Consider the following 144179-nt stretch of genomic DNA (forward strand, 5'->3'; position numbering starts at 1 on the left):
CACTTGAATACTACATTTAGGGGTGTTAAAGAGAGTACCAGGTAGCAGCCAATGGGCTACCTACCCTTAGGGTGTCTTCACCCTCCTATGACCACTTCCATTTGGAGGTGGCATATGGGCATAACCCGGACCCTGGTTGGCTAATTCTCTTCAACACAAGATGGGGGAAAGTGGGGTCCACATCGCTGCCCCACCTTAGGGGTGGTGCTGGCTGAATATGGGAACACCTCCTAATCTAACTAATTTGCCCGCCTGTCCTCCTGCCAAAAGTAAAGCAGGACAGGGGGGTTGGCATCCTCCACTAACTGGGATGCCTGGCATTGCCTTTATAGTTTCCAGCCTTGGAATGCCATTCTGGCCTGGAGGAGGTGTGAAGCACCTCGGCCCAGAGCAGGCATTGTTCCTGGCCTTTGAGAGTGAAGGCTCTCACCTGATGAGGTCAGAAACATGTCTTGTGGTGTCAGGCTCGCTAAGACTAGTTAGAGACCACACCAGTTTTTGGTAGGATTTCTGGGTGCACCTCTAAGATGCCCTCCGTGTGTAGCTACTAATACATCCAACACTGGCCTGAGTGAGGATTCATTAAGACAAGATGTCTGGTACCAAACATCCCTGGTTTCAGTGAAGCTATCATAGTGCTGGGGAACCTGTAATGATGGGTGTCCAGCCCATGTACTCTATATGGTTTCGGTTCACCTCTACAATATCCAAGAATGGACTTAGCTATTGTAGGGTCATATCTGGTCAGGCAGATATTCGCTGTGTTGGAGGAGGTCACTTGAACTCTGGTGGGGACTGCAAGTCCCAGGAAGCCCTGCTGTTGCCTCTAACGCGCCGCACCTGTGCTGGGGAAAGCTTATATCACCCCTTGCGGCACCCACTTCGCGGGAGCCGCTTCGCTGTGTTGGAGGAGGTCGCTTGAACTCTGGTGGGGACCTCAAGTCCCAGGAAGCCCTGCTGTTGCCTCTAACGCGCCACACCTGTGCTGGGGAAAGCCTACATCACCCCTTGCGACATCCGCTTCGCATCACTTGCATCACAAGATGAACAAGCGTGAGGGGAAGGGGAGAAGCGCGCTACCGAGTGGAAGTGTGGCGGGGACACTGGATCAATTCTTAATTAGAGCAAGCTCTCTACTCGAGCACAAGATAGCAATCACGGAACATCGTCTATCTCTTGAACCCCCCCATGTCCAAAAGATCATCTTTGGGTGGCTTGGCCTCTGCTCGTACACTCAATCACTGCCCAGCTACAGCCATTGACATTTCTAATAAGGCGAGCAACACTATTCAGTCTCTAAGTGGGCCAATGGAAGTACCCACCACTATGGAAACACCTCTTATATACTCACCTGCTGTGCCTGTGCAAGAGTGTGCAGCAAGTAACCCACTTCAACAAATATCTACAAGGTCTGCGCCCCAAAATAAAATCCTTGAGGTTGTCCCAGAAGCCACAACAAAAAGGAAAAGGGGAGGGGGTCAACAGAGACCAAAAATCGCAAAAATCCCAAGAACAACCAAAAATGGAGGAGCTGCTTCACTACCACCTTCTACAGTAGTAGATAGTGTCCCTGTTACCACTGGAGTTCTGAATTTAGATGGAATAGGCGATTTTTCCCCTGTAGCTAATGAAGTTATGTGGAAGAAACTGGAGAATCTACTGCTAACATCTTTTCATTCCATAATTGACAGACTGAGCATGATCGAGGAAAGATTAAATAAGCTTGAATCTCAGGCTAAGTCTAATTTTTGTGCTCTTGAGGGTCTACTTGTTCATAGTAAACCGCCATCTGTGCCTATACCTAACAAATCGAGTAATACTGCCCTAGCTAAATCTAAACCCTCTAAATTTCCAGCATCTAGACCTTTACCCCACAGGAAATCCGTCACCGTATCTACCAACTCGGATGTTGCGACGGCCCCTTTGATTGAAAACATTGATGAGCCAGGGAACATGTCGAGCGAATTCGCTCAATCGATCATGAGCCCCCCGGGGGAGGAACGATCATGTGCAGCGGCTGAAGTCGATACCGCGCAACTGGCCATCACAAACATTAACTGTGCTATAGTAAATCAGGCCAATTCTGTACCAAGGTCATATGGCCCAGGACTCTTGACGAAGGGAGGGAAACTGGAACACAGTATAGCTCTTGATGGCTCCCTGTCCCTACATCTTCAACCGGCAGCTGCTTCGTTGGTGGTGGTCCTGAAGAACGTCCCAGCATTGCGAGAAGGACAGATTGAATCCACTGAACAATTACTGTCTAAAGCTATGCATTGGTTTAATACACAATTGAAGGGCGTTGGGATCTGGGATGGAGATATCCACAACCAGATGATCATGGCTAGACGATGTGCATGGATAGGACCATCCAAAAAGGAAGGGAGGGGTGACGGTGTAGTTGTGAACTTTAACAATGAGTATGTTGTTAGATTTCTCTTGGATCACTTGGGTAGTAGTAATCTAGGGAACCACTCTGATAAAATCTCTGTCTTGCCTTTAGGATTCTTTTACAGATCTTGCCTCAACCCTCCAATAGGGAGGGACATGTTTAGTGTAGCAAGACAACCCTGGGCACCTTCAAGAACCATACATAGATCCCTAGATATAAACCTCGCCAATAGATTTGCTCCCTTGGTTGATCTAGATACATGCGATTGACCACAACCAGCTGTTTCATCTCAGGCAGAGAACACCGATAATCAGCTCATTCTCTCCCCCGTGATTGATATGAGCCCACAGATATTAAATTCCAACTATCCTGAGAATACATAGATCCCGTCACCCCTAGTCTTGGGAGGTAGTACGGCTTCTTCCACACTAACACCAATATCGTGGAATATTGCCGGCCTACAATCCAGGATTATGTCTTCTGATTGGTTATGTTTCATTGAGAACTACGACATTATTGCTTTTCAGGAGACTTGGTCACTGAGCATAGTTTTTCGTCCCGGTTACCTGGCCTTTGGTAAATTGTCTACCGCAGGACACAATGGGAGACCCTGTAGGGGATTGACTATCAGGGTTAGACAGCAGATAGGCTATCAGGTGGAAGAGCTAATGATTGACAGTCCCGACATTCTAGCTATTAGAATCTGTTATGAACACGAGCCAGACCTCATATTGATAAATGTGTATGTGAGAGGGATACCGGGTGGGAAAACATCTCCAACTGTTTCCAAACTGGACACATTCATTGAATCTATGAAAGGGGTAAATCACCTGGTAATTGCAGGTGATTTTAACTGCACATTTGAGCCCCTTGGCAGTCTCAGTAGTGATGAGGACCTGACTTGGGGGATACCACCTTTAACATTGCCCCCAATTACTAAATGGACAGAGGCGGCGCTCCAGTTAAAAAGTTTATCTCTGGCGAGGGGCCTCTGGGCCGCCAATGGGAGGTCGATATCAGATAGTGAAGGCACCCACACTTTTAACAATGGGATAAGAAGTAGTAGGATCAACTACTTCTTTATTAATCTAGAAATATGGCCGAAAGTTCAGGACATGAAGATTCTAAGTAGAACGGAGAGCGATCACGATCTGCTATTGCTAACTCTAGAGATAAAGGGTCAATATATGGCGAGGGCAAAAACTGAAATAATGACAGCTGATGTAATCATGTCCCAAGACTGTCGTCGGCTAAAATGGACAGTGGTCTCACAAGATGAAAGCATTCTAGATCTGATTAAGCTAACCCATGAGGACACGCCAATAGCTCTCGCCATTCTAGATATGCACGAGGACTCTCTCCCTGCCTTTATGAAGGTCCATGTCGACCTCTTTGTTAAGCTGAAAGCTTTTTTTACTAAAAACAACAGATCTACCAGGCAGATCATCCAAAAATCAGCAAAATGGTATGATGGGGCATGCAGGTCTGCATTTAGGCACCTCTCCCAAGCTATTAGGTTGGGAGTACCACAGGAGGTCTGGAAAGCAAGGTCTGAATTAAGAAAACACAATATAGGGCAAAGAAAAACTTTGATGAAAGCAGATGGAAGGATCTGTTATATGCAAGTAATGAGAACAACTGGCGGTGATTCTGGCAAACAGTTAAATAGGGTAGTGGAGATATAGGGCCTGTACCAGTGAATAATGTGTCACCAGAAGAGTGGGTCCTGCACTATCAGGCCCAATTTGCTTCCACCACAGGTAGTCCTATACACCACCCCCAACTAACAACTGATACCGTCCTAAGCTTTAATATAGGGGAGATTGAAAGAGTTTTAGACGGTGTCCCAGCAGGCAGGGCCCCAGTTTGGATTGCATACCGGCCGATATATTTAAATATGACAGGAAGAACTGGACCAAATATATCCATACTATATCTAACGCCCTAGCTAGAGGTGCTTCTATTCCAGAATCCTGGCGCGGGCTGAAATAATTCCAATTTACAAAAAAGGGGACCGCGCTAGCCCATGCAACTATAGGCTTATAAGCCTAATAGACACATTACAAAAGATTGTGGCCAGACTTGTGTTAAGTAGGGTAAATACTTGGATTGATGATCAGGAAATCCTATCCACCTTTCAAGCGGGTTTCCGTCCTCATGTCAGTACCATTGACCAAGTTTTTAGATTCATGATGATTTATTGGAATAATGTGATCCTAGCCGGGGGGACTCTATTTGCTGCTGAGTCTAATTATGCCCAGGTACAGTGGGGACAACAGGGCGAATTAACAGATCGTTTCCCAGTAAACAAGGGTGTACGGCAGGGGTGTGTTCTCTCCCCCACCCTCTTCTCTCTGTTTATAAACAAGGTTGTTTTATTTTATACTACGTATCCAACCAATGCCCCCACTCTTGCTGGTATGAAGGTTCCACTGCTAATGTTTGCAGACGATACCTTATGTCATGATCCCGCGCGCTACGGCGCGACTCCGCGAAGAACGGGACTCCAATTCCCAGGTGGCGCAGCGCTTACCCGCAACACGTGACATCCCGCGACCCCCGGAAGCAGATAAAGAGCGTGACGACCTGGGAGGCGGGGCCAATGATTCCCGTCGCTCTGTTCCTGATCAACGGCTCCGCAGATACCATCGGATCGCCTCGTTCTCCTCAGCTCCTGAGTTTCTGACCCGCCTTGACTCCCCGGAGAAAATCCCGAGTATCCGTTTGGGCGCGCCTTGGCTCTACCATCGGCATCAAGATATAGGTGAGTGCTCAGACGAGGGCCGTCTCCACAATGCCCTCGGTCCTCCAGGCCGTGCCGCCTCCCTCTCACCTTTCTTCCCAGATTTTCCCCTGAGGTCAGCGCGGCTGTGCGGACCGCTCCGCTCAGTGACTCCACCCCAGTCAGGGGAACTTACCTGCCGACCCGGCGCTCCTCCGCCCCAGGATTCCGGGCGTGAAGTAGCAGCGCCGGCCTCACTGACCCCCGGCTACCCCGGAGACTACCCGCTCACTCCGTACTTTCCCGTGAAGTATCGGGACGGTGCGAGAGGGGAGCCCTTCAGCCTACCCGGCGCTCCTCCGCCCCAGGATTCCGGGCGTGAAGTAGCAGCACCGGCCGCACTGGCCACCGGCTGCTCCAGAGACTACCCGCTCACTCCGTACTTTCCCGTGAGGTAACGGGACGGGGCGAGAGGGAACCCCTTCAGCCTATTCGGCGCTCCTCCGCCCCAGGATTTCCGGGCATACAGTTGCAGCGCCTATTAAACTCGACACCGGCTCCTCTGGTGTCTTTCAGCTCTCTCCTCGCTTCCCCGAGACGTAACGGGAAGGTTCATGAGGAGAACGCCCTAACCCTAACGACTCACTACCTCCCTGACTCTCCGCCTAGTGAATCCAACTTGGCCTAGGCACCATCTCACACAGAGATCCAGACTGAGGGAGGAAGGAGCATCAGGTACGGGAAAAGTCAGGCTAGGGGTGGTGTCTTGGGAAGGGGAGCAAGCAAGCATTTGGCTAACCCATCTACTTGTCTCTTTCAGGTCTCTCTCCCCGCAGTTCCTATCCTTCCTTCCCTCACCCACCTGTCTTCTGAGTCCGCGGGTATTACACTTATACCGGACTGGGGACGGATGGGCGGTGGACCCCTACATAGCATCGGCGTCATCCCGAGGAGAGGATCCAAGGGGACCGTGACACCTTAATCTTGTCTAAAACTCAATCTGGTCTGCAACGCGCACTCGACAGATTCACTGTTTTTTGTAACGACCATGAGCTAGTAGCTAACGTTGATAAGACCAAGTTCATGGTGCTGCACAAACATAAAATAGTGAAAGGCAGGGTAGAAATTAATAATGCGTCCCTGGAGCGAACCGATACCTTTACATACCTGGGCGTTACAATGGGCAAGAGGATGAACTGGAAACCCCAGATAGATTTACTGGTCCTCAGGCATAATCAATTAGCAGGCGCCCTACTAAAAGAACACTGGTTATCCTACACAAAACCAGTAGGGCCAGCGCTGACAATCTATAAAGGGAAAATCAGGGCATCGATAATTTACGGTGTAGAGCCCTGGGGTTTTGAAAATCTAGGTCCCCTAGTTCTTGCGCAGAATAAGTTCTTGAGATCATTGACTGGTCTCCCTCAATCGACTCCTCTTAAACCCCTATTATTAGATCTGGAATGCACCCCATTTGAGGAGGCAGCGGGTTTTAGACCCCTGGCTTATTGGAGACGGATATGGACAACACCAGAGTTAGCACCAAATGCTAATGCAGTTAAGCATATCAGAGAAGCAGACCTGTCTTCCAAAATTGAATGGCTACAAAAGATCAAGGGCACCTTATCTGATATGGGGTTTAGCCATCTATGGGAGGACCTAGTAGGGAATCTTTTCCCAACAAAAAACTATTTTAAAGCACTCTATAGGGATATGGTCTGTAATAAGTCCATGTCATTGATGAGCAGCACATCCCTGACAGGCATCTTCCAAGAACACAAGTATGAATATAAGCCTGAGGCATACTGGGATTTTATTGCACGACCTGACGACAGGAAATTATACCACCAATTTAGAGTGGGTACCCTTCCCATAAAATCTTTTACGGCCAAGTGGCATGATGTCTTAGACACAAATGCCCCATGTGTTTAATTACGGATGAGTCTATAGCACATGTATGGTTTGTGTGCCCAGCATATAAGGGTCCTCGTCATAAATGGCTCAAGCCGATCTGTTTAAATCTTGGCACAAGATCATGTCAAGTTGCACTGTGTATTTTGAAAACAGACAAACATGAAGATGTAGCTATAGCTATGTCGAAATGTTTGAGCTGGACATAGGCCCTTAGAAGGAAAGGTATGGATGCCCCTGCAGTCGTTACCCTGCATTAATCAACCTGTTTATTTATCTGGTGTGGTGTGATCTCTTTTTACTGTATTTCTTGGATAATCTGTTTTTTCTCATGGTGTTTTATATTTTTAAATTAATTTTCTAAATCAAGGATATTAATCTTACTCACCATTTTATTACTATTATCAAATCCTATTCTATAGTACTGTATGTTCTATTGGAGACATTTTTAATGATATTTTTAGGAATCTTAATCTGCTATGACTATATCTTTTTAAAAAAAAATATTGATTGTTGTTTTATGATCTTGTATGTATTGTACTTGTGTCTTTTATGATTGAAAATATCGAATAAAGACTAATTTGACATTGACATTGGACAACACACATGTGATATAGTACACCCTGCCTTAGGGCAGTAAGGCCTGCATTAGGGGTAACTTGCTTATACCTCATACTGTGTCTTTGGGCATGGCACACAAGGATGTGTCGGACAAGTGGAATTGTTTCCGTGACGCACTCCAAATGGTGACTCAAATAACGATGTCTAACTCTGGCTCACTTAACTGAACTTGTTTATGCGTGCTACACCGTATTTTTGGACTGCCTGTCCCACATGGTAAACTAATGAAATGGTGGTTCATGTAACCGTGTGCCTGAATGAACTGGGTGCACAGCTGTTTATATTTTTTATAACTCTTCTCTATTTTTTTGGGCTTATATTTCTTTATTAATTTCGAAAACAATGGATGTAACGAACCAGCCACAAACTCTGCGTTCATCGGAATGCAATCCGGCAGTGGAATCCTGACATTTGGCAAATCATAAAACAACAATAACGTAAAAAGGAAACCCCACCCTCCTCCCCCCATGCAATGGGCACACCTCTATGGGTTGGGAACATCAGGGTCAAAAGGGATAGGCTGGTATAGGTAAATAAACTAGGTAGGAATGGCGTTCAGGGCTGGTTGCTTAGGGGGGTCTGCAAGCCTCAGGAGTCTCAGATACTTGGGGCAGGTGAGCTCTCTGAACTCTGACGTCAGTAGAGTGAGAAAGGGTTCCCACAGGTCGTGAAAGGAGGCCCCTGGATGTGTCAGAGAAAGGGAGATCTTCTCCATCCCCAAAATGCCCCACAATCTATGGAGCCACCCCAGTCGAGTTGGGACCGTCGTAGTGCCCCAGTGGGCAAGTATATTTTGAACCGCTGCTCCCAGGGCTAGTGCCATCTGTTTACCCCTCCGGGATTTAAGGGGGAAAGTAAGAGCATTAGGAAGGCCCAGGAGGACATATACCGTAAGGCGGAGGATCAGGGCATCAAAGTGGGAATCTACCTCATCAAGGATCTGTTGCCAATATGTCCCCAGGGAAGGACAGTCCCACAACAAATGAGTAAGAGTACCCAGCGAGCCTCAGGCTCTCCAACAGAGTGCTGAGGGAAGGATTACCCCTGTGGAGTCGGACAGGGGCTAAGTACCAACAGGTGGAGGTCACATTGCGAGCTGTGCGGCAGGCCCTATAATAAATATCGTTCCATTCTTTCTGTGTAAGGGCTCTGCCTAGTTCCCCTTCCCAGCGTAGCTGTCCCGGAGTCTTCCCAACGTCAGGTGTGTGTTTGTGTAACCTATATAAGTCTGAGGTCAAGCGTGAGTCATTATAGCGTGTGCGCAGCTATTTCTCAAAGGAAGTTAGGTGGCTCTCCACACTGCTCCGCACGTCTCCCTGTAAAACCCAGTGGTGAACCTGTAGGTAGCGATAACGCTCTGTTTCCAGCATGTCCTGATCTTTACGAAGATCAGTAAAAGATCAGGGCCCGAGAGAACAAAGAGATGACTTATAGAACGGCAGGCTTCCTTGGTCCAATGTTGAAACCTCGCAGAGTACAGACCCGGCGTAAAGTCGGGATTATGAACTATAGACGTGATCGGGGACGGAAAGGTCGTAAGCCCTCTAGAGGCAGTGACCTTGTATCAGGCCGATAAGGTAGGGTGAGTCAACTTAGAGAGGTACAGATTCCGAGGCCTCCCCGCGCGCGTGAGGAAGGGAACCCCCCACAGAGGCTGACCAGCGAGAGACCTGTCCATAAACAGCCAATGTTTCTCAGACTATGGGCAGGACCACTCTACGATCGATCGCATCTGGGCCACCTGCCAGTAAGCCTGTAGATCAGGGACTCCCAAACCCCACTCAACAGGGTCTCTGTAGATAAGCTCTTGACGAAGACGAGCCCTTTGGTCCTGCCAGGTAAAATGTTCTATATACCGTTGCATGGAGTGTATGACCCCCGTCGGAGGCACCAATGGGAGGGTATGGAACAGATAGAGAATTTGTGGCAGTATCACCATTTTCACAGCAGCTATGTGGCCCAGCCATGACGGCGAGTGCGGTCTCCATTTTTGGAGGGAATCCCGGACCTGTCGTAGTATTGTAGTGTAGTTTGTCTCGTTGGTGGCCTGAATTGTAGCGGAGACTTGCAAACCTAGGTCTCTTTTCAATTTTTAACCACAACTTTTTGACAAATAAACAACATAATCAAGCGATCTTTATGACAACATTTTTATTATTTTCAATGGACATATTACATCTATACAAATTCTCTGTAGTAATTGCATTTGTTTCTATACATTATATAGATAACAACATATAGGCACAAAATTAAATGCGTAATCAAAATTTTTTAAACTGCTGTTTCGACTTGCCAAATAATCCTTCTGCCAGACCAAAACCATCCTTTTAGATACATATAAGTCACCCCTAGGGTAGGCCCTGGACAGCCAAGAGGGCACGGTGCAATGTATTTAAAAAAAAACAAGACCTGTACTTTTAAGTTTTGCATGTCCTTGTAGTAGGAAACTGTTAAATTTGTTTTCACTACTGCAAGGCCCATTTCTCCCATAGGATACCGGTGGAGTTACCTTATTTAATCTTATAAGTGTAATTTCCAACTCTAGAACAAAAATGGTGGGACATGGAATGTGAGCGCACATTCACCCATAAAGAATGGGCAGACATCTTACAACGGGCTCGTTCCTCTGCCTGTTGTATAGAGGGGAAGGTAACACTATTGAAGATCACCCATTACTGGATTGACCTTACCATAGATCGTTTACAACTGGATGGAATATACCTAGAGTACTTGACAACGATAAAGATGGATCCAAGCATTTTCATTCATCCCTTTTGTGCTGCTCAAGTGAATCACCCCGAGTAGACTTTGTCTGGCCAGAAGTGAGTTGAAAGTTCTGCATCACAGGAACTCAAACTGCACCTCACAAGACGTTCAACTGTCCTGAAACATATCTGGGAGTGAATATGCTCAGGTTCTGAGGAACTTTGGCCTAGCTGTTCGAGTCAGACTGTTCCATTGGATCTAGGCCAAGATGTATCTCCATATGAATGGTCACTCACTGTAACAGAGTGCAGATAAGCAAAAAGAAAACAGCACAAGGATTTTCATCCAAAACGTTTGTGCAGTGTGACTGTCACCCTCGATACAATCCCTAGGATCACTGTGCCCCGCATACTCAAAAGTTACATCACTGAAGAAGCATAACAAGCCTGAAACACACCTGAGGAATTCCACTTTTATTTAGTGGACTAAGAATAATTTGAATATTGATAGTTTCTCTTTATAATGGCAAGATAAAAATGATATAATGCAATGCACTCAGAGACATTTCCAGTGGTTAAGACTGACTGAAGCATTTGCATACCACACTCTTGAGCTATCAGGTGTCTGGGTGTTTCCTATCCCGGTGCTGCAGGGATGCAGAAAGGATAGACATAGTGGAGAACTTTACCTCTACTGTGCGACCCTGTTCTGCTGTGCCTGCTAGTATCGAAGGACTTGCTGCTCAGAGTCGGGAGCAAGGTACAAGTTATGACCTACAAACCAACCAAGTCTAAGATGGTAATGTTCTGGAATGTTCTTGTCTCCAGCCTGAGGAGTGATAGTGCCGTGGTCGAATGATTTCTTCATGGAGCTCTGGGTTGGCAAGAAGCCTCTTTGTGAAGCAGGTTGAATAAGTGCACCAAACATTAAGTAGAGCTGCCTTCGTGTACACAATGGTTTTTTTCAATTGGTCTGTGCGATGTGGAGGGGAGATTCCAGCCAGATTTTGTTAGATGGGGGAGAGGTGTTAGCCTAACAGCTAAGGTGGTCAACCTCAAATCTGGGTAACCGGGTTCGAGTCTCGGTGGTCAACCTCAAATCTGGGTAACCGGGTTCGAGTCCGCAAGGACGCGCAAAATCCAGTGATTCTGGGCTAAACACTTAGGGGCATATTATCAAGCCAGGCGATAAAATTATCGCCACTTTAGCGGCAAACAACTATCGCTAAAACGGCGATAATGGGCTTAATAATATGCTCTATGGAATTCCAAGTGAAGCCCATGTTAGACGTCGTTCACATTTAACATGGGCTTCAATTGGAATTCCATAGAGCATATTATCAAGCTCATTATCGCCGTTTTAGTGGCAGTTTTCTGCCGCTAAAGCGGCGATAATTTTTATCGCCTGGCTTGATAATATGCCCCTTAATCTCCCGTGCCTACCAAAAACAAAAATGAATGTGTTCTCATGTAAAGCAACTGGTGCTCCAGTAAAGCGCTCTGCTACCCGATACCTCCAAGTTCACGCTATACAAAGGCGCTACATAAAACTCGTAGCAAAAAATGACTAACGTTCTCATTCTTTGTATGTAAAACGTTTTCATGTGGCTTCAAGCCTGGGTTGGACCACGACGGGCCAGCATTGAGCAACCCTGCTCTAGACCCTCACAAGCCCACTTACTATTCGATTTTTTTAATTAACCACCACCTTCCTCTGAACATAACTAAGAGCAATTTGAACTCTACTGCGTCTGTCCTTGCAAAACTCATTCTTCCTAACTTTCGGGAGCAGTCCCTTTTTTACATATGCTTAATCTCAAAGAAATGCAATAATGTAATGCAGAAGACATCATATTCTCAGTCACTGCAGTAAAATTGATTTAATATTTCAATTAACATACAGTATTCCCTCAGTTTAAATTTATAGAAACGCTCCCAGCCAAAGAACAGAGAACGCAAATGTAAACAGCAGCAAATTTATATTTCTGTATTGAAGATTACCATATACAGGTAGACTTATTTAAATCAATTTTATGTTCAGAAACAGCTACTTTGATTCCAGCTGTGTGGACGGGCACTTGGAGAGCGAGCTACGGTTTGCCAAGCAGTCTAATACAAAAATGTATATTACTTTGACAAGTCATATTTTATTTGACCTTTTTGTTAACAGGGAGAAGTTGTATACATTAGGCTGCCTTTCTTCACTGCATGCTGCCGAGGGTAACCCTCCTGTGGCATAAGACTGCTCTTTTGAGTGCGAGGGACAGGTTGTGCAAAGCAACATGTAAGATGAGCTTAGTATATCAAACTCTAATCAGTTGATCAGAGGATGCTTAATTTATTACCTGATACAAAAACATCAGAGCATTACTCCAGAATCCAGATGCTACCCAACTACCTTTTAATATTTGTACAGTAAGCACGGGGTTCTGAATTCTTGCTGGCGCTTTCCCGAGCATTAGTCCCCGCCAAATATGCGATGTTACAATACATGCATACATCACATGCCATTACAACGATGTCGTTACAACGCACGCGTTGTTACATCGCATACCATTGCAATTCAAGTTGTTACAACGACTTGCTGTAGGGGGCGCTGGATGTTGGAATAGTATAATTTACTATTACAAACTCTAGTCTGTGCAACAGTAGGGAAGGTGTTGGATTTTAAATCCAACACCTTCTGCCCCCTACAGCAAGTCATTGTAACGACTTGCGTTTGTAATGGTTTGCGATGTAACAACGTGGTCGTTGTAACAACGGCATTTTAATGGCATGCGATGTAAAGGATGTCTCCATCCCCGCCACCCCTATCACCCCTGGGTGCAGGTATTTAGTACGTGGAGATTTGGAGCAGAGTGCGCGGATCAGGGGGCACACTTCCCACCAGACACGGGAGATCATAGGCTCGCCTTCAGATGTTGTGATGCGAACTGTGACATCAGCATGCTGCGAACGTCCTATGAAGAGCCCATGGTGGAAGTGGCGAAGGTTTAGATGCCAGGCCAGGTGTGCCACCAGAGGCAAAGGGTGAGAGCGCGGTCACATAGACAGGAGGAGGAAGATGGGGAACAAACTCAGCGGCTTTAAAGCGAAGAGGTTTGCCACACAAATCCCTCTGGATATTTAATAGGTTTATGTGGGAATACAGGTGGAATCTCTTAAAACAGTCTCAAAGGCCTGTAGAGCAGAGAGGAGGCACTTTTAGTGTAAAGATGGCACCTTCCTTCTGGAACCTTCCCCTCTCTACCTTTAGGCACCCATACCCCCCTCGTGCACTCCCCTCTATTATGATGTAATCAGCTGACGTTCTGGAACGCCAGCTGAACGTTGGTCATTTCTAAGGAATGTCGTTAGGGAGTTGAGATGTTACGGTTACTACAGAGTCCTCTCTTTTGGTGTGCTGCTGCTTACTACAATAAAGCTTTCTTCAAGTATCCAGTCTACTCGTCCTAATAATTATGGAGATGAGCGCAGCTCACCAGTGAACCAGTGCATGCCTACGCCTCTTCTTCTTCAAGCCCACGCACTGACGGACTGGCTCTGGTGGCATCTGCAAGGTGGTTCCTGTTCCTGCCGTGCCAGCGGCCGGCAAATTTGTGGGATCCACCAGCGGACGACCGGAGGCATCTGCTAAGTAGTTCAAGTTCTCTCCGGTTCAGCGACTGGCAAAGGTGTCAGATCGTGCTACCGTGACAGACTCCTGCTGTGTGTGGTGGCTGCTGTGCCATCATCTGCCGCCTCATGGTACCTCAGCGCCTCAGCTGAGAGGCTTGAAGTCACATGAGTTTTTAACTGCGACATCAGCTTGCGGCCCTTTAATAACCCAGTGACGTCAGTGAAGCGCTGCGCTGCGTGTCACCGTACGTGCCACCATCTTAGGAATCTATTTTCCCCATCTGAGGCACTGTTTTCCATGTGCATCGACAGCTGTTTGTTAAAGTCAGCTGTGCATTTCCAGCTCAAGACTCTCAAGGGGCTCCAGCGCTGCTACACGCTTGACAGTTGATATCTAGTCTGCCACTATCTTTGCTCCCCAATTTAATGCTGTTATACACTGAGGATACCGTAGTCTTTAGCATATCTTTGAGCAAGACTATTTCACATTCCTCAACTTGCGTATCTGGTGGCTATAGTAAGGAATAATTTTCATGAATTCTAAAGGCTCTTGTTTTAATAAAAATGCAAACTTTCAACCTCATTATCCTCATGGCATAAAGAAATGTTTACAATTTAGCTCCACCACAAGCATTTTTGCCAGCTGATGGTGAGCCGGCATTAAAGTGGGAAATTTGGCGTGAATATTTCCCGAATTATGTAACCACATTTGATGATGAAGACAATGACTTATCACCAGAAAAGAAGAAGAAAATTCTACTGCATTATTTAGGCGCTGGCGTGCTCAAAGTATACAATCGCATTAACAAAAAATCCATGCCAGTGGGCAAAGTGATGTGTACCCTAATGCATTAGAAGATTTAGACAGTTACCACTAACCTACTGTGTACTTCGCGGTGGATAGATTCAAATTCTTCCACCGTAAACAAGGTAAAGTGGAAACTATAGAGGATTATGTTGCGGTTCTGCAGAATCTTGCACTAACCTGTCGCTTTGGGGAGCTGCAAGATGAATTCATAAGGGATCAAATTGTCATGCGTGCAGCAAACCCTTCAATTCAGGATTCTCTATGGGCAAAGGGTGAAAAACCCTTACAAGATGTGATCGATATTGTTAAAAGAGCGGAATTAACAGGTAGATGCTCAAAAGCAGTGCTTTCAGAAAACAAAATAAAGCAAGAAGAACCTGTTGTAGTAGCCAAAATAAGTGGTGTGAAGACACAACAGCAAACCTCTTTACAAAATAGAAACAAAGACGTGCTTGAGACCGAGTAGAAATACAGTAGCAAAAGTTATCCTCAAAAGAAGTGCTACAGGTGCGGAAGCACTAAACATCTGGCCAAAGACAAGAGGTGCCCGGCTCGCAATCAGAAATGCTCCAAATGTGGTATTGTAGGACATTTCCAGAAAGTTTGTCAAAGAAAACCAGGGAATAGAGTTAAATTGGTGGAGCAAGCTGAAGAATACAATTCTGATTCGTCAAGTGACTTTGACGTTAACATGTATGTGCTCAATGTGAATGATGTTCAATAGCAAGACATAAATACTGATGAAAAAGCTAAAAGGAAGAAACCTAGGTGTGAAATGTCTATTGGGTGTGTCAACATCTCCATCGTTGCTGACTCTGGCTCCCCATACACAATAATCAATAAGGATCTGTTGGACAGTAGATTTGTTCATGCTTTACAACAAGAGTTGGTCCCACCTGACAGTTCTTTAAAAAACTTTCACTGGTGAACCTATTGAACTGGTAGGTTACAGGAAATTGAAGTTTGTTTTCAATAATAGAGAAGCCATGAGCAATTTATATGTTACTGTTTCAGGTCCATCAGTGTTGGGTTGGAAAGACCAAGGCAAATTAGGCATTACTCTCAATCCAAACAGCCCGAATCAGTTTTGTCAATGCAAGTCGATGAGGAATTAAGTACTACTGTATCTGAAAAATTCCCTAAAGTATTCAACGGTAATATTGGCAAGTTGAAGGGTTTTCAGCACAGAATCCAATTAAAATGCAATTCAAAACCATGTGTACACAAAGTGAGAAACATCCCTTTCTCATTAAAAAAGGAAGCAAGGGTACAATTGAAAACTTTACACAAGGCTGGAGTCATAGAACATGCAGAATCTTCTGAGTAGGTCGCACCTTTGGTTGTAGCTAGGAAAGTTAATGGTATGTTCAGATTATGCATTGACTTACGTGACTTAAACCAAAGCATTCTGGTGGACCAGTTTCCCCTACCCAAAATTAATGAAATGCTGGCTCTCACCAAAAACATGAGGTCATATTCTACCATCGACCTCACCTCAGCCTATCATCAGGTTTCCCTGCATCCAGACAGTAGGAAGTTTACTACCTTTATTTCTCCGTTTGGATGCTTTATGTTCAAAAGCGTTTCTTTTGGATTAGTATCTGTGGCCACAATGTTCCAAAGAATTATGCATGTGATATTCAAAGGGTTTGAGAACTGGCTCATCTTTCAGGATGATCTCTTGGTGATGGGCAGAAGGAGAGAGGAGCATGACCGAAATTTGTTCAAAGTGTTAAGCACATTGCAAGAGAAAGATATGATTGCTGAATACAAAAAAATTTAATTTGCTGGGTCACAAGTAACATATTTAGGTCACGAAATTACACAAGAAGGCATAAAACCAAAAAAAGAATTGTTGATGGCCATAGGGAATGCACCAGTTCCCCAAATAAAGATGAAGTACGAGCATTCTTGGGGGTTGGTGGAATTCTATTCTAAATTTGTGAAGGATTTATCATCCAAAACATACAACATCAGACAACAGCTAAAACTTAAAAATAAGTTTGAATGGCTCCAAATTGTCAGAAAACTTTTATCTCCCTCAAGGAGAACACTTGCAATGCCCCCCCTGCAAGGTTTTGACCCAAATTTAGCAAGCATTATCACTACTGATGCTAGCGGGAGGGGCATAGGTGCTGTCCTCAGACAAAGGAACGAAAGTGGCACAGAAGATACCATTGCCTTTGCCTCATGCTCCTTAACGCCTACAGAGGAGAAATATTCTGTAATAGAGTGTGAGGCCCTGGCGTACATGTGGGGACTAGAGAACGTCCGACAATTTGTGTGGGGAAAGAAAGTGTTACTACGTAGCGACCACAAACCACTCACTAGATTATTAACCTCTAAAGGATTGTACACTGCTTCACCCAGACTGGCTCGTATGTCAGTGAGATTGCTAGAGAAATTGTTTCCAGTGCGAAAAGTCTGATAAGTCTCACATTACATTCAGGCCAACGTTACATCCCTTGCCCAGTCCTGTCTGCCCTGGGAGAGAGTAGGGATTGATTTAATGGGACCACTGTGGGATCATGGTGAACATGTGCACAATGTTGTACTTATTAATCACTTCTCCAAATGGCCTGAGATAGAGATACTCCGCAGGACAGATTCATGAAACATCATTAAATTCCTTGACAAAGTATTTACATGTTGAGTGACAATGGTCCATAGTTCACCTCAGATAACTTCAAAAAGTACCTTGCAATGAATGGTATTTTACTTAAAACGAATTCTGTGTACCATCCTGTGGGTAATGGGGTGGTGGAATGTTTTAATTGCATCATTAAAGGTATTATACAATTGGCCAGCAACAATGGATTGCACTGGAGAAATGAATTGTTCAAAATGGTGTGGGCATTTAGAGTGAGCCCCAGTGAAAGCACAACTTCTAGTCCGTTTGAACTCATGAGAGGCAGAATCCCCATGTCTAAAGACAATATTGGATGGATGGAATCAGCTAATGGAGTTGAGTGGTCACCTCAAAGGGTAAAAGAGAAGTTGTTACACGCTCAGAGTAAGTGCAAGGACTGACACGACTTGAAATACAAGTGTAAGCCTGTCACCCTCAAGGAGGGTGATTCAGTAAAGGGTCAAACGCAGTGGGTTGATTGAGAAAGGGCAGAGCCGTTATACTCAGCCTTTGGTTGTGAAGAAAATGTTTTGCAATTCTGCTCTACTTAGCGATGGTAAGGTATGGCATACGTCTGCTCTTTCTGTGTGCAAGAAAAAGGACGTTGAAGCAATTGATAAGTCAGGTACCTCACAGGGACATATTTCGTTTTTTCCAGTGGATGTTGTACATGGTAAACGGTGTACTGAGTGGTTGTACGAAGGAGAGTCCGACAAGGATGATGTCAATGGGGATACCCAACCACAGAATTGTGACATAGCTCCTTCTTAAACTCTAGAGGATGAGCAACAAGAGAGTTCAACCAACCGTTTCAGTGTACCGGAAACAGTACCAGTTGACGGTTCCCTAAGTCAGACTGCAAGACAGGAAGATCCACTAGAGGTCGGCAACAAAGAGGAAAACAGTACTAGCAGTCGAGGCAGAGTGATAGTCAAACCATGTTGGTATAAGGATTTTGAGTTCTACTAAATGCTTTACTATGAGTTCCCTGTTGGTACTTAATTCTTGTTTTCTCCAGGGTTGTTTCCCTGCACATTTATTCATTTTTGCAATGCCTTCTGTTCTTTCCCCACCTACCCCCCTTACCTTCCCTCTCCCTCCTTTAGGGAGGAGATGTGCTAAGATGGCACCTTTCTTCCGCAACTTTACCCTCTCTCCCCTTAGGCACCCGTACCCCCCTCGTGCACTGACCGCTATTATGATATAATCAGCTGGTGTTCTAGAACACCAGCTGAACATTGGTCATTTCTAAGGAATGTCGTTAGGGAGTTGACACATTGTGTTACTGCAGAGTACTCCCTTTTAGTGTGCTGCTGCTTACCACAATAAAGCTTTCTTCAAGTATCCAGTCTACTCATCTTAATACTTAGGTGCATGGACAGAGAAACTGAATATTTCTGTGGGGACTGAAACTTGATCCCCAGGAAGGGATAGAATGTAAAAAGGGTAATGGACCTCTCTGCTGGAGGGTGTTGAGTTGGTTGGCAACATAAGGCCTAGGGGGAGCTAAGGATGCATTGTCAAAGGGGGTCTCACTGAGAAGCCAGGAGAGCACAGATACTACAGAGGTTTACATGCAGATTCATGGCTAAAGTGGTGGGAGGGAGATTGAGGTTGGCAAGGGGAAAAGGTGGGGGAATGTGAAAATGGTGGAATGGCAAGAAGAGCGAGAATGGAGGAATGACAGAGGGTGGGTACAAATAAATGGTTGAATGAGTTGCCATCATTGGCAGCAGCTTCAATTACAGAGATTAGGGCAATCCAATACACAGTGACAGAAAAGAAGGCCCGCCAGGAGCAGCTCAACAGGAAGCTGGGCAGATTAAACAAGGGACAAAGTATGGTAGGAAAGAGTGACAAGATTACAGTATAAGCTGTCCGGGCTACCAGAGCAAGGGAAAAGCAAAGTCAGGGTACATAAAAATGAATAGAAAAACATGCAGTTGCTGACATTTGTTGTGATTGAAAGACAATGAAAAACCGAAAAATTAAAAGCTAAAGCCTAGTTTGATTTTAGAGATGGTGGTTCAAATGTTCTTGTTGAGATGCTATTTTACCAACAAATACATCTTGTTTTCTAAAATTATTGATTTTCTTCATCTGTGGTTCTTGGCCTTTCCCCCCTGCTATGTGGCATAAGGACCTGTGTTTTTTATGTCAAAGACAGTGGAGACTTGGTAATCTGATTTGGCCAGTACATCTAATTTCCTGTGGTCATCTCTCTTCAATCTTCTCATGCATGTTCAGCCAGATCTAAATCTGGATGATATGCAACAAAAATTGCTCTTCACTGGACTCCAGTGAAAAAACAGATACCTGACCCTGTGATACCTGTCTATGATGGGCTTACAAAAGTTAGTGCAAATGTTGACTTGTGCTTTTAGAGCTGCAGAGAGTTTGATGCTTCTGGTTAAACTCCTGTTTTGCTTATTCCCAACCCATTCCATAGTATATACCGCTAAGAGGTTATTGTTGTGTCGAAATGATATGTAGCACGAAACATGATTTTCAAAAATTGGACATCTGTCAAGTCCCCAATAGCAGACAATTAGACTGTGAAAATAATTTTGCTCTCAAAATATTTATGGGGCAAGTTCTCTTGAAATAGACCGAAATATAAGTAGATATCGAAGGATATCAATGATTCATATGTTTATGTATCTCCCAGTAAATTTCCTACTTAACTGAGGAGTAAAGTTTTTTTGTTAAATTATATTTAATTCTATGGCTTTTCTTCCTTTGTCATCGATGCATGCATACCTTTATATTGTTAGTTTGCTTTTTTACAGGCAGGAACATTGATTAGTCAAAAATGAACATTTAGGGGCCTATTAGGATGCCACCCTAGCGGTGCAGAGACCGGCCTCCAGTGGTGCGGCGGTCCTGCACCGGCAATTAGGATGCCGCCACCACCGTGGCGGTGGCATCCTCTATTCCCAGCATTGTGGTGGGCGGTGCTCACAGTACTGCCTGCCACAATGCTGGGAATGCAGGTTGTGCATTGTCATGCACAAGGTGACAGGCACCGCGCGGTGCCTGCCACCTTGTCTCTGACAATGTAGGGGGTACCATAGGTACCCCCCATGTGCACCCCCAATACCCTGGGGGGGCTGTAACGATCCCCCTTTAGCGAAATTTGCATGCCTTTGCCGCCACCACGGAAAGGCATTTCCTCGCATGCATTGTAATATGGATGGCGGTGTCTAACAGACACCGCCACCATATTCAAACCTTTTCCGCCCTGTCACCTGTGTGACCGGTGGAAAACTGACGGACGGTGTTTCCATCCGCAGGGGTCCCCCCGCCATACTAATATGGCGGTGGGGAATGTCGGGCGGATCGCCACCGCCATGTGGGCGGTGGCAATCCACCCGACATCCTAATAGACCCCATATTATGCCGTGAAATGCTGTCTGGTATTGTATCAATTGTAGTCATTTTAGTGTACCTCCTGGGTTGGTGTCTAGAATAATTCGTCTTCACTATCTAATAAAAATAAAAGTCAATAAAGTCAATAAAAATATGAAGAACACTGACCAGGCCCAATTCACTTCTTGTATCTCACCCGCACTCCATCAAGGCTGGTCATATTTTACAACTTTGACGCAGTCTTGTGTGACTATATGTCTGTGGTTGGTGCTTTGATCTTTTAGGCGCTAGTTTTTACTAAAACATGTAGAAATACATAACTTCCGGTTCTACAGATTAGATATTTGTCATTTTGGTGTCAAATAACTCATTCAAATTTGCTCTAATTTGCTAAATTGGTTTAGGATCTTTCCCATTTTGTGTTTTCAATGTATTAATGTTTGTGTGCTTCATAATTGCTTTAAACGTTGCCTCTAAATTAAGCCTGGCTGCTTTGTGTGCCAAGCTACCAAGGGTTATTCACAAGTTAATTTAGTGACTTTTGTGGTTCACCCCGACAGGGATTGTGGCTGTAGCTTGAATAGGTGTCACCCCCCTTCAACCAACAACCATATTTCTCTCAATAATACTAAGAATACATGGAGTGTAAAAAAGTCAACCCTCTGAGCATGTAGAGCGGTGTGTTAGATATAGCTGTATGTTTTTGCACACAAAATGACCAGCCCTGCCCAATAGTGAAGGGTTTAACTATTTGCGCTCCTTGCCTTGCCTACCGGCTGGGGTGCAGTACAAATAGCCCGCACCCTCTGGCCTTCTCATAGAGCTAGAGAGGGATATTGGATTTGCTTTATAAGTGCAGAGAGGAATTGCCCCGCCCCACATTGCCTAAGGCTGTTGGGGAATTAGTACACACACCGTCCCTGAGAGAGGGGAGGTTGCTTACTACACCAGTTCATCCGTATTGTCCTAGTGTGGAGGGGCAATTAGTACAACAACCCTCACATTGGCCAAGGGCAAGGATGTTTCTAAGCCCCTATCCCCTCGTCCACCTTGAAGTGTGAATAAACTGGCCTCCCTGTCCCACTGAAGGGTGGTGCGTTTTCCTACCACCGTTCAATATTGCTCAAGGGTGGGAGGCAACTGTATGTTATTCCTAACTCTTGGCCCTGCTGCTGACAGGCCTCCCTAGCATATTTTCGAGTGTCTGAGACAGTAAGCAAAAGGGGAGGTGCTTAACATTGCAATAAGATCTGACTTATCAACGCAGACCTCAAATAATGGGTAAAGTGAGGTTTGGCCAATGCTACCTTCAGCTAATCATTAGTAAATTCAGTACATTGTGTGGGAACTCTTCTCCTCTACACTTGTTAGTGGTTTTCTTGACTCCTTATTAACATTCTCAGATATTCCACGTGCTTAGAAATTACACCTTTCCTAATCCACGTAAAATCTATATGGAAGTGTTTTAAAACTAGGCACAATCATCAACAATGGACTGCATCAATAAAAAAATCTAACTTTATTCATCCAACCTAGACACATGGACTTTTATGGCTTGTAAGCGATCTGCTACCTTGCATCAAGCAATATGTTTAATCCCAAATAAATATCCGATCATTTAATAGCATAAACAATAAAAGTGAATTAGAAAAGTAACAAATCATATATTCAATTACACTTTTACATTATAATTAATATTTATGATTAATACAGAACCTGTTGGAAACCCTTATAATACGGGTTTGCTTTCATGATTAGATAAAACAAGAAAAATTGGTAAAACATCAAATACAGTTTGATACAAACTAAAATTACAGGTGACCTCTTTCTCTGTAGTAAAATCTAGATTTCACTGTGTAAATTAGGAAAATCCCCAATGCAGGACAACAAGATCCATATTTGCAAATGTAAATATGGCCTTGGAGCACAGGCCAACTTCCCGGTTTGCCACAAAGCTCAGCTATCAGCCGGCCATGCATGATCTGTACAGCTTACAGAATCCCCAACACCCCGGCCATAAATGAAAACAAGTTTTGGCAAAGCCAATATGTCTGCCATAGGCCGCCAGCCTTTTGGAAATTCTTGTTTTACTATGTTTTTATCAAAACTTTATTGTTTGGGAAGCTGCTGGGCCCTCATTAAATTAGAAAAAAAACAATGATTAAAGACAAAAGTGTTTTTCTGGTCTAAAAAAAGTACACATTGCCATGGCACACCAGCACTGAAGGGAACTACCTTGTGTGTGGATGTCCTCCTTGTGAAAGAGCAGCAAGCCCGAAATCATAGTGAAGTCAGTCAATGGCGGAAGTGGGCGAACATTGCTCCATGATACATGCTGGAGTGGGTGGAAGAAAAATGTGAATCACACAATCACAGACTAATGGATGACATCTGGCTGACAACCCCTATGTTATACATACATTTGGTAAAATCAAAAGGTCATGGCTAACCCAGACCTAAAAAAGTCATAAGTCTGGCATTGGCTACTAGCCTTGCCTTTGAGAAAGAAGGCAAGACGAGGATTCACAGAATAACATTTTGGATACTAAAACCCAAATTACACCCCATCTACATTTAAGTAAATCTGTAATAAGTGCACCGCAAATTAAACATCACAAAGTTTGGTTTTCTTCCTGGGCAAAGTTTATCAAAGAACCATTGGTGAAACTGAGTCCAGGAATACAATATGGTATGCTGTGAAATAGCAGCAGTCCACTTCAAAAGGAATTTTCAACAGACAATAACTAATAAAGGTGGAATGTGCCCTGTGCTCACTTCAAATGCATTCTGCTATCACATCAGGCAATACTGGGACTAAAAGGAACTCGTGTGTGGTTGTGCACATTGTGAAAGAGCAAAATGCAGTCACTCAAAGTGATGTTAACCAGAGGAGTAAATAGGCTGCCCCATACTGTATGCTGTAGAGGGCGGAAGCAAGATGGGAATTGCACAACAGTCCAATAGGTGAAAAGAGGTGGCTGAAAGCACCTTTAAGTAAGTATACTGTGCATAATATTGTAGTAAAATTGAAAGGTCTTGGATAATGGAAGACTAAAAAAAAGTGTGCTGGCTTTCTCTGTGCCCACAGATCATGAAATACCGAGGGCTACGAAGGACTGGGCAGCTCATGGTAGCCCTAGCTCCATGTTCTCTGCTCAAGAATAAAGGGTCCCCCCACATTCCCTAAGGTCAAGTTGATTGTGCGCTTTAAAGATTTCAGAGGAATTGGGGTCCAGCTTACAGCATTAACAGCAGTCTGTTCTCTGTCCAAGGGCAGTGGGCACATTTGTTCACTTACCTTGCCCGAAAGCGAGGTGTCCAGCGCTGAAAGGTGGGAGATGTGTGAAAACCAGTGGCACACTAGTGAAGCTTGGCCTGAGCTGAAGGGCCAGAGAAACAAGCAGCTGAGAGATACTGAGGCACAAAGAGCCTCCAGGGTACTTTGTGGAGGCAATGCACGACATTTCAAGGTAAAGGACTAGCTCTTACAAGTGCATGACAACAGTTTGCTTATAAAAAAAAAAAAAAGAAAGAACACGCGCCACATAGGGCATGAATGAATGGGAGCAGAAAGTAGCACAAACAAATGGAATAATACCAGGCCAGTATTGTACTGAGTGAGTGAATGTAGAGTGCAATTATGTCCTCAAAGAAGGGTTAGGACTTTCTCCTCTAACAAAAATCTTATTATTTATATCAAAATAAGAAACATTATTTATTTCACAGCACCATTTTCCTAGCATGGTGCCTAACAAGAAACGCGAATTGCATGCTGTTTTGAAACAAAGCTTACAACGCTGATGCAAGCATGATACTTTAAAATGTACAAGCATTGTCCTTGCCAATTTGTCAGGCTTATAAAAGAAAGTGCCTTTTGTGCCCTTAATGGGTTTTGGCACTCAATAAGTCATCATACTTGCACCCTTCACTCATCTTTGTACTCGTGCATCTTTTCATCCATTCACTGATTCATTCTTGCATTCACCCTCTGACAAAACTGCAATAAAACACACACAAACGCAACAACATATCCACGATAAATTAAAAGAATACAAATAGAAAAAATAAAACATGCTGCTATCTAAACATGGCGGGCATATGCTTACAATAATGAAACTTAACAAAGAAGCAGGTGTACATCTTGTTTTGTCTTGTCTTGTAGTCTATTGCTGTTTTAAAGTTCCAGCTTGGCCCCCACATTTAGAACCAATGTGATGACCTTCTTGTAATGATAAAGCAATGACACGCTATGCACAACAGCATTCCATAATGGATCCTGGTAGATGAAGCGACACCTCGTGGGACGTGGTGCACTGCAGATGAAATGAGTAGCAAACAAGCGACCTATTAGCACTGCCTCAGGGGCTGTAGTATTCTCTTAAGAAATATTAAAATAGAAAGAGAAGCAGCAAAGAATGAACGGGAAACTACGAAAGAAGAAAATTGATAACTAAAGGTCTGGCCAGATATCCCTGACACTGAAACACACTCTTTTTCAGATGGATGTACATATGTGATTAGAAAATGCCATCATTCACAGGGCAAGAGAGCCTAGAACTGTTGTGGACAGAACCATTACCCCATACAGTGCATTGTGATGGATAGAAATAGTGTGTAAATGACATTCAGACAGACCAATGGCAGAATACAGCTGACCCAAAGGTCCTCAGTGTGCCTATATAGATATATATTTAATGCTATATGGTTGTATTATTATTTAATGATTGTCTTTATTACAAGATCCTAGCAGCGAGCTAAGAATTATTACAGTGCAAATCTTAACCTCCTTAGCTTGTCAAAGGCAGTAACCAACACCAAAAACCTTCCTTACAAAATTAATCTGTGATATTTCCTGTAACAAAATACCTATCTTTAGGCTTTAATATAGAGAAATAACAATTCACCCTTAAGTGCCTATTGACTTTAACATGTTTTCACAATCAATATGCCTGGCCTACTTCATTTATCTTGATTTTCATAATAAACAGATGAAACCTATTGTATTTGAGGTATATTTTCCTACTGGTCCAATCAGGCCTGTGATTGTTGAGAAAGCTGCCAGCTCCTCGTCTATCTAAAAAAAAAAGAGACGGCTAAAAGCAAAATTATTTTTTCAAACATTGCCATAGTAGTTCCTGGTGCTAAAGAGAACTACTGTTCGTGTGCTCTTTCTGAGAGGGCAGAAAGATATCCGTCACAGTGAAGTAAGCTAATGACTGAAGTGGGCTAACCCATTGCCACGTGCTGTATGCTGTAGTGAGGTGAAGAAAATGTGAATGACACAATATCAGACCAATAAATGAAGATGACTGGTTGAAATCCCCTGTAAGTGAGTATATTATAATGTAATTTTATTAACATCAAAAGGTCCTAGCTAGCGCCAGTTCAAACAAGCACTGGTAAAGTCAATAGGTATGGAGCTGGCTGAAGCCTTTTGGCTTTGTCAATGGTTGTTTTACCATAGTTGTTAAACTTATAGGGAGTTGCTGGGTTCTTGTCAATATAAAAAATGGGTTGAAAACAAAAATACGTTTGGTCTCAAAAAGCATACATTGCCAATAGTAGTACCTGGAACTGAAGTAAACTACTTTGTATGCATATGTGCTCCTTGTGATACAGCAGACTACCATCACTCACAGTAGAGAAGTTCACCAAAGGCTGAAGTGGGCTGACCCACTGCCACATTCTGTATGCTGTAGTGGGTGAAAGAAAAATATGAATGATACAATAATAGACTAATGGATGAAGGGGGAGGATTGAAAGCCCCTATAAGTGAGCATATTATTCATATAATTTCAGTAACATCAAAAGGTCCTAGATGATGCTGGTCCTATAATGTGCTGCGTTTAATGAATCCACATTGCATATGGGCAGTTCATATTTGGGACCAGCTGATACCATGATCGACAGATAACTGCGAATAATGTTGACCAGTCGTCGTTTGTCATCAGATCCATCCTTCGTTGGTGATGATTAAGTAGGTGGTAATGCAAAGCTTAGAGGTCTGTAAGTAAGTTATGGGAGTCCATCTCAAAACATACGGGTTGTCACAGCCATTAAAGCACTCACATCTATCAACTGTGCCCGTTTATGGATTTACTGCTTTCCTCTGTGTTCTTGTTAATATTTCTCTAAGTCTGCCACATATGACAGTGGTGTTACTCCAAGACGAAATTCCGAATTACTTCATCATTTTGCTTTTCATAATGGCCATGGGTTGTTGTCCAGCTGTCTAAAGTGCCATATCTGTGTTTTTCTGAGCACAAGTAACCTAAATGTTTCACTGGTTTTATGATACGTGCCAGAGCACTGAACCGAATATCCATATTTCCCTGCGAAGGACATTTTTAGATGCCTGAGAAATAAAGAGGAGTTAACATCATCCAAAAAGTTCAATTTACAGTGTGGCTTATTAAGTTACACAGTGAGGACCCAAAAGTTGATAAATGGGATTAAATGTATTACAGATTCAAAGCCAAGATGATGTATACAAGTCTCAAGAATATGTTGTGAAAATACAGAATCGCTGCTGGCAGTCCAAATCGTCTGGTAAACTTTAACATCAGTAGCATAAAGCATGCAAGGAATTCAGTAATAGCAATGCAGAAAATAAGGAACGAAATCTGGTGATCAGTATATGATTTCCGGTCCCCTTTGCTGTACATGAGTAAATCTAAATTACCTAACTAAGCCTTAGCTAATTAGCATTAGTTGGGAAAACCCTAACTAGATCCAGTGAAGTAGAAAGGTGTCAGAATTGCAGAGACTTCTGTAGAAGTTCTAAAAAAATCAGGAGTATTGCATAGCATACAGCCACACAACATAAATATAGCAAAGAGATCTATACCCCTCCGAGTCTAATAGGAATGTGCCGAAAGCTAAAGTGTGACCACCAATTAAAACCCCACAGAACATTTGAGAATCCCACATCACGTGTTCCAGTACTTTTCCACCTTCTCACAGTAGAAGTTGCCAACCTTATTCAATACTGCCATCTCCTGGTTCGAACATCAGAACATCTTTGGATTCCTTCCATCTCTAGATATACCATGAATTGGTATCCTCCTTTTGTTCGTTGGCGCCTCTTGTCCTTGCCAAAAGTTCTACCCCTGAGTCTCATTATTTCTCATACACAGTGTGCCTTTCACTAACTATGAGATCATATGAGCACTCCTGCAAACAAGAAGAAAACATTGCAACTCGAGCGACATTGAAGGTTAAAGATTAGAGTCCAAATGCTTAAAGGCCTTTGCTCAAGTTAACATAGCAAAACAATTCAATACACATTTAAATGTATGATTATGGATACATATACAGTTATAGAATAAATGCATGATACTATTCAAATGAATACATGAGTATATATAGAGTTAACAAAGTTACTCAAATGCAGATATATATATATCACTATAAGGAAAACATTAGTATGCACACTCATGTAAATGTCTGAACTATACAGCACATGCACCATTTAGGTCAAGTGCACCACTTTATTTTAGTGATATTAAAGCACACAAATATATGGTACTTCATGCATGTATATATGACACAGTCGAGATGTAAAAGGGTGGAACCAAACTTACGCTGCTCCAGTCCCCCCTCTGATGGTGAATCAAGCCATTGCAATCTAAGATCTCAATATTAGCCAATGACCACTTAAAACCTTGGGGTTTTTAGCATTTCCCCCCTAGATTCTTACTGACTTTTCATGTCATCATAGTATTCACTTTGACTGTCCTCTAGCGCTACATCTGCTCTCTTCCTCTTCACTCCCCTCTCAGGCACTTATATCACTTAAAGATCACAATTAGGAATATTACACATAGGGCATTTATAACTAGAGGTTCCAATGTCTTCCCAAGCACCTGTTGCTTTTAACTCATGCAAACCCTTGTGTAGGTAAGAAATATTTTTGATAAATCTCTTAAAATCCTAACTCTTGTCAGGAATGTAGGTGCAGCATTGCTGGACCTTTAACAGCCGACAGACTCTGCCCTTTTATCTAACTCAATTTCCGTATCTATAACTAAGAAAGCCCCTGCTGTTCTAGTAGCCAACTTATCTACTAGAGAGGACAACTTTCTGATCTTGATTTCATTCAAAATCACACACACACATTGAATCATTACACCAAAAATATATCCCACTACTTCTCCAGCACTTACTTCTCGCTTAGACCTTGACATCCTATTCTCACACAGGCTCATTGAGATGTTCCTCATGAGAAATCTTTGGGAAAACTACACCTAGGTAGCAAGTACCATACCAGCCTCTAGGCAACGTGAAATAAGCATGTCCTCCACAAATATAGTAGGCTCCAGGAATAACAGGATCATCACCCATCAGATATAAATTCCAATTTGCCCTAACTTCAAATATATGGTTGCACCCATTCTTTAACACAAAATGATTGCTAAATGAAGACCTCTACACAAATATAAACAATTTCCCTTTATGTTTCCAATCTAGAGTCAATGCTACTTGATTTCCTGCTCTCTTTCTTCCTTTGTCTATTTACGTTCATTCTTTTTTTTTTTTTTTTTATTATTCCATCATATAACCTCCGTAGCCATAGCAACCTCTCGACCTGATCCACCAGTAATGCTGCTGACTTGGTGGTTTCAGTCTCAGCTGTTATTTCTTCTTTGGGGTCCGCCCAAAGTACACATCATGAGCTGACCAAGAGGTTTTAATCATTGGAATTTAGCCTTAACCTACTCTAATCTGCTATCTATTATATTTCCATCCAACAAATTCCAAAATAACCCAGTATCAGGCCTACCTCTACAGATGTTCGCCCTTTTATCCAGAGCTCTAAAATAAATAACTGAATTCCACCAGGCATTCCAAGACGGTGGAGCCATCTGACGCCAACGTTTTAACTATCTCTCTCCTAGCCAGAAGGATCATATAAAACACCAGCTTATATTGCAATACGTTCATATCTTGCCTTCCCCCAGGTTCAAGGGTTATCCCAAAAAGTATAAGAGATGGGCTTACCTCTACATCTGAACCAAGCACCTTCGAAATACTCTTTCCCACATTTTTCCAATATTCCTGTATCTTAGGGCAGGAGGCAAATATATGAACATCATCCGCATTCAGGGAGCCACACCTAATGCATCTTGCTTCTCCCCCGCCTCTCATTCTCGAAATTTTCAAAGGGGACCAATATAGCCTGTGGATTGTAAAAAAAATGGTTCTTTCTGAGTGGAGCAGATTTGACTATCGAATAAAGAGTATCTACTGATACTTGTCATAATTGATCTAACTCCTCTCTCGGCAAGTAATTTTCCCAGACTCGCGTTGGGTTGTCGATCTTCCTGTCGGCTGCGGCTAGGAGATACCCGTACCAGAGAGCCACCTCCTTTTTCCTGGGACCCACATCCTGTAAGTCACTTTCCATTTGACACTCCTCAGAGAGCGGCCTGGATTGATTCTTGCACCAGGAAACCATCTGATAGTATTTAAACCTGGACAAAGTGCCTCTAGTAATGGAATTCCCAGACTCCCATGAAAAGCACTCATTGTTTAGGACAATATCCTTCCAGATCGTGACACCAGCTTCAAACAAAGGGCGAGCTAAAGCGTCCAGGAGGCACTCAGGAGTTCCTGGGGATCCCCACACAGGCGCCCACTTGCTATAATATGAGAGGCCGAGACACTCACTCCTTTTTCAGTAAAAAGAATTCACACTTTTCTAGGTTAGATTATATATTTATGGAGCGTTCTGAGATGGACAAAGTAAGCCACATAGAGTACATGCCCATCCATATTTTTGATCACGGGGCTATAATTTTTAATTTGGAGCTCCCTCAAAAATCTCCTGTGAGGAGATGGACTCTAAACAGGAGATTTCTACTGCAGCCTTCCACCCCTGATCTCTTGAAATCTACAACCGCCTGTTTCTTACAAGATAATCTCGGATCAACCTACCTGCATAATGTTTGGGATACTTACAAAGCTTGGCTGAGGGGAACTCTAAAGGGGGCAGTAGCGGGCTGGTCTAGGGCAGAGAAGACTGAGTTGGCCGGCCTAGAGTCACAAATAAAAAAAGTAGAGGTAGAGCTTAAGTCTAGAAATATAACTGCTACAGTGAGGGAAGACTTTGTAAGGAGACTTGAGGAAGTACAGCTGAATTTTAGGCTTAAATCTGAGGAGATCATACTTCAAAAATGGGAAGCGAGTAAGATGTTTGACTTTGACCAGGTGAGAACTGCGGTAAACTTTTGGCAATAAAGAGCCGAATTGATAGATCCTATAACTACATCAGTAGGATAAAATTTCATGCACATATTACGAAGGATAAAGATGAGATAGAACAGTCTTTTGTGCAGTTCTTTCAAGAGCTATATAAGGAAGATTCTTTTATAGTAGAAGAACATATAGATTACTGGTTTACTGAGAAATTACTCCAGAAAATATCAGAGGATAGTCAGAACTTCCTAAAGTCAAAAATAACTGGAAGTGAGATTCTGGCGGTATTAGATAAATCTAAGAGGGGAAAGGCACCCGGCCCAGATTCGATCCCAATTGAAGTCTACTCCATATTAAGAGATCAGATTATTCCAGTTTGGTTGAACTTATTTAATGATATTCTAGGTGGTCTTTCCCCCCCTGCCAGACTCTTGGGATGGAGCACTCATATCTCTTATTTTAAAATTAGGGAAAGTTCCGACTCAATGCCAGTCATATCGTCCGATTTCTTTATTAAATACTGACTATAAAGTATTTGTAGGGATATTGAACAACCGCTTGTCTAAAATTATAGGTCCCATTATACACGAAGACCAGAAGGGTTTCATTCCTGGTTGGCAGATGTCAGAACTGGTATACACTTTAATTGGGGCAGCTGATTTGGCAGTGTCACAGAATATGCCTCTCTCCATCATCACTGTGGATGCTGCCAAAGCCTTTGACCGTGTAAATTGGCATTTTTTAGATAGGGCCTTGAAGGTATTTGGACTCGGGGATGAGTTCAGGGACGTACTCAAAAAAATATACAGGTCACCTTATGCCCAGATACTAGTTAATGGAAGCCCTTCCCCAATTGTCAAAATAAGCAGAGGAACCAGGCAGGGTTGTCCTCTGTCACCTATTTTGTTTGACTTATATATTGAGCCTCTTGCCCAAAGTCTCCGTCAGAACCAGAAAATAATTCCCTTTTCTATAAATGGATTCGAGAGGAAAGTCGCCCTTTATGCAGATGACTTGGTGTTAATGTCCCCTAATGTTACTACTGCACTTCCGGAGCTTATGGCTGAAGCACAGGCGTTCGGGAAATTTTCAGGGTACGAAGGGAATGAAGATAAAACGGAGGTTATGGCATGGAATGTCCCAGACCATGAGAGCAAGCCGGCCAGGGAGCTTAGATACTTAGGAATCACCATTACCCATGACCTGGAGAGACTCCCAAAAACAAATTTAGATAGGGTTTCTAAAGAGGTCGACGTTTTGTTGAAAAGGTGGCAGAGTATACCTCTCTCACACTATGGAAGGGTGAACCTCATAAAAATGTCCATACTACCAAAATTTACCTATCTTTTTAATAACATCCCTTTAGCATTTGCAAAGCGGATCTGCTTAAAATCCAGGGCAAGATTTCGTCTTTTATATGGGCAAGTAAGGGGGTCCGTCTATCCTGGAAAAAACTAAGGCGTAAACTGAAGCAAGGGGGTATGGGTTTACCTGACCTACAACTCTATTGTTGGGCCTACCAGTTAAAGAACTGTAGGATGCTACTGCTCTTCCCAGACAATTCATTAATAGGGAGTATGTTTTCTGCCATGTTAATGGGCATAGATGCATTCGGATTTATGTATAAATTCGGCTCTGCTAAATTCTTCAAAAAAGTGCGTTTGAAGACTTTACAAATGGCGGCATTTACGTTCATTCTTAATGTTCTTGTCTGTTTTTGATCTAGATTACATACTTCTCCTCCTATCTTCAACTAAATGTAGAAATGTCTTCTCAAACTCTGTTAGAAGGCAAGTTGAATTGTGTCTGTGAGCATTGTCAGTGTTTATTGTCATTAAGGGTTTAAAGAAACTTTTATTAATTCCAGGAAACTTAGCATTATGGTCAATGCGACAAATTAGGTGCTCAAGTATGGGGACTGAAAAACACTAAATACTGATTTGAAAAATAATATTCAAAATGTTCCCTTCCATACATAAGGCTCATCAAAATACTACAAGTAAGTCAAGGGAGATGGAGAAAAGTGATACCCTCTGCAGCTGTAGCAATCCCTGGCATCTATTGTGTTAATATACTCATAAAGCAGTTTAAAATAAGCATTTACAGAATAATCGCCTCTAGGTGTATCCACGTGTAACTCTGTCTCCTCTAATGAATAGAAGCTATGACCTCTAGGATGTGAGTATTTGGGAATAATTGCAGACTTAGGGGCCCATTAGGATGGCGGTCGGAAAACCACCCAGACCACCATGTAAGCGGAAAATAATTATAATAATAACCTTGAATTTGTAAAGCGCACAGCTACCTCCAAAGTGGTTTCCTGGTGCTGGGGGCCCTTGGGAAGATTAAGCAAGCTATTGCCTAGAGTCACATGGTGTTGGGCTGACCTGCTGCCGGTGATCGAACCATGAACCCTGTGGCCCGGAGTCAGGCACCCTGGCCGCTGCGCCACACCTCTTCCACAACCGCCCGCCGGCACCGTGGAAAAATCTGGCAGGCAAATCAGGATGATCCGCCAAAAAACACAGACCGCGGTGGAACGGGGCCAAGAAAAAACGCCCGTAGCGGGCGGTGATTGCCAAAATCCGTCCGCGGCAGTTGGATATGCTGCAGAAAAACACCAACCCGCCGCAAGCATAGCGGAGACACCGCACGGGAAATCAGGAGATCGCCGACGGTCCCGCGTGACATACCTCTGTTTCCAACCGCCGCAGTCGCACACTGGGATGAATGGGAGAGCTAGCGGAAGAGCTGCTGCACAGCCACCGCTGCGGACGATCCGTGAAAAATATGGCGGACGAAGCAAAAAACCCACAATAAGGCAAAAAAGTGTACACAGCAAACTAGCCATGCCTCCAAAATACACAAAACACACCCCAATGACACAACCACATGGCAAAAAGAAAAATACATTTCCCAGGACAACACATACACCACACCTGACAGCAATACCCCATTTGGACACACCCACATAGCTGAGTATAAAACCAGCCCCTTCCCTGACCACAATCCTTTGCAATACTCCAGGAGAGAAGGGACACACACCCCAGCTTAAAGGAGGGGCAAATAACACAACATCACTAGCCACACCACACACAGCACCACCACCACTTCCACACCTGCACTACTAACCCCCCGGCACATCACACACCATACACATCACAACCCCACCCACCACTCACACTCCTGCACCCACAACCACTTTGCACACCACACACCATGGCCACACATAAAATGCCCAAATTCACAGAGAGTGAGTTGACAGTCATGGTAGATGAGATAGTCAGAGTGGAACCACAGCTGTTTGATAGACTGGTCCAACAGACACCATTAGCCACAAGGACACACATGTGGGCAAGGATAGTCCAAAGGGACAATGCAGTAGGGACCACCCCAAGATCAAAAAAGGAGATCATGAAGCTGTGGCAGGATCTGAAGAGGGTTGTCAAGGAGAGGAGAAGCAAGAACCGTTAGCTGGCTCAGAGGACTGGCGGTGGCCCTCCCATCCCACCAAAACCATTCACACCATGGGAGGAGAAGGTGCTTGCCATACTGCATCCAGAGAGTCTCACAGGAGTAGCCGGGGGAGTGGAGGCTGGTAAGTACAAACAAATGACTACCACCACACTGATATGTACTGTCATGCACAACTACAAAGCTACACCACCTAGGACAAATTCCATTCATCTGCACCACACACTCACAAAAACATGTCCAACAGATCCAACATCCACCCACTCCCATTCACCCCAAACGTAGCTACCAACATTACCATGGGACATGTGCACAGGCAGCCAGCACTGCAACTCCCACCATGCCCCCTGTCCCACAGCCTAGCAAGAGGGACCCCTCCCCCCACCCCACCAAGAAACATGTGTCAGCCATTAAATTACCTTCATTAAACTAACAGGTAGGTAGCCATCTTCCCTGGGAGGGTGTCTGTGGGTGGGAGGCCTGTACCACTACCCCCACCATGTCCCCTGTCCCACACCTGAGGAGGATGGAGCACTGCCCCACCCAGAAGCAGTTGGAAGCCATTGCAGTACCTCAAACTAACTTACAGGTAGGTAGCCATCTTCCCTGGGAGGGTGTTTGTGGGTGGGAGGCCTGCACTACCACTCCCACCATGCCCCGTTCCACACCTGAGCAGGATGGAGCCCTACCTCCGCCCCACCCAGAAGCAAGTGTCATCCATTACATTACCCTCATCAAACTTACAGGTAGGTAGCCATCTTCCCTGAGAGGGTGTCTGTGGGTGGAAGGCCTGTACCACTACTCCTACCATGCCCCCTGTCCCACACCTCAGCAGGATGGAGCCCTCCCCCACCAAGAAGCAGTTGGAATCCATTGCAGTACATCAACAAACTTACAGGTAGGTAGCCATCTTTCCTGGGAGGGTGTTTGTGGGTGGGAGGCCCTGTCCACTACTCCCACCATGCACCCTGTCCCACACCTCAGCAGGATGGAGCCCTCCCTCCACCCCACCCAGAAGCAGTTGGAATCCATTGCAATACATCAAACAAACTTACAGGTAGGTAGCCTTCTTCCCTGGAGGGGTGTTTGTGGGTGGGAGGCCTGTACCACTACTCCCACAAAGCCCCCTGTCCCACACCTCAGCAGGATAGAGCCCTCCCTCCACCCCACCCAGAATTAGTTGGAAGCCATTGCAGTACATCAGACTAACTTACAGGTAGGTAGCCATCTTCCCTGGGAGGGTGTCTGTGGGTGGGAGGCCTGTACTACCACTCCCACCATGCCCCCTGTCCCACACCTGAGCAGGATGGAACCCTCCCTCCACCCCGCCCAGAAGCAAGTGTCAGCCATTACATTACCCTCATCATAATTACAGGTAGCCATCTTCCCTGGGAGGGTGTTTGTGGGTGGGAGACCTGTACCACTACTCCCACCATGCACCCTGTCCCACACCTCAGCAGGATGGAGCCCTCCCTCCACCCCACCCAGAAGCAGTTGGAATCCATTGCAGTACATCAAAGAAACTTACAGATAGGTAGCCATCTTCCCTGGGAGGGTGTTTGTGGGTGGGAGGCCTGTACCACTACTCCCACCATGCACCCTGTCCCACACCTGAGCAGGATGGTGCCCTCCCCCACCCAGAAGCAGTTGGACGTCATTGCAGTACATCAAACAAACTTACAGGTAGGTAGCCATCTTCCCTGGGAGGGTGTTTGTGGGTGGGAGGCTTGTCCACTACTCCCACCATGCACCCTGTCCTGCATCTCAGCAGGATGGAGCCCTCCCTCCACCCCACCCAGAAGCAGTTGGAATCCATTGCAGTACATCAAATAAACTTACAGGTAGGTAGCATTCTTCCCTGGAGGGTGTTTGTGGGTGGGAGGCCTGAACCACTACTCCCACGAAGCCCCCTGTCCCACACCTCAGCAGGATGGAGCCCTCCCTCCACCCCACCCAGAATTAGTTGGGAGCCATTGCAGTACACCATACAAACTTAAAGGTAGGTAGCCATGTTCCCTGGGAGGGTGTTTGTGGGTGGGAGGCCTTTACCACTACTCCCACCATGCACCCTATCCCACACCTGAGGAGGATGGAGCCCTCCCCCACCAAGAAGCAGTTGGACGCCATTGCAGTACATCAACAAACTTACAGGTAGGTAGCCATCTTCCCTGGGAGGGTGTTTGTGGGTGGGATGCCCTGTCCACTACTCCCACCATGCACCCTGTCCCACACCTGAGCAGGATGGAGCCCTCCCCCACCCAGAAGCAGTTGGACGCCATTGCAGTACATCAACAAACTTACAGGTAGGTCGCCATCTTCCCTGGGAGGGTGTTTGTGGGTGGAAGGCCCTGTCCACTACTCCCACCATGCACCCTGTCCCACACCTCAGCAGGATGGAGCCCTCCCTCCACCCCACCCAGAAGCAGTTGGAATCCATTGCAATACATCAAACAAACTTACAGGTAGGTAGCTTTCTTCCCTGGAGGGGTGTTTGTGGGTGGGAGGCCTGTACCACTACTCCCACAAAGCCCCCTGTCCCACACCTCAGCCGGATAGAGCCCTCCCTCCACCCCACCCAGAATTAGTTGGAAGCCATTGCAGTACATCAGACTAACTTACAGGTAGGTAGCCATCTTCCCTGGGAGGGTGTCTGTGGGTGGGAGGCCTGTACTACCACTCCCACCATGCCTCCTGTCCCACACCAGGGCAGGATGGAACCCTCTCTCCACCCCGCCCAGAAAGCAAGTGTCAGCCATTACATTACCCTCATCAAACTTACAGGTAGCCATCTTCCCTGGGAGGGTGTTTGTGGGTGGGAGGCCTGTACCACTACTCCCACCATGCACCCTGACCCACACCTCAGCAGGATGGAGCCCTCCCTCCACCCCACCCAGAAGCAGTTGGAATCCATTGCAGTACATCAAAGAAACTTACAGATAGGTAGCCATCTTCCCTGGGAGGGTGTTTGTGGGTGGGAGGCCTGTACCACTACTCCCACCACGCACCCTGTCCCACACCTGAGCAGGATGGAGCCCTCCCCCACCCAGAAGCAGTTGGACGCCATTGCAGTACATCAAACAAACTTACAGGTAGGTAGCCATCTTCCCTGGGAGGGTGTTTGTGGGTGGGAGGCTTGTCCACTACTCCCACCATGCACCCTGTCCTGCACCTCAGCAGGATGGAGCCCTCCCTCCACCCCACCCAGAAGCAGTTGGAATCCATTGCAGTACATCAAACAAACTTACAGGTAGGTAGCCTTCTTCCCTGGAGGGGTGTTTGTGGGTGGGAGGCCTGAACCACTACTCCCACGAAGCCCCCTGTCCCACACCTCAGCAGGAGGGAGCCCTCCCTCCACCCCACCCAGAATTAGTTGGAAGCCATTGCAGTACATCTGACTATCTTACAGGGAGGTAGCCATCTTCCCTGGGAGGGTGTCTGTGGGTGGGAGGCCTGCACTACCACTCCCACCATGCCCCCTGTCCCACACCTGAGCAGGAGGGAACCCTCCCTCCACCCCACCCAGAAGGAAGTGTCAGCCATTACATTACCCTCATCAAACTTACAGGTAGCCATCTTCCCTGGGAGGGTGTTTGTGGGTGGGAGGCCTGTACCACTACTCCCACCACGCACCCTGTCCCACACCTGAGCAGGATGGAGCCCTCCCCCACCCAGAAGCAGTTGGACGCCATTGCAGTACATCAAACAAACTTACAGGTAGGTAGCCATCTTCCCTGGGAGGGTGTTTGTGGGTGGGAGGCTTGTCCACTACTCCCACCATGCACCCTGTCCTGCACCTCAGCAGGATGGAGCCCTCCCTCCACCCCACCCAGAAGCAGTTGGAATCCATTGCAGTACATCAAACAAACTTACAGGTAGGTAGCCTTCTTCCCTGGAGGGGTGTTTGTGGGTGGGAGGCCTGAACCACTACTCCCACGAAGCCCCCTGTCCCACACCTCAGCAGGAGGGAGCCCTCCCTCCACCCCACCCAGAATTAGTTGGAAGCCATTGCAGTACATCTGACTATCTTACAGGGAGGTAGCCATCTTCCCTGGGAGGGTGTCTGTGGGTGGGAGGCCTGCACTACCACTCCCACCATGCCCCCTGTCCCACACCTGAGCAGGAGGGAACCCTCCCTCCACCCCACCCAGAAGAAGTGTCAGCCATTACATTACCCTCATCAAACTTACAGGTAGCCATCTTCCCTGGGAGGGTGTTTGTGGGTGGGAGGCCTGCACCACTACTCCTACCATGCACCCTGTCCCACACCTCAGCAGGATGGAGCCCTCCCTCCACCCCACCCAGAAGCAGTTGAAATCCATTGCAGTACATCAAACAAACTTGCAGGTAGGTAGCCATCTTCCCTGGGAGGGTGTTTGTGGGTGGGAGGCCTGTACCACTACTCCCACCATGCCCCCTGTCCCACACCTCAGCAGGATGGAGCCCTCCCTCCACCCCACCCAGAAGCTATTGGAAGCCATTGCAGTACATCAGACTAACTTACAGGTAGGTAGCCATCTTCCCTGGGAGGGTGTCTGTGGGTGGGAGGCCTGCACTACCACTCCCACCATGCCCCCTGTCCCACACCTGAGCAGGATGGAACCCTCCCTCCACCCCACCCAGAAGCAAGTGTCAGCCATTACATTACCCTCATCAAACTTACAGGTAGCCATATTCCCTGGGAGGGTGTTTGTGGGTGGGAGGCCTGTACCACTACTCGCACCATGCACCCTGTCCCACACCTCAGCAGGATGGAGCCCTCCCTCCACCCCACCCAGAAGCAGTTGGAATCCATTGCAGTACATCAAACAAATTTACAGGTAGGTAGCCATCTTCCCTGGGAGGATGCTTGTGGGTGGGAGGCCTGTACCACTACTCCCACCATGCACCCTATCCCACACCTGAGCAGGATGGAGCCCTACCCCACCCAGAATCAGTTGGACGTCATTGCAGTACATCAAACAAACTTACAGGTAGGTAGCCATCTTCAGTGGGAGGGTGTTTGTGGGTGTGAGGCCTGTCCACTATTTCCACCATGCACCCTGTCCCACACCTCAGCAGGATGGAGCCCTCCCTCCACCCCACCCAGAAGCAGTTGGAATCCATTGCAGTACATCAAACAAACTTACAGGTAGGTAGCCTTCTTCCCTGGAGGGGTGTTTGTAGGTGGGAAGCATGTGCCACTACTCCCACCATGCCCCCTGTCCCACACCTCAGCAGGATGGATCCCTCCCTCCACCCCACCCAGCCACCCAGAAGCAGTTGGAAGCCATTGCAGTACATCAGACTAACTTACAGGTAGGTAACCATCTTCCCTGGGAGGGTGTCTGTGGGTGGGAGGCCTGCACTACCACTCCCACCATGCCCGCTGTCCCACACCTGAGCAGGATGGAACCCTCTCTCCACCCCACCCAGAAGCAAGTGTCAGCCATTACATTACCCTCATCAAACTTACAGGTAGCCATCTTCCCTGGGAGGGTGTTTGTGGGTGGGAGGCCTATACCACTACTCCCACCATGCACCCTGCCCCACACCTCAGCAGGATGGAGCCCTCCCTCCACCCCACCCAGAAGCAGTTGGAATCCATTGCAGTACATCAAACAAACTTACAGGTAGGTAGCCGTCTTCCCTGGGAGGGTGTTTGTGGTTGGGAGGCCTGTACCACTACTCCCACCATGCACCCTGTCCCACACCTGAGCAAGATGGAGCCCTCCCCTACCCAGAAGCAGTTGGACGCCATTGCAGTACATCAAACAAGCTTACAGGTAGGTAGCCATCTTCCCTGGGAGGGTGTTCGTGGGTGGGAGGCCTGTCCACTACTCCCACCATGCACCCTGTCCCACACCTCACCAGGATGGAGCCCTCCCTCCACCCCACCCAGAAGTAGTTGGAATCCATTGCAGTACATCAAACAAAGTTACAGGTAGGTAGCCATCTTCCCTGAAGGGGTGTTTGTTGGTGGGAGGCCTGTACCACTACTCCCGCCATGTCCCCTGTCCCACACCTCAACAGTATGGAGCCCTCCCTCCACCCCACCCAGAAGCAGTTGGAAGCCATTGCAGTACATCAAACTAACTTACAGGTAGGTAGCCATCTACCCTGGGAGGGTGTCTGTGGGTGGGAGGCCTGCACTGCCACTCCCACCATGCCCCCTGTCCCACACCTGAGCAGGATGGAACCCTCCCTCCACCCCACCCAGAAGAAAATGTCAGCCATTACATTACCCTCATCAAACTTACAGGAAGGTAGCCCTCTTCCCTGGGAGGCTGTTTGTGGGTGGGATGCCTGTTCTACTACTCCCACCATGTACCCTGTCCCACACCTCAGCAGGATGGAGACCTCCCTCCACCCCACCCAGAAACAGTTGGAATCCATTACAGCACATCAAACAAACTTACAGGTAGGTAGCCATCTTCCCTGGGAGGGTGCTTGTGGGTGGGAGGCCTGTACCACTACTCCCACTATGCACCCTGTCCCACAACGGAGCAGGATGGAGCACTCCCCCACCCAGAAGCAGTTGGAAGCCATTGCAGTACACCAAACAAACTTACAGGTAGGAAGACATATCATTCGGTCTTATAACACCACTGAGCAGTATGTAAGCCTCCACCACGCACACATAGATGTGTCACATCACAAAGCCAAATGCGAGGATGTAACAGGCAAGTAGCTAGTACGTGCACCCACATATTTGTCACAAAAGAAATGGTACCATATGACAACACCGGTCCTCCCATTGCACAAATATGCACACCGACCCCATTGCCACGCACAGTGTGCACACAGGTAAGCTAAGGAAACTGTCACAGCTACCAAAGTGTGACACACCAATGCACATATAGAAGAAAGTCTGGGCACAATAATGCACAGCACCTATTGACATGTGCATCGCCATGGGGCAAGTGCAACAAGGACCATTCGAAAAATACGAAGGCATGTGTGGTGGTACAAATCAAGATATGCACATGACAGGACAAAGGTATGCAGGAGATGACAATGGCCAGTCCATGGCCAGATGTGACGCCTGCCTGGTCAGACAAATCATCAAAGAGTCCTCAATGAAAAACATTTTGTGCCAGCCCTAGATGGCAAAAGGTCCCTGTAATCATAAATCATGCACAGGTCGCATGGTATGAGCTTGAAGCCAGCCCATCTAGTGTGCCAGGGAGCAACAGGTCCCAGGACCCCATCGTCCCCCCGCCACATCTGCGGTAATAACAACTTCACTGCAGACCCCTGCTGTTACGGCCTGTGCGGCCACCGCCACCGCCCCACCACCAGTGCTGCCTGCAACACCCTCCCTGTCTCAGAGGATGACCACCCCACACCACCGGCGGAGGAGGGCAGGGAGAGGATGCGGGTGCCCACAGTGGTGAGGCAACAGGTCCGTGGCAGCAGGGTAGGTGGGAGGGGCAGGGTCACCCACAGACACAGGAGGCTTGGACCCAATCCCTGGAACATATCACCAGAGTCCTTGGCGCATACAAAGAGGCCCAGGGACGAACGGGCCGGTCGGACGTACTGTTGCACGAGCTCATCCTGCTGATGAGGTCCATCGACACCCGCATGGGACAAATTGTGGACCTCTTGGGCCAGCAAGTGGCGGTACTGAGGGACAGGCATGTATCACAAACAACACCTCCACCTCCCTCTGGTGGGCCGCAGGATAACAGTTCACCATCCTCCCCTGCGCCCACAGAGAGGGGTGAGTCCTCAGACCCCACTGGCCCTGCAGCAGGGCCTCCCCTGCTAAACGACGAAGGGGCTGTCCTAAGAAGACCCTGGGAGTATCTGGAGGCAAAGCACCTGCCAAACACCAGTCACGGAGCCAGCCATGATGGCAACCCTCTTCACCACTGCATTGGCTTTTTGGACTGTCCTTCCCCACACTGCCTTGTGAATGGCATCTGTCTGTTGGACTGGGTGACCACATCAATGTGGTGACTACTCGATTATCTCATTTACCATAACTGTCAACTCACTGCTTCACCACCACCTCGATGGAAATGTACGCCCCATCAAATGTCACCATTGCAAATTAAATATCCTTACACACATGTTGTCGTGTCTGCTCCGTCTTTATTCCAGGATGTACAGTCTTCAACATGATCACAATGTACCAAGAGTATGGGCTGTATGTAGGCAAGGAGAAGTTGAAGGCACTTAGGGAAACACAACAGAATAACATTCACTGGTCTGGGTGTGGCATCACAGACATCACACAATACCTACCATCAAGATAACCCAACATGCACACGTCACAATGGGCAACAAGTGTCAAAATACACGTCCTGTAGATGTTCCCAAATGACCTGTCCCAGAAACATTGCCAACCACTGCTGAGTCTACAACTGGCTGCTGTTACAATTCTCACATACCCCTTCACGACAACAGCAATATCAGAAGACAATGGGTATGTTGTACATTGTCATCCACCGTCAAGTGAAGTAGCGGGTGATGAGCTGTTCACGCAGGTCAACACCTTCCTCCTCTCCACTGTCCTCATCACTGGACACAGGTTGATTTGCAGGCTGGGGCCTTGGGTCCTCACCATCATCCAGGAGCAGTGGAATCTCCTTGCGAATGGTTAGGTTGTGGAGCATGCAACATGCCACTACAATCTGACACACCTTCCCGGGCGAGTATGCCAGTGCACCTCCGGTCTTGTCCAGGCAGCGGAAACGTGACTTGAGCAGACCAAAAGTACGCTCCACCACACAACGTGTCGTCCCGTGGGCCTCGTTGTAACACAAATAGACATTGCAATGTCGCTGAGGCAGAGGGCAGCAGGTCACACACCCAGCACGCCATACGACTAGGCATACTCACCCACAATCCATGCACGCTCGGAAAGCAGATTAGCCATCAGCTGGGGCACAATGCTGTTCCGCAGGATGTAGGAGTCATGGGCCGAGCCTGGGAATTTGGCATATCTGCCAGGCACACCACTTGCACATTTATGGAGTGGTAATGTTTGCGATTCCTGTAAATGTGCTCACTTGCCTGTGGTGGCACAAGCCCGACATGGGTGCAATCAATGGCACCAACAACATTGGGGATGTGTTCCAAGGAAATAGAAGTCTTCCTTCACAGCTGGCAATTCAGCACCCCTAGGGAAATGGATGTATCAGGCCTTGTATATCATCATGGCGGACAGTACATCACGCAGCACAATGCTGAACATAGGTTGTGACATCCCACCAGCGCTGGCCACTGTCTCTTGGAACGATCCAGTGGCAAAAAAATGCAGGGCCGCCGTCACCTTATAAGTAGGGATGAAAGCTTTTGGATACGTCCGACGAGGCTGCAGGTGGTGCTCCAACAGATCACAAAGGGTTTTTAGGGTGGCTCTATCCAGACGGCATTTCCAGATGATCGCCACATCCTCCATGTCCTCCAGCACCGTCAAGTGACAAATCATATTTGGCCTCCTCCTATTTGAGATGAAAGTGGACACATGTCAATGCAATACATGTTATGTTATGTTATGTTATGTTACATACATTTGTAATGCGCACTGCTGCCCCAGGTAAGGGGCGTCCAGGCGCATGGCAGGTAAAAATGCAACACCACAGGAAACACAACAAAAAGGAGGAAAGTGAATTTATTAAAACAAAAAGGTTTTTAAGGCTTTACGAAGGACTAAAAGATCATCTAGCAGTCGCAACTCTACAGGAAGGGAGTTCCAGAGCTCGGCTGCTCTGACCCGGAAAGAACGGCCACCGACCCGACACAGCCTGTATCGGGGAATCACAGTGAGTGCATGACCCATGGATCTCAGGGGCCGAGTAGGCACATACCAAGACAAAAGGTCCGCAAGAATAGGGGGACCTACCCCCCTCAGAATCTTGAACGCCATACACAGCACTTTAAACTGAATTCTGGCCCTGATAGGCAGCCAGTGCAGTGATCTCAATGTGCTGGAGGCAGAACAAGTACGGGGTAGGCCAACAATAGCTCTCGCCGCAGCGTTCTGGACACGTTGGAGGCGGGTAACCTCAGCCACATTGGACCCTACCAGAAGAGAGCTGGCATAGTCCAGGCGAGATAACACTGTAGCCTGGACTATCAGCTGCCTGGTGCGATGGTCAAAGAACTTCAAAACAGGGCGAAGCGACCGTAAGATACCAAAGCAACAGGCCGCGATTTTCTTCGTGTGGCCAACGTAGCTGAGGGAGGGATCCATCCATACTCCTAAGTTCTTTAATTCCGTGACCGGAAGGGGGGCCGGCCCCAGCTCCATAGGCCACCACCTGTCCCCCCATAGCTCCGATCTCTTGCCTACGATCATGATCTCTGTTTTCTTGGCGTTGAGCTGGAGACAGTTGTTCTTCATCCAGCTCGCCACCGCCCTAAGTCCACTCTGAAACCTGGGGGCATCCCGGTCCGCATCCCCGCTGATCGTAACCGCTAGCTGAGTGTCGTCAGCATATGAGACCATAGTCATGCCCCATTGCTTGACGACCTCAGCCAGCGGTCTCACGTAGAGATTAAACAACGTGGGGCTCAGCGAGGATCCTTGCGGCACCCCCTGTTTCAAAGGATGGAATTGGGACTGGAACGGTGGGACGGCAACGCTAAAGAAACGATCGTCTAGAAAAGACCGGAACCACTGGAGGGCAGGTCCACCCAGCCCAATCTCCTCCAGGCGATGCAACAGGATAGGATGCGAAACAGTATCAAACGCGGCGCTCAAGTCCAATAAGACGAGCGCTGCTGTCTGTCCCGCATCCATCACCGTGCGAAGGTGTTCAGCCATGGAGAGGAGGGCGGTCTCCGTGCTGTGTCCAGCACGGAACCCATTCTGGGTGGGATCCAAGATGTTAGCATGGATAAGGTGAGCAGAAAGAACTTTGTTGACATGGGCCTCCAACACTTTGGTCGGCCACGGAAGTAAGGAGATGGGCCGGTAGTTTTCAGGTTTATCTGGATCCAGGGACGGCTTCTTCAAAATGGGAGAAACCACTGCCCGCTTCCAGCTAGCGGGTACCGTGCTTGATTCCAACGAGATGTTAATCAAGGAGTGAACCACGGCCCGTCCCACAAACGACTGCTCTCTAAAAAGAGTCGCTGTAAGCGGATCAGCGGGGGACCCTGATTTGACCTGCAGAGCCAGGAGGTCAAACCCCTCTGATGTCAGCGGGGGCAGCACGTGCAAGGTGGAAACACCATAGATGTTGATCGGGGGCTCAACCGGAGGCCCTGTACAAGGGAACGTCCGATAGATGTTTTGGACCTTTTCCAAAAAAAAACGAGCGAGAGCCTCACAGTGAGTGGTGGAACCAGTCGTCGTGATACAGGCACGCTTTGCTAAAAGATCCTTCATCACTTTAAAGATGGTTTTAGAGGGGTTGGAGCTGTTGCCGAATTCAGTAGCGTAATAAGCTGCCCGAGCTTGGCAAACAGCCCGATGGTATACTTTGACGGAGGCGAGATAAATAGCTTTCTTCCCGCTATCGTATGCCTTCCGCCAAGCCCTCTCTGCTTGCCTACAACTACCCTTGAGAGTACGTAAGGCGCCATCGTACCACGGACTGGAGTCCCTGGAGCTGACTTTACAAGCGGTAATTGGGATAAGGGCGTCAAGCGCCTTGGAGATCCAGGAGCAGAACTTCTCGTAACCCGAGTCAACCAGCATCGGAGGTTCTAAAGGCTCCTCGGCGAGGACACGATGTAAGTCCTCCAGCCGTAATTTACTCCTTTGCCGCCTTGTAACCAGCTTTGCCGGGGGAACAGTAATCATTCCCGGCAAAGGGGTACAGATGGTAACCAAAGAGTGGTCCGTCCAGCCAAGAGGTGTGACGGCGGAGACAGCAGCGTCTGCCAAATTGGTGAAAAAAGGATCTAAGGTATGGCCGCCTGTATGGGTAGGCTGTCGAACCATTTGCACCAGTTGAAGGGCCTCCAGGTCAGCAAGAATACCGCTAACCGAGGGGGAGGTAAGGTTCTCAAAATGTAAGTTGAGGTCTCCCAAAATCGAGAAATTGGAGCAGCCTACCACCAAGGAACTAACCACGTCGGGGAAGGCCGCTCTAAACGCCACATCACTCCCAGGGGGGCGATAAACCACCATCCCCGAGAGTGTGAAATGTGGGGTGACCGAGATCTTAAACACCGCACTTTCACATCCCGCAATGGTCAAACCAGACCAACTACCAGTGAGGCCAGGTCGCATGGCCAACGCAATACCCCCTCCCCTAGTAGATCGGTTAAGGGTAAAAACCGAAAAATCAGAGGGAAATGCCAAGTTGATAATGGCCACATCGTCATCCTTCAACCACGTCTCGGTGATGGCTACGATGTCCGGGGCCTCTTCCTGTATCAGGTCAAACACGGCCTGATAATGCAGCACCAGAGACCTGGCATTCAGGCTGAAGATGCGAAGGGAATGCTCGGCGCGGTTCCTACTAAGGGCAACCGTAGGATTTTCGTGTGAGCTCAGGGTAGGGGGATCCAAAGACCACCTTCCACACGCACAGTGAAAGGGGCCCACTAGTGGGTGTATAGGGGGAAGGGTACAACTCACAATTGAATGACCTATACCCCGCAGAGTGTCGCCAGAGTACACCAGCATGGTAACGAGAGCCGAGACCAACTCTCAAGGACCCCAGGTGCCCACTGCGCCCTGCGCGTCCTCAGCGCGGACGGGCGCAGACGGGCAGGACTCAGGCACGACTCCGGCTAAGCGACGGCGTCCCACTGCGCGTACCCGCTGCGCGGGAGAGGACGACTTTAAATAGGCGTTCTTTGGAGCCGAGCGAGCGTCAATACGCTCCAAGATGGCGCCCGCAAACAAACAACAAAGCCCAAAGCAAGATGGCGCCTAAAGCTGCAACCCAGGACCACCCACGGAACCCGGACCCGCCAAGTGACGGTGCTTTAGTCAATTTTACGTGCGGTAAGAGGGAGGGGGGGATCTATACCCAGATCCTGCTAAAAGCAGGAGAACAGTAAAAGCCAAAATGACAAAAAGAACAAAACTGGAGTTTAAAATGCAGAGCGCGCAGAGCGCTCGTACCAGCGCGCTAAGGGTAGAAGCAGTACCTGACCAGAGTCCAAATACCGAGTCCGCCTTAAATAGGCGTTCCTTGGAGCCGAGCGAGCGTCAATACGCTCCAAGATGGCGCCCGCAAACAAACAACAAAGCCCAAAGCAAGATGGCGCCTAAAGCTGCAACCCAGGACCACCCACGGAACCCGGACCCGCCAAGTGACGGTGCTTTAGTCAATTTTACGTGCGGTAAGAGGGAGGGGGGGATCTATACCCAGATCCTGCTAAAAGCAGGAGAGCAGTAAAAGCCAAAATGACAAAAAGAACAAAACTGGAGTTTAAAATGCAGAGCGCGCAGAGCGCTCGTACCAGCGCGCTAAGGGTAGAAGCAGTACCTGACCAGAGTCCAAATACCGAGTCCGCCTTAAATAGGCGTTCCTTGGAGCCGAGCGAGCGTCAATACGCTCCAAGATGGCGCCCGCAAACAAACAACAAAGCCCAAAGCAAGATGGCGCCTAAAGCTGCAACCCAGGACCACCCACGGAACCCGGACCCGCCAAGTGACGGTGCTTTAGTCAATTTTACGTGCGGTAAGAGGGAGGGGGGGATCTATACCCAGATCCTGCTAAAAGCAGGAGAACAGTAAAAGCCAAAATGACAAAAAGAACAAAACTGGAGTTTAAAATGCAGAGCGCGCAGAGCGCTCGTACCAGCGCGCTAAGGGTAGAAGCAGTACCTGACCAGAGTCCAAATACCGAGTCCGCCTTAAATAGGCGTTCCTTGGAGCCGAGCGAGCGTCAATACGCTCCAAGATGGCGCCCGCAAACAAACAACAAAGCCCAAAGCAAGATGGCGCCTAAAGCTGCAACCCAGGACCACCCACGGAACCCGGACCCGCCAAGTGACGGTGCTTTAGTCAATTCTACGTGCGGTAAGAGGGAGGGGGGGATCTATACCCAGGTCCTGCTAAAAGCAGGAGAACAGTAAAAGCCAAAATGACAAAAAGAACAAAACTGGAGTTTAAAATGCAGAGCGCGCAGAGCGCTCGTACCAGCGCGCTAAGGGTAGAAGCAGTACCTGACCAGAGTCCAAATACCGAGTCCGCCTTAAATAGGCGTTCCTTGGAGCCGAGCGAGCGTCAATACGCTCCAAGATGGCGCCCGCAAACAAACAACAAAGCCCAAAGCAAGATGGCGCCTAAAGCTGCAACCCAGGACCACCCACGGAACCCGGACCCGCCAAGTGACGGTGCTTTAGTCAATTTTACGTGCGGTAAGAGGGAGGGGGGGATCTATACCCAGATCCTGCTAAAAGCAGGAGAACAGTAAAAGCCAAAATGACAAAAAGAACAAAACTGGAGTTTAAAATGCAGAGCGCGCAGAGCGCTCGTACCAGCGCGCTAAGGGTAGAAGCAGTACCTGACCAGAGTCCAAATACCGAGTCCGCCTTAAATAGGCGTTCCTTGGAGCCGAGCGAGCGTCAATACGCTCCAAGATGGCGCCCGCAAACAAACAACAAAGCCCAAAGCAAGATGGCGCCTAAAGCTGCAACCCAGGACCACCCACGGAACCCGGACCCGCCAAGTGACGGTGCTTTAGTCAATTTTACGTGCGGTAAGAGGGAGGGGGGGATCTATACCCAGGTCCTGCTAAAAGCAGGAGAACAGTAAAAGCCAAAATGACAAAAAGAACAAAACTGGAGTTTAAAATGCAGAGCGCGCAGAGCGCTCGTACCAGCGCGCTAAGGGTAGAAGCAGTACCTGACCACCTGAGTACCTGACATCATGAGATGGGCACAGCATCTCATGTTCCAGATGACACAACGACAACAATGACTGCCATCAATATTGAGTAACAGACCAGCTTACATGTAGGGACAACTTCAGCTACACAAAGGGCACACCTGTCAACTTACACAAACCAAGTACCTCAAACACCACCTTGGTCAATGTGAATGCACATAGGAATATGGCCACATTTCAAATGGGCACGCCTGGGAGTGTAGCATCCAGCATATGTGTGACAAATCAACCCTACTGTCTCATACCTAGCTGTTGTACCTGTCACACCTTCATGCGTCATTTCAACCTGGCACATATCCACAACACAATGACCAGAGTTGGCGCAGAAATGACGATTGTGTGCATGAGCAGGCCATGCAAAAAAAGATCATCATTCATTGAGACGAGCATTGCTGTGATTGTCACTGCACCTCAACACATTGACATGAGTACACATTGTAGAGTCCAGGACAACACTGTCCTGCCTACCCGACCATCAAATCCATAAGTGACATGTGAGGGAGTACAGGGCAATCTACGAAATCACATACACAAACATGGCATGTGTAGTCACCAGTGGAGTAAATGGAACATTGGCATCATGTGCATAATGTGCCATTGACCATGTGGACATTGTGCACTGTTGATGTTTGCCAGATGGCCATTGCCATTGTATGGCACCCATATCGCGGTAGCTACCGCCTGGTCCCGGTGGTGTGTCACCAGCACCCCCATTCACACAAGTGCGTTAGTGATATGCATGGGAAAATGGCAGTTGGCATGCTCCGCCGCCTAAATCGCAGTAGCTACCGCCTGGCCCCGGTGGTGTGTCACCAGCATCCCCATTCACACAAGTGCGGTAGTGATAGGCATGGAGACATGGGGAAATGGCGGTTGGCATGCTCTGCCGCCTGAATCGCGGTGCCTCGTCTCAATGTATGGCACCCATATCGCGGAAGCTACCGCCTGGCCCCGGCAGTGTGTCACCAGCACCCTCATTCACACAAGTGCGGTAGTGATAGACATGGAGACATGGGAAAATGGCGGTTGGCATGCTCCGCCGCCTGAATCACGGTGCCTCGTGTCAATGTATGGCACCCATATCGCGGAAGCTGCCGGCTGGCTCCAGCGGTGTGTCACCAGCACCTCTATTCACACAAGTGTGGTAGTGATAGGCATGGAGACATGGGGAAATGGCGGTTGGCCTGCTCCGCTGCCAAAATTGCGGTACCGCACACCTGGCCCCTGCGGAGTGTCGCTGCCAAGGAGCTTGCCCTAGAGCCAATGGGAACCTTGATAGTGGTGACATGATGCAATTTTGAAGATCGTGGTAGGTGTGCTCCACCACCGCAGATGTGGTCATTGGATGCATTTGAAAGATGCACCATCGCGCTAGCGCACACCGGGCCACTGCGGTGTGTCACCGCCATGGAGCTTTCCCTGGAGCCAATGGGAACCTTGATTGCGGTGGCATGAAGCAATTTTGAAGATCGCGGTAGGCGTGCTCCGCCACAGCGGAGGAGGTCATTGGATGCATTTGGAAGATGCACCATTGCGCTAGCGCACACCGGGCCCCAGCGGTGTGTCACTGCCATGGAGCTTGCCCTAGAGCCAATGGGAAAGTTGATTGCGGTGGCATGATGCAATTTTAAAGATCGCGGGAGGCGTGCTCCGCCACCGCGGAGGCTGTCATTGGATGCATTTGAAAGAGACAGACCTGGACCACTAATTGCTGCAGCCAGGCACCTTTGAAACAACCCCAGGGGGCTATATATGTGTGGATGTGAGCCTCACGTTCCCACTGCTCCCAGGGACTGCTGCCAGACACCCCTCACCTGCAGCTGCCTCCAGGGACTGCTGCCAGAGACCCCGCACCTGCTGCTGCCTCCAGGGACTGCTGCCTGAGACCCCTCACCTGCTGTTGCCTCCAGGGACTGCTGCCTGAGACCCCTCACCTGCTGCTGCCTCCAGGGACTGCTGCCAGAGACCCCTCACCTGCTGCTGCCACAAGGGACTGCTGCCCGAGACCCCTCACCACCCAATTCCCCTGCTGTTGTCTCATGTCCACAGTGATGGCAAGGACAGAGAAGATCCGTGCCAGTCCCTTCACGAGCGAGGGGCTGGAGGTCCTGGTGGACGAGGTGCTCACACAGTACCCAAGGCTATATGGTGCCCCAAATGTCGTGGTAAGTCCTCAACAGTGGGGGGGTAGGGCAGGGGGGCACACATATAGTTGGACTGATGCAGTATGTGCCTGGGAGTGTGGGGTTGTGTCATGCACTGCCTGACATGCTATCTCCAGGGGGAAGGTGTGTGTACCCAATGCCACAGGTTTGCTTGCCTGCACAATGTATGTATGCGTGACCTGTGTTGTGTTGTCAGCCATACAGTGACGCAGAAGGCTGTTCATGCAGGACAGTGATTGCTTGGCTGAATGGCTGTGTGTGCCCCTGTAGTCCATCTCAGTGTGCGCCCAGCTGGCCAGCACAGTCCCCGCCCACAAAGACAAGGACGCATCACTACACTTACAGAGTATTACATCAGTCTTTTCACATTGCACTCCAGCTATGGGTCACCTCAGCACTGTAGATTGCACACGACCGGCCCTGTGAAGAGGATTTTGGATTTGTGAGATAATGTCCCTCAATGTGACATCTATTACACAGTCATCTATTCACAGGGCAGGGACATTGAGGGCTGCGCAGTCTTGGACTCAGTGAGTCTACCCCAAACACAGGTTGATATGTGATGTATGTGTTGCTCAACCCAACAATGGACTGGAGATGTGGGCAGGCTACATAGGTGTTTCAGTGCTGGCATCCTGCATGTGTGTGAGATGTGCAGGGACTGTGTTCCCCCTCACACCTGCATGCATTTACATCAGCTTTTCCCATGCAGATGTACCATGTGAGATGTACTCTAGTCTCTGATTGACATATTGTTGGATATGTGATGAGTTTGTATCTTGCTGCTATACTGATAGATGTCGGTACATAACACTGTGTCATTGATCATTTCCCCCTCTTGTCTCCTATGCCTGCAGCTCAAAGCACACCAGCGTAAGGCCGTGCGGAGGGCCACTGCAGCGAAGGTGCGAGCTCTGGGGGTCTCAAACCAATGGTGCACCCACTGCGACAAGAGGTGGGATGACATCAGCCAGCTGGCAAAGAATGTGGCGGAGATGACCTTGGGGCTGCTTCCTCGCACTGGGCATTTGGCACGGTGCAGCATGACACCACTAATGGGGCGCATCTTGGCGGTGACACAGCCAGAGCTGGATGCACATTTGAAGGAGCATCAGTAGCAAGCCAGGGGTGAGCATTTGGGGAGGGTGACTTTGGCTGGGAGTGGCTGCATGTGTACAGAGCCTGTGCCAGCGATGGCCTATGTGATGTTGGTAGTGTGATGCAGTGGCATGTAAGTGGCTGCTGGGCTGGGTGCCGGTGTCATGCATTTGCCATTCCTGTACTTACAAAGGTGATTTGGATGCTGTGCATTCCCATTGCATTCTGAGTTGGGCTCTTCAGGTTTCTTCTGCATTGGGGTAGTCTTGGGATCCCATGGGAGGGAACGGCAGTGTGCCCGATCTGACTGTGCCTTCATCAATGCGTCCATTGCATGCACCCAGATTGGGGAGGCCTAGACATCTGACAACAATGTGCACCAGTCTTTTGTCCCCAAAGTACAACATGGTGGGTGGCATGGGCTAATGGCCATTGTGGACTGTCATGTTCAAGTCTGTGTCTGTGTTGTCCCCACCTGTTCCATCCAGATCTGTCATTGGCAATAAGTAGTGTGCCCCCATCATGTCCCTAGGTGTACTCAGAGCTAGTTGTGTGTCTGTTTGAACAGAGCCACAAGCAGGGTGTTGTGCTGTGTGGTCATCACATGGCTCACTCATGCCTGACTTTCCAGTTTCCACGCACTGTTTGAGTCTATATAGTGAGTTGTCACGATGTGATTGCACAGGGTGGTGTGCAACATGTAGATTTGGTCATCTTTTGTTATGCATTGCTTGCATATGTTTGTTCTGTTGCTGCCACTGACCTGACCCTACATCTCTCTCTCTCATGCAGCATCTCCTGTGGTAACGGAGGGACAGGAGACGGACACCAGTGAGGGTGAAACTAGCACAACAGCTGCACAGGAGCCCAGTGACACAGATGTCACCAGCACCTCAGAGGGGGACAGGAGTCTGCTGGAGGAATCCCAGCCTGAGACGCAAAGCACCACATCATCTGATGCCAGCGGGGATGCATCCATGTTGGTGGGCACAGGGAACGGGGACTCTGCATCGTCTTTCACCACACAGCGGCCAGTGCCCACCCTCCCAGCCACTTCCTCTGGTGCTGCCTGTGTCCGCCTCAGTAAGAGGGGAAGAGTGTCCTTCACCCCTGGCACCGCCGCCCCTGCCCCTGTCCCCCCTGCTGCCCTCAGTGCTGAGTCTGTGGACCTTTTGCGCCAGCTGTGTGTAGGCCAAACAGCTCTCCTCAATGCCTTCATTGACCACGACAAAAAATTGGCTCAGGTGGTTGCTTTCATGGAGGGCATACATTCAGACGTGGGTGGGCTGCACCGGATTGTCCAGACTCTGTCCTCAACAGTACGTCTGCCCTTCAACAGTCACATACTCACAGTCCAGCTCCGGTCCCTTGTCCACCCCCCTGGCAATGGCCACGTCTGACGATAGTGACCACGGTCCACAAACATCAAAGTCACGATACGGCACACAAAGCACACAGCAGCAGCAACCCAAGCGGTCCCGGGCGAAGACACCATCCCCACAGAAGACCAAAGCCACCCCAGAGCGCAGAGAGAAAAGCCCGTCAGGCGACACCAGGGAACAAAAAGCAAATCAGTAGACCTCAGGCACACATTCCTCAGAGGCATCCCCATCCAAGGGCTCTCCTGCCCCTAAAGCATCTCGCAAAGAGAAGCATACAGTGTCTATGCCCACCAAGGAGGTGGTGTATGCCAGGGTACACCTAGGAAGGGCTCCAAGGCAAAATCACCCACCACCTCGACTCCCATTCCAAACCCAGTGTATCAAGGGAAGGAGGGCACTGTAGGGGTGACACCTAGTAAACAGGGAAAGGGGGGCAGAGGCGAAGCCAGGCAAAGCGAACCGCTGGGTCCAGCACATCACCAGAGCGGGTGCCAGCGTCTGCACCTGATGCAGCTTTGGTGGTGAGTGTTCCTGTTGTGTCCACACCAATTCCCATTGCTCCAGAGTCAGCCAAGCCTTTTAGGATCCCCAAGAAGTGGAAAGGCACCCCTCCACAATCTCCCAGCCACACCGTGTCTCCTGTCTGCATGACACCACGTGCCACTACACCACCTGGTCCAAGGAGCCCTCCGGCTTGCCAAGCCACTGATAGCTCTACCTTAGCTGTTCCGCTCTCTCCCCGGTCAAGTGCCCCGACAGACCCCGAGACACAGCCAGCTCCCAGTTCGCCTGACAGCCAAGTCTGAGTGTTAGTCACCCTCACACACCTATCTCTCACACACATAGGCCTGTACTGCACATTGTTACCCACTGACTGTGTTGCTGACCATGGAAAGGTACAGTCGCACACATTCCCTGTGCAGCTTCTCATGGACATACTCAGAAACTAAGCCGTGGCCACTGGCCTTGTCATTCACTGCTGTGTGCCCCTTGCCTGTGCAGCTTCTCATGGACATACTCTGCACTCTGCCCTGGCCACTGGCCTTGTTGTTCACTGCTGTGTGCCCCTTGCCTGTGCAGCTTCTCATGGGCATACTCTGCATTTAGCCCTGGCCACTGGACTTGCTGTTTTGCCCTTGCCTGTGCAGCTTCTCATGGACATACTCTGCACTTTGCCCTGGCCACTGGCCTTGTTGTTCACTGCTGTGTGCCCCTTGCCTGTGCAGCTTCTCATGGACATACTCTGCATTTAGCCCTGGCCACTGGACTTGCTGTTTTGCCCTTGCCTGTGCAGCTTCTCATGGACATACTCTGCACTCTGCCCTGGCCACTGGCCTTGTTGTTCACTGCTGTGTGCCCCTTGCCTGTGCAGCTTCTCATGGACATACTCTGCACTCTGGCCACTGGCCTTGTTGTTCACTGCTGTGTGCCCCTTGCCTGGGCAGCTTCTCATGGACATACTCTGCACTTAGCCCTGGCCACTGGACTTGCTGTTTTACCCTTGCCTGTGCAGCTTCTCATGGACATACTCTGCACTTTGCCCTGGCCACTGGCCTTGTTGTTCACTGCTGTTTTGCCCATGCCTGTGCAGCTTCTCATGGACATACTCTGCCCTGGCCACTGGCCTTGTTGTTCACTGTTCTTTTGCCCTTGCCTGTGCAGCTTCTCATGGACCTACTCTGCACTTTGCCCTGGCCACTGGCCTGGTTGTTCACTGCTGTTTCGCCCTTGCCTGTGCAGCCTCTCATGGACATACTCTTCACTCTGTCCTGGACACTGGCCTTGTTGTTCACTGCTGTTTTGCCATTGCCTGTGCAGCTTCTCATGGACATGCTCTGCATTTTGTGCCTTGCTCTTCTTATCTCATGGTGCCTATCTGTGCAATACGTGAATAAAGACAGTTGCTCCTGTTGTCTACTTTGTAAGTGTCCTTGCTGAATAAAGCTATTTTGCTGTGTGTATTTGGTTTACTGTGCCACATAGTCTGTGTTCCACTTCAACATAGCCAATGTTTGGGCTCACTCACTCAATTTTTTTCAGGGGTGACAGGGTCTTCAGTTCTTCCTGACCCAGATTCTTGTGGGGACAATGGTGTCAATTTTCAATGGGAAGCAGTTGTCATTTACTTAATTTGTTCATGTTGGCTATATTGTACACGTCAGGTTGGGGGGCACTGCCAGCACAGAGTGGGTTTCTGCACACAGTATTTCAGGCAGGCTGGCCAGGGTCATCATGTTTGTGTATTCTTCCTTTATGTGTGCCCAGTGGTGTATATGTGTGGTCATCTTGTGATGGTCAGTCATCCTAGTCCCATGGCTTACTTTCCATGTGTGCTCTTGGATGGTCAGGTAGTGTGCAGTGTGGAGGGGGTGAGTTTGTGGAGAGTGTTGATGTGTGCATGCCACTGCATTGTCAACTACACACATGTGTCACCCAGGAGTTGTATGCCTGTTTTTTTTATTGTTCAGCCCTGTGGATGTGGTTGTATGCACATGTGTGAGTTGTATGTTGTGCACTGTGCAGTGTGTTGGTGTGTCCTTACAGTTCTGTCTGACTCCTACTTGTTATTTTTGTCACTTGTGAGTATGCAGAGTGGGTGACTTGCAAGTCAGTGTTGTGTTTTGTTGCACATACTTGTGTCTTGTTGCTGTTTGTGGGGACTGTGCAGACCTGCTGTTCCACACTGCTATTGTGGTTGTGTTGTCTCATGCATTGCTGTCACATGGTGCCTTCTTGCCTCCAGTGTGGTATGTTGTGTGTGTTGTCATACCATCCCCTATCTGTGCTTCAGATGCCTACTCATTGTGGGTCTGCAATCCCTCTCTTTGTGTATGGTACACTCCTGCCATGTCCCCTACTGACATGCAGTACACTTCACTCTGGTGTCAGCCGTCCCCTTGGTTTATGTGTGTGTGCCTCCCGACACTGTGGTTTGTGGTGCAGTTCTTTGGCCAGGGTCAATGTGTCACTCAGGCTATTTCACCAATGGGTTGTATGTGATGTTCTCGTGCTGTTTGTCAGTCATGGTTGCTCCTATGCAGTTCAACTGTGTGTGCTGCCCAGTCCTCTGGTCAAGTTGTTTCCACCTTTGTGTCCCAGACTTGTGCATCTGTTGGTGTTGTGTTGGATGTATGTGTGTTGGCTGTGTTATTGCTTCACTTCCTGGGTGTGCTGTTGTCTTTGTGCTGTGCTGTATGGTGTTGTGTGGGTTGGTGTTCTGTCACTGATGTATGTGTGTGGATGGTATGCTTGGTGTGCACACACTGCTTGTTGTGCATACAGTGCTGTGTGTGTATGTTGCCTTGTCATTGCCTGGTGTGAATCCCCTGCTGTCCTGATGTGCTTGCTATATGATTTTTTTGTCTGTGCATCTGTTGTTTGTTTGGTGTGGCTGTGTTGCTCTGTGATGGTGCACTTCTTGTGTGTGTTGTGATATGTTGTCTGTGCATTGTTCCTGAGTGATGAGGTAGTGAACTCCTGTTGTGTCTGTGCTCCCATTGCCGTTCCACAGTTTAGCTGCACAGGGCATGTGTGGTCTTGTTGTGGTTCTGTTTGTGTTTCTGTTGGGTTATGTGTTTGTGTGTTGTTTTTGTGCAGACATTTGTTGTGGCATCCCTGTGTGTGTGTGATGTTTGTGGCTACCCCCAGGGTGTGTGATTGTTTGTGTGTGTATTGACTGGCAAGTATTGCCAGCCTTCAGTGTGTTTGACACTGGTGTTGTGTGCTGCTGGTGTGAGGGGGTATGTGTGTAGATTCCTACTGGTGTTTGGCAGTCATGGAATGTATCAATGGGCCCTGTGTGTAGTGCTGCTGGTGTACTCCTGTAAAGTAGTTGTATAGATGTGTGGCTGTTCGCAGTTTGACTTCAGGGCCTTCCTTTCATCCTTGTGCCTATACATGGTTTGCCTTGCTGTCTCCCTGTGTTGTTGCACTGTGATGTCTGTGGTTTGACCTCACTGACTGTACCAGCCATGTGTGCTTTGATGGTCTGAGGGTGTTGTTCTCTGTTCCTTGTCTTGTATGTGATGTACACATGCTTGTTGTGTGTCTCCATGGCCAACCATTTGTGTGCAGCCTACTTTGGCTTTCCTATTTGTTGTGCTCTATTGCTGTTGGCACGTGGGGTGTGTATGAGTCTGTGTATCAGTCTGTGCTATGTATGTGTGACTATGAAAGCTGTGTGTCCATTTGGATGTTTGTTCCTTGTATGTGTTAATTTGGTGCTTGTCCTCATTTTTGTTTCCCTGAGTGTGGTGGTGTGGTGGTGTGTGTGTTTCCCTGGCCCTGTGCTACTGTGCTGTGTGTTCCTGTGCAGCCACTCCTGCAGTGTCTATCTCTCTGGTTGTTTCTTGTGTGGTGCAGGGTGTGCATTCACCTGGCTAGTTGATGTGCATGGGGTGCACAGGAGGGGCACATGGCATCTGCCTTCATGGGGTGTGCTAGTGTGTGATGGGAGGGGGTATGGCCCTGTGGTCTTTGTGCCCTGCCCATGCCTGGCACTGGTCCTGCCTTCTGCATTGTGCGCATGTATTTCCTTGTGTTCACCGCTGCGGGGACGTAACCAGGACATTGTTGCATGGTGCCGGTAGCTGTGTGTCCAGGATGCAGATGGGTGACTTGGTGGCAGGTGGGTGATGAGTGGATGCCCTTGTGGATGTGTCCCTGTCCCCACCAGGGTGTCTGATGTGGATTTGGACCCTGTGTCAGACCATGTGTTGTGTGTTGTGTTAATGTGTACCTGCGGCGGTCCTGAGTTGCTGGTGATGTAGCAGGTACAGCACTGGAAAAACGTGTAGAGCTGGATCCATGGCAGTCGTGACCGGGTGGTGTGGACCGGGACTCTGGTTTCGCGCTCTGCTGTCGAGCTTCCGCCGTCGCTGGTAGGGCGGTTTCTCCGCTGCGGTGCGTCTGCTTGTTTGGGGCATCCTAATTTGTGGAGCGGGCGGACGTCATTCCGCACGGTGGAGAGTCTCAATTGGCTCCCACCACCGTGGTGGCGGGCACACTTTGATGGCGGTGCGCGTCGCACTGCCGCGGTCAGAAAATGGGCTATGTTTGGCCATGCTAATATGGCGGACGTGAGGACCGCTGCTCGTGGGCGGAAAAATGCATTTTTTGGCACCGCCAGCACCGCGGTGGTGCCACCGCCCGACATCCTAATGGACCCCTTAGTATCTACTGAATCAGATATAGATGAATATAATTGTACAAGTAAAATGATTAGTACTATGACTATTAGTGTGCCTGCTTTTATGTACCAATGTCTACTAATATTAGGATTGGCTTCCATTACTTCTCTAAAACCCCGACCTCCGTTGGTTGGAACTTAGCTGCAGCAGAGTCTTCTCTGGCGATTTCCACCTGTGCAAATGGCAAAACCAAAGTCCACATAATATGCAATAAGATTATGTACAAGGTCTTCATGAGTCTTCCTTAGCTCTACTCCATGTTCTTCTAAAGGACAACCTTACACTCCTTCAGATGCCCCGGGCCTTGGAATCTTCTTTCTTCCATCCACCAATCTATGTAAATGTTTCTAATAAATGCACAGTCCAAAGCCACTGATGGTCACATCCAGAATAAAATGTCTGTCTTTTGATGATAACATAAATTCCAATCGTAGTTCAAGCAAAATGTTCAGTTCAAGAAGGTTCAACTGGCTCTGGACTGTTATCCTAGTATTCCCTGAACTCTCCCTCTCTATCACTTGTGGCAAAGTAAGTCCATTCATGGATCAAGTATGGCTGACAGCGTACTCTAGCTTGTTTTAATCTTCTGAGAGCAATCCCTTCACCTCCTTCGTCACTTAAATCAGAATCCTAAGTGTCCTCCGGATTGTCTGGAGCCCACCTTCTTCTTGCGGATTTTGTCCACCTCTCTCCTGCCTTCTCGGACACGTTCCCCTACTGCCACTCACGGTTCTACAGCATTAGACCCTTCGTCAGGGTCTGAGTCTAACTGAGTCCTCACTATAACCCAAGACTCTCCTGCTTCTGCTCCAGCTCCCGACTCCTCAAGACCCCCCTCAGGCCGAAAAGTGCTGCTTCAGACTCTTGCTGGTCCTCCACAGCTTGACTAACCTGCTCCTGTGATCTCTCGACCACCACCAGCACTTTCGGGAGAGGAGCTGTTACAGCATCAAGGGTACACAGAACTTGAGGAGTGTGGGCAACATGCACCCAGTTGGGGAGACCTCCGCACTTCAAGGCAGTTGTTGTGACCAGAATCACCGGAAAAGATCACGCTAGCGGGCTCCAGAAAGCTCTTTCGTTCATGTTTCTTAATCAAGACCCAGTCACCAGGACTAAGGTCATGGCACTGTTCCTGAACAGGTGGGGCTGTGGCCGCTTCAACCTGATGAAACACGGAAAGTACCACACCAGCCAGTCCTTTGCAGTAATCAAGTATCATGTCATTGGTAATGCTTACAAGTGTCTTTGCAGGTACAGCTTGCAGTCTCACAGCTTTGCTCATGATGATCTCATGGGGGAAAATCCTGTCCTCCAATCAGGTATGCTGCGAAAACTCATTAATAAAAGAAGTAAAGCATCAGGTAACTTCATAGATGTAGAAAGACACACTTTTGCAAGCCTGGATTTCAATGTTCCATTGATCTGTTCCACCAGACCTGATGCCTCAGGTCTATATCTACAATGCAGTCTCTGCTCAACTTGTAATGCTTCACACAACATTCTCAAGATTTTATTGTTGAAATGCATTCCCCGATCTGATTCCAGAGAAGTCGGAAAGCCAAACCTAGGTGTTAACTCCCCCAAAAGCAACTTTGCTTCTGTCAGGCTGTCATTTCTCCTCGTCGGGTATGCCTCAACCCAGTGTAAAAATATGCGCACAACAACCAAGACATATCTCAAACCATTGCACATGGGCATCTCAATGAAATCCAACTGCATCCTGCTGAAGGGACCATCTGATCTTCCTATGTGGCTCAATATCACTGCAGTTCTTTTCCCTACATTGTTCTGTTGAGACACAACACATCTGTGACACAATGCTTCAGCCATCATTCTAAACCTAGTATTAAACCAAGTCTGTCTTAACAATCTGACCATGGAATCTCTCCTTACATGAGTAGGACCATGATAATGCCTGCCCATCAGTGGCAATAGACTATTAGGCAACACAGCTCTTTCATCTCCTGAAACCTGTGGGCAGGCTTTGTTTTGCCTCTGATTATATGACACCTCTCTGGGTGAGCTGTGTTCTGTGTCTGCTGTGACACACCTCTGGCGGGACTCCAGTCTGTCTTTCTGTTCTCAGGGCTCCCTCACAGAAGCCTCATGATTGGTTCACTTGCCAGTTTCCCTCATTCTCTCATGCTCTCCTGTATACAGTGTTCTAGAGTTGTTTGTCTCTTTCACTGGCACAGATGACATAGAGCAATAGCTCTGCTATCTATTATTCATCCTCTCTGGCATTGCATATGGGAGCGACAGTTCTGTTACCTTCTCACTAGCTTCCCTTTTCCGTGCTGTTCCTCACTGCTGCTGGGCAGAGGGAGTGAAAGCTCTGCTGTCTGCTCACCACCCCATGTTGTCCCTTTCACTTCCTGTCTCCTGGGCTCAGCATTTTCCTCGCTTGCTGCCGACCATCATGTGTACATGAGCCAGAGGGGAGGGTGAGAACTGGAGAGGTGCTGGAGAGAAGGGCGGGAGAGCAGTCTATCATTGCAGCGATTGGGCGGGTGTAGGAAGTGTTGGAGACCTCCTGCATGGATGACAAAGGAAAGAACGGTGGCTTGGTGAATAGTTTTTAAGGTTTTTTAGGTTGGGCTGGAGTCGGATGTATTTTTCAAGGCTGTGGGCCAGGTCTTAGGGCTCAGGGCGATGGTTCGGGGTATTTTTCAGGGCTTGTCCCGAGTTTTAGGGCTCAGGGCGGGGAGTCAGGGTAGTTTTAAGGGCCGGGGTTGGGGTCATTTTTAGTGCTGGCGTTCTGCAGCACACATAGAAAGAGGAAAAAACTTTTCAGGATTGTTTTTGTGCAGGAAGGTGCCCCTTCCTGCACATAAACAATCCTGTCTATAAAACACAGGCATGATTGGGCCATGATGCAAGTGTCCCAATGGCCAAAATGGCACCAGTGAAAGAGGAAAGGACAGGAATGCGCTGTATTGGATAAATATGGGGCATTCCTGCCCTTTCCCTGTTATGCAGGGCAGCGCAGCGCAGCAAAATGACATGCTGCACAGCCTGGCAGTACAATGGTCATAAATATGGCCCTTAGAGTCATCCATTCAGCGCATATTCACGAATATGATTTCTCGGTGCGGATTCCAGGTTCTGTAGGTAGTCAGCAACTACCCTAAAGAGAAGAAAGGCCCCATATCCAGACCATAGACTTTTCGAACAGGAACGTTTTCAAAGCATTCTTAAAGAAAAGATGTCTTCATTCCAGAAAATTAAATGCTTACCCACTGAAGCACACTTGTGAGTTGAAGTTGAAAAAGGTTGTCTGAAGGAGGAGCCTAGCGCGCAACCAAGATGGCCGCGTAGGTGCGAGGCTCCCGAGGACCTCCGCGACCTCCTGAATTAATCCTGGCGATATCCTGTCCTTGTTGAGGGGACTGTGTCGGTGAACCCGAGCTGAGGCGCCACCCGTTTTTTGGGCTCGAATCGGACCCCGAACACCGGTGGGAGCATCGATTGAAGGTTGCGGCCTTCTCCTCGCCGGCCCCCCGGATTGGAGTAGTGGGGCGATCCGGGGACGAAGTGAATAACAGCGGCGAGCGGGGCTGGGCGACTCGCGTACCCCGCACTTTCACTTTCGCTTTTGCGCCCTCCTTGCCTCAGGCGGGGTCGGGCTGCGGAGCGGGGTGCGGTGGTGTTGCCTTGTCCAGGTGCCCGGCTGACCCGCCGGCGGTGGGTTGACCCGCGGCCCGGTGGTCGCCCCCGCCCCCCCCCTGACACCCGTGATTTGGTGTGGCGGCCCGTTTGGAGATCTTGGCACGACGGTGGAAGGGCCAGCATGTCCACCAAACAAGATGGCGACCGGGCGAAGATGAAGACAACCCGCCGTGGCACGGCGTACCAGGCCAATAGTATGGATCGCTATACGCTCCAGAAGGGTTCTCCGGAGACATCGCGGTCATCCCTGGTGGGCCCGACGGAGGCGCCTGCCCAACCGGTGGATCTGACCCTCCGGGACGTCATGGGCGCCATCGCAGAGATGAAGGCCTCAGTGGACCAGCGTTTCGATACCTTGGCGCAAAAAATTGACTCGGTCCTGGTGGATGTGGGCCTTGTGAGGGCAGACTTGTCAAAAACGAACGACCGAGTTGACTCCCTGGCCCACACCACAACGAGCCTCACTACGGACGTGGTGGCCCTCCAGAAGGAGGTGCGCCGGCTTGGCCAGGCGAGCGCCCTGATGGACCGGCGACTGGAGGATTCCGAGGGTCGGGCCCGGAGGAACAATGTTCGCATTATTGGTGTGCCGGAGGGCCGAGAGGCGGAGGCGGCAGATCTCTTCGTGGAAGAACTGATCCTGACCCATCTCCAGCCCCGGGGGCTGAGTAAGCTTTTTGCGGTGGAGCGTGCCCACCGGGTCCCTGGGGGCCGCCCTAAGACCGGTGCCCCGCCGCGGCCTATTATTGCCCGGATTTTTAATTTCCGGGACAGAGACGCCATCCTCCAGACCTCCAGGCAACAGGGACCGGTCAGGCTGGACAACATGGATGTACACTTCTACCCAGACTTTACTCCGGCGGTCCAGAAGCAGCGACAGAGCTTTCTTGGTATTAAACGTCGCCTAAGGGACCTAAACCTCAAGTACTCAATGCTCTTTCCGGCTAAGCTGAGGGTGGAGGTGGATGGCCGTACGCACTTCTTCGACCGGCCCGAGGTGGCTGGGGACTGGTTAGATACTTTGCCTGGAGATCGGGGTGGGGGGGGCGCGGCTGGCGGGGAGGGCCCGCCGGATCAGAATTGAGGGGTGACTGTATAGGCCTTGCTCTGGATATTGTTCCTTTACCATATATTGCTTTCGTATGTTCCCCTCCCATGGAGGTCGGGTGGGGTCTGCTGGGGGCTTCCCTCCTCCTCGGGGGGACTAGTTAGTACTTAGCTATGGGGCGACAGGCACACTGCACTTTGGGGGGGCTGTCTGGGCTCATGCAGGGGTGCAGGGAGGGGGGAGTTCTGTTGGGACCGGGGGGTGGGGGGGGTGTGTTGTTTGTTAGCACCGCAAGGCAAACCCGCAACTGTTTTGTTGTTTTTAAGATGCTCGGTGGGGGGCGACCGATTGTTTTGACGTATGATGGGGGGTAGGGATTTGATTGTGTTGTCATGGAATGTTAACGGCCTGGGGGATAGGATTAAGCGTGGTGTGGTCCTGCAGTATTTAAAACGTATTTCTCCAGATGTTGTCTTCCTGCAGGAGACACACCTTATAGGTAACACCTTTCATGCAATGAATCGGCGGGGATATCGTTTGGCGGCCCACTCCGGCTTCACTTCGGGCTCGCGGGGGGTGGGTATTATGGTCAAGAACTCGCTCCCGTTGGAGATTGACGAGGTGCGCCATGATGAGAGGGGACGTTACACTGTTCTGGTGGGACGAATGGAGGGTAGAGTGTTTATCTTTATATCAGTGTACGTCCCGCCTGGGTTACAAGCCACTACATTTGCGGACCTGGGGCGCCTCCTTCTGGACCTTCCGGGTGGCCTGTTGGTGGTTGGAGGGGACTTTAACGCGGTTGCCTCTGGGTCTATGGATCGCCATCCCCCTAGGGACCTCCCCCGGGCACAGGCGTGGCTGCCCGGCCTTTTAGACACGCTGGGCCTGGTGGATTGCTGGCGCTTAAAGCATCCCGTATTGCAACAGTACACCTTCCACTCGGGGGCCCATGGTAGCCTCTCGCGGCTTGATTACATCCTTGTCCCGGCGGCCCAGGCAGGGAGGGTGGGGGAGGTGCGCCATTTGGCACGGGGTATCTCAGACCACTCCCCATTGTTGTTGCATTTCGATGTCTTCCCGAGGGGGGATGGCAGAGTGGCCCCGATCAATGCATGGTATTTGCGCGACCCCACCATTCGTGCCGACTTGATCAAATCCTTACAGCGCTATTTCGATGAGAATGTGGGGTCGGTCCCGTCTGCCATCTCCCTGTGGGAGGCTTTCAAGGTGGTTCTTAGAGGGGAGGCCCTCTCCTTTATTTCCAATGCCCGGCGGCGCGAGCGGGAGGAGGTGACCCGGGTTGAGGCCGAGATTGCAGAACTGGAGGGTGACCTGGGGAGCGGGGTAACAGACGCCAAGTTGCATGTTTTGCACTTAAAGCAGGCGGCCTATCGGGCCCTCGTCACGGAGGCGGCCAGGGGCCTCAGTAGAGAGCAGCAGGGGCGATTGTATGATGTGGGTGACAAGGCTGGCAAATTGATTGCGTGGTTGGACAAGAGGGAAAGAGCGAGCCGCGTGGTGCCTTTGATTGAGAGCGTGGATGGTGTGTGCGTCACTGAGCCGGAAGCCATTGTCTCCTGCTTCGCGGATTATTTCCGCGAAGTCTACTCCCCGGTTTCTCCCTGCTCGGAGGAAGATTCCCATGCCTTGCTTCGGGACATCGCACTGCCCTCCCTTACGGTGGAGGACAGGGATTCGCTGGATGCCCCGCCCACCTCGGACGAAATTGCCTCGGCTATTCGCTCGGTTGCATCCGGCAAGGCCATGGGCCCCAATGGTATTCCCATTGAGCTATACAAGCTACGCCCGGATGTGTTGGCGCCCCACCTGCGCGCGATGTTCCTTGCGGCCCACTCGCAGGGCTCCCTCCCGCCGGACCAGCGTCTGGCTACAATTGTGGTGATCCATAAGGAGGGGAAGCCCCGTGAGCGGGTCACATCCTATAGGCCGATTTCGCTTCTGAACGCGGAGCCCAAAATCCTCGCCAAGGTGTTGGCCAACCGGTTGGTTGGCGTGGTGGGCGATTTGGTCCACCAAGACCAATCGGGCTTTATACCACACCGCAACACGGCGCTTAATCTGCGGCGCTTACACGGGGTGCTCGCGCGTGTCCCATTTGTGCGGGAGCCGGCCATCTTGGCGTCCTTGGACGCCACCATGGCGTTTGATACGCTCGAATGGCCATATATTTGGGCGATGCTGGCGAAGTTTGGGTTCGGCCCGGGTTTCGTCAGCTGGGTCAAATTGCTATATTCGGGCCCGTTGGCGCAGGTGGTGGTGAATGGGCGAGTATCTGCCCCATTCGCGCTGGGGCGGGGCACGCGACAGGGTTGTCCCCTGTCGCCTCTCCTGTTCGCCCTGGCCATGGAGCCCCTGGCGGAGTGGTTGCGGTGGCACCCTTCTATCCGTGGTCTCTGCTGGACCCCCGAGCATGAGGACCGCGTGTCCCTCTATGCTGACGATATCCTTTTGTATCTCGCCTCCCCGCGCAAGTCACTGATCGTCCTGGTTGATGTTTTGCGCTCCTTCGGTCGCAACTCAGGCCTGGTCATCAACTGGGCGAAATCCTGTGTCTATGTGCTCTCCGGGGAGGCCCCGGTCTTGCCACGGGACTGTCCGATCCAGATTGCCTCCCAGGGTTTCCGGTACCTGGGTATATATATCACTCTTGACCCGGAGGCCCGCTATGAGCGGAACTTGCTGCCCCCCCTCCAGCGTCTGAGGGAGGACGTGGTGCGCTGGCGGCGTCTGCCGCTCTCGCCGCTCGGCCGAGCGGCCTTATTTAAAATGATGTCCCTGCCGCGCTTCCTCTACGCCCTCCAGAATACCATGGACCTGGTCCCGGCACGCTACTTTCGCGAGGTGGAGGGCCTCCAGCGGCGCCTGTTCTGGGACGGGAGGCCGCGTATTGCTCTGGCTAAATTGACGCTCCCGTGGTACGATGGAGGGGTCGCCCTCCCGGACATCAAACGGTATTACTGGGCCTCCCAACTAGCTGCAATTAATCATGGCCTTTACGGGCCCGCCTTGAACCCGGCATTTGAGATGGACAGGACGCTTCTGCCCGGTGCCGATTATAATCGAGCGCTCTACTCTGGCGCGCCCGACTCCCGTTTGACGGGACCGACGCGTGTCATGGTGCGTGTCTGGCACGCGGCTAATGCAGCTATGGGGTGGAAGGACCGTTTGACCCGAGCGTCTCCGCTGTATGCATCTGAGAGGTTGGGCTCCCTGTGGACGTCGAAGGGCTTCGAGAAGTGGGACACGATCGGAATCAGCACGGTGGGAGATCTCTGGACGAGGGGGGGATTCAAAACTTTTGAGACGCTGCAGGCGGAGTTTCAGCTGCAGGGCAGTGAGTACTTTCGGTACCTACAGGTCCGCCATGCGCTGGGCTCCGTCTTCCCGGATGTTGCATCCATTCCGGAGTCTTCCCCCCTGGAGGACAGAGTGCTAGATGGCCATGTCCCGGACAGCACGATCTCCCTCATATACAAAAAATTGATTAACGATAGATCGTGTCTGCTGACTAGTCTCCGCGAGGCTTGGGTTGCCGACGGGCTGGAGCTGGACGACGAGGATTGGATCTCCGCGGTGGCCTCTCCGAAAGAGGTGGCCATCCCGGCTCGCCTTCGTTTCGTCCAGCTCAAGATCCTTCACCGGGTCTACGTGACGGGGCCAAGGCTTTTACGTATGGGTTTTGCCGGTGATGGAATGTGTAAGCGTGGCTGTGGTGCGTTGGCGACTTTCATGCATATACTGTGGGAGTGCCCGAAGGTGGAGCGATTCTGGCGTGGTGTGCATGAGGTTCTACGAATGGTTACGCGTGTCGCGCTGCTGCCTGAAGCGAGGAGATGCTTGCTGAATGTCTGGGAACCAAATGACTACTCGGTCCCGCAGGCGCGGTGGGTGACTCTGGGATACATGATAGCCAAGCGTGATATTGCCCAATTGTGGGGATCCCAGAGGCCCCCTGCGGTGTCGGCCTGGAAAGAGCATATGGATTGGTGTATGTTTCGTGAAAAGGTGGTGTATGTGGCGAGGGGTAAGCCTGGGGCGTGGATGAAACTCTGGGGCCCCTGGAACGCCTACCGCGGGGGTATTTGTGAGCCGCCGCTGCTACCGGCGGCCTCGCCGGCTCCGTCTCCCTAGATGGCGCCCCTCCCTTGGCCGCGGGCGCGCGGTCCCCCAGTCCCTGATCTACTCCCGTCCCCCTCTTCAGAATTTTGCTGCTGGTTTGGATCCCCCACTTATGGAGCACGTGTTGTCACTTTGGATCGAGGGTTGCCTTGCGGTTGTGGTTTGTTTACGTTGTTTTGCTTTAAGAAAATGGAACCGTACTGTGGGCATGGAGCTGTGAGGCCTGCACCATTGATCACTCCTGTCTTCCTACTGTGCACCGCTGAGAAAGTTTTTTGCTGTATGTATGTAATATGCTTTTGATGCTCTAGCGGCCGGCCGTGTGGTTGTAGGCCCATACCTGTAACTTCTATAAACTGCAATAAACGGTTTCAAAAAAAAAAAAAAAAAAAAAAAAAGAAAAAGGTTGTCTGAATGGCGAGCATTAGAAGGTCTATCTCCATCGAGACTCTGAGCACTCAAGATAGGTGCAACGAAAATTCAGAAGAATTTGAATGCTAGATAGAGTTACCCTAAATAGGTCTCCACTCGATCAGAAACAGTAGAAGCCTCTGGGGCCCTTAAAAGCAGGGTCAAAAGTTAATGACCATCCTGACCCGAAAATTCTGGACAGTCTGCAATTTTCCCTGAGCATAAGCTGCATGACACAGAAACAGGTTATTGCAGTAATTAATCCTGGACAGCACTCAAGAGTACACAACCTTGGAGTGATATTTTTGTGAGCCAAATCTAAAAATCCTTTTTCAAAGAGACAACACTTGGAAGCAGGAACTGGCCATGGTGTAGATTTGTACATTCAGCAAAAGTTCCTGATCCAGAAGGATTCACAAATATGTAACCTTTCGAGTCACCCATTCTAGGAGGCCATGGGATATTGTCCCATTGTGCCTGGTATTTTCCCACAGTCCCCGTCAGTGTTATTGGCATTTAATTGAAGAACGTTTTAATATTTCCATTGTTGAGCAACTGATAAACTGCCCCTAACTGACCAGACCAAACGTAAGGCCTTCTTATGCAGCTGAATTGCCCGCTCAGGGTTAGGGTCAGTAGCATCGAACAGTAAGTACACAATGCCCATACAACCATATCAGCTCAGTCAGTGGAACTGGCTTAACGAAACTTGAGAGGGTCCCCCTCCAAAGTACATGGAGAGGGCCTGCAAGCTCCAAACCTAGTCATGAGCTCTCAGGCCAGGCCCCCCCACCTGTGCACAGTGTCCGAGGGGCCCTCCTGGAGGTCGGGCCCCACTCGCACTGCAGGGGCTTTTGTTACGCCACTGGTCAGTGGTCTCAGACAGATGGTGGAAAGAATAGGAGATAGGAATGAGCCCTGCTGATATGCACGCCTGGTCTCAACCCTCACAAGAAAGTTACTGTGAATGAACAGCAAGGAACGTGGGTGCCACTTTGACACCTTGTCTGAGGTCCCAGTTTCAACAAGCTCCCTGATAAAGATTGTGTAGTTCACATATTCAAGCGCAACAAAGACGTCCAAAAGGAAGACTCCCTTGTCCACGCTGATTACTATTGCAGTTTTTATCCTTTGCAAGCCTGGTCTGTATCCAGGATTACAAGAGTAGATGAGCATGACCCCTCAGAAATGGCAACAACTTAGTGCAATTTGTGGTGAGGAAGTAAAGTGCAATGAATTCCTGTTTTAAGCAAGTATTGGTTCCCCATGTGTCTTTGTCACCATTTCTTAGCTACTATTTCCCCTCTTGGTAATCTCTCCAGTGTCTCATCTTCACTATCCTGCGCTCTAGCATCATTGTTCAATTTTTAGTGTTGCTTTATTGGTAGCCTCATAGCCCTCTGTCACACACACACAAATATATATATATATATTATCTACTGGCGGGCGCCAGTAGATATTTATAGTTAGGACCTATTTTCCATAGGAAATCCGCAACATTCTATTCCCAATAAGTCTGGTGCTGGTTGATGAATCCTCGCGAAATTTTCCAAACTTTTGGCCAGCTCCGCTCCGCTCCTACCCTGAAAGTTTCGTGGTGATTCGTAAAGCGGGGGCCGAGAAAAAAGGGGGGTCCCAAAACGCATTTTCCCCATGCAATTTCCCATAGGACCTGTTGACGCAGCTACAGCCCGAACTGCTGAACGGAATGACACCAAATTTGGCAAAGAGGTAGTCCTCAGTTCAGACTTGTGCCTTTTGCATAAATGGTGTGAATCCGTTCAGTAGTTCCTGAGAAGATTTGAGTTAAAAGTACATAAATATCTATGGCCGGGGAGGATCCGCGGACCCTACCTGCACCATAAGCGCACCCTCCCCGAACCGAGTGCGCACCCTCCCGATCGTGCGCTGAATGCTAATTGGCTGTCGAGTGTCTGTCTTCATTCAAAACCAGGAACTGTTGGCGGCCATTTTCTGCCTCGGTAGAAGCAAGGCTGAAGAAGCAAGGGGAATAAGTGTGTAAAACATATAAAGGGGGCAGAGTGAAAATACTCTGACCCTCTAGAGGTGCTTAGGGGGTCCTAGAAGGACCCCCTGGGGCCCCCTTTTTTTTTTAAAAAAAAAGGCAAAATGCGCGCACGGTGCGCGCATCCTATCGCATTGGGTGCTCGGATTCTCTCGCGTTGGGTGCGCGGATCCACAGAAATTGTTTTTCAAAAAAGACAAGAAATCATTGGTTGTATGACTACTTTCTACACTGAAAGGTTGGGTGTATATTTCAGTTTTTTAAAGGTATGATTCTTATTGGTTAAGAAAAACAGATTGTAAGGAACATTATATATGATAAGCTGATATGTTGAAAAGTCAAGCACACTTCCTGTCTTGTTTAGCAACATTTTGTGCTGAACTTGTGACCTGTGTGCTCAGAGCAGTGTTTCATGACCTGTTTCTATGGTGACAGGCAGAAGGCAGATTGGGGGAAGGGTTGAAATGTTTAACCAATAGAAATGTGTGTTTGCTTTTGAGTTTATGTGTGAAGGATTGTGATTTGATGTTTACATGTATATGTGTGGAAAATGAAAGGATAACTTTTCCATTCTTTGTTTTTGCTGAGAGGTGCACAGTGCAGAGATTCTGTAAAAGAAAATCTGGTGTGTGACTGATATACTTCTTAATCTACAAAACAACTTAAAAGGTGAGTTATTTAATTGTGAGGGGATGTATTTAGACTATTTTAATCAGACTAATGTATTTCTGCTGCTAAAGTGTAGGGAGTACTTTTTTTGTCTACAATCTTATTGACAGTGTGTGTGCATGTAGAAACCATTCTGTGATAAGCATTTGTGTTTTTCATGTGTTTGCAGACAGATAACTGTGCTGTTTTTATATTTTGGTAGAATTAGAAAGCAGTCATTGTTTATGAATTTGTGAAATGAGTTATGTTTCTACACTAAAATGTAGTACTCCTTCTAGATGAAGAAATGTGTTTTGGTATAGTGGAAGGGATAGTGTTGTTTGTCTAGAATCACACAGTGAGTATGTGTGCATTTGGGAACCACTGTGAGAGAAGCATTTGGTAACATCGTGTATTTGCTGACAGATAACTGTTTTAAAACCTGTCATGTTGTCAAGTTTTAGTAGCATTAGAAGCCAGTCTTTGCTTATGCATTGATAAAATAAGTCATGCTTTGACACTAATGTGCTGTACTTTAAAATGTAGATTGTGTGTAGTCTCCTTACCCCTTGCACAGTAGTGAATGAGTTTTGGTAAGCTGCTAGGGATAGTGTTGCTTGTCTAGAATCACACTGTGAGTCTGTGTGCATTTGGGAACCACTGTGAGAGAAGTATGTGGTAATATCGTGTATTTGCTGACAGATAACTGTTTTAAAACATGTCATGTTGTCAAGTTTTAGTAGCATTAGAAGACAGTTATGGTTTATGGTTTAAGCTTTGATTAAATGAGTCTGGCATTGACACTAAAGTGCAGTCCTGAAATATGTAGATTGTGTGCAGTTCCCTTATCACTTGCACTGTAGTGAATGAGTTTTGGTAAACTCCTAGGGATAGTGGTGCTTGTCTAGAATCACACTGTGAGTTAGTGTGCATTTGGGAACCACTGTGAGAGAAGCATTTGGTAACATCATGTATTTGCTGACAGATAACTCTTTTAAAACCTGTCATGTTGTCAAGTTTTAGTAGCATTAGAAGCCAGTCTTTGCTTATGCATTGATAAAATGAGTCAGGCATTGACACTAAAGTGCAGTACTGAAATATGTAGATTGTGTGCAGTCCCCTTACCCCTTCCACAGTAGTGAATGAGTTTTGGTAAGCTGCTAGGGATAGTGTTGCTTGTCTAGAATCACACTGTGAGTCTGTGTGCATTTGGGAACCACTGTGAGAGAAGCATTTGGTAACGTTGTGTATTTTTTAGCAGATAACTCTTAAAAAACCTGTCATGTTGTCAAGTTTTAGTAGCATTAGAAGCCAGTCTTTGCTTATGCGTTGATTAAATAAGTCATGCTTTAACACTAATGTGCTGTACTTAAATATGTAGATTGTGTGCAGTACCATTACCTCTTCTAGACTAGTGAATGAGTTTTGGTAAACTGCTAGGGATAGTGTTGCTTGTCTACAATCACACTGTGAGTCTGTGTACATTTGGGTAAGGATTGTGAGCGAAGCATTTGGTAACATAGTGTATTTGATGACAGATAACTGTTTTAAAATCGATCATGTTGTCAAGTTTTAGTAGCTTTAGAAGCTATTCTTTGCTTATGCATTGATAAAATGAGTCAGGGTTTGACAATAAAGTGTAGTACCATGTACTATTCTCTTCACTGTGCCAGAACTGAAAATTCAAGTTTTACCCAGGCACCAACCTAGCAGTAGTCTGATGATTTAGTCAGTTTCCAAGTACTCATGTTGTGAACCATACATTACCACATAGATTGCTTCAAATGTCTATGCAGTATGCATACAGTCTTCTAACATACTATACACTTGTCTTTCACATTTTCAATTCGCTAGTCAGTATCCATACATTTCCAGGAAATACCCTGTAACTCCCTTTGCAGTCCTCTAGTGACCCATTCGGTACCATGTACTAATCCATTCACTGTGCCAAAACCCAAACACTTATAAATTCACTAAGATACTATCTTTGCAGTACTCTAATCATTCAGTCAGTGCCTAAGTATTCATGCACTGAGCCAGGCCTTAGCACATGGACTGCTTCAAACCCCTATCCGCTATGTATGCAGTCTTCTAACCACCTAGACACTTGTCTTTCACACTTTCAATTCCCTAGTCAGTATCCATACAGTCCAGCAAACATCCTGTCACTCCCTTTGCACTCCTCTAGTGACCCATTCAGGACAAAGTACTAATCCATTCCCTGTGTGAAGCCTACCACTTATAAATTCAACTAGGCACTCTCCTTGCTGTACTCTAATCATTCAGTCTGTACCCAAGTCCTCATGCAGTGAGCCAGGCCTTAGCACATGGACTGCTTTAAATGCCTATCCAGTATGGATGCAGTACTCTAATCACCTACACAGTTGTCTTTCACACCTTCAATTCCCTAGTTAGTATTCATACACTTCTAGCAAACACCCTGTCACTCACCCAGTGTGTCTTCATATAGTACTGTAATCATTTAGTCAGTTAGCATGTAGTCTTTTAGTGAGGTAGGCTTTAGGGCATGAACTGCTTCAAAGTAGTATGCATTATGCATGTAGTGTTTTAACGATCATCACACTTGTGGTTCAGGGCTATAGTTTCTTAGTCAGTTTTTATATAAAATGTGTTTGTACAGTAATGGAATAGTATAAATTTGAAAGTTATTAATATACATTTATTTGTGATTCTTTTTTACAGATACAGAACAGGAGTGTTTCTCATCTGTTTGCACTCTTCTCGTGCAAGATTGTTTGGATGAAGGGTCCTTAGGTGTTTCATCATACTTGCCGTGCCGCACGAGTATTTTTTGTTAGGATCCCCTCGCAACAGAACTCTTTTGCAAATCTTGCACGTGACGAAGGTGGCATTGGTCTTTGTTTGCCCCTCGAGAAAAGTAAAAAATTTCCACACCACTGAAGGAAAACGTTGTGGGCGTGGTGCATCCTCCAAAAATTCATCCTTAGATTCGGTGAATATTTTAAAGCGACAACATTTACAGTTTTTGTAGGTTAAACTTATAAAATTTTGTTAGCTGTATGCATTTTATATATCTGTGATTTGTATCTTGTTTTATTTTGTTGAGAATAGCATGTTGTTTTTTTTTTAACAATCTTTGAGATTGTTTTTTTTGCCCGCTGTTAAGTGAGGAGTACGATTGAAATCACTATTTTTAGTGAAATTTAATATATTCTGAGAACAGCAAAAAAGGAAAAAAAAATACTTTGTGGAAATTATGCTGTGTTGTAAAAAATGTATTATTACATGTTATAATTTTTTTTCCTTTTCTTTCACAGATCCAAATTTTAAAATAAGCAATTTTTATGAATTTAGATTGGAATGAAAATGTGAAAAAGATGTATACCATTTTTTATTCCTATTACTGTGAAGGTAAGTTTAACTAAGTCTCAATATGCAGAATGAGGAGATCTGCAAGAAGCTACATAGTTGAAACATTTTTCTAAAAACACTCTGTTTATACCTATGTAGTTTTGAAATCTGACCATAATCAGATATCATGTGACCTGCAAAAAAAGAGATTTGAGGGGTTCATAATATTTCCCATTTTAGCTATTGAAGGACCGCAATTATTTCAATCATTCTTCTTTGAACATCTTTGCAGACAAAACTCTGTGATTACCTTTTATCATTCGCAAGGAATTTTAAAAACGGAAATATGTCACTTTTTGTAACATAGTTATTGTGTAAGATACTCTTTCATATTTACAAAGAGAGGAAAAGGCACTCTGTGCACTTTTTATACTCCATGTAAATACAACCTCATCATGCAGACCACTTTGTGTTGAAAGGGTGTTTTTTAAGTGTTGTTGGTTATGATTGCGCTAATACTCATAGAACAAGACACATGTCTAGATTTATCAGAAATCATAAATCTCGATATGTGTGTGAATGGTGCACCATTCTAAATTTGGTGTAGTAAAGCACAACAAGGAGAATTGTTTTAATTTCTCCACATTTTTATATCTTCAATGCATGCTGAAATGTTCAGCAGACATTGAAGGAGAAAAATGCTTTTTCTCATTGTTTTTGTGCAGGAAGGTGTGTCTTCTTGTAGAAAAACAAACAGCACATGACACAGATATCCTTGCACTATGGTTGCAGTTTAAGCAGCTGTGCAGAGAGAAGCATAGATTTGCAACATATTTATGTACATATGTTGCATCCCTGTGCTTCGGAAGTACTGCAGCACACTGCAGTCAAAGAGGTTACTGTGTGATGCTGCAGCACTTCCTCATAGTTCTGCACTTATACATTCACCATACGCTACTAATGCATTCATTCAGTCAATTACGTACTACACATACATTCATCTAAACTTTCACACACCAATCAAAGATATTTAGCTCTTTTTTTAAACCAGGAAAGTTAGTACAAGTACTTTTTTTTCTTCTTTTTTGTTTTTTAATTTTTGGGTACTTTTTGGAACAATTTTGTTATTTTTTTGTTTTTTTCAAAAGGAAAAAAAGACAACAGGAGGAACAAAACAGTCAACTTCTGCAAAAAAATAAATAAACACAAGTTTAGCACTTGTGGTTTTGTTGTGCTCTGCAGATTACTTCAATTGACTGCTCGCCGTAACATAGTAGTTTGTTGCATTTAATGCAACTAATTTTTAGTTTCCAAATTCTGGACATATGTCCGGGTGAGTGCTTGATGGTGATGCTGCAGAAGTACTTGCCACTGCTGGCTGAGGCTGCTGTCGGAGTCTTCTGCATTCCTGCTTGGCCAGGTTCACGGGATGCAGAGTCTTCAGGTGTTTTAACATACTTGCAGTCCCACAAGAGTATTTGTTTGATGGATCTCCTCTGGAAAGCACTCTATGACATATTTTACATGTCACTTTAGTTGAATTGGTTTTATTTTGTCCTTCTGGGAAGGAAAAAAATTTCCACACCACAGAGGTTTATCTTTCTGGGCGTGAAAGTTCCACAACAAATTCCTCATCGGACGAATGGTCTGATTCTGATGGTGGCTGCTGTGCAGAAGCCATTGTCTTCAGAAAAATTGCAGCTGTGGAAACCCAAAAAGTTTCTTCTAGTTCTAAGGTGTGAGATGTTCCTCCAAAGAAGCTCAAAGAATGATTGAAATGGGTGGGGTCTTTCAATAGTTAGAATAGGAAGTGTAATGAACCAATCAAATCTCTTTTTTTGCAGGTCACATGGGATCCGCGCACCCTGCGCTGACGCAGCACGTACCCAGCGCGCATCCGCGAAATTGAATTAAAAAAATTATAGGATTAGATGTAAAAATATATTAGTTTTAAGACTACTTTAGAGTTTGTCTTCAATTAATATTCAGATGAAATACATATATATATGTTTTTTTAAATGTTAAATATTTCGCGGGATCCGTGCACCTACCGCGTCATAGACGCAGATGACACATCACGGAAGCGCGTAAACGTCGCATTACGTACATCGAACGTGTCGCGTATAGGCTGGGAGTCGCGTACCGGTCGCATTGCGATCATGCACTAAACACGTACCCAACGCATACCATGCGCAGATGCTAACGCGTAGGGATCAAGAATGGTACGCATAGGGTGCGTGGATCCAAAAACATGGAAAAAAAATATATAAAATAAAGTTTTGAACATATAGTTAAAAAAATATTTTGAAATATATAAAAAAATATGTTTGAAAAACCCATTAAATTCAAATAATATTTTTTAATTTTTAAAAGGATTAATTGAACAAATAAGTTTAAAAAATGGTGATAAAAAAGTATTTAAAAAAAAAATTAATGAAATTGACACACTGAATTTGAAAAATATAGAAATCCAATCAAAATCATTAAACATGATATCTTCAGAGATAAGTTAAAGATAGGAATTAGCATTTCAAAATCTTTGAAATTCACTGAAAAAACCATAGGTTTCAGGCCTGATATAGTTAGGAATTAGCATTTAAAAAAACCTTTGAAATTCACTGAAGAAACCAAAGGTTTAAGGGGTGTTATAGTTAGGAATTGGCATTTAAAAAACATTTGAAATTCACTGAAAAAACCAAAGGTTTCAGGGGCATTATAGTTAGGAATTGACATTTAAAAAACCTTAGAAATTCGCTGAAAAAACCATAGGTTTCAGGGGCGTTATAGTTATCTGGACATTTCCCTCGTACAAAACCCTAGAAATTCCCCTGTTATAGTTAGTTCAGCTAACTATAACTTGCGCCCCCGCAATGCACTGCTGATGACGTCACATATTACATCACTCATGACATGGTCAGTGACATCACTCATGACATCACTGATGACATCTCAAGTGTGTGTTTCTGTAAATTTTAAATATGTTTAATATATATATAAGGAAAAACCTATGAATGAGTGGGTGTATAAGTGTGTGAATGGATGAATTAGTAGGTTCGTGACTGACTCTATAAGTGAGTCATTAAACGTATCTTACTGCAGACTAGTGAGTAAACTGTGTGAATGTCTGTATCTGTCTGTCTGTTGGTGGATAAGCGGCTGCATGGTTTTGTGAATAGCTATATGAGTGTCTCTATGGGTTATTGATTGGTTGTCTGAGTATCTGTATGGGTCCCTGAGTGTTTGTGTGGGTGGGGTGGGTGTGACTCTGTTCATACATGTGTGAGTGGGTAATTCTATGGGTGCATGGTTTTAAGAGTGCATCTGTGATGGACTGTATGGTTGGGTGAGTGTAGTATGGGTGTGTTAGTGATTGAATGTATATCTCAGTGGTACATGTGTGACTAACTACATATGTGAAAGGCAGTATATATGTGTGTAAGAGTATATAAGTGGGTCTGTGTGATTGTGAGATTGGCTGTATGGATGAGTGTGTGTTTGTATCAGTGATTGTATAAGAGCACAAGAATGTGGTACTATTTTTATGAGTAAGTGAACTTGTGTGTGTATTACTGCATAGGTGAGTAAATGGGAGTGTGATTAATTATTTGCATGACTGACTAGGTGTGAGAGTACCTCTATGGATGATTGGTGGTGTGTGAGTATCTATGTAGGTGTATAAATGCATATGATAGTCCTGTACTGAGTGACTGTAAGTATGAGTGACTGTACAGGTGAGTGAGTGGATGTGTGTGTAGATCTAAGAGTCACTGAGTGGATATGTAGTTATTGGTATTGGAGTATCTATGATTTTGAGAATGGACGTCTGAAATTTTGATTGAGTATATCAAAGGGTGTGAGAAGATGCACTAATTTATCACATGGATGACGTCATCAGTGATGTCATTTGAGATGTCATCAGTGATGTCACTGACCATGTCATGAGTGATGTAATATGTGATGTCATCAGCAGTGCACTGCGGGGGCGCGAGTTATAGTTAGCTGAACTAACTATAACGGGGGAACTTCTAGGGTTTTGCACGAGGGAAATGTCCAGCTAACTATAACGCCCCTGAAACCTATGGTTTTTTCAGTGAATTTCTAAGGTTTTTTAAATGCCAATTCCTAACTATAACGCCCCTGAAACCTTTGGTTTTTTCAGTGAATTTCAAAGGTTTTTTAAATGCCAATTCCTAAATATAACGCCCCTGAAACCTTTGGTTTTTTCAGTGAATTTCAAAGGTTTTTTAAATCCTAATTCCTAACTATATCAGGCCTGAAACCTATGGTTTTTTCAGTGAATTTTAAAGATTTTTAAATGCTAATTCCTATCTTTAACTTATCTCTGAAGATATCATGTTTCATGATTTTGATTAGATTTCTATATTTTCCAAATTCAGTCTGTCAATTTCATTAATTTTCTGTTAAAAAAAATACTTTTTTATCACCATTTTTTAAACTTAGTTTTTCAATTAATTCTTTTAAAAATTAAAAAATATTATTTGAATTTAATGGGTTTTTCAAACATTTTTTTATATTTTTAAAAATATTTTTTTAACTATATGTTCAAAACTTTATTTTATATATTTTTATTCCATGTTTTTGGATCCTCGCACCCTATGCGTACCGTTCTCGATCCCTACGCGTTAGCATCCGCGCATGGTATGCGTTGGGTACGTGTTTAGTGCGCGATCGCAATGCGACCGGTACGGGACTCCCAGCCTATACGCAACACGTTCGATGTACGTAACGCGACGTTTACGCGCTTCCGCAATGCGTCATCTGCGTCTATGACGCGGTAGGTGTGCAGATCCCGCGAAATATTTAACATTTTAAACTCCGACAGCAGCCTCAGCCAGCAGTGGCAAGCACTTCTGCAGCATCACCATCAAGCACTCACCCGGACATACGTCCAGAATTTGGAAAACTAAAAATTAGTTGCATTAAATGCAACAAACTACTATGTTACGGCGAGCAGTCAATTGAACTATTCTGCCAAGCGCAGCAAAACCACAAGTGCTAAAGTTGTGTTTATTTATTTTTTTGCGGAAGTTGACTGTTTTGTTCCTCCTGTTGTCATTTTTTCCTTTTGAAAAAAACAAAAAAATAACAAAATTGTTCCAAAAAGTACCAAAAAATTAAAAAACAAAAAAGAAGAAAAAAAAAGTTCTTGTAAGAACTAACTTTCCTGGTTTAAAAAAAGAGCTAAATTTCTTTGTTAGTGTTTGAAAGTTTAGATGAATGTATGTGTAGTACGTAATTGACTGAATGAATGCATTAATAGCGTATGGTGAATGTATGGTTGGATGAATTCCAACCAATTGGAGCTGAACCCCCGGGAAAACCGAGCTTCTTCTCCCGGGCTCCAGCCCCTCTTTCTGGGGAACCCAGTTCTGGCCCACTGAACTGGGCCTCCCACCGACCCCTTCGATCTCTGTAAAATGTCTCGGCGTGACTATTGACGCCGAACTCTTTCTCCGACCTCATATCGGCTCCGTGATTTCATCCTGTTCCTTCCAACTCAGAAAGATCTGGAAGGTCAGTCACCTGCTCCCCCCACTTGCTCTGATTCAAGTAATCATATCTCTTGTGCTCTCCCGCTTGGACTTTTCCAACTGCATCTACCACGGACTTCCCAAAACCCTTCTCCACCGCCTTCAGGTGGCCCAAAACCAGGCAGCTCGTATCATCTTCAAATCTCCAAAATGGCAATCTGCCAAACCTCTGATTCATAAACTACATTGGCTGCCCATAGAACAGAGGGTGGCCTTCGAGTTGGGCTGCCTCACGTTCAAAGCCCTCCACTGCCCCAGCCCTGCTTTCCTGACTTCCCTCATCACTCCCTACTGTCCAAATCGCACTCTTGGCTCTGCTCATCTTAAATCACTTGTCATACCCAAAACCAGAACCAACAAATTTGGCGGACGAAGGTTCGCCCTTTTGGCACCGAAGTTCTGGAACTCCCTTCCCCTGATCATCAAATCGAGCAGCTCCCTCCTTCATTTTAGGAAGCTGCTCAAAACCTTTCTCTTTCCCTCACCCTGCTAACCCTGCATTAACCCCAGATTGTGTATCACCTTTGTCCTATAGCGCCAGGAAACCCATGGTGCGCTCTACAAATTTCATTTAATAATAATAATAATAATAATAATAATAAGTGCAGAACTATGAGGAAGTGCTGCAGCATCACACAGTAACCTCTTTAACTACAATGTGCTGCGGTACTTCCGAAGCACAGGGATGCAACATATGTACATAAATATGTTGCAAATCTATGCTTCTCTCTGCACGGCTGCTTAAACTGCAGCCATGTGGTGGCACCATAGTGCAAGGATATCTATGTCATGTGCTGTTTGTTTTTCTACAGGAAGACACACCTTCCTGCACAAAAACAATGAGAAAATGCATTTTTCTCCTTCAATGTATGCTGAATATTTCAGCATGCATTGAAGATATAAAAATGTGGAGAAATTAAAACAATTCTCCTTGTTGTGCTTTCCTACACCAATTTTAGAATGGTGCACCATTCACACACATATCGAGATTTATGATTTCTGATAAATCTAGACATGTGTCTTGTTCTATGAGTATTAAGTGCAATCATGCACAACAACACTTATAGAACACTCTTTCAACACAAAGTGGTCTGCATGATGAGGTTGTATTTACATGGAGTATAAAAAGTGCACAGAGTGCCTTTTCCTCTCTTTGTAAATATGAAAGAGTATCTTACACAATAACTATGTTACAAAAAGTGACATATTTCTGTTTTTAAAATTCCTTGCGAATGATAAAAGGTAAGTACAGAGTTTTGTCTGCAAAGATGTTCAAAGAAGAATGATTGAAATAATTGCGGTCCTTCAATAGCTATAAAGGGAAATATTATGAACCCCTCAAATCTCTTTTTTGCAGGTCACATAGGTATAAACAGAGGTGCCAATTACGATCCGGTAAAAAATGTCCCCGTACGACTCGTATCCGGTCTTTTTACCGTACGAATCGTACAAGTGCCGTACGAACTGGCAATCACGATTCGCATGGTAAAAAGTCCATACGAACCGCACTGGGAATCATTCCCCACACGTCCTCGGGTCGGAAAATGTGTCCGACACGTCCTCGGACGATTTACCTTACAAACGTGAAAAGCCAAGTCCGACCGAGGAATCACGATCCATCCCGTGCGTCCGAGCTTACAACCGTATGGAAAAAACACCGTCCGCACCGAACTCCTATAGCAACCATGGAGACATGTGCCCGCATACGCGCCCAACACTCCCCCCAGCCACCGTACGTCCGACACGTACCCCCCGTGTATGTATACCCCCACCCGTCTAGGTACACCCCAGTACGTTCGAGTCCTACCCCCACCCCTGTACGTGTCGCACCACCGTGTACCTACACCCCAGTACGTTCCAGTCGTACCCCCACCCCAGTACGTGTCGTACCACCGTCTATGTATACCCCAGTACGTTCGAGTCCTACCCCCACCCCAGTACGTGTCGTACCACCGTCTATGTACACCCCAGTACGTTCGAGTCCTACCCCCACCCCTGTACGTGTCGCACCACCGTGTACCCAGTACGTTCCAGTCGTACCCCCACCCCTGTACGTGTCATACCCCCGTGTACCTACACCCCAGTACGTCCCAGTCGTACCCCCACCCCAGTACGTGTCGTACCACCGTCTATGTACACCCCAGTACGTTCGAGTCCTACCCCCACCCCTGTACGTGTCGCACCACCGTGCACCCAGTACGTTCCAGTCGTACCCCCACCCCTGTACGTGTCATACCCCCGTGTACCTGCACCCCAGTACGTTCCAGTCGTACCCCCACCCCAGTACGTGTCGTACCACCGTCTATGTACACCCCAGTATGTTCGAGTCCTACCCCCACCCCAGTACGTGTCGTACCACCGTCTATGTACACCCCAGTACGTTCGAGTCCTACCCCCACCCCAGTACGTGTCGTACCACCATCTATGTACACCCCAGTACGTTCGAGTCCTACCCCCACCCCAGTACGTGTCGTACCACCGTCTATGTACACCCCAGTACGTTCGAGTCCTACCCCCACCCCTGTACGTGTCGCACCACCGTGTACCCAGTACGTTCCAGTCGTACCCCCACCCCTGTACGTGTCATACCCCCGTGTACCTACACCCCAGTACGTCCCAGTCGTACCCCCACCCCAGTACGTGTCGTACCACCGTCTATGTACACCCCAGTACGTTCGAGTCCTACCCCCACCCCTGTATGTGTCGCACCACCGTGCACCCAGTACGTTCCAGTCGTACCCCCACCCCTGTACGTGTCATACCCCCGTGTACCTGCACCCCAGTACGTTCCAGTCGTACCCCCACCCCAGTACGTGTCGTACCACCGTCTATGTACACCCCAGTATGTTCGAGTCCTACCCCCACCCCTGTACGTGTCGCACCACCGTGTACCTACACCCCAGTACGTTCCAGTCGTACCCCCACCCCAGTACGTGTCGTACCACCGTCTATGTACACCCCAGTACGTTCGAGTCCTACCCCCACCCCAGTACGTGTCGTACCACCGTCTATGTACACCCCAGTACGTTCGAGTCCTACCCCCACCCCTGTACGTGTCGCACCACCGTGTACCTACACCCCAGTACATTCCAGTCGTACCCCCACCCCAGTACGTGTCGTACCACCGTCTATGTACACCCCAGTACGTTCGAGTCCTACCCTCACCCCAGTACGTGTCGTACCACCGTCTATGTACACCCCAGTACGTTCGAGTCCTACCCCCACCCCTGTACGTGTCGCACCACCGTGTACCTGCACCCCAGCACGTTCCAGTCGTACCCCCACCCCAGTACGTGTCTTACCACCGTCTATGTACACCCCAGTACGTTCCGGTCCTACCCCCAACACAACCTCCTAAGTACGGAGCGCACCCCAGGCCCCAACATCACAACCGCATGTACGAGTCGTACCAACCCACACACAAGGACAGCACCGTACAACCAAATGGCCCATCTACACACCGTACACACGCTCAAAACGCACGTACACAACCAGGACAAAACAAAACAACACAAGAAGACACTATTCGAATGGCACAAAGCCACTAAACATGGCCAACAAACACTACAAATACACCTTCACTGACCTGCAACTGCCAAAGACAAACAGAGGGCAAAAACACCACCACTACTTATAACACACCCACCCAAAATTCAAACACTGCCACACCCACCCATGGACCAATGAAAAGGGCCCACACACACAAACCATGAGCCTTTGCAACAGACTCACTGCTGCCAGACACCACAGAACCATACAACAAGCTACACCACACCTTACACTTGCACACCTTCACACAACCACCCTCACAAACACCCCCTCATCACATTCACACACACACACACAACCATCCACACACCCCCCCCAACATCCACACACCCCCCCCACCATCCCCACCCACACCCCTCACCATGCCCACTACCAAGAATCCAAAGTTCAGTAACCGAGAGTTGGAGGTCCTTGTTAATCAAATCCTCAGAGTCGAGCCACAGATCTTTGGAACATTGGTCAGAAACACCAGCCTGGCAGCAAAAACAGCCATGTGGCAGACCATCGTCGATGCTGTGAATGCTGTTGCGGACACCAGAAGGACCAGGCAGGAATGCCAGAACAGGTGGTACGATCTGCGGAGGAGGGTCAGAGCCAAGAGGCAGGAGGAACACGACCAGGCCAACGCCACCGGAGGAGGGCCCTCCCGCAGACCCGTACAGTACCATCCCTGGGAGGAGAGGGTGATGGCCATACTGCCGGTGGAGGCAGTCGAAGGATTAGAAGGACTCCGAGACCCGGGTGAGTACACAAACAACGCACCTCACATGGGGGGAACGGCATCCACAACCAAAATCACTAACAGGCACGCAACCACCACAAGCCATCGCATTACTCAACCACACTCCATGAGCACGCACATGCCACTGCTGCCACCATGCCCCATGCACCCAGCTGGACAATGTCAAGTCACAGGCCACGGAAGACAACAACACATGACACGGTAACCCGGATGGCGGGAGGCTGGGCCCCAAAAATCACATAGTGCGACTCCGAAGCAGACAACAATGCACTCTGCCCATATGGCCTAGGTCACAGCCAGACAAACAGTGTGTCCCAACACAGGAATGACTTGCCAGCAAATGGCGGACGCCTTGCATCAACACATGGGGGTGAAGGCACTGTTTTGCACATTGTTAGACCTGGCATCATTGGCATGAGTCTCTCCTCCATTTTTTTCTGGTTGCCTCCTCTGTTTACGATGTTTTTGCTGGATTATTGCTTTGGGCACTGTGTCACTGCTGATCAGTGCCACAGTGCAAGTGCTCCCTATGTTAAATTGTACATTGATTGGTGTTACCATGATTGGCTTGGTTGACTTACTGTTCAGACCCTAGTCTAGTGCACCGCGTGTGCCAAGGGCGTGTAAGTTAACTGCTGCTGGTGGGCTCGCAGCACTGGTTGTGCCACCCACAGAAGCAGCGTGCAAAATGTGTCTCAGGCCTGCCACCGCGGCGCCTGCGTGCAGTCCCTGACTGCCATGTCGACTTGGTAAGGAAACCTACTTACCAGTCTCTAAACCTTCACTTTGCCACATTTCAGACACCTCTATGGTAGGCCCTAGGGCAGGGTGCATTGTTGGTAAAAGGTAGGTCATGCCCTGACGTGTGTGGCATGACCTAATAGTGAATTACAGCCATTTTCGTTTTTCACTATTGAAGGGCTACCTGCCTCCAATAGGCCAGACTGGGCAGACTGATTATTAACTCCATTATAATCTATCTGACTCAGGGAGCATGGTAGCAAGTCGAGTTTAGTATCCCTGAACTCAGAATTTAATAACACACCCTTTAGGATGGATGGTTTTTAAATTCTATGTTTGAAAATAGCACTTTTAGAAAGTGGCTATTTTCTTGTCCAACTATCTACCGGTCTCTGCTGGTTTGGTGTGTGTGTCAGGGGCTGGGTGGCTCCAGAGGTCTGGGTGAGTCGGTGTGGGGTGAATGGGGCGTTTACACGTAGAGTGAGGGAAGAGTAGCCTGCCCTGCCTGACACAATACTGGCTCCGCCTCCTGCTGGGCGGCTGATAGCCCTGCTCCTGCCAGTGACAATACTGGCTCCGCCTCCTGCTGGGCGGCTGAGGACTCTGCCCTGCTCAGTGAATAGGCCAGGTGCCTCTGCCTGGCAACACCCACAACAAACCTGAGATGGTGGGAATCTCCCTGCTTGGACAAAGGGAACAAAGGGAAAAAGGGGTATAAGAGAAGGACCCCTGAACCAAGAACTCAGATCACTTCTGACAAGGAAACCTGTACCAAGGACAAGAAGCCTGCTGATCTAAGGACTTGCCTCCCCTTTCTGCCAGAGGGCTGTGTTGCTGTGGAGGAACCTGAAAGCTGCTTCTTTATTTTTGCCAAGGAACAAGGAGAGAGGAACTTGGTGTGTACTCTCTGAACACTTGCTAGAAAATCTCCAAGGACTGGAAGAGTGCCAGTCTCCTGTTGAAATCACAGGGCCAAAGGACTTCACCATCTACTGAATTGCTGAATTGCTGGAAAGTGTTGTTTCCAGTACACAAGGGAAAATCTGCAGTCTCGACGCCGCCGGGCCCGATCGACGCCAGCAGCAACTCCAGTGAGCAGTGGGTATCGGCCCCGGCTCCAAGTGACCCCGTCTCGACGCCGGTATCGACGCCAGTGAGGAGTGAGTATCGGCTCTGCCTCCAAGCGACCCCGTCCCGACGCCGCTGCTGATCGCATCGACTAGACGCCCGTCTCGACGCCGTGAGCGCTGCTCCGGCCCGACATCCCTCGACGCCGCTGCGGATTGACCCGACTCCGAGGCACGATCGACGCCGACCTCGACGCCGACATCTCGACGCCGTGGACCCTCGTTTTCTCCGTTTCTCAAGGTACTGTACTTGTGGGGTCTGTTGCGACTCCAGGCTCGACGTAGCGCTCCTCGCGGTCGACGCCGAACCTTGGGAATCTTGTAGACTCGACGTCGTGTGACTCCTGTGGGGGTTACATTGTTGCCAAAGAACTGTGCTCAGAAGAATACTTTGCTAAAGAAAGAAGAAACCTTACTTGAACTATTATTTTTCCTTCCAAAGAGTATTTATTAAGACTGTGGTATATTTTTGTCGTTATTTGGTCTTGTGCTAAGCCTTATATAAAAATACTATTTTTATAATAACCTCGGTGTCGTGTCCATCTGTAGTGTATTCACTTTATTACTGTATGTGGTCATAAATGCTTAACACACTGCCTCTGAGATAAGCCTGTCTGCTCTGCCAAGCTACCAAGGGGGTAGCAGGGGTTATCTGAGTGTGTAATCCCCTTTCCCTGACTAGAGTTGGTTGGTCCCTATTTGTCGGAAGTGTATACCTCTGCCAACTAGAGACCGCCGGTTCTAACATTGGTGGTCAGCGGTGAGGATTTGAACTTTGCATTTATGACTCATGTGCAGTGATTAGTGTACGCTACATAGTGAAAGCAGACCATAACGCAGCCACAGTCCGTTTGGTAGGATATCCTATTTTTGTTCTCCGCTTTCCTGGAGCTTATTTTCTTAAACACTGCCAGTTTTGACCATGGAGAATGCCGGAGCTGCTACACCTGTGGAGAATGTTGTGGGGGAATTTGATAAGGAGAAGATAGATTCCTACACGCTAAAAGATCTAAAAGGATTTTGCAAGCAGTTTAAAGTTCCTACCACAGGTGTCTCAAAGAAAGAGGGCTTCCTCAAAGCGCTGAAGGCCTGGTTAGAGGCCAGAAATCCCTCTGATCCGGTGGTGGTACCGGAAGAGGAAGAAGAAGAGGAAGAGGAAGAGCCCACAGGTGGGCCAGTGTCATCTCCAGGCAGTAGTGCGTCCTCTAGGAGCCTTTCCCCCGAAGAATTAGAAGACAGGGAGAAGGAGAGGGGGTACAAGTTGGAAATGGCAAAACTCAAATTAGGAGGGCAGTTGGAATTAGAGAATGCAAGAAGCAAGAGAGAAGCTGAAATGGAGAGCAAAAGATTAGATTTTGAGAGAGAGAAATTAGCGTTTGAACGTGAGAAGATGGTGAGGGAGATGGAGCTTAAAACTAAGAGTTTAGAGTTGAATCCCTCTGGTGGCAGCACTCCATCCGTGCCTGCAGAAAGTAGGTTTTATTTTCCTAAAGATGTGATCAAGGATTACAGTAAGAATGAAGATATTAGCCAATGGTTTAAAGCATATGAGTTAGCATTGTTGGCCCACCGGGTCCCTGAGAAGGATTGGGGAACGGGGTTGTGGAGCCGCTTTACAAACGAGGGGAGAGATACCTTGTTGAGCCTTCCTGCTGAGGATAGGATGTCTTATACTCATATGAAAGATGCTTTAATGCTGAGATATGGCTTAACTCCAGAAAAGTACAGACAAACCTTTAGAGAATGTAAGAAGTTGCCTGGTACTACGTGGGTTGAATATGTGTCTTTTTTCTGCAGAACCATGGATGGTTGGATAAAGGGTAGCAAGGTTGATAGTTATGATGCTCTTTATGATTTGTTTGCTTGGGAGCACTTGTCTAATAACTGTTTTCCAGAGCTACGCCAGCACCTTGTTGATAGCAAGCTATCTAACCCTAGAAAACTTGCTGAGGAGGCGGACCGCTGGGTCAGTACCAGGGTCCACAAGGGTCCAGTGGGAGACTCAGCCAAAGGTGGGCAGGGTCCCCAGCAGAAGAGTGGGGGGGACAGGGGTAAACAGAGGGAGTTTCAGAAAGGGCCCCAAAGTAGTCCCCAAGGGAACCAAGGGAAGGGTTCCCAGCCTCCCCCTGTAAAGAAGCCAGAGGCCCCGACAGGTAAACCTGTTCACAGGGGCCCCATGACCTGCTATGCCTGTAAGCAGGTGGGACACCGTTATTATGATCCCCAGTGTCCCATGAAGGATTCGAATGCACCGCCGCGTGCACCCCCTCGGCAGGTAGCGAGTGTAGCCCTGGGAGGGGAGGAGATGGGTGCCCCCGGTGGGTGGGGTCCCGCAGAAATGTCCCTGGTCTCTTTAGGAGACGTGGAAATGGTCCCTCCAACCCCTCTGCCTAGTAACACTAAGAAATATAGGCAGTGGGTGACCATTAATGGCCATAGGGTGGAAGCTCTCAGAGACACCGGAGCGAGTGTGACAGCTGTCAAGTGTCACTTGGTGTCCAGAGAGCAGGTGGTCCCGCATGCATTCTACCCCGTTGTAGCTGCCGACAACTCACAGAGTCAGTGTGAGGTAGCTCAAGTTCCCTTTGAGTGGGGGGGGGTCTCAGGTACTCTTCAGGTTGCTGTGAGGCCCGCCATGCCTGTTGATTGTCTCCTGGGCAATGATTTGGAGGACTCCCCTTGGGCTAAGGTGGAGAGAAAATCGCATCTGGAAATGTTGGGTCTGCCTGAGTGGGTGTGTGCGACCACCCGGTCCATGTCAGTCAGTAAGGGTGTTGATGGGGCCCTGGAGCCTGAAAGTATGGCCCAGGTCCCAACCGTGAAGAGAAGGGGCAGGGGGCGCGGGAAACCGTCCCCCATCGTTCCCGCGGTCCAGGAGGGAGCAGACCCTGAGGGGGATGCCCTGGAACCGACAGGAGAACAAGTGGCCGAACTGGGAGACCTGCCCGAGCTGACCCATTGGCAGCAGGATGGTGGTCCCTCCAGGGAGGAATTTTGTGCTGAGCAGAAAGTGTGCCCTTCTCTTGTGGGTATGAGGCAGCAGGCCTCAGCCCAAACGACAGGTGATCAGTCAGGATCACATTGGGTCTACTGGGAGAACGACCTCCTGTATAGCGAGCCTAAGGCTGCTGAACCTGGGTCAGCCCGTGTGCTGGTGGTACCCCAGCGCTTCAGAGCCTTCCTACTGGGGTTGGCTCATGACGTTCCGTTAGCTGGACATCTGGGGCAGGACAAGACCTATGACAGGCTTGTCACCCATTTTTATTGGCCTCAGATGAGAAGGGATTCAGATATCCATTGTAGGACCTGTCAAACTTGCCAGGCAAGTGGGAAAAGTGGGCGGAAGCAGAAGGCTCCCCTCCAACCTTTTCCCGTCGTCAGTACCCCCTTTGAGCGAGTGGGAATTGACATTGTGGGGCCACTGGACCCCAAGACAGCCATGGGCAACAGGTTTATCCTGGTCTTGGTGGACCATGCCACCCGGTACCCGGAAGCCATCCCTCTCCGAACAGTGACGGCCCCCGTGGTGGGACGGGCACTGATGGGTGTTTTCTCCCGCATGGGGTTCCCCAGAGAGGTGGTGTCAGACCGGGGCACCAACTTCATTTCGAATTATATGAAGTCTCTGTGGAAGGAGTGTGGGGTAACCTACAAGTTTACCACTCCTTACCACCCTCAAGGTAATGGGCTGGTTGAGAGATTCAACCGGACCCTAAAAGGCATGATCATGGGTCTTGAAGAACCAATGAGGCGTAAATGGGACGTCCTCTTGCCATGCCTGCTGTTTGCTTACCGTGAGGTGCCACAGAAGTCTCTAGGGTTCAGCCCCTTTGAGCTTTTGTATGGTCACCCGGTAAGAGGACCTTTGAGTCTGGTTAAAGAAGGCTGGGAGCAATCTCCCAGGAAACCTCCCCAGGATGTATATAGTTACATGCTGGCCTTTAGGAACCAGACTCGGCGCTTCAGAGATCTTGCTCAGGCAAATCTGGAGGCCAGCCAGGAAGAGATGAAGCGGTGGTACGATCAGAATGCCACTCTGGTTGAGCTTCAACCTGGTCAGAAAGTTTGGGTCATGGCCCCTGTGGAACCTTGTGCGCTCAAGGACAGGTGGACTGGACCGTTTGAGGTTGTGGAGAAGAAGAGCGATGTCACCTACTTGGTGGACTTGAAATCTCCCAGGAACCCCTTAAGGGTCCTGCATGTCAACCGGTTAAAGCCCCACTTAGAAAGGTCCGAAGTGGGCATGCTCCTTGCCACAGATGCTGGGATGGAGGAGGAGAGTGAGCCTCTTCCTGACCTCCTGTGTGCAAAGGAAAAAGATGGGTCAGTGGATGGTGTTGTCCTCTCTGACACACTGACCCCTGAGCAGCAGCAAGATTGTCGCCATCTGTTGGTACAATTCCCTGATCTGTTCTCCTTGATCCCTGGTGTCACTCAGTGGTGTGTCCATGATGTGGACACTGGGGACAGCACTCCTGTGAGGCACAAGGCCTACAGGGTGACTGACAAGGTCAGAGCATACATCAAGGAGGAGGTCTCCAAGATGTTCGCCTTAGGGGTGGTTGAGTCCTCTAGCAGTCCTTGGGCCAGCCCAGTGGTCTTGGTCCCAAAGGCTGCAGCGCCTGGTGCTTCACCAGAACTCCGGTTCTGTGTGGATTACCGAGGACTCAATTCGGTCACCAAGACTGACGCGCACCCCATCCCCAGAGCTGATGAGCTCATCGATCGGTTGGGGGCTGCCCGGTACCTTAGTACGTTTGATCTAACGTCTGGGTACTGGCAGATCGCCTTGACTGATGGGGCAAAAGAGAGGTCTGCATTCTCCACACCAGATGGGCACTACCAGTTCCGTGTGATGCCCTTTGGGATGAAGAATGCCCCTGCCACATTCCAGAGGTTGGTTAACCAGGTATTGGCCGGGCTGGAAGATTTCAGCGCCGCCTACCTGGACGATATAGCAGTGTTCAGCGCCAGCTGGGAGGAACACTTGCGCCACCTCCAGGAAGTGTTGTTGGCCCTGCGCAGAGCAGGCCTCACAATCAAGGCTAGTAAGTGCCAGATTGGGCAGGGTTCAGTGGTGTACTTGGGGCACCAAGTAGGGAGCGGCAAGGTGGCCCCCCTGCAACCCAAGATAGATACCATCCTGGCTTGGGAACCGCCCAAAACCCAGACTCAGGTGAGAGCCTTCTTGGGTCTCACGGGTTACTACAGGAGGTTCGTCAAGGGGTATGGCAACATTGTGCACCCCTTGACCTCGCTGACTTCCAGGAAGCAGCCGAGACTTGTGATCTGGACTGACGCCTGTCAGAACGCCTTTGACACCCTGAAAACTGCAATGTGTACAGCACCGGTCCTCCAGGCACCCGACTTTTCAAAAGAATTCATTGTCCAGACAGACGCTTCAGAGCATGGTGTGGGGGCTGTTCTAGCACAGATGAATGAGGAGGGCCGAGACTTACCTGTAGCCTTCATCAGCCGGAGGTTACTTCCCAGGGAACAAAGGTGGAGTGCGATAGAGCGTGAGGCATTTGCTGTGGTCTGGGCGCTGAAGAAGCTAAGACCCTACCTGTTTGGGACTCACTTCCGGGTTCAGACAGACCACAGGCCCCTCAGATGGTTAATGCAGATGAGGGGTGAGAACCCAAAGCTGTTGAGGTGGTCCATTTCCCTACAGGGGATGGACTTTACGGTGGAACACCGCCCTGGTACAGATCACGCCAATGCTGATGGTCTGTCCAGATTTTTCCGCCTTAGTGATGAGGACTCCCTGGGTGAAGGGTAGTTCTCCCCACATTTCAGCTGGAGGGGACACGTGTTAGACCTGGCATCATTGGCATGAGTCTCTCCTCCATTTTTTTCTGGTTGCCTCCTCTGTTTACGATGTTTTTGCTGGATTATTGCTTTGGGCACTGTGTCACTGCTGATCAGTGCCACAGTGCAAGTGCTCCCTATGTTAAATTGTACATTGATTGGTGTTACCATGATTGGCTTGGTTGACTTACTGTTCAGACCCTAGTCTAGTGCACCGCGTGTGCCAAGGGCGTGTAAGTTAACTGCTGCTGGTGGGCTCGCAGCACTGGTTGTGCCACCCACAGAAGCAGCGTGCAAAATGTGTCTCAGGCCTGCCACCGCGGCGCCTGCGTGCAGTCCCTGACTGCCATGTCGACTTGGTAAGGAAACCTACTTACCAGTCTCTAAACCTTCACTTTGCCACATTTCAGACACCTCTATGGTAGGCCCTAGGGCAGGGTGCATTGTTGGTAAAAGGTAGGTCATGCCCTGACGTGTGTGGCATGACCTAATAGTGAATTACAGCCATTTTCGTTTTTCACTATTGAAGGGCTACCTGCCTCCAATAGGCCAGACTGGGCAGACTGATTATTAACTCCATTATAATCTATCTGACTCAGGGAGCATGGTAGCAAGTCGAGTTTAGTATCCCTGAACTCAGAATTTAATAACACACCCTTTAGGATGGATGGTTTTTAAATTCTATGTTTGAAAATAGCACTTTTAGAAAGTGGCTATTTTCTTGTCCAACTATCTACCGGTCTCTGCTGGTTTGGTGTGTGTGTCAGGGGCTGGGTGGCTCCAGAGGTCTGGGTGAGTCGGTGTGGGGTGAATGGGGCGTTTACACGTAGAGTGAGGGAAGAGTAGCCTGCCCTGCCTGACACAATACTGGCTCCGCCTCCTGCTGGGCGGCTGATAGCCCTGCTCCTGCCAGTGACAATACTGGCTCCGCCTCCTGCTGGGCGGCTGAGGACTCTGCCCTGCTCAGTGAATAGGCCAGGTGCCTCTGCCTGGCAAAACCCACAACAAACCTGAGATGGTGGGAATCTCCCTGCTTGGACAAAGGGAACAAAGGGAAAAAGGGGTATAAGAGAAGGACCCCTGAACCAAGAACTCAGATCACTTCTGACAAGGAAACCTGTACCAAGGACAAGAAGCCTGCTGATCTAAGGACTTGCCTCCCCTTTCTGCCAGAGGGCTGTGTTGCTGTGGAGGAACCTGAAAGCTGCTTCTTTATTTTTGCCAAGGAACAAGGAGAGAGGAACTTGGTGTGTACTCTCTGAACACTTGCTAGAAAATCTCCAAGGACTGGAAGAGTGCCAGTCTCCTGTTGAAATCACAGGGCCAAAGGACTTCACCATCTACTGAATTGCTGAATTGCTGGAAAGTGTTGTTTCCAGTACACAAGGGAAAATCTGCAGTCTCGACGCCGCCGGGCCCGATCGACGCCAGCAGCAACTCCAGTGAGCAGTGGGTATCGGCCCCGGCTCCAAGTGACCCCGTCTCGACGCCGGTATCGACGCCAGTGAGGAGTGAGTATCGGCTCTGCCTCCAAGCGACCCCGTCCCGACGCCGCTGCTGATCGCATCGACTAGACGCCCGTCTCGACGCCGTGAGCGCTGCTCCGGCCCGACATCCCTCGACGCCGCTGCGGATTGACCCGACTCCGAGGCACGATCGACGCCGACCTCGACGCCGACATCTCGACGCCGTGGACCCTCGTTTTCTCCGTTTCTCAAGGTACTGTACTTGTGGGGTCTGTTGCGACTCCAGGCTCGACGTAGCGCTCCTCGCGGTCGACGCCGAACCTTGGGAATCTTGTAGACTCGACGTCGTGTGACTCCTGTGGGGGTTACATTGTTGCCAAAGAACTGTGCTCAGAAGAATACTTTGCTAAAGAAAGAAGAAACCTTACTTGAACTATTATTTTTCCTTCCAAAGAGTATTTATTAAGACTGTGGTATATTTTTGTCGTTATTTGGTCTTGTGCTAAGCCTTATATAAAAATACTATTTTTATAATAACCTCGGTGTCGTGTTCATCTGTAGTGTATTCACTTTATTACTGTATGTGGTCATAAATGCTTAACACACTGCCTCTGAGATAAGCCTGTCTGCTCTGCCAAGCTACCAAGGGGGTAGCAGGGGTTATCTGAGTGTGTAATCCCCTTTCCCTGACTAGAGTTGGTTGGTCCCTATTTGTCGGAAGTGTATACCTCTGCCAACTAGAGACCGCCGGTTCTAACACACATGACAGCAGCTAATGAACAGCCAACATTGTGAAAGAGTGGCAGCACACACCACCACAGCAGCAGCGCACAGACACACATCACACCCAATGGGTGCCTGGAGATCAGAAACAAACTCACATCAACAAGCCAAGGGCCACTCAAAGATCTGCTAACAGTGTGTGCCCAGGAAGCTGGGCTGAGGTGACAGAGGGTGACACACAGAGGGAGGGAGAGGGGGACAGAGAGGGAGGGAGAGGGGGACAGAGAGGGAGGGAGAGGGGGACAGAGAGGGAGGGAGACACAGGGAGACGGACAGAGGGAGGAGGCTGACACACAGAGGGAGGGAGAGGGTGACAGAGAGGGAGGGAGAGGGGGACAGAGAGGGAGGGAGAGGGGGACAGAGAGGGAGGGAGACACAGGGAGACGGACAGAGGGAGGAGTCTGACACACAGAGGGAGGGAGAGGGTGACAGAGAGGGAGGGAGAGGGGGACAGAGAGGGAGGGAGAGGGGGACAGAGAGGGAGGGAGACACAGGGAGACGGACAGAGGGAGGAGGCTGACACACAGAGGGAGGGAGAGGGTGACAGAGAGGGAGGGAGAGGGGGACAGAGAGGGAGGGAGAGGGGGACAGAGAGGGAGGGAGACACAGGGAGACGGACAGAGGGAGGAGGCTGACACACAGAGGGAGGGAGAGGGTGACAGAGAGGGAGGGAGAGGGGGACAGAGAGGGAGGGAGAGGGGGACAGAGAGGGAGGGAGACACAGGGAGACGGACAGAGGGAGGAGGCTGACACACAGAGGGAGGGAGAGGGTGACAGAGAGGGAGGGAGAGGGGGACAGAGAGGGAGGGAGACACAGGGAGAGCAAATCAGCCGTGTGGTGTGTGGGAATGTCTGCTCGTCAGCAGGTAGACTGCGTGCATGTAGCCAAGGGTGGCCCGTGCCAGAACCCCCCCTCTTCTCCATGGCAAAACACAGGGCCATGTCACAACCTGTGCACGAGCACAATGACAGCTACCTGCATCACATAAGTGTGTGGAACAACTCCATGTGCACATGTACAGTGCTACACGGAAGGCGCCAATGCATGGCTCGCAACACCTGGCCACTCCACTGCTGACTGCAGTCACACTTGACGCAGCAAGTAAGACTGTGCCACACATAGTTAAAGGGGCCAAAGTGGTGCCCAAGGGACACACCCATGCACAAGTGCACTGTGAGTGGAATGCAAGACAGATCATAATTCCAAGAGGAAATGTGCCAACTTTGGAAATGATGAAACATGGATGTTGCATGGACCAAAATTAACATTGTCTCTCTCACACACAGGTCAACGTCGTGGTGCACCCCCCAACACTGGGGGGAACACTCACAGGACGCGGATCTGCAGGAGCCCGATCCCACCGGCAGCGACCACTCTCACCACTCTATGGACGACCCCGACCGACCTGGCCCCTCTGGTGTCCAACCGCCTGCAGCACCTGCGTCAGGTACAACTGTGCCAACCACCACCCCCACTCCTGCCACATCCCAGGAGACACCCAGGATCCCTGCCCCAACACCACAATGCAGCCAGGCTGGCCAGGAGGGACACGGTGTCCCGGGCACCCAGGAGGAGGCAGGTGACAACGCCAATGCCACCCCTCAGGGGTCCCGGAGACCCGATGTGCCCACAAGGGCAGGCCAGGCGCAAGTGGGCAGGGGTGGTGGGAGTGGAGGACGGCGGAGGCACGAGCCTGACCAGTTGGCTGGGGATCCGGTATTTTCCCATGTCCGTAACATCCTGGACTCATACCGGCAGGACACCACGGGCATGGCCCAGGTTGTGTCCACCCTCAATGAGATCAAGGGGAGCCTCGATGAGATAAAGACCCAGCAGGCCCAGCAACATGCGGAGCTACATGCCTGTCTACTGGTACACCAACGGAGGATGGAGGACAGACAGGCTGAGCAAGTGACGGCATTCCAGGGGATTCACGCTACTCTCCGTCGGATGGCCGACAACATGGCCGACCCTCCCTGTGCCAGAAGGCGGAGAACATCACCACCCACAGGGAGGGATCAGGAGGAGGAGGAGGAGGAAACATCCGACAGAGCATCCCAGATGTCGTCACGGCCTGCTGCTGAGGTTCCCCGCAGGAGGCCGGGTCGTCCACGGAAAGGACCGTGAGGGTCGGCGCTACATCACCATCTCCCAGGACACCTGGCCTGGCACCTGTCCCACTGGAGCAACAGCATCACAGCATCAAGAGACATTCTCTGCCACATGGCCCTGCTGGTCACTGGCTGACCAATGTTGACAAAGACTGTGGCATGGACTCTGAGGACATCCAATGGCAAGGACACCAACTCCCCTACTGAACTTTGGATTCCAAATTCCCGGAAAGACACTCACTTTGTTGTCCCCCCCCCCCCCAATAATAAATCACACTATGAAGAGTAGATGCCTGCTGGTAGCATTATTACCTAACATGTGTCTTGTAAAGTCAAAACATGCCTGAGTCATCTTTTGTCTTCAACCACCCACACCCTGGGGCCTGAGTCTGGCACAGGACACATGGGTCACAGTGTATTAGGCAAGACAGACATGGAGCACCATACACACCCGTGATGGGCCCAACCAGCTGAGGGGTTTACCGAACAACCGTGCTGACACACACATTGAGTACAGCAACAGTCATGCGCAGAGGTCAGGGATCCAGTCCAGTGTCCTGGGGGGCACCCAGGTATGTGTAGACAGGTGGCAGAAACATGTCCTGCAAGCTTGAGTCCGGTGGATGCAGAGAATGGGGGCCTGGCCAACGTTGGATGCATGGGGATGGCACATGTCACAATACCCACACAGTCATGGACATCATGCCCAATACACAGTCTCAGCCCACACACACAGCTTGCATCTTGCCACTCGACACATTGACACATAGCCACAATCAGGGAATACCATGCCAGACAAGCAGGATGCACCGTGGCAACACACCAGCATTGACTGAGAAGAGGCACCTTGGAGGCATAGGGACACCTTCATTAGTCATGTATTCGGGATTGCAGAGGCAACTCGAAGTACACATGAACACATCATGTGGAGTAACATGTGGGTCCAACACTGGCACCCCCCTTCAGCAGCACACATGCGTGTTCGCCATGGAACTGGCACACAAGCGTCGGCTAACAGCTAAATACCCACAGCTGCACACGGAGAGCCTGCCATACACCATAGATCCGCGGATGTCGAAGTCCCACACCATGTCAAGCCAATGCTAACCGAATGTGTCCGAGGGCAGTGTCACACACATTGATGCCATCATCACAATCCCCTATCCCATCACTGATGACTGTCAACCAGGCAGACCATCTATTCAGGTGTACACAGCTGCATGTCGTGTCCCATGGGGATGCGACATGGCTGCAGAGGAACCAAACACCGACAGGGGCAGTGTGCACACATCGTGAACAACTGCCACACCCAATACACCCCAGATGCATCCCTTACCCCATGGAGACTTCCAAACGTGTCCGTGCCTGTAACGCTGAGTCAGCCCACGATGTCATGTCCATGAGGAATAGCAGTGCCACAACAATGCAACCAGCAGACGGCATGCGCAGGTACCTGGGGAAGAGAGACACACAAGAAGTCAGCCACAAAAAGCACAGCCACTTGCATGTGCATTTACTCGACACATGTATGGATGACAACATGCTAGGTCACAATTATGACTGAGGAAGTACAACCATCACTGGCACCATCACTCCAGTGACACACCCACACACACCTCTGACTCACGTGCCATACATGCAGGTGGAGACACACATCACAACGCATGCCACACGGGGACCAATGCGTGCACACTCAGACACTGGTACTCACCACTATGCAAAGAAGTCGCGTATGAGCCGAGTCCGGATGTCCTCTTGCGGCTCCACATCCTCCACATCACTAGCCCCATTGCCAAGCCCTTCGTCCTCCACGGGTGGATGGTCCTCGTCATGTTGATTCAGGATGAGTGGCACTGCTCTTTCAACTGCCATGTTGTGCAGCATGCAGCAGACCATGAAGATCTTGCAGACCTTCGCCGGGGCATATGGGAGTGCGCCGCCGGTCTTGTGGAGGCACCTGAATCGGCTCTTCAGCATGCCAAACGTCCTCTCTATCACTCGCCTTGTCCGGCCATGGGCGGTGTTGTAGCGGAGCTGGGCCGGCGTGAGGGGGTTGCGGAGAGGTGTGAGCAGCCAAGGCATGTTGGGATAGCCAGCGTCCCCTACATGGAAAGCACATGGTCATCGTTAGAAGTGGTGTAGCGGTCGTGCTGGTAGGCTATACTGAATACAGGACAGACAGACTGTACCCACCAACAACACATGCCCGTTCGTTGCACAGCTGCATCATCATATCAGGCATCCCGCTACGCCTCATGATGTAGGCATCGTGTGCTGATCCTGGAAAACGAGCACAGACATGTGAAATCACCATGTTGGACAGACACACCACAAGGGCATTGATGGAGTGGTAGTGCTTCCGATTGCGGTACGCCACCTCCCGTGCGTGTGGTGGTACCAAAGCTACATGTGTCCCATCTATGGACCCAATGACATGGGGCATCCCTCCCAGGGCATAGAATCCACGCTTGACCTCAGTCATCTGTTCAGGGGTTGGGAACTTCATGAAGTCATCCAGGTGAATCAACATGGCCTCTAAGAAATCATGCAGCACACCACTGAACGTGCTCTGGGACATGCCACCAACATGAGCTATGGTATTTTGAAAGGTACCCGTGGCAAGAAAATGTAGGGCAGCCATTACCTTCAGCTGGGGTGTCAGTGCCGTGGGATACCTGTGCTGCGGTTGCAGGTGTGGTGCCAGTCTCGCCGTCAACTCCAGAATCAACGGTTGGGTGAAGCGGTAGAGCCGGATGCTGTCATTCTCCTGCATGGCAGCCAAGTCTGGAATTCTTCGGGCAAGAGGCGGCGCTCTGCAGTAATTTGGAAGTGACAACGAAGAGTGAGTGCACTACGACAACAACTCATGTGTACTGAGCACATGTTAATCTGGCAATACACACATGCTACATAGGGAGTCAGGTATGTGCTACATGGCCAGGACACGTATGGATGCAAGGTGACACTCCTTCAAAGACCCAGCTACACACGGAGATTGAGAACCTCCCCATGCCACGCCATGGGAATAGCTGTGTCCCAGTGCAAGTGAACAGCCAGACGCAACACAGGAGTGACATACGCCCACACATCAGCAGCAGTAGGATGCCGATTGCAGAGATTGGTAGCGGAACACTGGAGCCACAGGTCACATGACATTACACTAGGCCAGCCCACACACCTTGCCATGAAGGTGCACATGTCATGACTCACCACACATACCTTGTGAGGATGCTGACATGTCCTTGTCACGCTACTCCGTGTCCCATGCATACATGTGCACCTCACATCCGATGCCACATGTGGCATGGTGTGCGGAACAGTGTGCAATGACAATCTACACACAGACACATGTTGGTTGCTGCAACGGCTGCAGCTTTTGAGGGTGCTCCAACATCAACCTGATGGGAAGCCCCCACACATACATGACATAGTCACATTGTGCACCGTGGGTAGTGACAAGTCAGGTGTCATAACCCCTGTACCGGGCATCAGGGGACACTTCCGTGTGTTGGTGTCCGTGCCATGCCAGTGACGCTCACCCCAAGTGCGCAGTACGACATGCACACATGTCAAAGGAGTCAAGGGCATGCCTGGCACACATCGCACCATCACACAGTACATCTGTAGACATCTCATCATACATCTGGTGCCTTCTCAACTCAGGAGTAATGTTCCACATCACAGGCCTTTCACACCTGTGCCCCACACATGTAGTGATGCACAGACGATGCCTCGATGTCAATTAATGGACAAGTATGTCCATCCATGGACAAGTATGTCCGCCCTATCCCTACCTGTGTGCCGCCTGTCACCACTGTGATGTGTGAATACCGCTGTACTGCTGCAAAGAGGGCCTGTGTACGTTCCCATATCACTATAGGAGTGCTGCCGTATGTGTACCCATCGTGATGGTGAGCGTACAGGCATGTGTACGCTCCCTATCAGTATGGGTGGGCTCGCGTATGCGTACTCGTAGTGGTACGGGCCGTACACACGCCTGTACGCTCCCTATCAGTATGGGTGGCCTCGCGTATGCGTACTCGTAGTGGTACGGGCCGTACACATGCCTGTACGCTCCCTATCAGTATGGGTGGCCTCGCGTATGCGTACTCGTAGTGATAGGGAGCGTACAGGCGTGTGTACGCTCCCTATCAGTATGGGTGGGCTCGCGTATGCGTACTCGTAGTGATAGGGAGCGTACAGGCGTGTGTACGGCCCGTACCACTACGAGTACGCATACGCGAGGCCACCCATACTGATAGGGAGCGTACAGGCGTGTGTACGGCCCGTACCACTACGAGTACGCATACGCGAGGCCACCCATACTGATAGGGAGCGTACAGGTGTGTACGCTCCCTATCAGTATGGGTGGCCTCGCGTATGCGTACTCGTAGTGGTACGGGCCGTACACACGCCTGTACGCTCCCTATCAGTATGGGTGGCCTCGCGTATGCGTACTCGTAGTGGTACGGGCCGTACACACGCCTGTACGCTCCCTATCAGTATGGGTGGCCTCGCGTATGCGTACTCGTAGTGATAGGGAGCGTACAGGCGTGTGTACGGCCCGTACCACTACGAGTACGCATACGCGAGGCCACCCATACTGATAGTGAACGTAGTCACGCGTGTACGGGCCGTTGCAATGCATTTGGGGTGCCCTAGGGCCCCGGAACGCACCGTACCTGTGTGTGGAGCTCAAAATTACATAGGGGACACATGAGGGACAAGTATTAAGGCCTACATGCATGCTGGTTGTCATGGAGACCAAGTTCAAAATTCGAATTTCTTCTGGAAGGTGAACAGCAGAAGTCAGTTGGAATAAAAATACTTTGTTGCAATGTGTTTGTGGAGCTGACATCATGCAGGAGAATGAAACCGAAAGAGTACACACAGACTGCTAGGTTTGAAGGGATTGGTGGAAACATAGGATGCAAATGTGAGTGACCAATCACTCTGTACTCCTGTGCATGAGACAGGGCAGAAAGGCACATATAAGGCAGCCAGGTCCCATGAGGGAGTACTTGCCTGCACATCTTTGAATTCGTCGACCCAGCTGCTGCTACTGATTCCCTGGAATCATGTCAAGGGCTGTGGAGAGGTCACAGCCATTCACCCTGGAGGAGAACATGGCATTGCTGGATGTGATCCTCCCACAGTACCCCATGCTGTATGGGCGACCAGGGTATCAGGTGAGTGCATAGGCCACTGGCACAGACTGTCCCTATGCTGTGACTGTGACTTCTGGCATTGTGTCCTGGTGTGACACACATGCCATGTACTGTTGGGGGGGTCCCAGGGGGGGGGATGCCTGATGTCTCCCAGCAGTGCCCTGAGACAGGAGGGGTGTGTGCCTATCACTAACAGCAGTGCCCTGAGACAGGAGGGGTGGGTACAGAGTGCTCCCAGCAGTGCCCTGAGACAGGAGGGGTGTGTGCCTATCACTAACAGCAGTGCCCTGAGACAGGAGGGGTGGGTACAGAGTGCTCCCAGCAGTGCCCTGAGACAGGAGGGGTGTGTGCCTATCACTAACAGCAGTGCCCTGAGACAGGAGGGGTGGGTACAGAGTGCTCCCAGCAGTGCCCTGAGACAGGAGGGGTGTGTGCCTATCACTAACAGCAGTGCCCTGAGACAGGAGGGGTGGGTACAGAGTGCTCCCAGCAGTGCCCTGAGACAGGAGGGGTGTGTGCCTATCACTAACAGCAGTGCCCTGAGACAGGAGGGGTGGGTACAGAGTGCTCCCAGCAGTGCCCTGAGACAGGAGGGGTGTGTGCCTATCACTAACAGCAGTGCCCTGAGACAGGAGGGGTGGGTACAGAGTGCTCCCAGCAGTGCCCTGAGACAGGAGGGGTGTGTGCCTATCACTAACAGCAGTGTCCTGAGACAGGAGGGGTGGGTACAGAGTGCTCCCAGCAGTGCCCTGAGACAGGAGGGGTGTGTGCCTATCACTAACAGCAGTGCCCTGAGACAGGAGGGGTGGGTACAGAGTGCTCCCAGCAGTGCCCTGAGACAGGAGGGGTGGGTGTGATGCACAGTGTGAGCCTTGATCATTGATTGTGACATTGCCATCATTCCACCTGTGTACCCACTATGGCACGTACTGCTTTTTCCCTCACCAGAGGATCATGTCCCTATGACAAAGGTGCAATGCGTTGGCTGCATGACATGCCTTGTTGTTCCCAGCTAATTTGTTATCAAATGTCTCTCTGTGACATGTGGCTGGTGTATTGATGTGGTGTCACTTGTTCTTCCTCACAGGTAGGCGCCACTGCCAAGGAGCAGATCTGGCTGACCGCCGTCAGTGCCGTGAGGGGTGTGGATGGTCGGAGGCGGAGCCTGTCCCAGGTGAGGAAACGCTGGCAGGATATCCGGTGCTGGACGCGGAGGATTGCACGGGTCCTGCTGGGGGACTCACCTGAGAGCCACAAGAACCGCGGCCGCCGTCGTCTGAGCCACCTCCACAGGCGTGTGCTGCCGGTGGTCTTTCCAGACTTGGATAGGCGCTTACAGGCGAAGCAGCAGCCGGAAGGGGGTAGGTACATGTGTGTTTGTTGTGTGTCACCGGCATTTGTAAGGGCACAGTAGCATGAATTCACTGCCAGGGTTTAAAGGTGCTGTGCAGATCCATTTTGCCCCAGTATAGCGCTGCGCCCCTGCCACCCTTCCCCTCCTTGCAATGTGTTCCCTGGTCTGTGTGTAGTCACTCCTTCACAAGGTAATGTAGGCTGGCGCTTTGTCCACGAGAACTATGCCTGTAGCATCATGTGTGGGGGTGGTGTGTAACAGGTTTTGGGACCTTGGCTGTGCCCTGTCAAGTTCACTGCATGTGGGTTCCATGTCAGTTGGCACTGATGCTGACTCCAGACATGGGAGTTGGTCTCTCATGTGTCATGCCTTACAGCGCGCATATCCTATGTAGTGGCCTGTGACATGATGTGCATGAGTGTGCGATACGCATAGTGCAGGGATGGTGGCGTGTGTTGCAGTCATTACCATTCAGGAGCATGGAGTTGCGTGGCCACTACTGTCCCCTGGGGCACCTTTTCATCGGTGTTGTATGTGTCATCATAAACGTGGACACTCTCAGTGTCTACAGCGTAGGTTGTGCTCTGTGCCATTGTCCCCTGGCACCATGTATATAGACGTGCTATTTTGTACAGGTGTCCACTGTGCAGCCTGACCTGAATGTCCTTCTTCATACTCACAGTTGCTAGTGCCTGTGTGTCTTGTTATACTCATCTGAGGATGGGCACTGGTACCTCATTATTTGTACAGGCGCACCTTGGCTGTTTGGCGTCCAATCTTGCATTTTGCCTGCCCCTGTGTTTATCACCCAGACTATGAGATGTTGGTGCCACCTGTGTCTCAACTATTTGCCTCGTGTAGGGGGTGGTTGGGGCGGGCAAAGCCTATATGTCAAATCCAGATTTTTACTTGCTGGGTCTGGGCAGTGTGTGATGTTTGTCTGGACACACACGCAAGGTGCAGTGACCGAGTCATGTTGTGCATGTTTTCAGCATTACCTATGCAGCATGTGTCTCAAGTTCATGGATATGGTCCCTGGTCATCGGTATTTTCGCCAACGCTGTGTGGTGCAGATGCAGTGCTGGATTGTCCCCAGGGCCTGGGTGCTATGTCAGACTCCGTTTCCTGTCTTTAGCTATTGTCTCATGCTCTCCATGGTATTTCAGTGGCATGGTGGCTCAACCAACTGTGTGTTTCATGCCCTACATCGGTACCTTGTTTAGTAGATGTTAGGGATCTTCCTTTTCAGGCTATGCAATGTTACCTATGTAGATTGGACTCATGTGACAGATGTGTACAGGTGTCTGATTAATTTCTGTCTCTCCACCATGCCCACAGCATCGTCGGGGGACACAGAGGGAGACATGGACACAGACCAGGCGGAGGGACCGAGCACCAGTGCCAGCCGTCACATCGGGGCTGGCACATCGAGTGGGACAGAGGCGGAGGTTAGTGCGGCCGAGGACCTGTCGACTGGCACATCAGAATACGAAGCTGACAGGTCCGAGGAGGATGTCTCCGAGTGGGCGGAGGCTGCACCAGCAGCTGACAGCGGAACAACACCTCGCACCGCCCCCTCAGTTCCCATCAGCCGCCTCCCACTTGCTCGTGTCCCTTCCCAGCGTGCCCGGTCACCGCATGTCTCCTTCATGCCAGGCACCGCACCCCCTGCCCCTGTCTCCACTGCTGCCGCCAATGCTGAGTCTGTGGACATCCAGCGGCAACTGCAGGTTGGTCAGGCTGCGATCCTTAATGTCCTCCATGCCCACGGGCAAACCCTCAACAACATCGAGGCATACTTGGAGGTCATTCATTCATCGCAGGCTGACCAACGCAACTTGCTGAGGTCCATAGACTCCACACTGACTGCAGCAGTGGGTCTCCTGCAGCGCGACCTCCCCCCACCTACCCCTGCCCCATCCACACTTCCCACTCCCATGCCTGTCCCACGTACACCCAGACGTCGGCATGCACCCACATCAACAGACACAGGCACCACACCAGCAGGGAAGGTCCACCGCACTCCTCCTGACACGCACACACAGGGTGAGGTAGGCACACCCACTGGGTCGGGGGGCAAACGTGTGACATGCAGCCATAGTGGGAGTCCGCATTCCACCCAGTCCACTCCCTCCAAATCCCCTCCCCTCAGCTCTCCTGGCCACATCTCCCCCAAGGACTCCTTCATGGCCGCTCTGTCCCTGAGCCCCACAGTGACACCACCCCGCAAGCGGTCAAGGAAGTCCTCGGTCAGGGTGGTTGATTCTCCCCCCCTGTCTCCACCCTCCCCCGGTGGCGCTGCGACCCATCCCTCTGACCCCCCCCCTCCTTGGGGCCTGTGGATCCTTCGGGTGCAGGGGAATCCCTGGAGGACCTTGCAAAGGTGTGTAGTGCCATCCTGGCCTCCGCCTTTGGCCCTGCCCCACCCCCTGTGGTGGAGTCCTCCATCCCTGCACCCACAATGCCTCCCCTTTGCCCTGATGTCCCTGCGGTGCCTGTTGCTTCCCCCCCCCATGATGCCCTCACCCCTGTGGAAGACGATGGCATGTAACTGTGCAGGCAAGGTAGGGGACACGCATCCCACTGTGTCCCCCATCCAGCTGAGACTCATTGACTGCCCTATGGGCTTTGTGAATATTGAACTGCCTGCGATCCACGGACATTGTGCTCATGCTGAATAACGCTTAATTTTCTTTTCATTATAACACTACTGCTATGCTGGTATTGGTGTTGGTGGGGCTGCTACATGGTTTTGGGTGGTGTTTATGTGTTGGGTGTGTGGGATATGTAGTAGTGTGCTGCTCATTGGGGGGACCCTGGGATCTGTGTGCCATCACAAGGTGTTAGCTAACTTTCTTTGTTCATGTAAGCAGTTACTGCATGGTGCAATTGTCCCAGGGTGTATTCCTTCCTCTGTGTACCCTGATATCTTCCCTGCAGGGTGTTCCCAATGTTTAGCGCAGAGCTGTGTCTACATGAGCTGTGTGTGTGACGGAGCCCTTCTACTTTGGCCATGCATGCAGGGCCATGTCTCCACCTGCAACATTCGTGGCATCCTTGGTGATCACTGTACTTGTGTGTGGAGTCTGTTGACATGAGTTCATGGGGACATGTTCCCTTGTAGGCAGTATGCATGTGGGTACTTCCAGCCTCACACACATGTGTTGCACACCTCCTGTCTCTGGGCACTGCTGGGAGTGATAGGCGCCCACCCCTCCTGTCTCTGGGCACTGCTGGGAGGACTCTGCACACACCCCTCCTGCGTCTGGGCACTGCTGGGAGGACTCTGCACACACACCTCCTGTCTCAGGGCACTGCTGGGAGTGATAGGCACACACCCCTTCTGTCTCAGGGCACTGCTGGGAGGACTCCACACCCACCCCTCCTGTCTCAGGGCACTGCTGGGAGGACTCCACACCCACCCCTCCTGTCTCAGGGCACTGCTGGGAGGACTCTGTACACACACCTCCTATTTCTGGATATGTACGCTTGGAACATACACGGTGGGGGTACGCTCCATGCATTCGAGGTGAGGGTACGGGTCGTACTTACACTGTTGGGGTGGGGGTACGCTCCATGCATACGCGGGTGAGGGTACGGGTCGTACTTACACTGTTGGGGTGGGGGTACGCTCCATGCATTCGAGGTGAGGGTACGGGTCGTACTTACACTGTTGGGTTGGGGGTACGGTACGTACATATGCGGTTGGGGTGGGGGTACGCTCCATGCATACGCGGGTGAGGGTACGGGTCGTACTTACACTGTTGGGGTGGGGGTACGCTCCATGCATACGAGGGTGAGGGTACGGGTCGTACTTACACTGTTGGGGTGGGGGTACGCTCCATGCATTCGAGGTGAGGGTACGGGTCGTACTTACACTGTTGGGGTGGGGGTACGGTACGTACATACGCGGTTGGGGTGGGGGTACGCTCCATGCATACGCGGGTGAGGGTACGGGTCGTACTTACACTGTTGGGGTGGGGGTACGCTCCATGCATACGAGGGTGAGGGTACGGGTCGTACTTACACTGTTGGGGTGGGGGTACGCTCCATGCATACGAGGGTGAGGGTACGGGTCGTACTTACACTGTTGGGGTGGGGGTACGGTACGTACATACGCGGTTGGGGTGGGGGTACGCTCCATGCATACGCGGGTGAGGGTACGGGTCGTACTTACACTGTTGGGGTGGGGGTACGCTCCATGCATACGAGGGTGAGGGTACGGGTCGTACTTACACTGTTGGGGTGGGGGTACGCTCCATGCATACGAGGGTGAGGGTACGGGTCGTACTTACACTGCTGGGGTGGGGGTACGCTCCATGCATACGAGGGTGAGGGTACGGGTCGTACTTACACTGTTGGGGTGGGGGTACGGTACGTACATACGCGGTTGGGGTGGGGGTACGCTCCATGCATACGCGGGTGAGGGTACGGGTCGTACTTACACTGTTGGGGTGGGGGTACGCTCCATGCATACGAGGGTGAGGGTACGGGTCGTACTTACACTGTTGGGGTGGGGGTACGCTCCATGCATACGAGGGTGAGGGTACGGGTCGTACTTACACTGTTGGGGTGGGGGTACGGTACGTACAAACGCGGTTGGGGTGGGGGTACGCTCCATGCATACGCGGGTGAGGGTACGGGTCGTACTTACACTGTTGGGGTGGGGGTACGCTCCATGCATACGAGGGTGAGGGTACGGGTCGTACTTACACTGTTGGGGTGGGGGTACGCTCCATGCATACGCGGGTGAGGGTACGGGTCGTACTTACACTGTTGGGGTGGGGGTACGCTCCATGCATACGAGGGTGAGGGTACGGGTCGTACTTACACTGTTGGGGTGGGGGTACGCTCCATGCATACGAGGGTGAGGGTACGGGTCGTACTTACACTGTTGGGGTGGGGGTACGCTCCATGCATACGAGGGTGAGGGTACGGGTCGTACTTACACTGTTGGGGTGGGGGTACGCTCCATGCATACAAGGGTGAGGGTACGGGTCGTACTTACACTGTTGGGGTGGGGGTACGCTCCATGCATACGAGGGTGAGGGTACGGGTCGTACTTACACTGTTGGGGTGGGGGTACGCTCCATGCATACGAGGGTGAGGGTACGAGTCGTACTTACACTGGTGGGGTGGGTGTACGTTCCATGCATAGGGGGGGTGGGGGTAGGGTCCATACATCTCCGTCCCCACGCTATGTGATGCTTGTGCGGGCCGTACCCAGGCCTTTGCCATGTGGGTACGATCCGTCCCGCCATTGTTGGGGTGACGTGGGTGTGGGCGTGGTACGTCTCGTACCCACGCTCTTGAGGCGTGGGTACGGGACGTACCGGTCTGGTTGTGTTGCCGGTTCGCGTGGTGACAGACTTCCGTTGTGGCGGTCGCTGGCTTAGCTGGACACGCCCCCACCCCCTCGTAGTGACCAGGGCATGGGTGTCAGGTATGTCCTGGGCATGTGTGGTGTGTGACTTTGGTGGGGTTTTTGTGGCCTGCCCTGGTCCTGCCACCCCCACCCCCCCACTTTCCCCCCTCCCTTAGTTGTTCTGACCTTCTGCGGCGTCTGCGTCGGAACCTGTAGAGGAGGTGGACTGCTATGAGGGCCGGGATGACACGTAGGTTCGGGTCCATGTCTGTCCGTCGCGTACGGGTCCTCCTTGTTTGCGTCGTCCTGTGTGTCCGTCGCGTACTGGTCCTCCTTGATCGCGGAGTCCTGTCTGTCCGTCGCGTACTGGTGGTCCTTGTTCGCGTCGTCCTGATTTCCCAGCAGTTTTTGGCAGCCGGAAAATATTCACCGTGCGGGATGACGTCGGTGCGAATCGTGATTCCTGGTTCGTGAATGGCAGGCTGCGAGCGTCCCGACGTCAGGTCGGCCCTTTCCCGGATCGCATTGGTAGGTTTATTTTGTTCGGTCGGGCTTTTTTACGAATCGTACGGAAATGGTGTTCCGTGCGAATCGTAATTCCTTGTTTGGAAATTTTGACGACCGGGTACGCGTCGGACGGAGAATTTGCTCCGTCCGACGGTTCGTACCCGGTTTTTACAGGATCGTGATTGGCACCAGAGTGTTTTTAGAAACATGTTTAAACTTTGTAGCTTCTTGCAAACCTCCTCATTCTGCACATTGAGACTTAGTTAAACTTACCTTCACAGTAATAGGAATAAAATATGGTATACATTTTTTTCACATTTTCATTCCAATCTACATCCATAAAAATTGCTTATTTTAAAATTTGGATCTGTGAAAGAAAAGGAAAAAAGATTATAACGTGTAATAATACATTTTTTACAACACAGCATAATTTTCACAAAGTAATTTTTTTGCCTTTTTTGCTGTTCTCAGAATATATTAAATTTCACTAAAAATTAGTGATTTCAATCGTACTCATCACTTAACAGCGGGCAAAAAAAAACAATCTCAAAGATTGTTAAAAAAACAACAACATGCTATTCTCAACAAAATAAAACAAGATACAAATCACAGATATATAAAATGCATACAGCTAACAAAATGTTATAAGTTTAACTTACAAAAACCGTAAATGTTGTCGCTTTAAAATATTCACCGAATCTAAGGATGAATTTTTGGAGGATGCACCACGCCCACAATGTTTTCCTTCACTGGTGTGGAATTTTTTTACTTTTCTCGAGGGGCAAACAAAGACCAATGCCACCTTCGTCACGTGCAAGATTAGCAAAAGAGTTCTGTTGCGAGGGGACCCTAACAAAAATTACTCGTGCGGCACGGCAAGTATGATGAAACACCTAAGGACCCTTCATCCAAACAATCTTTCACGAGAAGAGTGCAAACAGATGAGAAACACTCCTGTTCTGTATCTGTAAAAAAGAATCACAAATAAATGTATATTAATAACTTTCAAATTTATACTATTCCATTACTGTACAAACACATTTTATATAAAAACTGACTAAGAAACTATAGACCTGAACCACAAGTGTGACGATCGTTAAAACACTACATGCATAGTGCATACTACTTTGAAGCAGTTCATGCCCTAAAGCCTACCTCACTAAGGGCCTCATGTAGGTGGGCTTGCATTTACCACTTCATAAATACCGAATCATACTGATTCGGTATTTATGAAGTGGTAAATGCAATGTAGGTAATGAGTCGGTAAATATTACCGATTCGGAAAAATTCGGTAATTACCGAATCGGTATTTACCGATTCGGTAATGAGGCATACCTTCCCATTGATGGGAAGGTATGCCTCATTACCGAATCGGTAAATACCGATTCGGTAATGGGGGAGCACATGCAAGGGTGGCAGGGTGTCACATTGACACCCTGTTGCACCCCTGATTCGGCCATGTGTGCACATGTGGCACACATACATGCCCTAAGGGCATGTATGTCTGCCACATTGCACACTTCTAAGCGCTATAAAATGCATTTACACATCCATTCATTATTTACCACCAACTATTAGTTGGTGGTAAATACCGACTCCAAACAACACCCACACACTCCCCCTACATCTCATTTCTGTATTCGGAATTTACCGAATCGGTAAAATTACCGAATCGGTAATTTTACCGATTCGGTAAATTCCGAATACAGAAATTCTCCCCCTACATCTCAAAAGCCAAAATACCGGTCGGTAACGGTATAATTACCGAAAATCAGCCGTTACCGACCGGTATTTGGCTACCTACATGAGGCCCTAAATGATTACAGTACTATAAGGAGACACACTGGGTGAGTGACAGGGTGTTTGCTAGAAGTGTATGAATACTAACTAGGGAATCGTGTGAAAGACAACTGTGTAGGTTATTCGAGGACTGCATCCAGACTGGATAGGCATTTAAAGCAGTCCATGTGCTAAGGCCTGGCTCACTGCATGAGTACTTGGGTACTGATTGAATGATTAGAGTACAGCAAGGAGAGTGCCTAGGTGAATTTATAAGTGGTAGGCTTTTCGCACAGGGAATGGATTAGTACTTGGTACTGAATGGGTCACTAGAGGAGTGCAAAGGGAGTGACAGGATGTTTGCTGGACTTTATGGATACTGACTAGGGAATTAAAAGTGTGAAAGACAAGTGTCTAGGTGGTTAGAGGACTGCATACATAGCGGATAGGGGTTTGAAGCAGTCCATGTGCTAAGGCCTGGCTCAGTGCATGAATACTTAGGCACTGACTGAATGATTAGAGTACTGCAAAGATAGTATCTTAGTGAATTTATAAGTGTTTGGGTTTTGGTACAGTGAATGGATTAGTACATGGTGCTGAATGGGTCACTAGAGGACTGCAAAGGGAGTTACAGGGTGTTTCCTGGAAGTGTATGGATACTGACTAGCGAATTGAAAATGTGAAAGACAAGTGTATAGTATGTTAGAAGACTGCATGCATACTGCATAGACATTTGAAGCAATCTATGTGGTAATGTATGGTTCACAACATGAGTACTTGGAAACTGACTAAATCATCAGACTACTGCTAGGTTATTGCCTGGGTAAAACTTTTAAATTTTCAGTTCTGGCACAGTGAAGAGAATAGTACATGGTACTGCACTTTAGTGTCAAGCCCTGACTCATTTTATCAATGCATAAGCAAAGAATAGCTTCTAAAGCTACTAAAACTTGACAACATGACCGATTTTAAAACAGTTATCTGTCATCAAATACACTATGTTACCAAATGCTTCTCTCACAATCCTTACCCAAATGTACACAGACTCACAGTGTGATTTTACACAAGCAACACTATCCCTAGCAGTTTACCAAAACTCATTCACTAGTCTAGAAGAGGTAATGGTACTGCACACAATCTACATATTTAAGTACAGCACATTAGTGTCAAAGCATGACTCATTTAATCAACGCATAGGCAAAGACTGGCTTCTAATGCTACTAAAACTTGACAACATGACAGGTTTTAAAAGAGTTATCTGCTAAAAAATACACAATGTTACCAAATGCTTCTCTCACAGTGGTTCCCAAATGCACACAGACTCACAGTGTGATTCTAGACAACAACCACTATACCTAGGAGTTTACCAAAAATCATTCACTACTGTGGAACTGATAAGGGAACTGCACACAATCTACATATTTCAGGACTGCACTTTTGTGTCAAAGCCTGACTCATTTAATCAAAGCATAAGCAAAAACTGGCTTCTAATTCTACTAAAACTGGACAACATGACAGGTTTTAAAAGAGTTATCTGTCAGCAAATACACAATATTACCACATACTTCTCTCACAGTGGTTCCCAAATGCACACAGACTCACAGTGTGATTCTAGACAAGCAACACTATCCCTAGCAGCTTACCAAAACTCATTCACTACTGTGGAAGGGGTAAGAGAACTGCACACAATCTACATATTTCAGGACTGCACTTTAGTGTCAATGCCTGACTCATTTAATCAAAGCATAAGCCATAACTGTCTTCTAATGCTACTAAAACTTGACAAGATGACATGTTTTAAAACGGTTATCTGTCAGCAAATACACAATATTACCACATACTTCTCTCACAGTGGTTCCCCAATGCACACAGACTCACAGTGTGATTCTAGACAAACAACACTATCCCTAGCAGCTTACCAAAACTCATTCACTACTGTGCAAGGGGTAAGGAGACTACACACAATCTACATATTAAAGTACAGCACATTAGTGTCAAAGCATGACTTATTTTATCAATGCATAAGCAAAGACTGGCTTCTAATGCTACTAAAACTTGACAACATGACAGGTTTTAAAACAGTTATCTGTCAGCAAATACACGATGTTACCAAATGCTTCTCTCACAGTGGTTCCCAAATGCACACATACTCACTGTGTGATTCTAGACAAACAACACTATCCCTTCCACTATACCAAAACACATTTCTTCATCTAGAAGGAGTACTACATTTTAGTATAGAAACATAACTCATTTCACAAATTCATAAACAATGACTGCTTTCTAATTCTACCAAAATATAAAAACAGCACAGTTATCTGTCTGCAAACACATTGAAAACACAAATGCTTATCACAGAATGGTTTCTACATGCACACCCACTGTCAATAAGATTGTAGACAAAAAAAGTACTCCCTACACTTTAGCAGCAGAAATACATGAGTCTGATTAAAATCAAAATAGTCTACATACATCCCCTCACAATTAAATAACTCACCTTTCAAGTTGTTTTGTAGATTAAGAAGTATATCAGCCACACACCAGATTTTCTTTTACAGAATCTCTGCACTGTGCACCTCTCAGCAAAAACAAAGAATGGAAAAGTTTTCCTTTCATTTTCCACACATATACATGTAAACATCAAATCACATTCCTTTACACATAAACTCAAAAGGAAACACACATTTCTTTTGGTTAAACATTTCAACCCTTTCCAACTGAAATACATTTCAACCCTTCTCCCAATCTGCCTTCTGCCTGTTACCATAGAAACAGGCCATGAAACACTGCACTGAGCACACAGGTCACAAGTTCAGCACACAATGTTGCTAAACAAGACAGGAAGTGTGCTTGACTTTTCAACATATCAGCTTATCATATATAATGTTCCTTACAATCTGTTTTTCTTAACCAATAAGAATCATACCTTTAAAAAACTGAAATATACAGCCTACCTTTCAGTGTACAAAGTAGTCATACAACCAATGATTTCTTGTCTTTTTTCAAAAACAATTTCCGTGGATCCGCACACCCAACGCGAGAGAATCCGAGCACCCAACGCGATAGGATGCGCGCACCGTGCGCGCATTTCGCTGGTTTTTTTTTTTTAAAAGGGGGCCCCAGGGGGTCCTTCTAGGACCCCCTAAGCACCTCTAGAGGGTCAGAGTATTTCCACTCTGCCCCCTTTATATGTTTTACATACTTATTCCCCTTGCTTCTTCAGCCTCGCTTCTACCGAGGCAGAAAATGGCCGCCAACAGTTCCTGGTTTCGAATGTAGACAGACACTCGACAGCCAATTAGCATTCAGCGTGCGATCGGGAGGGTGCGCGCTCAGTTCGGGGAGGGTGCGCTTACGGTGCGGGTAGGGTCCGCGGATCATCTCCGGCAATAGATATTTATGTACTTTTGCCTCTAATTTTCTCAGGAACTACTGAACGGATTCACACCATTTATGCAAAAGGCACGAGTCTGAACTGAGGACTACCTCTTTGCCAAATTTGGTGTCATTCCGTTCAGCAGTTCGGGCTGTAGCTGCGTCAACAGGTCCTATGGGAAATTTCATGGGGAAAACGCGTTTTGGGACTCCCCTTTTTTCTCGGCCCCCGCTTTACGAATCACCACACAACTTTCAGGGTAGGAGCGGAACGGAGCTGGCCAAAAGTTTGGAAAATTTCGCGAGGATTCATCGACCAGCACCAGACTTATTGGGAATAGAATGTTGCGGATTTCCTATGGAAAATAGGTCCTAACTATAACTATCTACTGGCGACCGCACTGATGACATCTCAAATGACATCACTGGTTTTTTCAGTGAATTTCTAAGGTTTTTTAAATGCTAATTCCTAATTATAACGTGCCTGAAACCTATGGATTTTTCAGTGAATTTCAAAGGTTTTTTAAATGCTAATTTCTAACTATACCTACAGAGATAGGACATGTGAAGAAAGAAGAAAAAACGCACAGAAAGAAAAAAAAGAAATGCAGAAAGAAGCAACAGAAGTCCTCAAAGACGAAGAAAAGTGCAGGAAGAAGGATAACGTGCAGAAATAACAAACAGAAGAGCAGAAAGAAGCCTTGTTGCAAAATCATCCTGTACCCTCAACTTTTTCAGACAGATACTGGTGGTAACTGAGTCTGACTAACCAGTCTTAGAGACAGTGCTATGTTAAAAGACACTCAGAATACAGTGAAAACACCTACATACACTAGGGAACACTATGCATTGGGGTCCCCCTGTGATTAGCATGACCTCCTCTATAAGCCCCTAGTATATAATATGGCAGGGGATTAAAACTACCTCTTAAAACATGCCACAGGGCGTGTTTGCACACGTCACCTCAGGCCCCGTCCCCTCCCTTCCTCACTGTGTAAACACGCCCTGTGGCCATTTTAAGTTGGGAGATTAAGTCCCCTTGATTCCTGAGGGTCCCTAGGGTCCAACTAGACCACTAGGTACCTCCAGTAAGCGCCACAGAGCTGCGTTGCAGAGAGATGTAAAAAGGGGCACAGCATAGACTACCTCTCTGAAACGCAGCGCAGTGGCGCTTACAGGAAGCACCTGGTGGGCTAGTTGGCCCCCAGGGTCCCTCAGGATTGAAGGGGAATTATTTCCCCAACTTAAAATGCGCCACAGGGCGTGTTTGCACATGTTAACTCAGGCCCCGTCCCCTCCCTTCACCACTGTGTAAACACGCCCTGTGGCCGTTTTTAGTTGGGAGATTAAGTTCATTTGAATCCTGAGGGTCCCTAGGGGCAAAATAGCCCACTAGGTACGTCCAGTAAGCGCCATTGCAGAGAGGTGTAAAAAGTGGCATGGCCTGGACCACCTCTCTGCAACGCAGCTCAGTGGTGCTTACTGGAAGCACCTGGTGGGCTAGTTAGCCCCCAGGGGCCCTCAGGATTGAAGGGGAATTATTTCCCCAACTTAAAACGCACCATAGGGCGTTTTTGCACACGTCACCTCATGCCCCGTCCCCTCCCTTCCCCACTGTATAAACACGCCCTTTGGCTGTTTTAAGTTGGGGGATTAAGTCCCCTTGAATCCTGAGTGACCTTAGGGGCAAAATAGCCCACTAGGTACGTCCAGTAAGCGCCATTGCAGAGAGGTGTAAAAAGGGGCACAGCCTGCACCACCTCTCTGCAACGCAGAGCAGTGGCGCTTACTGGAAGCACCTGGTGGGCTAGTTGGCCCCCAGGGTCCCTCAGGATTGAAAGGGAATTATTTCCCCAACTTAAAACGCGCCACAGGCCGTGATTGCACATGTCACCTCAGACCCCGTCCCCTCCTTTCACCACTGTGTAAACGCGCCCTGTGGCCGTTCTAAGTTGAGAGATTAAGTCCCCTTGAATCCTAAGGGTCCCTAGGGTCAAACTAGCCTAGTAAGCTGCGTTGCATAGAGGTGTGAAAAGGGGCGTGGCCTCAGAACACCTGTCTGCAACGCAGCTCCGTGGCGCATACTGGAGATACCTGTTGGGCTAGTTGGCCCTCAGGGACCTTCAGTATTGAAGGGGAATTAATTCCTCAACTTACAACTGGCCAGGGGGCGCGTTTGCAGAGTGCTGCAAGGAGGGGGCGTGGCCTCTGGCGCGATGCCTGTCTTTTATTTATTTTATTTTTTTAAGAAGGAGGGCTGTGTGGCTCCCCTTCTTTTTCTAACGTATTGGCCCTGGGGACCCCATCCCCAGGGCCTGCACCCTAATTTTTTTTGTTGAAAAAAATTAATTTGGAAGGGGCCGCGTGGCCCCCCTCCCAAGGCCTTAATCAGCCCCGGGGACCCCAACCCCCGGGTCATGGCCTTTTAAAAAAAAGAAATCTTTAGAAGAGGGGCTGCGTTACCCCCCTCCTCAGGCCACTTATGGCCCCGGGGACCCCATCACCCGGGGCCGGCCTTTGTTTTTTAATATTTAAAAAAAATATATTTATAGAAACACCTAGGACATGCTGGACAAACCGTATGTACCTATCACCATGACGATTTGCGTGATATTCATTAAAAGGCGACTATGCATACAATGAATCCACATGGAATGTATTTACACCGCTAGTGAAGCTCTGACGTGTCTGACGCCCTACCGTGCCTAATCCCGGTGCCCCCGCCGGTGGGATACTCTCCAAGTAGACACCCTTGTTGTTTATTTATACAAACATGGGTAGCTATTGATGGGCACATTTAATACACACGCACACCAGGCCATTTAAAGGGGATTCAACAAAAATTCGACCAAACTATGCAAGAAACCCCCCTCAAGGTTAATAAAACACATATCCACCGCCGGATGTGTAATACTTTTTATTTTACTCTCTGGAAAGGAGACAAACCTCACTTGAGAGTCACAGCGTGATCCTGGCTAAGCCCAATGCTGTGTTACACCCAGCAGTGCACGCCGAGTGCCACACACCTCTGTGTTGTATTCCACCAGCTAGTGCGTATGCTATGACACTCTCTAGCCCATGTGCACTGTAACACCACCCCGTGAATATGTCATGCCACACTTGCCTTCGCACGGGTTATATTGCCCCATCTAACGTGCCTTCCCCGATGCCTATGTTATAACGCACAGCGCTATGCCATACATATTACAATCTGGGATCCATATCTTTCTCACAGTGCTTATGCAACGTTACACTCCCCAGCACATATTTTATATTACAACTTTAGAGACTAGTTAGGTTACACAACCCTGCCCTGTGCATATTACACTCCAAGGCGCATATCGCATAGCACGCGCTAGTGCCTGTGCTATCTTGCGCTCTCCAATGAATCTGTCATTGCGCACAATGTATTGCATATTATATTTCACGCCCCGGTTCATCTTATATCACACTTTTTGGTGCATAGTTTATACTATATACTATATCTAGTTTTCATTTTCAATTGTGCTCTCAGGACTATGTTCTATATATCACTGCGTCCACCTACCCTTTTCACGGGCATTACATTTTGCGATGGGGGTGGAGGGTCAGGGGGTGTTTCTGCCAAGTGAGCCTGGAGTCACAGTCACAAACGTCCTCTTCTTCCTGAATAAAAGTGAGATTATGCTGCATACTTGTTCATATTTTAAGTAGTTCGCACAGACACACATTTTAAGAACAATAAAGTTCCTAATACCCACCTTTTCTGAACAGTTAGCTTGCTGCCCCATCCACCTCCTCCCTATCCTCTGTTGTCTGATTCCATGGACTAGCCTCCTCCCTCCTGCCATGCATGGTCTGATGTGCTGCCACTGCCCTCCATTTAGCATAATGTACCAGTCCACTCCTCCTGCCCTCCATTGCCCAATTCTATGGCCCATCATTGACCTCCTGCTTAGCCTCTGTGCTTAGCTTGCTGCCCCTATTCTCCTTTCCCCTGCCCTCCAATGTCTTTGTGCATGCCCCTGCTCCATCCTTTTTGCCCACCATGTTCCATGGACCTGCCACTCCTATCTACTCCTATCTATTCTGAGTGTTCTGTTGAGCTGCCACTCCCCTTCCACCTGCCTAGCTTTGTCAGATGACTGTAACCCGTCCTTGCCACCTCCACTCTGCCTGTCCACATGCCATGCCCCTATCCCCTTCCTCCTGTCCTCCATGGTCCATTTTACTGCCACACCCTTCTGCCCTCCTTGGTCTGTTGTGCTGCAACTGCTCCTCCTCCCTGCCCCACGCGGTCTGTTGTGAGGCCCCTTCCCCTGAACTCTCTTGTCTGTGCCCAGGTCCTGACCCTCCCTTCTATCCTCCATGGTCCTTTGGGCATGCCCCTGCACCCTCCTTCTTGCCCATCATAGCCATTGTGCTGCCACTAACCCTCCCGCTTGCCATGCATGGTCTTCTGTGCTACCATGGCCCCTCCCACCTTCCCTGTGTGGTCAGCTAGCTGCCCCTGACCCCCTCCCACCTTCCCTCCATGGTCTGTGTGTATGCCATCATAGTCTCACTGTTGCTCTCCATGGTGTGTCTTGTTACTAGTGCCCATCCTGCCTGACCTCCATGGTCATCTTGCTGCTCCTGCCCTGCCCCCTTGCCCCAGCCCTCTGTTTCCATGTGCAGACCCCTATTCCCTCCCTCCTGGCTTGTCTGTTCCATTGTAATGCCCCTGATCCGTCCCTCCTACCCTTTATGGTCTGTTATGCTGCAGCTTTTTCTCCTGTCTGTCCATTATGGTCAGCTAGCTACCATTGCCTCTTTCCCCTCTGTTCTCTGTTGTCCATGTGCATGGTCCTGTCCCCTCCCTATTGCTTTCTATGGATTGTTGTGCTGCACTCCCGTCCCGCATGCCCTGTGTGGTGTATTGTGCTGCTGCAAATCCTGATGCCTGCCCTGTAGGGTCAGTTTGGTGCACCGCTCCATGTCCCTCCTGTCCTCTGTTATCCGAGTCCATGTCCCTACCCCAATTCCTCCTGCTTACCATGATCCAATGTACCATACTTGCGAACATTTTGAACTTGGTAAGAGGGAGATTTTGAAAAAAAACTGGGGTATTGATTTTCCCCAGATCAAATAAAGCCTATTTGAGCTTAAAAACATTGGACGTTTCCTGGCTGAAACGGGTCTGTTGGCATGTATGGTTGTACTACCACTGCCTCTTCCTTCTGCCCACAATGGTCTAATATATTGCCACAGCCTCTCTTGCCAGTCCTGTATTGTTGGTTTGTTGCCCCTGCCCCCCTTTCCACTGCCCTCCATAGTCTGTTGTGCTGCCACTGCCCTTCCTGCCTGCCCAGTGTGGTCAAATTGTTGCAGCTGCACTCTCCGACCTGCCTTCAATTTTCAGAGTCCATGCCCCTGGCCTCTGCCTCTCAACAGTATCCCAATGAACAACTAGATTGCTAACATTCTATATTTATTACAAAAGTGTGGAACGCCTGACGTCATCTTGATGTAATCAAAACTGTAATACCTAGAGCATTTCCTTTAGAAATTACATATATGAGAGGGTCTTATTTGCATCAAAATTATGGTTAGTGCTGTAAAAAACTAAAATGAGGACATATTTTCTGAGTTTTCAAATAGCGACAAAGAACTTTTAAATTATTTGTAATCTTTATGTTTTTTTATCCAGTTGACCACTTGATTAAATGTTGCACTTAGGGGAGAGGATGTGGTGTTACTTCCAGAGCTGCAGACTTTGCAACTGGGGAACCAGGTTGGAGTTTCAGCCCAACATTCTGTGATTCTGGTCAAATCACTTAATCTCCCCATGTCTACAACCAAAATGAATTTGATCTTGTGTGATGTAACCAATGCTCATGTAAAGCACTCCAATACCTGACAAGTCTGCATTATATAAAACTGCAAATACACAAAAAATAAGTGTTTTGCACACTTCTGTCATTGCGCTACATGTGGGCTACATCTGGGTGATATTTGTGCTGCATTTGGGCTCTTTTGTCTCTGGTGGCCATCTTGGGAGATTTATTTTTTATGAAGTTTCCTAATTTCCTCATTTACTGCACTCTCCTCAGTAGGAAATGCTGTCAGTTTTTTACTTTGATTCCATCAAGAAGGTATTCAGATATGTCACACATTTGCCATAAATTCTGAATGTTAGCACTCTAGTTGCTCATTAGATCACTGTAGTCAAGCTACTGCTCACCACGAAAGTCTGCTGCTGGTATTAAAAGTGCATGTTTCAGTCTGCATATCAGAATTTTTTAATGAAATAGAAGAGGATTTGAGAAGTCACTCAAAATGCGCCCTAATTTTTCTTTATGCAGCACTAATCATAATTTCTATGGCAAAATGAGCCCCCTCATTTTGTTCCTTTGTAAATTAAATGTTTTAAGTGTTACCACTTTATTCCAATCAAGATGGCTTCAGGTGTGCCATACTTTTGTCCTAAGTAAGACTGTTAGCGCTCTAGTTGTTCGTTAGAACACTCTGGGACATTCTGTCATTGGGCTATACTTGGGCTACATCTGGGTGATATTTGGGCTACATTTGGGCTCTTTTGTCTCTGGTGGCCATTTTGGGAGACTTATTTGTTATGAAGTTTCCTAATTTCCTCATTTACTACAGTGTCCTCAGAAGGAAATACTTTCAGTTTTTTACTTTGATTCCATCAAGAAGGCATTCAGATGTGTCACACATTTGCCATAAATTCAGAAAGTTAGCACTCTAGTTGCTTATTAGATCACTGTAGTAAAGCTACTGCTCACCAGGGAAGTCTGCTGCTGGTATTGAAAGGGCATGTTTCAGTCTGCATGTCCGGAATTTTTAATGAAATAGAAGAGGATTTGAGAAGTCACTCAAAATGTGCCCCAATTTTTCTTTCTGTTTCACAAATCATACTTTCTATGGCAAAATGAACCCCCTCATTTTGTTCCTTTTTAAATGAAATGTTTTAAGAGTTACCACTTTATTCCAATCAAGATGGCTTCAGGTGTGCCATACGTTTGTCATAAGTAGGACTGATAGCGCTCTAGTTGTTCTTAAGAACACTCTGGGAAGCTGCAGTAGAACACAAAGGAATCAACTGACAGTCTCTGCCCTTATTGGATGTACATGTTTTACTGAGAATGTCAGACTTCATTCTCACATGACTGAGAAAGATAATGTGAATTTACAGAAAATATGCTCTCAGTTTAGCTTATAGATCACCTTCCAAACCTCTGTGGGAAAAGCATGAGAACATAGTTTTCTCTCAAACATGATTCATGATATCCCAGCAGAAGGCTTTTTCACATGGTAAAATCACCTTAGAACACATCACATTTCCTAAAATGAGTATGGTACCATCAACAAATGATTTATAATGTAACTAAAGTCTTAAACCTTCTATTTACTGCAATGCTTTTTAATGAGGTGCTATTATGTATATTGGTCCCAAGATGGCTACCAACACTTCTTGGATGAAGTACTGACAGCCAATCAGATCTCACGATGAGATGTGTGGTTAGGCTCCGCCCAGATATATCTATCTTTTTAACTTTAATTTTCTCAGGAACTACTGAATGGATTTACACCATTTAAGCAAAAGGCACGAGTCTGAACTGAGGACTACCTCTGTGCCAAATTTGGTGTAATTCCGTTCAGCAGTTGGGCTGTAGCTGCATCAACAGGTCCTATGGACAAATGCATGGGGAAAACGCGTTTTGGGCCCCCCTTTTTTCTTGGCCCCCGCTTGACGAATTACCGTGAAATTTTCAGGATAGGAGTGGACCGGAGCTGGCCAAATGTTTGGAAAATTTTGCGAAGATTTGTCAATCGGCACCAACGTTATTCCAAATAGAATGTTGCGGATTTCCTATGGAAAATAGGTCCTAACTATAACTACCTACTGGCGACCGGCGGTCGCCAGTAGGTAGTTATAGTTAGGACCTAAAAAAAACAAAGCACGGGCTCCCGCGCTTCGTTTTGATTTAGCCCCCGGGCTATTATAATGGGGGACCCAGAGGGGCCCCCTAGCCCTGGGGACTGCCACCCCCCAGGGCTTTTGTAAAATACGTGGGAAGGGCTCTCAGCCCCCCCAGCCCTGGGGACCGCCACCCCCCGGGGCTTCAATTTCTTTGTTGGGGGGGCTCTCAGGCCCCCCCAGCCCCGGGGACCACCACCCCCGGGGCTTAAAAAACTGAATGGGGGGCTCACTGCCCCCCCGCCGCCCTAGGGACCGCCACCCCCCGGGGCATTTAAAAAAAAAAATATACCCTGTGTGGGGGGCTCAAGCCCCCCACATGCCCCGGGGATCGCCACCTCCCCGGGGCTCTAAATATGTAAAATGGGGGGTCCGTGAGGGACCCCCCAGCCCCGGGGACCACCACCCCCCGGGGCTTTGAAAGAGGAGGGAGGGGGGCCGTGCGGCCCCCCTCCTGGAGCCCTCAGTGGCCCTGGGGACCGCCACCCCCCAGTGTCCACCCCCAGGACACTGCCATTTGCAATGACAGGGCGGGAGCCTCACGGCTCCCACCCTGTCATTGCAAACTGCTTTGCTATTTGGAAGACAGAGCAGGAAACCTGCTCTCTCTTCCAAATAGCAAAGCTGATTTCTTTTCCACATGGGGAGCAGCATGTTAGCTGCTCCCCATTTGGAAAAGCAATGCCGGCTCCCGCAGGAAGCGGGGAGCCGACTGGGACCGTGGGGGGATTGGGACCCCCACGGTCCCCAACGAGATGGCCACGCCCCGGGGGATGGGGTCCCCGGGGCCATAAGTGGCCCGGGAGGGGGGCCACGCGGCCCCCCTCCTAAAAATTAACAAAAAAATTAAATAAAAAAACGGCCCCGGGTGATGGGGTCCCTGGGGCTTTAAGTGGACACAGGAGTGGGGCTACACAGCCCCCCTCCCTAAAAATATGTTTCTTTTTAAAAAAAAAAAAGGTCCATGCCCCGGGGATGGGGTCCTCGGCAGATTAAGGCCTCGGGAGGGGGGCCACGCGGCCCCCCTCCACAGTATAGAAAAAGAAGGGGGGCTACACAGCCCCCCTTCTTAAAAATAATTTTATTTAAAAAAAATGGGATCGGGGAGGAGGCCACGCCCCCTCCTTTCATCACTCTGCAAACGCGCCAGGGGGCGCGTTTGCAGAGGGGGAACAAATTCCCCTTCAATACTGGGGGTCCCTGGGGGACAACTAGTCTACCAGGAACCTCCAGTATGCACCAGGGGGCTGCGTTGCAGAGAGGTGTTCTGAGGCTACCCCCCTTTTTACACCTCTCTGCAACGCAGCTGTGTGGCGCTTAATGGAGGTACCTGGTGGGCTAGCTGGACCCCAGGGGACCTCAGGATTCAAGGGGACTTTATCTCCCAACTTAAAACGCGCCACAGGGCGCGTTTGCACAGTGGTGAAGGTAGGGGGCGGAGCCTGTGTTGATACTCAACAAACACGCCCTGTGGCGTGTTTTTAGTTGGGGAATTCATTCCTCTTCAATCCAGAAGTCCCCTAGGGGACAACTAGCCCACCAGATACCTCCACTAAGCGCCATAGAGCTACGTTGCAGAGTGTTGTAAAAAGGGGTGTGGCCTCTTAACACCTCTCTGCAACGCAGCTCCCTGGCGCATACTGGAGGTACCTGATGGGCTAGTTGGCCGCCAGGGAAGCTCAGGATTCAAGGAGACTTAATCCCCCAACTTAAAACACCCCACGGGCGCGTTTGCACAGTGGTGAAGGCAGGGGGCGGGGCCTGAGGTGATGTGTGTGCAAACACACCCTGTGGCACGTTTTAAGTTGGGGAATTAATTCCTCTTCAATCCTGAGGGTCCCTGGGGACCAACTAGCCCACCAGGTACCTCCAGTAAGCGCCACGGAGCTGCGTTGCAGAGTGTTGTAAAAAGGGGCGTGGCCTCTGAACACCTCTCTGCAATGCAGCTCCCTGGCGCATGCTGGAGGTACCTGGTGGGCTAGTTGGCCCCCAGGGGACCTCAGGATTGAAGAGGAATTAATTCCCCAACTTAAAACGCGCCACAGGGCGTGTTTGCACACGTCACATCAGGCCCCGCCCCCTTCCTTCACCATTGTACAAATATTCCTGTAAAATCAGCCGAACTACGAATTCCGATTTACTCACCTGTTATCAGGAGAGAACCCAGGGCTGCATCTTTTAGCCCAGCACTGACTCTGAAAAGTAATTCTAAGCGTACTTACCAGCAACTTGTATTTCCTTCCATAGGAATCCATTGTGTGGTTTTCACCAGAAAAATTTGTAAGTGTCCATTTTTGAAACATACAAATATTCCTCTAAAATCAGCCGAACTATGAATTCTGATTTACTCACCTGTAATCAGGAGAAGACCCAGTGCTGCATCTTTTAGCCCAGCATTGACCTTGAAAAGTAATTCTAAGCGTACTTACCAGTAACTTGTATTTCCTTCCATAGGAATCCAATGTGTGGTTTTCACAAGAAAAGTTTCTAAGTGTCCATTTTTGACACGTACAAATATTCGTCTAAAAACAGCCAAACTACGAATTCAGATTTACTCACCTGTAATGAGGAGAGAACCCAGTGCTGCATCTTTTAGCCTAGCACTGACCCTGAAAAGTAATTCTAAGCGTACTTACCAGTAACTTGTATTTCCTTCCATAGGAATCCATTGTGTGGTTTGCACAAGAAAAGTTTCTAAGTGTCCATTTTTGAAACGTACAAATATTCGTCTAAAATCAGCCAAACTACGAATTCAGATTTACTCACCTGTAATCAGGAGAGAACCCAGTGCTGCATCTTTTAGCCCAGCACTGACCCTGAAAAGTAATTCTAAGCATACTAACTAGTAACTTGTATTTCCTTCCATAGGAATCCATTGTGTGGTTTTCAGCAGAAAAGTTTCTAAGTGTCTATTTTCACAAACTAAAAATATTCCTCTAAAATCAGCCGAACTACGAATTTCGATTTACTCACCTGCTATCAGGAGAGAACCCAGCGCTGCATCTTTTAGCCCAGCACTGACTCTGCAAAGTAATTCTAAGCGTACTTACCAGTAACTTGTACTTCCTTCCATAGGAATCCATTGTATGGTTTTCACCAGAAAAGTTTCTAAGTGTCTAATTTTGAAACGTACAAATATTCCTCTAAAATCAGCCAAACTACAAATTCAGATTTACTCACCTGTTATCAGGAGAGAACCCAGGGCTGCATCTTTTAGCCCAGCACTGACTCTGAAAAGTAATTCTAAGCGTACTTACCAGCAACTTGTATTTCCTTCCATAGGAATCCATTGTGTGGTTTTCACCAGAAAAATTTGTAAGTGTCCATTTTTGAAACATACAAATATTCCTCTAAAATCAGCCGAACTATGAATTCTGATTTACTCACCTGTAATCAGGAGAAGACACAGTGCTGCATCTTTTAGCCCAGCATTGACCTTGAAAAGTAATTCTAAGCGTACTTACCAGTAACTTGTATTTCCTTCCATAGGAATCCAATGTGTGGTTTTCACAAGAAAAGTTTCTAAGTGTCCATTTTTGACACGTACAAATATTCGTCTAAAAACAGCCAAACTACGAATTCAGATTTACTCACCTGTAATGAGGAGAGAACCCAGTGCTGCATCTTTTAGCCTAGCACTGACCCTGAAAAGTAATTCTAAGCGTACTTACCAGTAACTTGTATTTCCTTCCATAGGAATCCATTGTGTGGTTTGCACAAGAAAAGTTTCTAAGTGTCCATTTTTGAAACGTACAAATATTCGTCTAAAATCAGGCAAACTACGAAATCAGATTTACTCACCTGTAATCAGGAGAGAACCCAGTGCTGCATCTTTTAGCCCAGCACTGACCCTGAAAAGTAATTCTAAGCATACTAACTAGTAACTTGTATTTCCTTCCATAGGAATCCATTGTGTGGTTTTCAGCAGAAAAGTTTCTAAGTGTCTATTTTCACAAACTAAAAATATTCCTCTAAAATCAGCCGAACTACGAATTTCGATTTACTCACCTGCTATCAGGAGAGAACCCAGCGCTGCATCTTTTAGCCCAGCACTGACTCTGCAAAGTAATTCTAAGCGTACTTACCAGTAACTTGTACTTCCTTCCATAGGAATCCATTGTATGGTTTTCACCAGAAAAGTTTCTAAGTGTCTAATTTTGAAACGTACAAATATTCCTCTAAAATCAGCCAAACTACAAATTCAGATTTACTCACCTGTAGTCAGGAGAGGACCCAGTGCTGCATCTTTTAGCCCAGTACTGACTCTGAAACGTAATTCTAAGCGTACTTACCAGTAACTTGTATTTCCTTCCATAGGAATCCATTGTGTGGTTTTCAGCAGAAAAGTTTCTAAGTGTCCATTTTTGAAACGTACAAATATTCCTCTAAAATCAGCCGAACTACGAATTCCGATTTACTCACCTGTAATCAGGAGAGAACCCAGTGCTGCATCTTTTAGCCCAGCACTGACCCTGAAAAGTAATTCTAAGCATACTTACCAGTAACTTGTATTTCCTTCCATAGGAATCCATTGTGTGGTTTTCAGCAGAAAAGTTTTTAAGTGTCTATTTTCACAAACTAAAAATATTCCTAAAAAATCGTCTGTATGACTTAAACATATTCTTTCAACTGTTTACAGGAGGTTGGCCAGTGCTGGATCCAGGATCCACCACTGAGTAAGAAAAAGTAACGATAACACTACTTACCTGCTAAGTGAATTTTCTGCCATAGGATAACATTGGTGATTCTATGTGAAAAATGTTTTAAGTGTCAACTTTTAAATACAATAATAATCCTTAAAAATCACTACTGTACCCAAAACGCTTTTACTCAACTGTTTACAGGAGATGTCCAAGGACTGAATCTAGGATCCAGTCCTGTGGTTAGAAAAGTAATCCATAAAGTAACTAATTGCATTTAACTAGAAATTCACATTGAGCTCAATGTTGCTTTGTGTTTGAAATTGTGTTGCCCATTGCAACAACTGTAACTACTGTAGTTAAAAGTCTGTTGCCTATTTGCCAAGTATTTAAAATAAAGTAATTCATTCTGAGAAAGTATATTTGGTATTGTAATGAATAATGTAATTAAAAATATATCTAAAAATAAATAGTTTAAAAAATGTAGTAAATCAGTATCAAAAAAATCATTATAACAATTAATACATTAAAAATTATCATTTATAAAACCTTTGAAATTCACTGAAAAAACCATAGGTTTCAGGCCTGATATAGTTAGGAATTAGCATTTAAAAAACCTTAGAAATTCACTGAAAAAACCATAGGTGTCAGGGGCGTTATAGTTAGCTGGACATTTCCCTCGTACAAAACCCTAGAAATTCCCCCGTTATAGTTAGTTCAGCTAACTATAACTCGCACCCCCGCAATGCACTGCTGATAACGTCACATATTACATCACTCATGACATGGTCAGGGACATCACTGATGACATCACTGATGACATCTCAAATTACATCACTGATGACATCACTGATGACTTCATCCAGTGAGTCTGTGTTTCTGTAAAGTTTCAATATGTTTAATATGTATAGGGAAAGGCCTGTTGAAGAATGAGTGGGTGTACAAGTGTGTGAATGGATGATTTTCTAGGTGCCTAACTGACTCTATAAGTGAGTCATTAAATGTATCTTACTGCAGACTAGTGACTAAACTGTGTGAATGTCGGTATGTGTCTGTGTGTTGGTGTATAAGTGGCTGCATGGTTTTGTTAATAGCTATATGAGTGCCTATATGGGTTATTGATTGGTTGTCTGAGTATCTGTATGGGTGCCTGAGTGTTTGTGTGGTTAGGGTGTGTGTGACTCTGTGCATAGATGTGTGAGTGGGTGATTCTATGGGTGCATGGTTTTAGGAGTGCAACTGTGATGGACTGTATGGTTGGGTGAGTGTATGTATGGGTGTGTTAGTGATTGAATGTATATCTCAGTTGTACATGTGTCAGTAACTACATATGTAAAACGCAGTGTATATGTGTGTAAGAGTATATAACTGTCTATATATGAGAGTGTGTGAGTGTGAGAGTGGCTGAATGGATGAGTGTGTGCTTGTATCAGTAATTGTATAAGAGCGTCCGAATGTGGTAGTATTTTTATGAGAAAGTGAACTTGAGTGTGTTTAACTGTATAGGTGAGTAAATTGGACTGTGATTAATTATTTGCATGACTGACTAGGTGTGTCAGTACCTCAATGGATGATTGGCGGTGTGTGAGTGTCTATATAGGTGTATAAATGCATATGATAGTCCTGTACTGAGTGACTGTAAGTATGAGTGACTGTACAGGTGAGTGAGTGGAGGTGTATGTAGACCTAAGAGTCAATGAGTGGGTATGTTGTTATTGGTATTGGAGTATCTATGGTTTTCAAAATGGCTGTCTGAAATTTTGAGTTGGTGTATCAAAGGTTATATTTTTAGGGTGTTAGAAGATGCACAAATTTATCACATGGATGACGTCATCAGTGATGTCATCAGTGATGTCATTTGAGATGTCATCAGTGATGTCATCAGTGATGTCACTGACCATGTCATGAGTGATGTAATATGTGACGTCATCAGCAGTGCATTGCGGGGGCGCGAGTTATAGTTAGCTGAACTAACTATAACGGGGGAATTTCTAGGGTTTTGTACGAGGGAAATGTCCAACTAACTATAACGCCCCTGAAACCTATGGTTTTTTCAGTGAATTTCTAAGGTTTTTTAAATGCTAATTTCTAACTATAACGTGTCTGAAACCTTTGGTTTTTTCAGTGAATTTCAAAGGTTTTTTAAATGCTAATTTCTAACTATAACGTGCCTGAAACCTATGGTTTTTTTAAGTGAATGTCAAAGGTTTTTTAAATGCTAGTCTCTAACTATGCCTACAGAAGTCGCACATGTGAAGAAAGAAGAAAAAACACACAGAAAGAAGCAAAAGAAATGCAGTCCACAAAGCCGAAGAAAAGTACAGGAAGAAGCAAGACATGTGCAGAAAGAACCAACAGAGGAGCAGAAAGAGGCCTTGTTGCAAAATCATCCTGTGCCCACAACTTTTTCAGACGGGTACTGGTGGTAACTGACAATGACTAACTAGGCCTAGAGCCAGTGCTATGCTAAAAGACACTTAGAATACAGTGAAAACACCTACATACACTAGGGAACACTATGCGTTGGGGCACCCCTGTGATTAGCATGACCTCCTCTGTAAGGCCCTAGTACTGTGGTTCCCAAAGTGTGCACCGCGGCACCCCAGTGTGCTGTGATGAGAGGCCAGGGGCGCCGCACCGCTGCACAGGATGTGGGTCATGGTAATTGCAGCCGCAGCGCAACACGCGTCTGTCCGTTGTCCGTGAAGGATTCTTAGTTTAACCAATGCCATTTGTCCGTGATTTTAACCGGGCACCGATCGCACCACCCGAAAGCCGGAACAGCTTCCACCCACCTCCCTTCTTGACTCCGATGCTGTTGAGGTCGGGTGTAACAGACGCCGATGCAGTACCAAAGCTCAGATACTCAGCAGCATTGGAGAGGCACAGCGGGATGGCAACCCGCACACCTTCCGCCCTTGATGACCTGTTAAGAGGTGCTTGAAGGTGACTGTGAGGGAGGGGCTGCAGCGTCAGGCTCAGGGGCATCTATTCAGATGCAAACAGCCCTGAATGCGTCATGTGTCATGTCTCTGCAACTTAGAGGGGCCTCACACCTTCCCTTTCTGCCCAGGGCCCCAAACATCGTAGAACCGGCCCTGATTACATCGAGGCAGCACGTGGTTCTCTCCACAGAGCTTAATTCCTGTTTCTAACTTGTAAGCAAACCTCGGTTCTGCAAACATGCAGTCTATAATGTAATAAAATAAAGACATAGCACAATCGCACCCACACTGATTAACAAAGTATGGAGGACAATCGGTTAAATCCGTTCTCTTGGGCTATCTCCTTTAAGTACTATACATCACAGTGGGGGATGGCAAAACTAACATTTTAGAAAGAGAGCCTGTTGTCTCCGTGTCTTGTCCAGGAGGGGGTGAGGAGCCCTACCCCACCCTGGAAGAGACCAAGATGATACTAGAATACTGCATGCCCACCCCTGTGCCCACCCTGGTGAATCCTGTTCCCCCTCCTGTGATGGCTCCTGCCCCCTCCCACCCCCAGTGGTGGCTCCTGTCCCCATCCGCCTGTGATGGCTCCTGTCCCCCCCCCTCCCCCCCGTGGTCAGGGCCGGACTGGGAACCAAAACCGGCCCTGGCAAAGTGCTCGGCTGCCCCTCTTCCCTCACCCCCGCGGGAGGTTGGGAGTGCCACTGAGCTCTTTGCCAGGGCCGGTTTTTCGGCCAATTTTGTTACAAGGCCGATTTTGCAGCTATGCTTCGAAAGCGGCCCTGTAACAAAAACAGCCCCCAGGGGCCCAAACTGGCCCTCACCCGTGCAGCGCACCGGGGGATTGCCGGGTGCCCGCTACGGCCAGTCCAGCCCTGCCTGTGGTGATTCCTGTCTCCGCCCTGGGTGGCTTCTGTCCCAGTCCTGGAATGGCTCCTGCAGCGAGGGTGAAGTTCTTGATGGGCCTCTTCTCAAAAAGGCTCAGTTCAAAATTAATATGAATTTTTACACTCACCATCCTGAATTTGCACCAATGCCAGTTGGTCACCCTACGCATCACAGTGAATTTGGTTGAGAGAAAGAGTGGTGCGTCCTGAAGCATTAACTTGGACAGCGAGCGTGCTGGAAATGCAATAAAAGGCTGCAACTTTGGAGAACAGCTGAATTCGCATTACAGTTCAGCACAATTACACTTGGAAGTTATTTTGCCAAATTGTTAGTGAATAATCATTACACCAAGAATTTGACGGCGAAGAGGGGTGTGTGGGGTGGGAGGAAAAATACGACTTTGAAGCAGATGAGCCACCACTCATGCAGCAAGTATGACGGGAGAAGTACTCCTACATTTATGTAAATGCAGGGCTTTAAGTGGGATGAAAAAACTGGGGGGGTCTCAAAGGGGCGTGGCTGATGTAATAAAGGGCGCTGCTTAATCTGTGCTCAGCATAGTGTGCTGCCTGACTTGTAATTTGCTGCTTCTGTCATTGCATCCAGATATATAATACAACATTACACCTACAACAAGCCAGGACTATTGGCTGTGCCAATGATTCTTAGTGGCATAACACAAATAAGCAACAACTATGGCTTTGTTGTATATTATATTGAAAATGATTCAGTTCTGAAATGATGAGATGGTGAAAGAACTATAACGAGTCTTTTTGAAGTTACCTCAAAGGTAGTGAAGTGACTTCTACAGAGTTAAGATTTTTTTTTCATCCTGAGGGTGAAGGCAAAAATGGAGAGCACGATAGGGACCCATCTTGACACCTGCGTTTTAGAACTGCACCGGCAGGACCCAGCACACTTAAAACACTGGGCAGATGGGATCTGGTGAGCCACCTTGGGTTCATCAGAGCCCACCCCATGTAACGCCACAGAGCTCCTTGAGTCTTTCTCTAGCAATTGAGATGTACTTTATAAGATCTGTGTGATTGTAAATAAAGTTTTATGATGGTGATGGCTACACTCTGAATCCTTCATCAGGTCTAGGCTTGATTCTTCCTGTAGAACAGTGGTTCCCAAAGTGTGTGCCGCGGCACCACGGTGCGCCGGTAAAAAAATTGGTGGGGAGCCACGGCCAACTGCCAATTAGGTCAAGGGAGCCATGGGTCAAACAAGTTTGGGAACCACTGCCCTAGTACATAATAGCGGTACAAAAGGGGGTGGTGATGGACGGAGCATCAGAACCAATCAAACACTCACACCCAGTCAACAGATCTGGGTTTGATCCATCACCGTTCTTTAGCCCACTCTGCCACCCCAGTTCAGACATGGCCATATGCAAATCAGTCTGACCCTGTGCCTCATTGGAACAGTCCAGCCCGAACTGCCAAGCCATGCCTTCCCTGGACCGGAAACAAGCTTCCTAGGACCGGTTTCTGGCATTTCAGCCGTCTTCAGCCAGGCTTGCTTGAATCCAGTGGCAAAGTGAGCAAGGGACTCACGTCTGAGCATACCCTGCCAACTTATGGCAAACAAAGCGGTACAAAGGGGGGTGGTGATGGACGGAGCATCAGAACCAATCAAACACTCACACCCAGTCAACAGATCTGGGTTTGATCCATCACCGCTCTTTAGCCCACTCTGCCACCCCAGTTCAGACATGGCCATATGCAAATCAGTCTGACCCTGTGCCTCATTGGAACAGTCCAGCCCGAACTGCCAAGCCATGCCTTCCCTGGACCGGAAACAAGCTTCCTAGGACCGGTTTCTGGCATTTCAGCCGTCTTCAGCCAGGCTTGCTTGAATCCAGTGGCAAAGTGAGCAAGGGACTCACGTCTGAGCATACCCTGCCAACTTATGCGAACAAAGCGGTACAAAAGGGGGTGGTGATGGACGGAGCATCAGAACCAATCAAACACTCACACCCAGTCAACAGATCTGGGTTTGATCCATCACCGTTCTTTAGCCCACTCTGCCACCCCAGTTCAGACATGACCATATGCAAATCAGTCTGACCCTGTGCCTCATTGGAACAGTCCAGCCCGAACTGCCAAGCCATGCCTTCCCTGGACCGGAAACAAGCTTCCTAGGACTGGTTTCTGGCATTTCAGCCGTCTTCAGCCAGGCTTGCTTGAATCCAGTGGCAAAGTGAGCAAGGGACTCACGTCTGAGCATACCCTGCCAACTTATGGCGAACAAAGCGGTACAAAAGGGGGTGTTGATGGACGGAGCATCAGAACCAATCAAACACTCACACCCAGTCAACAGATCTGGGTTTGATTCATCACCGTTCTTTAGCCCACTCTGCCACCACAGTTCAGACATGGCCATATGCAAATCAGTCTGACCCTGTGCCTCATTGGAACAGTCCAGCCCGAACTGCCAAGCCATGCCTTCCCTGGACCGGAAACAAGCTTCCTAGGACCGGTTTCTGGCATTTCAGCGGTCTTCAGCCAGGCTTGCTTGAATCCAGTGGCAAAGTGAGCAAGGGACTCACGTCTCAGCATCCCCTGCCAACTTATGGCGAACAAAGCGGTACAAAAGGTGCTCAGACGTGAGTCCCTTGCTCACTTTGAGCGATGGGCCAATCAGGTCGCGGCTCCCTCGACGAGCCCCCAGTGACGACGTCAGATGTCACCGGGCGCCAGCCACTCGCAGTGTGGCTCCTTCGGCCAAGCCTCCACCAACAACCAATCAGGTCGCGGCCTCCTCGCTTCTTTCTCCGCGGCTTTGCGTAGCGGGGAGGAACAGCTTCGGGTCGATCTCGGGCCCCCGGGCCGTGGCGGTGAATTGCGGGCAGGATATTTCAAGGCGCCCCATGTCAGCGGGTCAATCGCGGCGCCGCCAAACCTCACAGCAGCTTCGCTAGCTCTGGGGACACCCCACAATCGTTTGGCCACAGCAATACACGTGCCGATGAGCACATCGATCTTTTCAACGCGGCAGCCGGTTTCAGGCACAGATCAGCGCGGCGCCCTCAAGCAAAGCAGAGAGCAGCCAGCGCACTTCACGGCACACAGCAGAGTCTTGAAGTCTTGGCAACCTTTATGTCCCTGGGTTGCCAAACAGGAGGCCAGCTCTTCTCGGGCCCTTGGAGATTCAAAGTTGAAGACACAGCACACAGCAAAGTCTTGTTTAGGTCAAGTAGGCAGGGTCACAGCACACAGCGAGACCCCTTCTCCTCCTCAGCTTCAGTTGCACAGCAGAACAGGTCAGCCCTTAGAGCACACAGCAAGGCAATCTTCCTTCAGTCCTTCAGCGGTCCGTCTTTCAGCAGAGGTTCCTCTTGATTGTAGAATCCAAAAATCTGTTGTCAGGGGTCCTGTACTTATACCCCTAAAAGTCTTTGAAGTCTTTGTGCAAGTGGGCCCTGAGCCCGGTCTGATCCAGTTCTGGGTGTTGCTGGAGCACTTTGTTTTCCTGGCTTCTTCCTTCCTTTCAGAGTTAGGGGCAGGGTCTTCAGCCGCCCAGCAGGAGGTGGAGCCAGCAGTGTGTCAGGCAGGCACAGCCCTATTCACTCCCAGGTGCTATCTCCTCCCTCCACTCTACTTGCAAATGCAGTCATTCAGCAAAGGGCTGACTCATCCAACCTCCTGGGGGCTCCCCAGCCCCTGTCACTCTCAAACCAGACAGTCAATCCACAAGCATGGCCTGGCACACAGAAGGGTCAGACAACAGAACAGCTACTCTCTAAAAAGTACTGTTCTCCAACTCAGGATTTAAAAACAACTTCTCCTAAAAGATGTGTTATTAAATGCTGAGCTCAGGGATATCAAACACTCATGTCTTATCTTGTTCCTATGAGAAGATAGGCTGATGGCCATTGGTACCAACACACAAAATGGCCGCTGTTCACTACCAGAGCATGTTACCTGCACTAGTACATGCTTTACCTTTTACATACACCGCACCCTGCCCAGGGGGGTACCTTGGGCCTTCCATAGGGATGACTGACGTGTACAAAAAGGGAAGGGTTAGGCCCGGCCAGTGTGGACACTGGCCAGGAGGACATGGCAGTCCAGGGACTGCAGGCAGGCCTGCGGTGGCAGGCCTGAGACACCATTTTAGGGCTACTCATGTGGGTGGCGCAATCAGCGCTGCAGGCCCACTAGTAGCATCTGTCATCACCAGCCCTGGCACACAGTGCACTTTACTAGGGACTTCATGGTGATACAAATATGCCAATCAGGTATATCCAATCAATATGATATTTTACACAGGGAGCACCTACACTCTGGCACTGATTAGCAGTGGCAGAGCGTCCAAAGCATCTAAACCAGCAATAACGAAATTCAGCATAGCATCAAAAATCCGGGTAGCAGAGGCAAAAGTTAGGGGAAAAACCTACGCCAAGGATGTCAGGTCTAACACGTGTCCCCTGCAGCTGAAGGTGGGGAGAACTACCCACCCTCTCGGGAGTGCTCATCACTAAGGCGGAAAAACCTGGACAGACCATCAGCATTGGCGTGTTCTGTACCGGGACGGTGTTCCACCATGAAGTCCATTCCCTGTAGGGAGATGGACCACCTCAACAGTTTTGGATTCTCACCCCTCATCTTCATTAACCATCTGAGGGGCCTGTGGTCGGTCTGAACACGGAAGAGAGTCCCAAACAGGTAGGGCCTCAGCTTCTTCAGGGCCCAGACCACAGCAAATGCTTCCCTTTCAATAGCACTCCACCTCTGTTCCCTGGGAAGTAGCCTCCTACTAATGAAAGCTACAGGTTGGTCCCTGCCCTCGTCATCCATCTGTGAGAGTACTGCTCCCACACCTTGCTCTGAAGCGTCTGTTTGCACTATGAACTCACTGGAAAAGTCAGGTGCCTTAAGCACTGGTGCTGTGCACATTGCAGTTTTCAGGGCATCAAAAGCAGTTTGACAGGCCTCGGTCCAATTCACTTTCCTGGGCTGATTCCTAGAGGTTAGTTCTGTCAAGGGGGCAACAATGGTGCCATATCCCTTGATGAACCGTCTGTAATACCCGGTGAGCCCTAGAAAGGCTCTCACCTCTGTCTGGGTCTTGGGGGGTTCCCAAGCCAGAATGGTATCAATCTTCGCCTGTAGGGGTGCCACCTGGCCGCTCCCCACCAGGTGTCCCAAGTACACCACTGATCCCTGCCCTATCTGGTACTTGCTGGCCTTGATAGTGAGGCCTGCCTTCTGCAGAGCCTTCAACGCTTCACAGAGGTGTTGCAAGTGCTCCTCCCAAGTGGAGCTGAACACAGCAATGTCATCCAAGTATGCAGCGCTGAATTGCTCCAGCTCGGTCAGTACCCGGTTGACCAGTCTCTGAAAGGTGGCAGGGGCATTTTTCAATCCAAAGGGCATGACGCGAAACTGGAAATGCCCCTCTGGTGTTGAAAATGCCGACCTCTCCTTTGCCCCCTCAGTTAAGGCAATCTGCCAGTACCCTGAAGTCAAATCGAAGGTGCTGAGATACCTGGCAGCTCCCAACTGATCCACAAGCTCGTCAGCTCTGGGGATGGGGTGCGCATCAGTTTTGGTGACCGCATTGAGCCCACGGTAGTCCACGCAAAACGAAGTTCTGGCGGCCCACCGGGTGTAGCAGCTTTCTTAGGAACTAGGACCACTGGGCTAGCCCAGGGACTGCTGGAGGGCTCAATTACCCCTAGCGCCAACATCTTGGAAACTTCTTCCTTGATGCTGGCCCTGACCTTGTCAGCTACTCTGTAAAATGTCTGTTTCACAGGTAGACTATCTCCAGTGTCCACATCATGGACGCACCAATTGGTGACACCTGGGGTCAGGGAAAACAGGGAGGCAAACTGACCCAACACCTGGCGACAGTCTCTCTGTTGTTCTGGGGTCAGGGTGGGTGAGAGGACCACACCCTCCACTGACCCGTCTTGCTCCTTGGCTGCCAGGAGGTCAGGGAGAGGATCACTATCCTCTTCCCCTCCATCATCTGTAGCCATGAGCATTGTCACTTCAGACCTCTCAAAGTGGGGCTTGAGGCGGTTCACATGCAAGACTCTCAGGGGCTGCCTAGGAGTCTTCATGTTGATCAGGTAGGTCACCTCACTCTTGCGCTCTACCACCTCATATGGCCCGGTCCACTTGTCACGGAGCGCACAAGGCTCCACCGGCGCCATCACCCACACTTTCTGCCCAGGATGAAATTCTGGGATGAAAAGATGGTCGTACCATCTTTTCATCTCTTCCTGGCTGGCTTCTAGGTTCTCTTGAGCGAGCTTCCTGAAGCGCTGTGTCTGGTTGCGGATGGCCAGCACATAGCTGAACACATCCTGGGGGGTTTTCCCACGGGACTTCTCCCACCCCTCCTTCACCAGTGTGAGTGGTCCTCTAACAGGGTGGCCATACAGCAGCTCAAAGGGGCTGAACCCTAAGGACTTCTGAGGCACCTCCCTGTAGGCAAACAACAAGCATGGTAACAAGACGTCCCACTTCCGTCTCATGGGCTCCGCTAGGCCCATAATCATACCTTTCAGGGTGCGGTTGAACCTTTGAACCAACCCATTTCCTTGAGGGTGGTAAGGAGTGGTGAACTTATAAGTTACCCCACACTCCTCCCACAGAGACTTCATGTACCTAGAGATGAAGTTGGTTCCCCGGTCGGAGACCACCTCTCTGGGGAACCCCACGCGGGAAAAGATCCCCATCAACGCACGGCCCACCACGGGTGCTGTGATTGTCCTGAGAGTGACTGCTTCCGGGTACCGGGTGGCGTGGTCCACCAAGACCAGGATGAACCTGTTGCCTAAGGCAGTCTTGGGGTCCAGGGGCCCCACGATGTCAATTCCTACCCGCTCGAAAGGGGTGCTCACCACAGGAAAAGGTTGGAGGGGTGCCACGCACTTTCCTCCGCTCTTACCACTGGCTTGACAGGTTTGGCAAGACTTACAAAAGGTACTGACGTGCTTCTTCATCTGGGGCCAGTAAAAGTGGGTGACAAGCCTGTGATAGGTCTTGTCTTGCCCCAGATGTCCTGCGAGAGGTACGTCATGAGCCAGACCCAGTAGGAAGTTCCTGAAGCGCTCGGGTACCACCAGCACACGGGCTGCACCGGGCTCAGCAAACTTATGCTCACTATAAAGTAAGTCATCCTCCCAGTAAATCAAATGTTCCTTGGACCCTAGGACTGCTGCCTGGTCTGCAGCCTGCTGCCGCACACCAATGAGAGAAGGGTACTCCTTCTGAGCCTGGCAGAACTCCTCCCTGGAGGGACCACCCTCTTGCTGCCAATGGGTCAGCTCAGGCAATTCGCCCCAGTTGGGCCACCTGTTCCCCTGTAGGTTCTTGGGCATCCCCCTCAGGTTCTGCTTCCTCCAGGACCGTGGGAACGGTGGGGTCCGGTTTCCGGCGCCCTCTGCCCCTTCCTCTCTTGGCAGGTTCCTGGGCCATTGTTCCAGGCTCCAATTCTACTGATCCACCCCTACTGGCTGTCATAGCACGTGTGGATACACAGATCCACGCTGGCAGACCTAACATTTCCAAGTGAGTTCTGCGCTCTACGTCCTTCCATGGAGAACTCTCCAGGTCGTTACCCAACAGACAATCTACAGGCAAGGCATCACTGACATAGACTTCCAAGGTACCAGAGACTCCCCCCCATGTAAAGGGAACACGTGCCATCTTGCAGAGGCGCACTGAGGTGTCAGCTGCCACTACTGGGCTGAGTACATTGGGAATGACTTGCTCTTCAGACACCCACTGGCACCGGACAGAAGTCACACTGGCCCCGGTGTCTCTCAGAGCCTCTATCTCCCTCCCATTGATGGTCACCTTCTGCCCGTATTTTTTAGTGTTAGCGGGTATCAAGGTATCCTGGACCATCTCTTGGTCTCCTAAAGAGACAAGGGTCATCATAGCTAATCCCTCCTCCCCACTGGAAACCAAATCCCCTCCCAAAGCTACACTAGCCAACCCAGGGACTGGAACAGCAGCTGGTGCTGGGGGTTTCTTGGGACATTTGGGGGCAATGTGCCCCACTTCCCTACAAGCATAGCAAGTAGGGGGAGGTCTGTTGTCCTGTCTGCCCTTATGGGGCCAAGACTTCTTAGGCTTGGGGGCTTGGGACACCTTTTCCGTGGAACTGTTTTGGGGCCCTTTGGAGAACTCCTTACTGCTACCCTTGTCCTCCCCACCTTTCTGCTGGGGACCCTGTCCACCGTTGGCTGGGATACTTACCACCCCTTTGTTGACCCTGGTGCTAGTCCAGCGGTCTGCCTCTTTAGCAAGCTCACTGGGATCAGTTAACTTGCTGTCTAAAAGATGCTGGCGCAGCTCTGGAACACATAGACTACTCAAGTGCTCCCAACTAATCAAGTGACACAACCCCACATAATCAGTAACTTTGCTGCCCTTTATCCAACCTTCCTGTACCGCTTTGTTCGCCATAAGTTGGCAGGGTCTGCTCAGACGTGAGTCCCTTGCTCACTTTGCCACTGGATTCATGCAAGCCTGGCTGAAGACGGCTGAAATGCCAGAAACCGGTCCTAGGAAGCTTGTTTCCGGTCCAGGGAAGGCATGGCTTGGCAGTTCGGGCTGGAGTGTTCCCATGAGGCACAGGGTCAGACTGATTTGCATATGGCCATGTCTGAACTGGGGTGGCAGAGTGGGCTAAAGAACGGTGGTGGATCAAACCCAGATCTGTTGACTGGGTGTGAGTATTTTATTGGTTCTGATGCTCCGTCCATCACCACCCCCTTTTGTACCTCTTTGTTCGCCATAAGTTGGCAGGGTATGCTCAGACGTGAATCCCTTGCTCACTTTGCCACTGGATTCAAGCAAGCCTGGCTGAAGACGGCTGAAATGCCAGAAACCGGTCCTAGGAAGCTTGTTTCCGGACCAGGGAAGGCATTGCTTGGCAGTTCGGGCTGGACTGTTCCCATGAGGCACAGGGTCAGACTGATTTGCATATGGCCATGTCTGAACTGGGGTGGCAGAGTGGGCTAAAGAACGGTGATGGATCAAACCCAGATCTGTTGACTGGGTGTGAGTATTTGATTGGTTCTGATGCTCCGTCCATCACCACCCCCTTTTGTACCGCTAGTACATAATAGGGCAGGGGGATTAAAACTACCTCTAAGTCAGAGGTGCAGAAATATGCTAATTTAACTAGTAGTCGAGTGGTGGAGAAAGGGTGCTGGGTGTCCAACCATCGCTCTGGAATTCCACTGCGTAGGACTTACAGGAGGTCCAGGAGGGATTCTTCACCCCCAAACTCCCTCAGGACTAAATTGGACTTCATCCTCCATCCCATAGTCTGCCACGAGGCACGTTTGCAGAGTGGTAGAGAAAGGGGGCCATGTCCTCCGAAGACGTCTTAGCAATCCCACTGTGTGGGACTTACTGGAAGTAACAAGAGGGGTAGTTGGCCCCCGAGGACATCCTTGCGGGCCAACTTCCCAATCACCAATCACTTACCTCCAGTCAGTCCGACACAGCAGCATTGGTAAGTACTCGTACCAGGCCATGCCCACTTTGCCCACCACTCTACAAACACACTCCCTGGCACGCTCTTGGATTGGGATTGAAGTCCCCTTCACTGCTGTGGGTCCTTTAGGGGCCAAATAGCCTACCTTTTACCTCCAGTAAGCCCCACGCAGTGGGATTGGTGAGAGGTAGACAAAGGACATGCCCCCCTTCTCCACCACTCTGCAAACGCGCCCCCTGGTGCGTTGTAAGTTGGGGGATTAAGTCCCCTTGAATCCTGAGAGTTCCTGGGGTTCAACTAGCCCACCAGGTACCTCCAGTAAGCGCTACAGAGCAGCGGTGCAGAGAGGTGTAAAAAGGGGCATGACCTGGACCATCCCTCTGGGACGCAGCGCAGTGGCGCTTGCTGGAAGCACCTGTTGGGCTAGTTGGCCCCCAGGGGCCCTCAGGATAGAAAGAGAATTAATTCCCCAACTTTAAACGTGCCACAGGGCGTGTTTGCACACATATCACCTCAGGCCCTGTCCCCTCCCTTAACCACTGTGGAAACGCGCCCCGTGACGCGTTTTAAGTTGGGGGATTAAGTCCCCTTGAATCCCTAGGGTCCCTGGGGTCCAACTAGCCTACTAGGTACCTCCAGTAAGCACCACAGAGCTGCGTTGCAGAGAAGTGTATAAAGTGGCGAGTACGCCGCCTGCCAATTTAGTCGCTGTTAGATCTGGGGGTCTCTAGTTGGCAGAGGTAAGTACCTTAGACCAAATAGGGACCCTTGCTTCTAGTCAGGGTACAGGGACACACACTGTAGATAACCCCTGCTCACCCTCTAGGTAGCTTGGCTCGAGCAGACAGGCTTATCCCCCAGGCAATGTGTTAAGTATTTGCAAGTAACCACCACAATGACCCCCCAGTACACCACAAATGCAGACCACACAGGTGAGTATATTAAAAATATATCTTTATCTAGTTTCAGCAATAAAAATCAACTACCATAGCGTTGCACATTAGTTTCCGGTTCTCTTCAGCTTTCTCTGGTTGTTAGAAAAATAGAAAGATAGTCTCTAGTCTCTTGTGTGACTTAGTATTCTAAAAGAATAAGTTTGTAGGCTCTCAGTACTTAAGACACCTTCTCCAGCTGTGCCCCTGCGCTTATAACCGAAGCGCTCCTCTCCGGCTGCTCTTCTCAATCGTAATCAGGCGATTGCACCCTGGGCGGCAGTCCCCGGGCCCCACACACTATGCGGGACGTTCGGGGATTAAGAAGAATGCCAGTACAGTTAACGGGGTTCCCTCTCCCTGCACAGACTCACCAGGATGCGGGCCGGGGCTCGAAGACTCGGCGCGTCGGAGCGCTTCTTCGGTGCAGGGTTCCTGCAGCTCTCGAGCGATGGGCCAATCAGGTCGCGGCTCCCTCGACGAGCCCCCAATGATGACGTCAGATGTCACCAGGCGCCAGCCACTCGCAGCGCGGCTCCTTCGGCCAAGCCTCCACCAACAACCAATCAGGTCGCGGCCTCCTCGCTTCTTTCTCCGCGGCTTTGCGTTGCGGGGAGGAACAGCTTCGGGTCGATCTCGGGCCCCCGGGCCGTGGCGGTGAATTGCGGGCAGGATATTTCAAGGCGCTCCGTGTCAGCGGGTCGATCGCGGCGCCGCCAAACCTCACAGCAGCTTCGCTAGCTCTGGGGACACCCCACAATCTTTTGGCCACAGCAATACACGTGCCGCTGAGCACGTCGATCTTTTCAACGCGGCAGCCGGTTTCAGGCACAGATCAGCGCGGCGCCCTCAAGCAAAGCAGAGAGCAGCCAGCGCACTTCACGGGACACAGCAGAGTTTTGAAGTCTTGGCAACCTTTATGTCCCTGGGTTGCCAAAGAGGAGGCCAGCTCTTCTCGGGCCCTTGGAGATTCAAAGTTGAAGACACAGCACACAGCAAAGTCTTATTTAGGTCAAGTAGGCAGGGTCACAGCACACAGCAAGACCCCTTCTCCTCAGCTTCAGTTGCACAGCAGAACAGGTCAGCCCTTAGAGCACACAGCAAGGCAATCTTCCTTCAGTCCTTCAGCGGTCCGTCTTTCAGCAGAGGTTCCTCTTGATTGTAGAATCCAAAAATCTGTTGTCAGGGGTCCTGTACTTATACCCCTAAAAGTCTTTGAAGTCTTTGTGCAAGTGGGCCCTGAGCCCGGTCTGATCCAGTTCTGGGTGTTGCTGGAGCACTTTGTTTTCCTGGCTTCTTCCTTCCTTTCAGAGTGAGGGGCAGGGTCGTCAGCCGCCCAGCAGGAGGTGGAGCCAGCAGTGTGTCAGGCAGGCACAGCCCTATTCACTCCCGGGTGCTATCTCCTCCCTCCACTCTACTTGCAAATGCAGTCATTCAGCAAAGGGCTGACTCATCCAACCTCCTGGGGGCTCCCCAGCCCCTGTCACTCTCAAACCAAACAGTCAATTCACAAGCATGCCCAGGCACACAGAATTGTCAGACAAGAGCACAGCTACTCTCTAAAAAGTACTGTTCTCCAACTCAGGATTTAAAAACAACTTCTCCTAAAAGATGTGTTATTAAATGCTGAGCTCAGGGATATCAAACACTCATGTCTTATCTTGTTCCTATGAGAAGATAGGCTGATGGCCATTGGCACCAGCCTCCCCCATGTTAGCCTATGGAGCAAGATAACCTTGCAGCAGTGAACACACAAAATGGCCGCTGTCACTACCAGAGCATGTTACCTGCACTAGTACATGCTCTACCTTTTACATACACCGCACCCTGCCCAGGGGGGTACCTTGGGCCTTCCATAGGGATGACTGACGTGTACAAAAAGGGAAGGGTTAGGACACTGGCCAGGAGGACATGGCAGTCCAGGAACTGCAGGCAGGCCTGCGGTGGCAGGCCTGAGACACCATTTTAGGGCTACTCATGTAGGGGGCGCAATCAGCGCTGCAGGCCCACTAGTAGCATCTGTCATCACCAGCCCTGGCACACAGTGCACTTTACTAGGGACTTCATGGTGATACAAATATGCCAATCAGGTATATCCAATCAATAGGATATTTTACACAGGGAGCACTTACACTCTGGCACTGATTAGCAGTGGCAGAGTGTCCAAAGCATCTAAACCAGCAAAAACGAAATTCGGCATAGCATCAAAAATCCGGGTAGCAGAGGCAAAAGTTAGGGGAAAAATCTACGCCAAGGATGTCAGGTCTAACAGTCGCTTAGACATTTGGAAGGAAATATAATTCAATTTTGTTATTCCTCTTAAAGCGTGATGTGTGTTTGATTGAATCTGGGTGAATGAACTTTTTTTGTCAACTCTGGAGAACCCAATAATAATTATGAGACCTTAGGGAAGGGGTGTGTTTACAGTTTTAACAATCGCACCTTTTCTGCATATATAGTTTCATTTTAAGAATGGATTCTTGTTAGAGCTTGTATGTAGGAAGATTTTATTGTGACATAGACATATTAATGGTTGATAAATATACACATATATTTTGTTTTGATACAGATATATGTCTTTGTGCTAATTCTAAGAAAGAGACACTCACCCTGGAAAGTCCTGATGAAGGTGGTGCATTATTTGGCAGCAAACCGAAACACGTCAACGCCCCTGTTGTTTTAAATTCGAGGAACTATTGAGTCTGGAATTTCCTATGTGGTTATGACTCTACAGTAATAGATTCAATCGAATTCATGTTTTTATGATGATTTTTTAAGATATCACGCGCCGTTGTCTCTTGTTGTCATTTTTTTATTAGGATCTATTGCACATTTATTATATGAATTTGTGTTTTGAATAATTCGTGTCACTAATGAATGTCTACATTAATGGGGAACAAATAAAATCTTTTTGATGTTTTTATATGATTTATTATAAGTCTATAATTGTGTTGGCTTTCTCTCCTGTTGATATATATTTGTGAGAATGATGAGTATTTTGGATGTGGATTGTGGTTTATATGTTAGTTCATTCCAAGGGGGAATTTCTCTTACACTACATACCAGTAAATCCTACCTTAAAACGATGAACATCACATTTAAAAAAGCCACAAGTCAAACCCATGCTTCCCCTACCAAGATATATAAATTCCAGAAAACCTAACCACTACACATAACGGAGAACCCTTCTTTGAACATGACAATCACAATAACGACAGAAGAATAACTGAAAATAATTTCCTAAAATTAAGCCACTGTGAAACATGGAATATAGATGGAAATTTTAAATGTACCTGTAAGCCTATTAGGGACATAGGTGCCCTGCCTTTCTGGCCCTGGCTCCAGACTAACTATTGATGTGGAAGCAAAGTACTTTGGGGGCCTGCTGCTGGAAGATCTGAAATCCTGACCCGCAGATAAAGAGCTAATCCCCAGCTGAAACAGGATTCCAATTAAAACAAGGCTATATTTCTAACCTGCAGGCACTTTCCTTGCTTCTGGCCCTAGCTGACCATGCACAGGCTGTATTTTACATCACTTCATCGATTTTAAGGCAG

This window comes from Triturus cristatus, chromosome 11, assembly GCF_964204655.1.
Source record: "Triturus cristatus chromosome 11, aTriCri1.1, whole genome shotgun sequence".
NCBI classification, from domain to species: domain Eukaryota; kingdom Metazoa; phylum Chordata; class Amphibia; order Caudata; family Salamandridae; genus Triturus; species Triturus cristatus.